The sequence below is a fragment of the Apodemus sylvaticus genome, chromosome 16 (genome assembly GCF_947179515.1).
Source record: "Apodemus sylvaticus chromosome 16, mApoSyl1.1, whole genome shotgun sequence".
Taxonomy (NCBI): Eukaryota; Metazoa; Chordata; class Mammalia; order Rodentia; family Muridae; genus Apodemus; species Apodemus sylvaticus.
This window is the reverse complement of record NC_067487.1, coordinates 87,632,079-87,776,257: the sequence shown is the minus strand read 5'-3', so window position 1 is coordinate 87,776,257 and position 144,179 is coordinate 87,632,079. Positions and strand designations below refer to the sequence as shown.

At 38.8% G+C, this 144,179-nt stretch overlaps 1 protein-coding gene across 8 annotated transcripts; it reads right to left on the bottom strand.

The window, feature by feature from the left end:
• Nucleotides 1-27,689: 27,689 nt before the first annotated feature.
• Nucleotides 27,690-143,598, bottom strand: LOC127666838 (zinc finger protein 431-like). Of its 8 annotated transcripts, none has more exons than XM_052159825.1 (5): nt 53,782-54,358; nt 52,676-52,755; nt 33,335-33,461; nt 33,065-33,125; nt 27,690-31,807 (listed from the first exon to the last, which is right to left on the bottom strand). In XM_052159825.1, exons 2-5 carry the CDS (start codon nt 52,676-52,678, stop codon nt 30,427-30,429), a joined length of 1,572 nt encoding a protein of 523 aa, XP_052015785.1. In that variant the 5' UTR covers nt 52,679-52,755; nt 53,782-54,358; the 3' UTR covers nt 27,690-30,426. The 8 variants fall into 8 exon arrangements, with proteins under 8 accessions (XP_052015785.1, XP_052015780.1, XP_052015782.1 ...); XM_052159820.1 differs by lacking the exon at nt 52,676-52,755 and having other exon boundaries at nt 53,782-53,999; nt 54,166-54,358; XM_052159822.1 differs by lacking the exon at nt 52,676-52,755 and having other exon boundaries at nt 53,782-53,895; nt 54,166-54,358.
• Nucleotides 143,599-144,179: the final 581 nt, after the last annotated feature.

Below are 144,179 nucleotides of genomic sequence, written 5' to 3'. Positions count from 1 at the left end.
GAGAGAGAGAGAAATTCCTGTCTAGAAGATAATTTTTGTTACTGAACTTTAAGCGATACCCAACACCATACACATTTCTTCTGTTTGTATATACAGGCCTCTGATTCCCCCATCCTCAGGGAAATAATAATTGGTAGAAACATGTCTATCATACCTCAACTCAGATGACAGCTCCTACTAATGCTTTGCAGTTGTAATCTCAAAGAAACTGTGCAATGCCTTGAGAGTGTATACAACAATGTCTGTGATATACACGCAGTAAGGAATGCAGAAGTTATTAACCAACGATTTAAAGGAACTTTAATTTATTTTTTCATTTCTTTTTTTCTCCCCTTGTATTTTTGGTTAAAGCTGCCAAGCCCTTAGATACATGTGATGCAGTCCCCAATGCCCAGTCCAACATCACTAGACTAGAATTAATCAATGGTTAATTCTACCATTTCTGAAAGAGGACCTTCAGTTCTGGAATGTATTCCAGCCCTCCAAAGAAAAAATTTCTTCAGCTGGGAGTTATTTCTCAAACTATCAGAGGCGTGGACCTCTGTGTAGTATTGCGGTGCCATGGTTTCACATGCTGGCCACATTAATAGTGAAGAGCAAGCATCTGTAACCCATAGCTGTGTGTGCTCCAGCCCCAAAGCACCCGCAGGGCCGGTGCCAACGCAAACCACTCTTCCTGTCCCACATCGGAACCACACTGGTTTTCTTCAGGAGCCAGAGACTCGAGATACAGTTCTGAAAATGGAGTTTTGGGTACTTTCCACTCACGTCATGGGTATGGACTGTCAAGAAGAATACTGTCAGGGTCATTGGCTCTTTCCTTCTCCCCACCCCACATCAAGTGGATAAGCTAGAAAGGGGAAAGTGAGGGGGGAGTGCAGTGGAGGACAGGCTCAATTAATAGCAGATACATGTATAAAATGTGCGTATATGCACAATGAATATATACAGTGAAAATATTTTTTTTCGGAGAAGGAAAAACAAAAGTTATAGTGTTGAAGTATCCTAAAAAGCCCCTGGGAAACAACCTAAACAGATAAACATGCAGGGTTTTTCCCCCACAGTATTTTTATATTTCTTCCTAATATCTTATAGTTTTATTCCTATAGGCAAGAGTTTTGAAGGTTGAAACACATTTTATGAGGGTTAGGTGAAAAAAGCTGAAATAAAGGAGGAGCATGAGAGAGATGATTTCACATTACTTTCTCAAAAGACACATCCCTGAGTCCTAGGCATCATGAAAGCGGATAGCAAAGCACAGACTGAGACTAACTTCTTTGTATTATTTTCGCTACTACAACCACTACTGCTAGGATGACTCTTCATATTAATGACTTTGGTATGTACACAAACTATAAAAGATGCAGTCTCTGACCTCAAGTACTTATCGATGTCTGTGGGGACTTACCACTCCTGCTAGATTTACTTTCTTCTTCATACTCTAGCCCAGAGGAAGTGATCATCACTCAAGACTTGGAGCCTTTCCATGAGTGGGGTTTACATATGGCAAGGAGAAGGGGTATTTGCCCTTGGACACAGATGGTACTAGATCCAAAGCTTAGTGAGTCTGGTTTGCTTGCAGCAAAGAGAAAGACTAAAATTTCTTTTAAAAAATGACAATGATCTAACTGAGCTTTATTAAAAAAAACATAAAGTATAAAAGTACACAGTACTCAGTATTTTATCCTATCACGCACATGTATGCACTGAACTGGTATCATACAGCTGTCTCCATATGACTCAGCAGCTTCTGCCATACAGCAGCCCATGTGCCATTTATTCACATTGCATGCCCAGCAGTCAACTGTGTATGTGGTTAGAACTCCAGCAAGGAGACTTTTTTCAAACATAGGATTGACTATCTGTAGAAGCTTTTACTTACTGGCCAAATCACTTAACCCAAACTTTCTACCTCCAAATGGTAGTAGTAGAAGTAATTCATAGAATCATTGTGAAAACCAAATACTTTGGTTAGTACAAAAGGTTTACCTAGTTTCTAGACATAGATACTCAACAAATATGAATCTCTCTCTCTCTCTCTCTCTCTCTCTCTCTCTCTCACACACACACACACATATACACACACACACACATATGTGCACAGTGTGTGTGTGTGTGTGTGTGTGTGTGTGTGTGTGTGTGTGTGTGTGTGTGTGTGTGTGTAGATTTCAAACTAGATGGCTTTGGGCATTTTTGTTTGGCCTGTGTTTTAATTAATGGCCAACATATAAAGTTCACATATAAAGGGTGAGTTAGACAGAGACAAAAGGTAAGTGTTGGGAAACTAAAGGTATAGCATAAATATTCCTTTTCAACAACTGTAAACTGGGGTGGAACAGAAGCTACTGTCTTTTTTAGCAGGTACCCCTCCCCCACCAGTCTCTTCAACCATCACCTGTTTTCCTCATTTTGTTGTTTGCCTGGCTACTTGAGGCTTTCAAGTACTACATATGGAGAGTTCATTCCCACACACAAAGGAAAATGGTATTTAAACAAGGCTGGCCTTGAACTCACTGAGATCCAGCTTCCTCTGCCTCCTGAGTGCTGGGATTAAAGGTGTGCACCACCATGCACAGCTCCAGATGTTTTCCATTGCATTTTCTTTCAATCAATGGAAATCTTTTCTCTGAAAAATGAAGATGTGAATTCTGAACATGGGGGAAGAGCAGTGCAGAGCCTGGGTGTCTTAGCCTTTGTAATTTGAGGAATCCTGCGGGGAGGTTGGGGGTGACTAATTTAATATGATTGCTTTACAACCAAGGAAACTGAGGCTAAGCACAAAATGAGTTGGTAACAGAATCAGGACTTGGGTCAGGATTTTCTGGGCTTGGGTCTACCATATTGCTTTGACAGCAGAGTTTAAAGCAGTGGCCATATATTGAAAACTCATGGTATACCAGAGTTTCTCCTACTGACCTGACAAAACCAAATATTAAACTTTCAAGAAACTTCCCAGGCAAATTGTATTTAAACTGAGAACTTAAAATAGGTAAGATTGGAAGTCATCAACAGTTGGACAGATTCAAGCTCTTTGCATACAGCCCCATGAGCCAGACAATGAACTTTTCCAAGCACAAGCCCTGGTAGATACTCTGACTCGTGGCTAACTCCAGCACTGGGCATTCTATATACGGTACATAGAAACAATAGTGTTTCCATGCCCTGCTTTCCAGAGATTGCAAAGCCAAGCCATATCCTAAGAGTTAAGGAAGACAGCAAATATGTCCATTGGCTAAGATCACTCACTCTATAGGCATAGTGACAAGTTACATAAAGATGGAATTGGTCAAAAATCCAGCAACTAGAATTGTTACCTTAATCATTATAAATAGACAGAGTCTAAGAAACATAACCCTGCATTCAGTGTTCACCCGCTGTATGCCAGATACTGTGAAAAGGATCAAAATTCCCCTATATACATTCCATTTTTCTTTTCATAAGCCTTATTATAAAAATTCAAATAAATAAAAACACTACATACCAGACCCAAAGCCTATGTAAGGTAATGAATTTATGTTCTGTTAGAACTGCAACTCAAAGTGGAATCTATGAAGTTTCATATTAAATTTTACTCTTTAAGTATTGAATATATTTTATGTATTCATCTAATAAAAAAAGCCCAAAATCCATGACAGCATTTCAATCAGAAAAAACTACTCTGTTCCCTTAACTCATCAATGACCTGAAATCAATGACCACATCATTCCCTTGTGCTTAGCTTTTCTTCATGTTACAGGGTATCCACAAGTACATTTGCCAACATCTACACATACGTTAGTGACTTGATTCTGCATGAGAGAAAAGATGTGATTCATTTGTTTTTGAGGTCATGTGACCTTGCTTAATAGTGTAGATTCTAAGTCCTATATGTATTCTAATTTCTCTATTATATATATGTATAAAATCTATATCAGTGTGTGTGTGTGTGTGTGTGTGTGTGTGTGTGTATTAGAGTAGATTAGTATCCATCCACTTGACCTGAGCCAGCAGGAACAGGGGTCCTGAATGACAAGGTGTTGAGTGAAAGACCAGGGATAAGAAATAAAGAAGATGAGAACAATGATGACAAAGGCTATAGTTAGGACCAGGAGCTCTTCTATAAGCCTATGATGCAGTCCAAGGAAGTTTACTAAGAAGTACATTATTTGAGATACTATTTGTAGCCAAAGTCAGATCATGTTGACAGAACAAGAGATACCTCATATGTATGTGTGTGTATGTGTGTGTGTGTGTGTGTGTGTGTATGATTCCCATTTGTATCAAATACTTTTCATTTTGTTTTTCATAAGCCCCATGTGGTAGGTACTAATGAGGTAGGTACTAATATCAATGTACCTCCCTTATCAATGAGGAAACTGAAGCTAGCAGGATGAAATCACTTGGCCAAATCTTGTTGAAGTGAAAATTTAAGACTGAGTGTGTCTACTTTCAAAGCATGTACTCACCTCAACTGGCTGTGTTGTTTCATTTTTACCATTTCCTTGAAAATTGTTAAATACTCTCTTGATTCTTTAAGAAGTAAAAGTATTTGTCAATTGTTTTTCAATCTGAACACCACTTAACATGAATCTCTTTAGGGCTTGTGGAAATTACTTCCCAGAAGAGCTTAAACCAAAAGAAATCTGGGAATACACCATTTTTAAAATTTCAATAATCTACCAAGTTTATCCTTTTTGTAGTCAGTTTATTCTTTTTATGTACAATAATTACATATTGTACAACTAACATGTACATTTTTGTGCTTTTAGAATTTGTTTTAATTTATTATGATATTTCTATGGAATATTATGTAGCTGTTAAAAAGAAAGAGAAAAATGTAAGTGATCTCCAAGAAAATTACAAAAGGTGCAGAAAATCCTCACTGTCTGTGGCATTACTGTCTAAAGTATAACATAAAAAGAGAGGCCAAAGGAGAGAAGAGCCCGATACTGTGGCCTGGACACACAGACGACCAAACAGAGTTACAGGGTTTATAGGTCCAAATAAGCTAAGCAACTTTGTTTCTTCTCTGGAGGAGGCTGGAAACAGTGCCCATGTCTTCAGAGTTATACCATTTTAAACAAAGTCCCCTCACTTCCTGACTTCCGGTTTAGTCAGGCAGGCATGTACAAACCCTAAGTGGAAAGAGAAGGTGTAAATACTTGCTCTCTTAAAGTCCCCAAATCAGTGCAAGTGTTGCTAGCCGCAGTATGAATGCAGCAGAAATAATTTGGTCCTGAGAGGACTTGTGACAGCACTCTAAACAGGAAGGCATCATGAGGAAGTACACATGAGCACTGCACCTTGGAAAGACAGACGCAAGGAATTAATAAGAGGTGAGATTATATAGGTCAACTGCACAGGCCTTGAGACTGGAGAACCATGCTCTTCAACCAGTCAATGCAAGCTTTGTGATTTTCTAGGAACAATGGGCAGTGAATATAAGAAGAGAGAGAGAGATCGAAACAGTTAAGTATTCGGTTGGCAGGGGTTAGGGTGAGGGTTGTATGTCCACATTCCCACAGAATACAAGGTACAAGAACAAAAGAGCTTGCTGTTTTTCTGTATGCTACAAGTATATAAACACTTGGAAATACAGTATATTTAAACAGAAAAGGGAAAGCCCATGACATGGTAGCACCTGAGGCCACTCCACCTGCAATTAGATGAAATAAATTAGCAATTTACAAGTACTTCCATTTTAAAAAGATCATGTAGGATAACTCAAACACTTGTTTACAGAAAATTTTAAGTATCAGTATTTGTATTTGTGGCCCAATTTTTTCTACCTCAAAATAATTTCGCAAATTAAATACAGCAGAGCGTTGGCACTATGTTTATAGACATTTTCTACCTTATAATCCCAACTGGAAGCTCACCCCAAAACAACAGCACCTATGGCTTTGCTATAAACTACAGAGACACTACGCCCAGTGTTTACATCTCTATAGGGGATCACCTGTCCATGCTCTTTAGGAAGGAGTCTCTTTCCAGAACTCACAGTAAACTACTAAACCAGGAGGCCAGTGTATATGCTCTCTCGCACAAGCACTTAAATCTTTGTGATTTTCACACTCAAGAGCCTTCCTCTCAGGCCCCAAACTCAGTGTGTGTGAACCAGACCTTTGTAACTGTTTTCATATAACTGTTCCCTGCCCATTTCAGAGTTTTGTTAACAAACAATTAAACCTCCTACTTGTCAGGGCTTAAAAGCAAATTCAAGTGTTTAACTTCTATAGTCTTACCACATTTGGCAAACTGCCCAGTATTCAATGTATTTAAGAAATTTGGATGAAGGAATGAACACTAGATGAGGAGAGGGGCTAAGCCCAGGGTGTGCTTCTCCAGGCTGCTCCCTCAACAACACTGGAAGCCTTTGCTGACTGAGCACCTTGCCTTGTTTTCTTTGTTCCCTCAGCTCCTCAGCCTGTCAGAGCATTCATCATTAACCAGTAAAGACTCACTTGTAAGATGAGGCATCTTCATTACTGAATTTTGTCGTTTCTTTCAAAGTTTCTAGTTAGAATCATATTTTAAAGGTTTTCAGATCAAAACAAAAGGAAAATAAAATAAAGAACTGACAAAGTCCAAGCTAAGGCCAGATTCATGAAGACGTGCTTCTAAATGTCCTTTCCTAAATATTTAACCAACTGTAGGTAAACTGCCTAGGGTACCATGAACACTTGATGCTGGCTGAGACAATGTAAAAGAAAGTCCTCCATCTTCCTCCATGATCTCTTCAACATGACATTCTAAATGCTTTTAAGGAAAGCAAGTGCTACCTCTAAGAAACCACAAATTAAAACCTTCAAGAAGAGCCTCTCTTCTGGCTGGGGATATATCTCAGAAGAAAGTGCTTGCTCAGAATACATACATACAAACATACATACATACATACATACCCTCTCTATATGCCCAAAGAAATGCAGCCTCTGTTCCCTCTCATAACACTTCTTTATCCCTTATACTATGGATTCATCAATTACTCTTAGTCACAACTCATAAAAAGATGTAAATGTTTTTCTGGAATATAAGCTCCTTCATGGTATATTTTCCTAAGCAAATTGTTTTGTACATATTTTCAATTATTATTAAAAATGTTTGCCAGTGTGGGTGGACATGGATTGCACCTTGAACATGCATGATCAGCCCTCTACCACTAAGCTGTCTAACATTATTCTCCTTTTAATATGATAGTGTAAAGATTCTACTTAACATACAGAATTCCCATCTGAAGGCAAAAATCAACTGCCGTGCAATGTTTTTAAGAACACTTTTAAAAATTATGCCTTAAAAAAGAAATGAATATGACAAGGACATATGCTCCACTATGTTCATAGCAGTCTTATTTATTATAGCCAGAAGCTGGAAAGAACCCAGATGTCCTTCAACAGGGGAATGGATACAGAAAATGTGGTACATTCACACAATGGAGTACTGCTCAGCTATTAAAAACAATGACTTCATGAAATTCTTAGGCAAATGGATGAAACTAGAAAATATCATCTTGAGTGAGGTAACCCAATCACAAAAGAACACACATGGTATACACTCACTGATATGTGGATATTAACCCAAAAGCTTGGAACACCCAGGAAACAATTCACAGACCACATGAAGCTCAAGAAGAAGGAAGACCAAAGTGTGGGTTCTTTGATCCTTTTTAGAAGGGGGAACAAAATACTCAGAAAATACTGAGAAAAGGTATGGAGCAAAGACTGAAGGAAAGGTCATCCAGAAACTGCCCCACCTGGGGATTCATCCCATATACAGTCACTATTGTGGATGCCAAGAAGTATATGCTGACAGGAGCCTGATATAGTTTTCTCCTGAGAGGCTCTGTTAGAGCCTGAGAAATAGAGGCGGATGCTTGCAGGCAATCATTGGACTGAGCACGGGGTCCCCAATGCAGGAGCTAGAGAAAGGACTGAAGCAGTTGAAGAAGTTTGCAACTCCATAGAAAGAACAACAATATCAACCAACCAGAGCTCTCAGGGTCTAAACCACCAACCAAGGAGTACACATGGAGGGACCCAAGGCTCCAGTCACATATGTAGCAGAGGATGGCCTTTGTGAGGCATCAATGGAAGAAGAGGCCTTGGTTCTATGAAGGCTCGATGCCCCAGTGTAGGGGAATTTGAGGGCAGGGAGGCAGAAGTGTGTGTGTGTGTGTGTGTGTGTGTGTGTGTGTGTGTGTGTGGCATACACTCAAACAATCAGGAGCGGGTGAGATTTTCTGGATTTTCTAGCTGGGGGGAGGGAATTGGGAACATTGAAATGTAAATAAATAAAATATCCAATAAAAATTATATGAAAACAAACAAAAAAAGAAACGAATTTAGAAGTCATTGTTCCCCTGCTATCTGTAATCCAAATGAAGCTGTGTGACAAAGGGTTACCTTCAGGTGGGAAGCTGTTTGGGATGCCTTTGTTTCTTTCTTGAATTCATTCTGATTTACTAGTGCCGAGCATGATAAAGAAATATACACCATTAGAAAAAATTTTGAGTCTTGAATACTTTTAATGTTTTCACTTCCCTCTTGAACCAAAACCTCCATCTTTAAGTATAATTAATTGGTGACTGAAACTTTAAGGAACATTAAGAGAGTCATTACCATATCAAAACATTTGAACAATGTCATCAATGTGTTTTCGGGCCAGCCAATTAATCAAAAGAGGATTCGTGAGGTTGTACATAAAACTTAGTGTTTTAATCTTAGAACTAAAATTCTCATGCACTCTTGGAAATCAAGTATTTAGATTGTATTTAGATTCTGATTCTGTTCTGACAACAACAAAACACATGGTGTCAAGTAAACGCAGCCTTAAAAAGAAAAAAATAAAACACAACTTGGCGTTTGTATATAACAAAGTAACAGAAAAAGTGTGAGTTGCCCAATGAACCAAAACACAATGCAGCCTTCATGGCTACAGCCAGTGAGCTCTGAGCAAAGGAAGGGGATTCCACAACCTCCTAAATATGCTCTCAGTTAGATCCTGGATGAGCACTGTAGTAGTGATTAAAACTTATGATACTGCAGAGAGCCTTATGTCATGATGTTTCCATGTTCCTTAATGTCGTGTGAACATCCCAGGTCAAATACAACATGACACTAATAGTCTGAAAGTAAAGAGGATAAACCAGAAACTATTTTAACAGACTTGACAGGGTCCTCTTTGCAGTGGTTGTGGGAAAGACATGGGAACATTAACAACGGTTGTTAAGTTAGCATGAAACTACCCACTTCAAAAAGATTTTAAAGTATATTATTTAAATCCTGAAATGCATGTCCTGGTAAATTTCGATATAAATTTGATTTACAAATTCCACCGAAAATGTGACACAGCTGGCAGAATAAATAAGTACAATAAATCATTATTAAATAACTGTAAATCTTTGTAATTACATAACGCCTAACTTAAAAAAAAAGTATGCAGGAATGAACCTTCAGTAGAAGAAAAGTACTCTTCACACAGGAAAACAAATTACAAAACTTACCATGCCCATATCGCAATATGATTCAATGACTAAACAGGGAAATACAATTCACATAAATTGTACTGAAGCCTACAGCAGAGCTGAGCTTACTATCCTATCAAAACAGTGTATGGCAAGGGGTAACACGCTCCGGCGGCTCTCACTGGCGATCACACGCACAGCAGCTAAGTCTTACAGGTACAGCTGCATCCAATATTTTGTTAGACAATAAAAACATATTCCAGGTATCAATCAACAAGCGCAGTTTGTCCTTTCTCCCGAAGTTTCAAAAATATTCTGTAGCAATAATTTATCAGCCTGCCACACTCTCTTCCCTCCATACACAGTTCCACCCTACTTCAAAATAAACTTTTTCAAAAGATGTAGAGTTACATTCTTTTTGATGCAGAGCAGATGGGTAGCTACAGTAGTAACCCGTTACTTTAGATACCGCTTCAAGTAAATCACTCCAAACATCTCTGCATTATTGAGCTCTCTGAAGCTTTTCTTTGACAATGTTCAGAGGCTTGGTACCCTGTGGCAACCAACAGGGTTCATGGCTCTAGCCAGCAAGATGAACTCCAGCAGATGACAGGCCTCAGAGTTCCTGCTCTCAACCTATGATTGCGGTCTCTGCCTCTCAGGAAGGGTAAATTATTAACCAACACTTTCATGGGAGAACTGTCTAAGACAAACCCATTAAAACTGTGAGCCCACCAAATATTTCACACCATCAGTTGGTAAAGTCTCTGTCCAGGTCACCATTGCTTTCTCTTGATTGTATTTATACTTCAGTTCCCCAACACTAGTCTTCATAAAATGGAAAGAGATTCCTGAAGGCTACCTCTTCCTACTTTTCTATTTGTCAGACCCGGTCAGCAAAAGCATTTCTTCATAGGAAGCCAACCCCTGCTTCTTTGAATCCTTTTAGATTTACCAGAACAGGAGGCTGATTTAAGCAGGTGGCTCCACGACAAAAAATACACAAACTGATCTATGTAATACAGTAGATGGCAGACAGTCCTAATTTTAAAATAGATCAAAAACATTTTGCAAATGAGAATTTTTCCCACCTATATGTCACATTAAATAAGGGCAAGTGTGGCTATTGGCTCCAGAAGCTTGCTGTGGCGGGGGCGCTGAGACGCAGCGTGAGCCCAGCGACAGGTCCGAGCCTGTGGACGGAGGTAGCTGCTGGCTGCCTCCGCCCAGCCAGTGAGGTCCGGGTACGCTCGCTGCCCAGCGCGCCTGGCTCCTAGGCCACCGTGGAGATGTCGTCCCACTCCTTGTCCCAGTCATCATTGCTGCCTTGGCTGGCCTGGTGACCTCCAAGGAGCTGCTGGGGCAACGTAGGGCGCCCCCGCTGGAAGGAAAGCCAGCGCCCTCCAAGAGGCTGGAAGGAAGGCGCCGCCCGCGGCCTCAGCAGCAGCTGCAAGGCCGGCAGAGGCTCTAAGCCTCCGGCCCGCGCATTGGCGGAGCGGGCGGAGCTCCCGGGCCCTTGTTGCCTGGTAGACCAGGCTCGGGCGTGCGGATCACCCGGAGGAGGCCCGGGAAGAGACCGCGGTGGCCGTGGCTGCTGATCCCTTAGAGCCAGCCCTCCATGTCCTGCTCGCTGCACGACCTCAACACCTCGTGCTCCTGCAGTGAGATCTCAGGGGGTTCTCAGACTTAAAGCCTTAGAGCGCCTGGGCACGCAGCGCCATGTTCCCAAGCCTGGCGCCCCAGCTCAGGCCAGTCCGAGGGCCCTGCGGTCAGTTTCCGAAGGGAGTTTGGAAGGCAGCGCAAGGTCCGCTTCCTACTCCACTCTTGCCCCGCCCCCCACATATTCCACCTTTAGGGAGCAAATTGAATGAGATTAGTCATGCGCATAAAGAGAGGAACCACTTTTTATTAACAGACTTTCAGTAACACAATTGTAATATAGGCTTTTTCAGACACAACTTCCAGGCTATAAAACAGGGAGGGAGTGGAAGAGAGAGACGAGGAAGTAGGAATTCTACACACTGGAACAGGATGCAGGCAGGGAATCATAGTTTATTATTTATACTTATTATTATTAACATATTATTTAAACTATTGACAAGAATAGTTATCTGGAGTCCATTTGATCTAACGTGGTGGATACATGTCAACTCCCTCAAGTATAAATGAAGTATTTAGTAGAATAATGTTCAAGTTTATATTTAGAAGACATCCTTAAAAATTTAAAACTTAGAAATTTTGACAGTAATAATATGTATTTATAAATGTGTATCTATGTATGTTTGTATATTAATTGCTATGTAGCCCTACATATTAATTCACTCTGTAGATCAGGCTGGCCCCCATCTAAGTGATTTGCCTGACTCTGCCTCCAGTTGCAGGATTAAAAGTATCTACCACTAATCCAAGCCACTAGCATCAATATTTTAAAAGCCTGAAGAACCAGGTCTACATTAATAGCCTATTAGAACTCCATTCATTCATGTTAAAATTGTGAACTTTAGAAGTTTTCATCTAACAATAGCATAGGAGAGGAAATCGGAAACATTATTACCTTTAGTTGCTTTCTTACACTTTTATAACTTTCGTTTACAAATTGTAAATCAATGTTTAGAACACTAATTATTTAAGCTTTTATTTCCTTAGAAATTCTAAGGAATTGTACTTGCAGGTCTTAAGCTGGTTTATAGACCCTCACAATTTACTTTAGCTTGAAACAGTTTCAATTCATTTACCAGGAATCCCAGATGTTGGCTAACTGAGAGTAGTGATTGCAAAGCAGTATTTTTAAATAAATTAAGAGTAAAAAGTTTACATAGAACTTGTTTTGTGAGATTGTCTCTTTAAGAGGGAAGTAGGCCAACAAGGTACACTGTGTTTCTCTTTCTCAGCAAGAGGCCTACAAGTTTTAGAAAACTGTAGCCTGGGGCCCCAGTTAAATGAATTAGAAAGGCAGCTAGCTATTGTCTTGGTAAATAAGCTTAGGTGTCTGCCCTGTTAAAGCTACAGTTAGTAAATCCACATCCTCAAAACTCTGAAAAGAATAACTTGTAGCACAAGTATAAACCAAATTGTCTCTGTTTCCACTAAAATTGCAAAGACTTGCAGGCTACATAGATATTTGTCCTGGCTTCCATGGTCAACAAGATGGCTTCCTTGGCCACTCTTTGTCTGTCCTACAGGAAAGCATTAAGTCTTCGGTATATTAAATTTAATTTGTAATATGAATGTATTATTTTTTATTCGATATGTTTTTTAATTTACATTTCAAATGATTTCCCCTTTTCTGGCCCCCTACTCCCTGAAAGTCCCATAAGCCCTCTTCCCTCCCCCTGTTCTTCCATCCACCCCTTCCCACTTTTCTGTTCTGGGTTTGCCCTATACTGCTACACTGAGTCTTTCCAGAACCAGGCCACTCCTCCGTTCTTCTTGTACATCATTTGATGTGTGGATTATGTTTTGGGTATTCCAATTTTCTAGGCTAATATCCACTTACTAGTGAGTGCATACTATGATTAATCTTTTGAGACTGGGTTACCTCACTTAGTATGATGTTCTCCAGCTCCATCCATTTGTCTAAGAATTTCATGAAGGACTCCATTGTGTATATATACCACATTTTTTTGCATCCATTCTTCCGTTGAGGGATACCTGGGTTCTTTCCAGGTTCTGGATATTATAAATAGGACTGCTATGAACATGGTGGACCATGTATCCTTATTACCTGCTGGGGAATCCTCTGGGTATATGCCCAAGAGTGGTATAACAGGATCTTCTGGAAGTGACCTCCCCAGTTTTCTGAGGAACTGCCAGACTGACTTCCAGAGTGGTTGTACCAATTTGCAACCCCACCAGCAGTGGAAGAGTGTTCCTCTTTCTCCACATCCTTGCCAATACCTGCTGTCTCCTGAATTTTTAATCTCAGCCATTCTGACTGGTGTAAGGTGAAATCTCAGGGTTGTTTTGATTTGCATTTCCCTAATGACTAATGAAGTTGAGCATTTTTTTAAGATGCTTCTCAGCCATCAGAAGTTCTTTGGGTGAAAATTCTTTGTTTAGCTCTATACCCCATTTTTAATAGGTTTATTTGGCTTTCTGTGGTCTAACTTCTTGAGTTCTTTGTATATATTGGATATTAGCCCTCTATCTGATGTAGAGTTGGTGAAGATCTTTTCCTAATTTGTTGGTTGCCTATTTGTCCTTTTGATGGTGTCCTTTGCCTTACAGAAACCTTGTGATTTTATGAGGTCCCATTTGTCAATTCTTGATCTTAGAGCATACGCTATTGGTGTTCTGTTCAGGAACTTTCCCCCTGTACCAATGTCCTCAAGGGTCTTCCCCAGTTTCTATTAGCTTCAGAGTGTCTGGCTTTATGTGGAGGTCCTTGATCCATTTGGAGTTGAGCTTAGTTCAAGGAGATAAGGATGGATCAATTCGCATTCTTCTGCATGCTGACCTCCAGTTGAACCAGCACCATTTGTTGAAAAGGCTATCTTTTTTCCACTGGATATTTCAGCTCCTTTGTCGAGGATCAAATGGCCATAGGTGTGTGGGTTCGTTTCTGGATCTTCAATCCTATTCCATTGATCCACCTGACTGTCACTGTACCAATACCATGCAGTTTTTAACACTCTTGCTCTGTAGTATTGTTTGAGGTCAGGGATACTGATTCCCCCAGAATTTCTTTTGTTATTGAGAATAGTTTTAGTTATCCTGGGTTTTTTTTTTTTGTTGTTATTCCAGATGAATTTGAGAATTGTCTTTCTAACTCTATGAAGAACTGAGTTGGGATTGTGATGGGTATTGCGTTGAATCTGTATATTGCTTTTGGGAAAATGGCCATTTTAACTATTATTAATCTTGCTAATCCATGAGCATGGGAGATTTTTCCATTTCTGAGATCTTCTTCCATTTCCTTCTTCATAGTCTTGAAGTTCTTGTCATACACAGATCTTTCACTTGTTTGGTCAGTCATAGCAAGGTACTTTATACTGTTTGTGGCTATTGTGAAGGGGGTCATTTCCCTAATTTATTTCTCAGCCTGCTTATCCTTTGAATATAGGAAGGCCACTGATTTGCTTGAGTTGATTTTATAACCTGCCACTTTGCTGAAGTTGTCTGTCAGTTGTAGGAGTTCTCTAGTGGAGTTTTTTGGGTCACTTAGGTAGACTATCATATCAACTGCAAATAGTGATAGTTTGACTTCTTCCTTTCCAATTTGTATCCCTTTGACCTCCTTATGTTGTCTAATTGCCTAAGCTAGTACCTCAAGTACAATATTAAAAATATAAGGAGAGAGGGGGCAGCCTTGTCTAATCCCTGATAAATCGAGACGAGAAGAAATCCCACATTGTGCAAAATTATCTTGTTTTTCCTAAACAACACGCTGTAACTCTATGTGCTTTCGTGTTGCGTGTATGTCTAAGCATGTATCTTCCACAGAGAATGCACTGTACAGTTTTCTCTTGGAAGAATATGTGAGAATACCACATTTTAAGGAAATACAGTGTTGCAGACTAAAGACAACCACAAGTGTATTAAAAATACTTAATCTGGACGGGAAGAAATCCCTCATTTTGTGAAATTATCTTGTTTTTTCCTAAACAACATGTTGTATCTCTATGTGCTTTGGTGTTGCATCTAAGTGTGTATCTTCCACAGAGAATGCACTGTACAGTTTTCTCTCAGAAGAATATGAGTGAATACCACATTTTAAGGAAATACAGTGTTGCAGAGTAAAAACAACCATGAATGTATTAGAAATACTTAATCTGGATGAAAAGAAATCCCTCATTTTGCGGAATTATCTTGTTTTTCCTAAACAACACATTGTAACTTTATTTGCTTTGGTGTTGTGTGTATGACTAAGCATGTATTTTCCACAGAGAATGCACTGTGCAGTTTTCTCTCGGAAGAATATGTGTGAATACCTCATTTTAAGCAAATACAGTGTTGCAGAGTAAAGACAACCATGAATGTATTAGAAATACTTAATTGCGACGAGAAGAAATCCCGCATTGAATGAAATTATCTTGTTTTTCCTAAACAACACGTTGTAACTCTATGTGCTTTGGTGTTTGTTGCGTGTATGTCTAAGGGTATATCTTCCACAGAGAATGCACTGTATAATCTCCTCTCAGAACTGTATGTGCGAATACCACATTTTAAGGAAATACAGTGTTGCACAAAAGACAACCACAAATGTATTATAAATGTCTAATCTGGAAGAGAAGAAATCCCTCAATTTGCAAAATTATCTTGTTTTTCCTAAACAACATGTTGTAACTCTATGTGCTTTGGTGTTGCATGTATGTCTAACCATGTATCTTCCAGAGAGAATGCACTGTACAGTTTTCTTTCGGAAGAATATGTGCGAATACCACATTTTAAGGAAATAAAGTGTTTCAGAGTAAAGACAACCACGAATGTATTAGAAATACTTAATTGCGACGAGAAGAAATCCTGCATTGAACGAAATTATCTTGTTTTTCCTAAACAACACGTTGTAACTCTATGTGCTTTGGTGTTGTGTGTATGTCTAAGCATGTATCTTCCACAGAGAATGCACTGTTCAATTTTCACTTAGAACTATATGTGTGCATACCACCTTTTAAGGAAATACAGTGTTGCAGAGTAAAGACAACCACGAATGTATTATAAATAGCTAAATTGGACAAGAATAAATCACTCATTTTGCGAAATTATCTTGTTTTTCCTACACAACCCATTGTAACTCTATGTGCTTTGGTGTTGCATGTATGTCTAAGCATGTATCTTCCAGAGAGAATGCACTGTATAGTCTTCTCTTGGAACTATATGTGCGAATACCACATGTTAAGGAAATACAGTGTTGCAGAGTAAAGACAACCACGAATGTATTAGAAATACTTAATGTGGACGAGAAGAAATCCCTCATTTCGTGAAATTATCTTGTTTTTCCTAACCAACACGTTGTAACTCTATGTGCTTTGAAGTTGCGTGTATGTCTAAGCGTGTATCTTCCAGAGAGAATGCACTGTACAGTTTTCTCTTGGAAGAATATGTACGAATACCACATTTTAAGGAAATACAGTGTTGCAGAGTAAAGACAACCACGAGTGTATTAGAAATACTTAATCTGGACGAAAAGAAATCCCTCATTTGCGAAATTATCTTATTTTTCCTAAACAGCTCATTGTAAGTCTATGTGCTTCGTTGTTGCGTGTATGTCTAAACGTGTATCTTCTACAGAGAATGCACTGTACATTTTTCTTTCGGAAGTATATGTACGAATACCACATTTTAAGGACATACAGTGTTGCAGAGTAAAGACAACCACAAATGTGTGAAAAATGCTTAATCGCGATGAGAGGAAATCCCGCATTGTGCGAAATTATCCTGTTTTTCCTAAACAACACGTTGTAACTCTATGTGCTTTGGTGTTGCATGTATGTCTAAGCCTGTATCTGCCACAGAGAATGCACTGTACAGCTTTCTCTCAGATATATATATGCAAATACCACATTTTAAGAAATACAGTGTTTCAGAGTTAAGACAACCACGAATGTATTAGAAATACTTAATCTGGACAAGAAGAAATCCCTCATTTTGTGAAATTATCTTGTTTTTCCTAAGCAACACGTTGTAACTCTATGTGCTTTCGTGTTGTGTGTATGTCTAAGCGTGTATCTTCCACAGAGAATGCACTGTTCAATTTTCACTCGGAACTATATGTGCGAATACCACATTTTAAGAAATACAGTGTTGCAGTATAAAGACAACCACAAATGTATGAGAAATGCTTAATCGCAATGAGAAGAAATCCCGCACTGTGCAAAATTATCCTGTTTTTCCTAAACAACACGTTGTAACTCTATGTGCTTTGGTGTTGCGTGTATGTCTAAGCGTGTATCTGCCACAGAGAATGCACTGTACAGTTTTCTCTCAGATATATATGTGCGAATACCACATTTTAAGGAAATACAGTGTTGCAGAGACGACCACAAATATATTAGAAATACTTAATCACGATGAGAATAAATTCCGCATTGTGCAAAATTATCTTGTTTTTCTTAAACAACACGTTGTAACTCTATTTGCTTTGGTGTTGCATTTATGTCTAAGCGTGTATCTTCCACAGAGAATGCACTGTTCAGTTTTCACTCGGAACTATATGTGCGAATACCCCATTTTAAGGAAATACAGTGTTGCAGAGTAAAGACAACCATGAATGTATTAGAAAGACTTAATCTGGTCAAGAAAAAAACCCGCATTGTACAAAATTATCTTGTTTTTCCTAAACAACACGTTGTAACTCTATGTGCTTTAGTGTAGCGTGTATGTCTAATCATGTATCTGCCACAGAGAATGCACTGTACAGTTTTCTGTTGAAAGTATATGTGCGAATACCACTTTTTAAGGAAATACAATGTTGCAGAGTAAAGACAACCACAAATGTATTAGAATTACTTAATCTGGATGAGAAGAAATCCCCCATTTTGCGAAATTATCTTGTTTTTCCTAAACAACACTTTGTAACTCTATGTGCTCTGGTGTTGCATGTACGTCTAAGCATGTATCTTCCACAGAGAATTCACTGTACAGTTTTTTCTCATAACTATATGTGCAAAGACCACATTTTAAGGACATACAGTGTTGCAGAGTAAAGACAACCACAAATGTATTAGAAATACTTAATCTGGACGAGAAGAAATCCCTCATTTTGCGAAATTATCTTGTTTTTCCTAAACAACACGTTGTAACTCTATGTTCTTTGGTGTTGCGTGTATGTCTAGGCATGTATCTTCCACAGAGAATGCACTGTACAGTTTTCTCTCGGAACTATATGTGCGAATGCCACAAAATAAGCAAATACAGTGTTGCAGAGGAAAGACAACCACAAATATATTAGAAATACTTAATCGCAATGAGAAGAAATCCCGCATTGTGCGAAATTATCTTGTTTTTCCTAAACAACACGTTGTAACTCTATGCACTTTGGTGTTGCTTTTATGTCTAAGCATGTATCTGCCACAGAGAATGCACTGTACAGTTTTCTTCTGGAACTATATGTGCGAATACCACATTTTAAGAATATACAGTGTTGCAGAGTAAAGACAACCACGAATGTATTAGAAATACTTAATCGCGAGGAGAAGAAATCCCTCATTGTGTGAAATTATCTTGTTTTTCCTAAACAACACGTTGTAACTCTATGTGCTTTGGTGTTGCATGTATGCCTAAGCGTGTATCTTCCACAAAGAATGCAGTGTACAGTTTTCTCTCAGAAGAATATGTGCGAATACCACATTTTAAGGAAATACAGTGTTGTAAAGACAACCATGAATGTATTAGAAAGACTTAATCTGGACGATTAGAAATCCCTCATTTTGCGAAATTATCTTGTTTTTCCTAAACAACACATTGTAACTCTATGTGCTTTGGTGTTGCATATATGTCTAAGCGTGTATCTTCCACAGAGAATGCACTGCACATTTTTCTCTTGGAACTATATGTGCGAATACCACATTTTAAGGAAATAGAGTGTTGCAGAGTAAAGACAACCATGAATGTATTAGAAATACTTAATATGGATGAGAAGAAATCCCTCATTTTGCAAAATTGTCTTGTTTTTCTTATGTTGTAACTCTATGTGCTTTGGTGTTAAGTGTATGTCTAAGCGTGTATCTTCCCCAGAGAATGCACTGTCCAGTTTTCTCTCGTAACTATATGTGCTAATACCACATTTTAAGGAAATACAGTGTTGCAGAGTAAAGACAATCACTTCCACTTATCTTTCACCTTGGAATTAATGTCTCTGAATAGTCTAAACCATTTGATTCCTAAGCATTTTACTGAATTAGACTACGAAATTTTAGTTGGATTTATTTTCAGTCCTCTGATGCACTTATGTGTTATGAATGAGTCCAAATTAATTGACACCTTGTACCCTGTAGGTAATTTCAACATAATGTGCACTATAGATCATTAATATCTTATTTATTGGAAGAAACAGATGATAGAGATCCCTTCTGCCTTAGTTATGACACAGAAATGTAAACATAATATATCCTCAAGACAAACTGAAAATGTATACTACTGTCAATGCCAAATAAAGCTAATTGTTTCTGGTGACATTAATGGAGATAAGGTGGTGAAAAGGCATTTACTAGATCAGTAACTTCACCCTATGTACTAATAGATGTGCTCATCTGCTGAGGATGGCACTAATTCACCTTTTTACCTAGCTTCCTCCTCTCTTCACTGTTCATCATACTGCTGACATCTGGGCTATGAACTGCTGTAAAGGCTCCTGATTTCTTTCTCATATTCAGATGATTTTGCTCTATCTGTCAAGCTCTGCTTCACCTTACAAAGCTTTCCTTGCAATAAGTGAAGTCACTGTCTTGCTCAAAAGCAGACTTTGCCGCTGCTTAATGAAAAAACTAAAAATCTCATGCAGGGCATTTTGTGATTTTTCTTTTACACTGCAGGTTTTCTTGGCCTTCCCCTACTAGGGACCCTCCAGATCCATGTGTGACTCTGCAGCTGGACCACAAATGTATATTTAATAACTATTTTTTAAAATCCATAGGCATTAGAATGAAATTATAACACAACATAGGCCACAGAAGTTATATAGACTATTTTTCACAGCTTGTAGCTTTGATTAAATTGCTCAAGGAATCCATGTTTGATATGAAAATGAAAAAATGCAAAAGGAAAAGTTAAATTCCCCCATTAAAATTTATTTTAATATTCTGTTATTGATTATAATTATTCTCCCAATGCTGTTATACACATAAAAAATCAAATGGTAAAAAGGGATATGTGAGAATGTATGTATTCATGTGACATTTTTTCTATCTACTCTTGATGAAAATATTTGAGGTGTAAGTTTATCTTAGGCTGGCCTCAAATTCATAAGATAGCTGAGCTGGGTCTTGGCCTTATGATATTCCTCCCATGCCTGTTGAGTTCTGGCAATTTAGGCATGCAGCACCACATGGAGCAGCAGGCGGCCTTTCAACTTCTACATCTAATAACGGCTTACAAGAACAATCCTTCCCTGTTGTCTTCTTAAAGAAAAAAAAAGATGATTGAAAGTACAATGTGACATTTTCTAGAAAGAACAAGAGCAAGGACTAATGAGTAGCCTATGCAATCTTAATTTTTCATTTCTTTTTTTTATATTCTTTTTTTTATTCGATATATTTTTATTTACATTTCAAATGATTTCCCCTTTTCTAGCCCCCCACTCCCCGAAAGTCCCGTAAGCCTCCTTCTCTCCCCATGTCCTCCCACCCACCCCTTCCTGCTTCCCCGTTCTGGTTTTGCTGAATACTGCTTCACTGAGTCTTTCCAGAACAAGGGGCCACTCCTCCTTTCTTCTCATACCTCATTTGATGTGTGGATTATGTTTTGGGTATACCACTTTTCTAGGTTAATATCCACTTATTAGTGAGTGCATACCATGATTCACCTTTTGAGTCTGGGTTACCTCACTTAGTATGATGTTCTCTAGCTCCATCCATTTGCCTAAGAATTTCATGAATTCATTGTTTCTAATGGCTGAATAGTACTCCATTGTGTATATATACCACATTTTTTGCATCCACTCTTCTGTTGAGGGATATCTGGGTTCTTTCCAGCATCTGGCAATTATAAATAGGGCTGCTATATACATAGTAGAACATGTATCCTTATTACATGGTGGGGAATTCTCTGGGTATATGCCCAGGAATGGTATAGCAGGATCTTCTGGAAGTGAGGTGCCCAGTTTTCGGAGGAACTGCCAGACTGATTTCCAGAGTGGTTGTACCAATTTGCAACCCCACCAGCAGTGGAGGAATGTTCCTCTTTCTCCACATCCTCTCCAACACCTGCTGTCTCCTGAATTTTTAATCTTAGCCATTCTGACTGGTGTAAGGTGAAATCTCAGGGTTGTTTTGATTTGCATTTCCCTAATGACTAATGAAGTTGAGCATTTTTAAAGATGCTTCTCCGCCATCCGAAGTTCTTCAGGTGAGAATTCTTTGTTTAACTCTGTACCCCATTTTTTAATAGGGTTGTTTGATTTTCTGGAGTCTAACTTCTTGAGTTCTTTATATATATTTCTTTTCAATCATTGGACAGAAGCGATAATTAAAGCCACCTTGTTTTGGTAAATATTTTTTATTTATCTTTTAACACACTTGAATCATAGAGGTACCAAATAAAGTACAAAGGACTTGGTATTTATAATAAGCTTTCAGTTATTACATTTGGACAGACTATTTTGTATAGTTCCTGTTAATAACTGTGAGATATCATTTTCCATGTTCTACCTAGACTGCTCATACAGCAGGCCAGTCCTCCTGGCCAATCCACCTACCCCATGGCACAGTCTTCTTTCTTCCCCTTCTCTCTCCTTCATGGTCTCAACCCCAGACTCCAAGCCTGGGAACTGAAGCACCATCTACTTTTCTTTTCCCCACCACTACGCTTTAGGCATCATTATTCTGTAATCATGGAAGGCAGGAAAGAAATGTTGTAATTATATTCCCAATATAACTGCAAAATGTAACAGGTTTTATGGCCATTTGAACAGAGTTTAGGATCTAGTATTAGAGCATATAAAGTTTACTGATAGTTTTTCTTTCATGCAGAACATTTTAAATCTAAAAAATAATAGTCCTTTTAGATAGGGCCACATCAGGATATCTGGATTTCCTCTTTTGGTTGAACTAGTGTAACTACAGTAATTTGGTTTAACATAAGTTCAGTATTTGATCCAGATCCTTGATTTCCTAGTGTACAGATCTGAGAAATGGCCAGTCAGGACATTTATTGATCATCTAAAATTAATTACCTCTCAGTTCTTTCCTAATACCAATCACAGTCAAAGCAGGAAAGCTTTTAACCTCTTTTCCAACCTTTTTTGTACTGTGACTAACCCTGCTTGGTCTCCAGAGTCCTGATATGCACACTAACTGTTGTGCTTCTTTCTCTGTGTTGGGAGTGGCAAAGAGCAACTGCTTATCTTTCAACTTGGAATTAACTTCTCTGAAAACCCTACACCACTAGATTCCTAAGCATTTTACTAAATTAGAAGACTACTGTAGTGGCTATTCCTGGTTGTCAACTTGACTATATCTGGAATGAACTACAATCTAGAATTGGAAGGCTCACCTATGATCATAATTTGGAGGCTCAGAAATATAAGTTTCTGACCTGGATCTTGGCATGGAGATCTTGAAGCATAGTGGCTATGAATTTCAGAAGATTAAGGCAGGGAGATCTCTGAGTTCAAGATCATCTGGGATTAAAGGCATGGAGGCACATACCTTTAATCTGGGCCACACCCTCTGCTGGAGACCCACACGCCTGTAATGTGGGCCAAACCCTCTGTTGGAGACCTACAGCCTTTAATCTGGGCTACACCCTCTGCTGGAGATATATAAGGACATTGGAAGAAGGAAGATTTACTCACTCTTCGTTGCCTGCTTGCCTCATGGGACTGAGAAAGTGCTAGATCCTTGGATTTCCATCCACAGCTGCTGCTGACCATTGTTGGGGAGTTGGTCTATAGACTGTAAGTCATCAACAAATTCCCTAACTATATAAAGGCTATCTATATGTTCTGTGACTCTAGAGAACCCAAACTAATACAACTACTAACTTTATGTTGGATTTATTTTCAGTCGTCTGATGTACTTATGGGTTACTAATGAGTCCAAATTAGTTGACATCACGTGTTCACTAGGTTAATTCTATATATTGTGCACTTTGGATTACTAATATCATACTTATTCAAGAAACAGATGATCAAGATCCCTTCTACCTTAGTTATGACACAGAGCTCTAACCATAATATAACCTCAAGGCAAATCTATAAAGGCATACTACTATAAATGTCAAGTAAAGCAAATTGTTTCTGGTGATGTTAATGGAGATATAGTGGCAAAAAGGCATTTTCCAGATCAACAACTGCACACCATGTACCAACAGATGTGTTAATCTTCTGAAGTAAGGATGGCACTAAGTTACCTTTTTACCTAGCTGCCTCCTCCCTTCAGTGTTCATCACACTGCTGACAACTAGGCTGAAAATGGCTCTATGGGCTTCTGATTTTTTCTCATATTCAGATGCTTTTGCTCCAGCTCTCAAGCTCTGCTTTCACCTTACTAAGCTTTTCTTGCAATAAGCAAAGTAATGTCTTGTTCTGAAGCAAGCTTTGCTGCTGCTTAATGAGAAAACAAAAAATCTGATACTGGACATTTGTGATTTATGTTATACACTGCAAATTTCTTAGCCTTCTCTTACAAGAGACCTTCCACATCCATGTGTGACCTCTGCAGCTGGAACACAAATGTGTATTTAATACTTATTTTTTTAATCCATAGGAATTAGAATAAAGTATAACACACTATAGGCCATACCTGTTTTGTAGATGATTTGTCAAAACTTGTGCTTTTAATTAAACTGCACAAGCAATCCATATTTGTTAAAGAAAATAAATAAATACAGATGGAAAAGAGAAAATCCAAAAGGTAAACTTAAATTCCCCCATCAAATTTTATTTTAATATTCTATTATTGATTCTACTAATTTTTCCTAAGTTGTTATAAACATACAAAACAATGAAGTAGAAAGGGAAATGTATGTATGTATGTATTCATGTGACATCTTCTTTATCCACTCTTGATAAAAATATTTGAGTTGGAAGTGAGACATAGTCTAATTTCACTTAGGCTAGCCTCTAATTCATTAGATAGCTGAGCAGGGTCTTGGCTTTATGATCTTCCTGCTTTGTCTCTTGAGATCTGAGGATTCACACATGAACCACCACAGGGAGCAGCAGGATGGCTTTCACCTTCTCATTTAATAATGTGTTACAGGAACAAACCCTCCCCTTAGTCTTCTTAAAATATATGCATAATGTGACATTTTCAAGAAATAACTGGAGCCAGGACTACTGATTATCCTCTTCCATCTTACTTCCCATTGCATTTCAATCATTTGACACAAATGATAATTAAATCAACCTTGTGGTGGTAAATAATATTTTTTTTATCACACTTGAATCATAGAGGTACCAAATAAAAGACAGAAAATACTTGGTATTTATAATGAGATTTAGAGCACTAGAGTTGGACAGACTATTTTGCATACGTCCTGTTAATAACTGTGAGACATCACTTGCCATGTTCTATCCAGGCTGCTCACACACCCAGGCCAGTCCTTCTGGCCAATCCACCTAACCCATGGCCCATTCTTATTTCTTCCTCTTCTTTCTCCTTCATGGTCTCAACCGCAGACACCAAGCCAGGGAGCTCAGTACCCTCTACCTTTCTTCTCTCCAGCATTGGACTTTAGGCATATTTATTAAACAATCATGAAAGGCAGGACAGAAATGATGTAATTATAATATTATTCCGAAATTTACTGTAAAATGTAACATGCTTTTAGGTCATGTGTCCAGAGTCTAGAATCTTGTATTAGAGCACATAATTTTTCTCTCAGGCTGAACATTTTAAATCTAGAAAAATAATAGTCTTTATAGATAGGGCCACATGATTACCAGATTTCCTATTTTTGCTGAAGTGATATAACTATAGTAATTTGGTTTGACATAAGTTCAGTTTTTTATCCAAGCATCTTGGGTGAGACCCACAATATATTTCATTGAATGGAAACAAACTATTTTATATCAACTTCATCCTCATGAAAAAGAACTTTTCACTTTGAGAAGTGATAATATCATTCCATTTCATGATGTTGGAACTAGATTTTGTAATAAGGACCAACATTTATCCCTCTCTTGTTAATGACATTGAGTCAATTTATATTACTATAGAAGGTCTTAAATATTCCAAAATAGCTGGATTATAAGACAAAGGCTTTGAAACCAACTATATGAAGTTGAAGGAGGTCCTTATTGAGGAAACAGCTAAATCACTCAAAGAAACCCAGGAAAATGCCAACAATTGGAGGAAATAAAAAAAAAAAAAACCTCAAAGACAGCCAGGAAAACACAGACAAAAAAGTAGAGAAAACCAATAAATTGTATAAATACAGCAAAGAAAAAACAAACTAAGAATTGAAGGAAATAAACTGTTAGATACCTAGAAAATGAAGTAGTGAAGTAAACACAGACAGAGGTAATACTGGAAATAAAAATTTTGGAATGTACATTGGAACTATAAAGGCAATATTCACAGAGTACAGAGATGGAAGACAAATCTCAAGCACTGAAGATACAATAGAAGGAATGGACACCTCAGGCAAAAAAAATGTTAAATCTATATTTACTGACATAAAATATCCAGACAATCTAGGACATTGTGAAAGTACAAAACATTACAGTACTAGGAATAGAGGAAGAACAGCAGATCAAAGTCTCAGAATGTATTGACAACAAAAACATACAAGAAAAATTTCTTAACCTAAAGAGGGAAGTACTTATAAAAGTACAAGAATAATCAAAACAGCAGACAGAATGGATCATAAAGTGAAATCTCCTCCCTGAATAATAATCAAAACATACAATACAAAGAAAGAACACTAAAAGCTGCAAAAGTATAAAAGTCAAAAAACAGATAAAGAAAGATATATTGAAATCACAGATGACTTCTCATTGAAGAGTGTTAATGCCAAAGGGCTTGCACACACGAGCTGCAGAAAGTACAGCTGCCCAGATTGTTATAAGTAGAAAAACATTAAATCACCACAAATGGAAAAATAAGATAGTCAAATTTGAACAATATCTGTCTACAAAAACAAACCTCACAAAGTGATTGAAGAATCCAAATCAAAGAAGTTAATGATACACAGATAGTCAAAAATCTTGTGTTATCTGCTAAAGAAGGAAAAGCACACACACACACAAACACACACAAGCACAACCTGTGGTAGCAACAACAACATTCCAGGAGTTAACAATCCCTGTTTATTTATTCTTTCAATATTCATGATCCCAGTTCACCAAATTAAAACACACAGCTAACACAATGGATGCTAAAACAAACCTATCCTTCTATTCCAAACAAGAATTGCAGCTCAACAGCAAGAATAGGCATTGCTTCAAGATAAAGGGGAGTAAATATATATTCAAATCAAATGGACCAAAGAAGCAAGCTGGTGCAGCCATTTTAAAATTTAGCAAAATAGGTTTTAACAAAAAAATGATCAAAAAAATTGACATACACTGTATGTTCCTCAAAGGAATAAATATAATCAAAGACAGCATCGCAATCTTTATTATCTTTGCCTTAAATACTTGGTAACCAAACTACGTCAAAGAAACAATTTTAAAGCTAAACTAATGTAATAACCCTCATACACTTATACTAAGGGATTTCAATACCCCCCTCTCACCAATGGACAAATTCTCCAGAACAAAACTAAACAGAATTTCGGTTAACTGACAGCATGAACATGAGTCCAGCTGATATGTATAGGACATTCTACTGAAGTATAAGATAATATACCTTCTGCTCACCACCTCATGAAATGTACTCGTAAACTGACCACATATTCAGACACACTATAAGTCCCTATACGTACAAGGAAATTGAAAGAACACCATGCATCTTATCAGAACACCATGAAATAGAGATGCATATCAACAAAACCAGAAAGAACACAAGCCTCACAAACTTAAGAAAGCTGCACACCACACTACTGAATGAAAAATAGGTTAAAGCAGAAATAGAGGAAGAAATTAGAGATTTTCTAGAATACATTGAAAATGAATAGGAAACATGCACAATCCTATTTTACACAAAGAAAATAAAAGTGGTGCTTAGAAGAAAGTTCATAGCACCAATGCCTACATTAAAAAATTGGAAATTTCACATATTGGCAATATAAGAGCACAACTTAAAATATAGAACAGAAAGAAGTGAATGAGCAATTATAAAAATGGTGTAGACATCAAGAAATTATCCAACTGGGGGCTGAAACCAATAAAACACAAAGAGAAGAAAACAAGGAATCAATGAAACATGGAGTTAGTCCTTTGAGCATTTTATTAGACAAGACAGACAAACACTTATTGGAAGATACAGAATATGAACATTACTGAAATCTAAAATGAAAATGGGGAAAAATAACAGACAATGAAGAAATTCAGAGAATGATAAAGACCAAGTTTTTAAAAACCTGTTCTCCACTGAATAGGATATTCTAAAAAAAATGTAATTCCCTGGATAGAATTAACTTACCATAATTAAATCAAACTAAAATAAACACCAATAAAAAAGATTTATTTATTTATTTATTTATTTATTTATTTATTTAATGTATATAGACCTAAACAACATTAGTTGATTTCATTAGGTGATTAAAATGCTCTGACAATATCTAACACCACATTATGGAAAATTTTCTGGAATAAATATGGACACAAGGGGTATACCTAAACATACTAACATCACATTACAGCAAGCCTGTGGCCAATATTAAATTAAATGGTGAGATATTCCAATCAATTCCACTAATTCACATACAAGACAAAGTGGTTCATTCTCTATCTTTACAAAGTACTACCTAAAAGTTTAACTAGAGCAGTATAACTAAAGTGGATGAACGCAATATGAATTACAAAGGATTAAGTAAAATTACTTTTATTTGAAGATCACATGGTCGCATGTATGATGAACCAAAATTACCCAAAGGCAATTCCTGAGCTGTTAGACTCCTTAAGGAAAGTTGTTGGTTACATGACTAAAAAAAAACCCAAACAAAAAAAAATCAATGGCTAAGTAGTCCTAATTAAACACATTCATGAGGTTTCTTTCTAACACATATTCTTTCATAGTACTGTGCAGTTTGACAACATTAAATGAGCTCACAATGTTTCTTTTTTTTGTTTCCACTGTATGAAGAGACATCAGGAGCAAGGAAAACTCCTATAAAAACAACCATTTAATTGGTGCTGGTTTACAGTTTCAGAGGTTTAGTCCATTTTCATCATAGCAGGAAGCATGGCAGGCATGCAGGCAGACATGATGCTGGAGAAGAAGCTGAAGGTTCTACATCTTTATTCAAAAACTGCCAGGAAGGGTGTCTTCCAGGAACTGAATAGGAGGGTCTCTTGAGCACTGGTAGTAATTTCAAAGCCCACCCAAACAGTGATGTGCTTCCTCCAACAAGGCCACACCACCACTTAATGCCACTCACTTTGCATGGCATATTTAAATTACCGTATTCTACTGCCTGTCCCCAATATGATTGCTCAATCACATGAGTGTATAGGGATCATACTTAAACATGTAGAATACATGAGCTACTACTTCAAAAGTCCCCATCATCTATAGCAGTCCCAAAGGAGTCCAAAGGTTAACAACTCTTCTTAAATTAATCCTATCATGTAATCATGTTCAAAAACATAAAAGCACATCATATACCTCCAAATTCACACTATATTCTGAAAGGCCCCATGAGGAAATGGTGGACCTAAATAAGACCAAAGCCAGATGTATAATCTCCAAACTCTGTATTTCCATGTTTGTTGTCAAAGTATTCTTCAGATCTCCAACTCTTTCCTGCTTTGTTCAATGCAGCAGCATTCTTTCTCTTTGAGTGGCTTTATTCCCTTAAAACAGTTTTCCTGAGAAGGTATCACATCTCAAAATCTTGGTGTCTCCAAGGAAATTTCAATATCACAGCTTCTTGTTTCAATCTCCAGGATCCACACATGATTTCTCTGCCCCTGAAAACTGATTGGGTCACTTCTCCAGCTCTGCCCTCTCTATCTCTCTAAGCTCTGGTTGACTCCACCCTCCTGTGACTTCTCTTCTTGCTGCTCATCCCATGGTACTTGCATATTCAGTATGCTGGGTTCTTCTGTTGCAAATCGGCTCATAGTTGACCCATAGCCTCCCCTTATGTTTTTTCAATGGTGCCAAGCCTCAGCTGTTCTGCATGACAACTTCATGCATTCGAAACCATGACCACTTAGGAGATTCTTACACATGACCAAGTCCAGCTGCAACACTAGGTCCAACCTTGGCAATCTCTGGAAAACTCCTCCTTTGTCACTCAGAAAACACTACCCAGAAGATTTCACCCCAGTGATGCTGATTTCTTCTCCATCACCTCTAATTCTTGAACTACAGCTATCTAGCTTTAACTGTCTCACTAGTCCCTGCTATTCTTGCCTCTAAATCCATAGCCACATAGACAAAGCTGCTGAGTTCTGCCACTTGGTGTGGATGAAACATGGCCCCTTCTATTACATTATCACCCACTCTCTATTTTTCAAAAAACTTCACTGCCTAAGTCTGGTGGTCCTGGAACTTGTTCACTAGATTAACCTTGAACTCAGAGAGCTGCAGGGCTCTGTCTCCTGAACTCTGGGATAAAAATCATGTAACACCATGCCTGGTCCTAAGGTTTTCCTTTTAGATCTTAAATTGAAAACCCAGATAGCAAGTTTCATCCTTTGTCAGTTTGATGCATACTTGTATCTTCATATGCCCACATGAAAACAATTACCAGGTAATAGTAATTCCTAACATAATACAGTTCTCTTTCATACAACTGCAAATCCATAAGTTTAGCTGGATGGAAACTTGTCAAAATGTAACCATTCCTTTAATACCATTAAATATCCTTGATCACAGGATTTAACTTCATTCAACTTTCTGATGAGGCCTTGCATTTTAAACCTTACATTTTGTGTTTTTCATTTTTTAGTTTCCTATTCTTGTTAAAAACTGTCAGGCCAAATTTTATGTGGGTATTTTTGAAACTTACTTTGTCAATCAAAATAATGTAAATCTCTTTGCCCAAACCTCAAGGAGACAAATCAGACTAGGGTAAAAGGCAGCAACATTCTTTGCTAAAACATCATAACCATCTCCAGAATTGAAATAATCCCAAGCATCCATAACTATTATATTCCTACTATGATGAAATCATAACTCCTACTTAATTCATGATTATATTCATTAGGTTTCTCTCCAGCAGAGTGACTTTGGAGACTTCTCCGTTGTGAAGAAATAGACTTTGCATTGATTGCATTAATAAGGTTTCTGTCCAGTATGTGTCATTTTATGTCTTTGGAGAGTACTTTGCCGTGCAAAGGCTTTACCACATTGATTACATTCATAAGGTTTCTCTCCAGTATGTATCATTTTATGTTTTTGGAGATTACTGTGACACAAAAAGGCTTTACCACATTGATTACATTCATAAGGTTTCTCTCCAGTATGTGCTCTTTTATGATATTGGAGATCACTGCGTGTTGCAAAGGCTTTACCACATTGATTACATTCAAAAGGTTTCTCTCCATTATGTGTTCTTTTATGTCTTTGGAGATGACTGTGACAGGTAAAGGCTTTACCACATTGATCACATCCATAAGGTTTTTCTCCAGTATGTATTCTTTTATGACATTGGAGATGACTGTGCTGTGCAAAGGCTTTACCACATTGATTACATTCAAAAGGTTTCTCTCCAGTATGTGTTCTTTTGTGACACTGGAGATAACTGGATATTGTAAAGGCTTTACCACATTGATTACATTCAAATGGTTTCTCTCCAGTATGTATTCTTTTATGATATTGGAGATGACTGGGTATTGCAAAGGCTTTACCACATTGATTACATTCATAAGGTTTCTCCCCCGTATGGGTTCTTTTATGATATTGGAAAGTACTGCACTGTGCAAAGGCTTTACCACACTGATTACATTCAAAAGGTTTCTCTCCAGTATGTCTTCTTTTATGATATTGTAGATCACTGGGTCTTGCAAAGGCTTTACCACATTGATTACATTCATAAGGTTTCTCTCCAGTATGTGTTATTTTATGATTTTGAAGATGCCTGTGATGTGCAAAGACTTTATGACATTGATTACATTCATAAGGTTTCTCTCCAGTATGTGTTATTTTATGACATTGGAGATTACTCTGGCTTGCAAAGGCTTTACCACATTGATAACATTCATAAGGTTTCTCTCCAGTATGTGTTCTTTTATGTCTTTGGAGATGATTGTGTCTTGTAAAGGCTTTACCACATTGATTACACTCATAGGGCTTCTCTCCACTATGAGTTATTTTATGACATAGGAGATAAGTCTGTCTTGCAAAGGCTTTACCACATTGATTACATTCATAAGGTTTCTCTCCAGTATGTGTTATTTTATGACATTGGAGTGTTCTCAATCTTGCAAAGGCTTTACCACATTGATTACATTCAAAAGGTTTCTCTCCAGTATGTGTTATTTTATGACATTGGAGATTACTCCGTCTTGCAAAGGCTTTACCACATTGATTACATTCATAAGGTTTCTCTCCAGTATGTGTTATTTTATGATATTGGAGAAGACTGGGCTTTGCAAAGGCTTTACCACATTGATTACACTCATATGGTTTTTCTCCACTGTGACTTCTTACATGCCTGCAACGATAATTAGCGTATATGAAATCTTTACACATTCATTACTCTGATCAATCATGTAATCAATATGAATTATGTTTACAATTTGGTATAACGGTAAAGAAGCATCAGATCTTAAGGTTTTTGCTCTTTGTATGTTCATGGTGTTCTCATTCATCATGAGTTATTCAAGTCACCTGTGATGGTTATTACATGGCTTATATTTATAACACCCTCATTTTATATGGTATTTTATATAATATATTTTAGCTATCTGAAGAAAGTTTGAACAACTCTGCTCTTTTTTTTCTTTTTTTGAATGTGGTTTTTTCTAGACATGGTTTCTCTATATAGCCCTGACTGTCCTGGAGCTCACTCTGTAGACCAGGCTGGCCTCAAACTCAGAAATCTACCTGCCTCTGCATCCCAGAATGCTGGGATTACAGGCATGTGCCACCACGACCCGGCTCAACTCTAATCTTTATAACACTCATTCTATTCATATTTTTTCCTTTAGTGTGAATTACAACACATTTGACTGAACCAGAACATACAGAAGAATTTCCAAATTCCTAGTACCCATAAAGATTTTCTATACTAAGAGTTTGGAGATATTCCCCATAAAACTAGAAAATCAACTAATTGCAAATGTCTTTCATATTCCTAATTTCTATCAAAGGCAGAATACTATATATCTTCTTGATTTAGAACAAAAATTTTATGTTTCTTCTTTCAGTATCCGTATGCTCACATGATTTTTATCCGTTATGACACAAGATATACCTAATAAAAAAGACTGATAAATGAAAGGTTTACACATTGCATTCATACTGTTTGAATTTTTTTCTCATAACCTGTGCAATATAAACTAACATTTCTCCACAACAACATTCTTGATTCTCATAAAATGCCGTCTCACCAAACTTAACCTTAATACTACAAAAATATGAGTATCACCAAATTTTCTATGGACTATTTGCTTATTAGAATGTTTTGGATATAAATTTATCACTATTCAATGTGCAATTTCTAAATACTATGAGACTATACAGATTGGCAGCAGCTCTAATGGAGCTGCATAGCTCTAATGGAGCTACTTATCAAGTGGATACACTAATCAGATATCAGATCTTGAGGTACATGGTTTTGTAAGAATATTATAATCATAGCTAAACTTAAAGGACTGTTATTTTACACACTTGTTTTTCGTCGGAGATTCCATAAAATCTTAAAATTTCCTCAGAGACAAATTTGTATCCGCTTGTAAATGAAAATTACCTTTCATGTCTTCTACTACTTTGACAATGTTCTTCAAGGTGATGGTTTTCCCAATTATAGCCTAAAACACAGTCCAGAAAATGAACGATATACTATTGGAAAATAGGCAAAATTAAAGGTATTGTGAATTTTAACTGCACCGTGAAATTTACAGTGAAAATTCAGAGAAACTGAATTATTTAGATTAATTTTCATACAATTAAAATAATAGAAGATTGTCAATAACCAAGAAACATTTGTTTCCTTCAGAAAATAAAATAACAGTCTTACCTATAGCTTTGAAGTTCAAGTAGGTTTCCAACATCACATTTTCGTAGAGACTCTTCTGGGAAGGATCCAGCAAATTCCACTCTTCCCCAGTGAATTTCACATGCACATCGTCAAATGTCACTGCATCCTAAATATCCCATACATTTGTACAACACAAAGTATGATATAACATCAATGTAAAGGAAATATATGCTTCCACAAAAAAAATTTCATATAATTTTGGCACTTGCTCCCGTTATATTCTGCCTTAGAATTTACAATCATTGTGTCATTTTAGAAGGAGCTGGAATTATAAGATTCACCTGTGTCACTCTTGAACACTGAATAGGATACAGCCTTGCCAGAGACATGACAATTGAGAGAGGGAGATGCAGGGGAAACAGATCCACAATAGTGACCACACATTTGCAAAAATTATAGGAACAATTACTAACTACAAACATGATGGGAAAGTTGGGAGTATTTGTTCATGTCTTTAATCACAGAGGCACAGGCAGTTGTATGCCATTTAGCTTGACACTGGCATGGCCTTTGTAATGTGTTCTAGGAGACTAAAAGTTTTATTTTAAGACCTTCAATCCTTACAAAAATCAACCAAGGAAACAAAAATGATAGAGAACTCACAGTTCTTTACTAAATTTCCTATAAAGAATTATACATTCACTGCACATCTGTATTCATCTGGCAGAAACATGAAGTGTAACAGTTTAAACCAAATGTTAATTTAGTTTAACCAAATGTTAATTTGGTCAAATTTTAATACTAAAGATGTGGATGAAAAACCACACCAAAAAATGTTCATGTTACAAATAGAAGACATGTGTTTTTGTGGTTTCTTCACCTACTTTAAGGACAGAAAAAGCTTTACAGAGAAATTTGTTTTGGAAAAGAAAACCAAAACATAAAATAAATTTAAAGATATAAAACCACCGGACTTGCAAAATAAATTATTATTGACTACCAAATGTATCTATTGTATTTTATATGATTTAAGGAAAGAGGTTATAGTGAATGTATGGGAGCATGAGAAGAAAGCTGAAGGGTCAGTTTCAACCACAACACAGAAGACACCAAGAACACAATGTTTCCCCCCTAAAAGAAATGCTGGGGTAAATCTGGAGCAGAAACTGAGGGCATGGCCAATGAAAATTTGCCCCACTTGAGGGCCATTATATGGACAAGAACCAATCCATGACATTGTTAATGATACTCGGTTATGCTTTGACACTGAAGCCATGAGTAATTATCCATTGAGAGGTTCCACCTACCAGCTGACTGAAAAAGCTGCAAAGATCCAGAGTCAAACCTTGCATGGACCTTGGGGATGCTTATGGAAGAGTTGATGGAAAGATTGAAATCCCTGAGGAGGATAGGAACTCTACAGGAAGACCAAGAGACTCAAGTAACAAGAACCCTTGGGGACACTCAGAGACTAAGCAAACAACCAAATAGCATACACAGGATGGACTAAGGCCCCTTGCACATATATAGCAGATGTGCAGCTCAGAGGCTCAGAGGGTCGTCTAACAACTGTAGCAGGGGCTTTCCCTATAGCCACAGGGGGCTATCTTTTGAATCTGTTTCCTTAACTGGGCTGCCATGTCTGACCTCAGTGAAATAGGATGTACTTAACTCACAAGAGACTAGATGCACCAATTTTAGGGATACCTGGGGTCTCCACAACCTCTCAAAGAAAAACAGAGGAGACTGGGGGAGGGGCTATGCCATAGCAAGGGACATATAAAGGGGATAGTGATAAGGGTGACAATGAATATATAAATTACTGGAAAAACAAAAAGAAAGAGAAAAAATAAAATTTTTCATCCTATGAACACTATCCTGGAAGGTATCTGGAAAGGATCCTCCTACATGATCTTCCACAAGCTCCATAAAGAAAGCCAGACAGGACAAACAATTCACCAAAGACATCATCCTATCTAAAAGCTTTTTGTTTGTTTGTTTGTTTCTTTCTTTCTTTTTTTCTTTCTTTCTTTCTTTTTTTTTCTTTCTTTTTTTTTTTTTTTTTTTTTTTTTTTTTTTTTTTTGATTTGGTTTTTTTGAGATAGGATTTCTCTCTGTATAGCCCTTTCTGTCCTGGAATTCACTCTGTAGACAAGGCTGGCCCTGAACTCAGAAATCTGCCTGCCTCTGCCTCCCAGGGTGCTGGGATTTCAGGCATACACCACCACCACCCAGTGAAGCTTTTTGTTTCAATCAACTACATCTTGACCCTTGACATTATGTTCAAGCAAATGTTCATCCTGGGATGAAAATGCATTCAGTCTTTCTTCAGTGATCCTAACAGTCTGCAGGAACTCCTACACTGTTCAAATGTCTAGAGTATCTTCTGACATACAAGGCAAAATCTTAGAAGTCAAATCTTGTAACAGTTCTGGCACTTCCTCTCCCTGTATATATCTCTCCATGACAGAACTACCAATGCCTTAGTTATCTCAACAAGATGTGCTTGCAAAATGCAACTCAAGCATCATCCTCATAATTTCACTGCAATGATCTCTCATGGAGTCTTCCCTATGGCTCTGACTCTGCCAAAAGATGGCTGGAATTGGGCCAAACTGAAATGGTACAGGAAGAATTCAGGATCTCTAATTTATCATCTATCAGTTTTCAGAAGCCACACCATATGAAAGATCCTCTTAAGTTTGGCTTCTAAGTTGATGGACTATGCCACACTTGGTCCATATTTGTAGCAGGTTTTATTTAAAGTTCATTCTTGGGACTAAGAAACACATTGCCACTCCTTCCATGAATTTAAGATTTAGCCGGAGGAAGTGTTATACTTAGAATATGTTCTTAGGGCATCTACCCACTAAGTTCATATCTGTTTTACTTATAACAACTAGAAACTGAAAAAAATCAACATGTCCCTCAACCAAAATTTGGATACAGAATATGTGGTTAATTTACAAAATGGAATAATATTCAACTAGTAAAAGCAAGAACATTTTGCATCTTGCAGGCAAATGGATACAACTAGATATATCATCCTGAGTGAAGCATCCCAGACCCAAAAGGACATGCATGTATGTACTCACTTACAAATGAATAATAGCCATAAAGTACAAGATATCTGCATGGTATTTCTTGGTCCTGAAGAAGCTAAACAAGAAGGAAGCCTAAGGGGCTGAATAGATGACTCAAATGGTAAGAGCACTGACTTGCTCTTGTGAAGGTCCTGAGTTCATATCCCAGCAACCGCATGGTGGTGCACAACCACCAGTAATGAGATCTGATGCCCTCTTCTGGTGTGTCTGGAAACAGGTGCAGTGCACTTGCATATAATAAATATATATAGAAAAAAAAAGAAGAATGGCTAAAATGAGCATGGTTGAATCTCACTCAGAAGTGGAAATAAAACAGTCATAGGAGGCAGATGAAAGAGAGAAAACTGGAAGGGTCAGTAGTTAAGGAAGGGGAAGAGAGGTAAGGAGCAGGTATGGTGAGAGAAAAGGAAGAGTCATAGTGTCAGGAGAATGAATTGAAATCTGTAGCTGTCAGCGGTCTAAGGGTGCAGGCATCTCTACGATGTGCCACAGATGATGAAAGGGAGGGCAACAGGGAGTCTATGGGGGTGACCATAGTTGAGATGCATAGCATTGAGCATTGGACACTGAAGGGGCCACATCCTTCAGCCAGGAAGGACCCCCAGTGGAGAATTAATTACACCAACCAAACCAAAATACTTTCCACTGAAAATTTGTACTGTCTACAAGAAATGCAGGCAAAAAGATGGAGCAGAAAATGAGGGAATGACCAAATTATACCCTTCCCAACTTGAGACCCACCCAACAGGCAAGTGCCAATCCCTGAGATTACAGAGGATATACTTTGTTATACTTCCAGAGAGTAGCTTAGCATAATTGTCCTCTGAGAGCCTCCACCCATCATGTAACTGAAACAGAAGAAGAGACCCACAGCCTAACTTTGGACAGAGCCCAGGGGTTTTTTGGAAGACTTGGCGAAATGATTGAGGGCATCAGGAGGACAGGAATTCCACTTTAAGACCCTAAGTGTCAACTAACCTGGACACTAGAAGACTCTTAGAGATTGAGTCACCAATGAAAGAGCATGCACAGCATGGACTGAGTACAGAGGCTACTCGGTTTTCACGTGGTTCCCCAAACAAATGGAGCAGGAGATGTCCCTTATGCTAATGCTTGTCTGTCCAGAACTGTTCCCCTAACTTGGAAGCCTTGTGTGACCTCAGTAAGAGAAATATGCCTAACCATGCAGAGACATGAAATCATGAAATGCCATGATTGGTGGGTACTCTAGTGGTCCCCGTGCTCCTTGGAGAGATAAAAGTAATTAAGGATAAAAGACTATGTAAGGTGGAATGGAGAAATGGTAATGGCTGAAATTTAAAATAAATAAATAAAAATAAATGATAAAGGAGTGTGGAAATGAACAAATACATATGAATAGGATGAAAATATAGAAATTCGCACATTATTTTTAAATTTTACCACTACTCGATATTTCAGTGTGTACGCCAAAGAGAAAAGAATTTGGGTCAAAATATCACACAAATGACCTCTCGACAAAACTTGCAAAGTCTATTTTCCATTCAAATGCTATCTCAATTTCCTCTAACTAAATACTGTCAACACTCCAGTCTTCCAAGACCTATTATTGGACTCCATGAAGACCTTTCTATGACTTTTGCCATGTCAAATTCTGATAATTTCTACATTCCTTCAAAAGAGAACTTAGATTCTGTCCATCAGCAAAATCACTTGTTCATACCACTTTTGTTGTTGTTGTTGTTGTTGTTGTTCTAACATGCTTCTCTGCAGCTGTGATGGAATCCCCTGAGAAAAAGAATCTCAGATAATAAACCGTTGTTGTGAGTGGTCCTATCAGATCACAGTCCATCACTTTGGGAGCTTAGAGTAGAAACTGAAGCTACAAACTGAAGGTAAAAGCTTTGGCAAACATTGTCTCCTGGCTTGCTCCCCTGCTTTGGTCAGTGTCCCATGCTCAGGTAACTCTCTCATCCAGCCCAGGCCCACTTGTTTGTGAATATTGTCACCCTCAGTAGAAGACCCTTTCCACATCGATCATCCACACTATCTCACACAGAAATAGCAACCATCCATTCTGATGAGAGCACACTCTCAACTGAGGCTCCTTCAGATGACTGTAGCTCTGAAAGTTTGATATATTGGCAGCTTCACCTCTCGCCTGATTTTGTCTCCTTGTGCATTGTTAAGATTATCTCTTCCTGCCCACCCCATTGCCCAGCTTTCAACATTAGCAAGCATTCCCTCTTGAACATAAGAAACATGTCAGAAAAAGAGGCAACACTCAGCCAACACTCTCTGAAAATCTAGACAGAAAACTGTAACAAAGGAATAAACTCCCATACAAACCAGACAAACTGAGAAACCAGTACCTAGACCAATAATCACCACAAATTCAGATACCTAGACACCAGTATTGGAAGATAATGAATACCAGCCAGCAAAATAAGTCACCATCCTCAGGTTCTCACTCCTCTCCTTTCCCACAAACAACCTCTTTTGCATCAGATCTCTTGGGTGATTTAGTTTCTCAGGACATGCTAGAGAAGGAGGAGGAGGAGGAGGAGGAGGAGGAGGAGGAGGAGGAGGAGGAGGAGGAGGAGGAGGAGGAGGAGGAGGAGGAGGAGGAGGAAGAGGAGGAAGAGAGGAAGAAGAAGGAGGAGGAGGAGGGGAAGAAGCAGAGGAAGGAGGAGGAGAAGATCAATCAGTATAAAAGTCTAGAAAATATTTCTGATGATCATAAATGAAACCTTTCCTAAACAAAAGAAGGTGTCTGTTAATGTACAAGAAGCATCAAAAATACCAAACAGATTGGGAAAAATTCCCTTTGCCACATAATAATCAAAACACTAAACATATAAGTTAAAGAAATATAAAAAAAACTACATCAGAAAAAATAACAATCTAAAGAAAACATAAACTTGTAATGCATCAAATCAGAACTAGTAGATTCATATCCATCTTCATTATTTTAAGGATTTAATTCATTACTTATACAATGTTCTCCCTGCATGTATTCCTGCTGGCCAGAAGAGGGCACCATTACATATAGTTGTGTGCCACCAAGTAATTGATAAGAACTGAACTCCTGACCTGTGTAAGAAAGCCAGATCTCTTAACCTCTGAGCCATCTCTACAGGCCTCTAACCCTGTCTTCTTAATGTACATTATAAAAGACACAAAGGTTTGCACACATGTGCTGCATAGTCACAGAAACCACCCATGCTTTTCCAAGAAAGCAACTGGTCAAGATGTTTTGGGCAGATTCAGAATCAGTCATGATGGTGAAGTTATTCAGAGGTCACCAACTTATTTAGCAAGTAAGAAGCACAACTAGGAACATGACAGATGGATACCATAGAAACCTTGGACTCAACAGTCAATGAAAATGCAAAATGCAAAAAGCTTGGAACCCAAAACATCCAGGAAATCCAGGACACAATGAGAAAGCCAAACCTAAGGATTATAGGCATTGACGAAAGTAAAGATTTATAGCTTAAAGGGCCAGCAAATATCCTGGGCAGAGCTCATGCAGACTCTAAGAGAACACAAATGCCAGCCAAGACTCCTATACCCAGCAAAACTCTCAATCACTGTAGATGAAGAACACAAGATATTCCATGACAAAACCAAATTTACAAAATATCTTTCCACAAACCCAGCCCTACAATGGTTAATAGGGGGAAAACACCAATACAAGGAGGAAAACTATACCCTGGAAAAAGCAGGATAATAACCTTCTTTCATCAATCCTAGAAGACGATAACCACACAAGTATAAAATTAACATCAAAAATGATAGGAAGCAATAATCACTACTCCTTAATATCTGTTAACACCAATGGACTCAATTCCCCAATAAAAAGATGTAGACTAAGAAAATGGATAAGTAAACAGGACCCTACATTTTGCTGCATACAGGAAACACAGTTCAGTGTCAAATACAAAAAGTACCTTAGAGTAAAAGGCTGGAAGACAAGCAAATGGTCTCAGGAAACAAGCCGGAGTTGCCATTCTAATATCAGATAAAATAGACTTTCAACCTAATGTCATCAAAAGAGACATGGAAGATCACTTCTTGCTGGTCAAAAGAAAAATCCACCAAGAAGAACTCTCAATCCTGAATATCTATGCTCCAAATGCAACAGCACCCTCATTCATAAAAGAAACTTTAATAAAGCTCAAAGCACACATTGCACCTAACACAATAATTGTGGGTGACTTCAACACCACACTCTCCTCAATGGATGGATCAGGAAAACAGAAACTAAACAGGGACACAGTGAAACTAATTGAAGCTTTGGACCAATTGGATTTAACAGATATATATATAGAGAGAGAACTTTTCATCCCAAAGCAAAAGAAGATACCTTTTTCTCAGCACCTCAAGGTACTTTGTCCAAAATCAATCATGTAGTTGGTCACAAGACAGAACTCAACAAATATAAGAAAATCAAAATAATCCCATGCCTCCTACCAGATCATTATGGAGTACAAGTGGTCTTTAATAACAACAAAAATAAGAGAAAGCCCACATACACATGGAATCTGAACAATACTCTACTCAATGATACCTTGGTCAAGGAAGAAATAAAGAAAGAAATCAAAGACTTTTTAGAATTTATCAAAAATCAAGGCACAACATACCCAAATTTATGGGACACCATGAAAGCAGTACTAAGAGGAAAGCTCATAGCTTTGAGTGCCTCCAAAAAGAAATTGGAGAGAGCATACACTAGAAGCTTAATGGCACAACTGAAAGCCCTGGAACAAAAAGAAGCTAATTCACCCAGGAGAAGAAGGCAGAAAATCATCAAACTCAAGGCTGAAATCAATCAAGTAGAAATTAAGAGAACCATGCAAAGAATCAACAAAACCAGGAGATGATTCTTTGAAAAAATCAACAAGAGAGATAAACCCTTAGCCAGACTAATCAAAGGGCATAGAGACAGTATCCAATTAAGTAAATTAGAAATGAAAAGTGAGATATAATAACAGAAACTGAGGAAATTCAAAAAATTATCAGATCCTACTACAAAAGCCTGTACTCAACACAACTGGTGAATCTGGAGGAAATGGACAATTTCTCAGATAGATACAAAATACCAAAATTAAATCAGGATCAAACACATCATCTAAACAGACCCATAACCCAAAAATAAATAGAAGGGGTCATAGAAAACCTTACAACCAAAAAAAGAACAGGACCAGATGATTTTAGTGCAGAATTCTATCAGACCTTCAAAGAAAACTTAACACTAATACTCTTCGAATGATTCCACCAAATAGAAACAGAAGGAACACTACCCAACTCATTCTATGAAGCCACAATTACGCTGATACCAAAACTACACAAAGATCCAACAAAGAAAGAGAATTTCAGGCCAATATCCCTTATGAGTATTGATGCAAAAATACTCAATAAAATTCTTGCCCACCAAATTTAAGAACACATCAAAACGATCATCCATCATGATCAAGTAAGCTTCACCCCAGGAATTCAGGGATGGTTCAATATATGGAAATCCATCAATGTTATACACTACATACACAAACTCAAAGAAAAAACATAAAGACCATTTCATTAGATGCTGAAAAAGCATTTGACAAAATTCAGCATCCTTTCATGCTAAAAGTCTTGGAAAGAGCAGGAATTCAAGGCCCATATGTAAACATAGTAAAAGCAATATACAGCGAACCAGTAGCCAACATCAAACTAAATGGAGAGAAACTTGAAGCAATCCCACCAAAATCAGGGTCTAGACAAAGCTGTCCTCTCTCTCCATATCTTTTCAATAGTAGTACTTGAAGTTCTAGCTAGAACAATTAGACAACATAAGGAGGTCAAGGGGATACAAATTGGAAAGGAAAAAGTCAAACTATCACTATTTGCAGATGATATGATAGTATATTCAAGTGACCCAAAAACCTCTACCAGAGAACTCCTACAGCTGATAAAGAACTTCAGCAAAGTGGCTGGTTACAAAATCAATTCAAACAAATCAGTAGCCTTTCTATACTCAAAGGATAAGCAGAATGAGAAAGAAATTAGGGAAATGACACCCTTCACAATAGCTACAAACAGCATAAAGTATCTTGGGGTGACTCTAACCAAACAAGTGAAGGACCTATACTACAAGAACTTCAGATCTCTGAAGAAGGAAATCGAAGACTGCAGAAAATTGAAAAATCTTCCATGCTCATGGATTGGCAGGATCAATATAGATGTAATGGCCATCTTGCCAAAAGCAATCTACAGATTTAACACAATCCCCATCAAAATTCCAACTCAGTTCTTCATAGAGTTAGAAAGAGCAATTCTCAAATTCATCTGGAATAACAAAAAAACCCAGGATATCTAAAACTATTCTCAACAGTAAAAGACCTTCTGGGGGAATCAGTATCCCAAACCTCAAACATTACTACAGAACAATAGTGTTAAAAACTGCATGGTATTGGTACAATGTCAGGCAAGCAGATCAATGGAATAGGATTGAAGACCCAGAAATGAACCCACACACCTATGGTCACTTGATCTTCAACAAAGGAGCTGAAAGCATCCAGTGGAAAAAAGATAGCCTTTTCAACAAATGGTGTTCGTTCAATTGGAGATCAGCATGCAGAAGAATGCGAATTGATCCATTCTTATCTCCTTGTACTAAGCTCAACTCCAAGTAGATCAAGGACCTCCACATAAAACCAGACACACTGAAACTAATAGAAAATAAACTGGGGAAGACCCTTGAGGACATGGGCACAGGGGAAATGTTCCTGAAAAGAACACCAATAGTTTATGCTCTAAGATCAAGAATTGACAAATGGGACCTCATAAAATTACAAAGTTTCTGTAAGGCAAAGGACATTGTCAAAAGTCAACCAACAGATTGGGAAAGGATCTTCACAAACTCTAAATCTGACAGAGGGCTAATATCCAATATATACAAAGAAGTCAAGAAGGTAGACCCTAGAGAACCAAATGACCCTATTAAAAAGTGTGGTACAGAGCTAAACAAAGAATTTTCACATGAAGATCTTTGGATGGCTGACAAGCACCTTAAGAAATGCTCAACATCATTAATCATTAGGGAAATGCAAATCAAAACAACCCTGAGATTTTACCTTACACCAGTCAGAATGACTAAGGTTAAAAACTCAGGAGACAGCAGGTGTTGGCGAGGATGTGGAGAAAGAGGAACACTCCTCTACTGCTGGTGGGATTGCAAGATGGTACAACCACTCTGGAAATCAGTCTGCCGGTTCCTCAGAAATCTAGGCATGACACTTCTGGAGGACCCTACTATACCACTCCTGGGCATATACCCAGAGGATTTCCTGGCATGCAATAAGGACATATGCTCCACTATGTTCATTGCAGCCTTATTTGTAATAACCAGAAGCTGGAAAGAACCCAGGTGTCCCTCAACGGAGGAATGGATACAAAAAAATGTGGTATATTTACACAATGGAGTACTATTCAGCCATTAGAAACAATGAATTCATGAAATTCTTAGACAAATGGATGGAGATGGAGAACATCATGCTAAGTGAGGCAATCCAGTCTCAAAAAAAAAATCAGTCATGGTATGCACTCACTGATAAGTGGATATTAGCCTAGAAACTTGGAATACCCAAGACATAATCCACATATTAAATCATGTCCAAGAAGAATGGAGGAGTGGCTCCTTGTTCTGTGCAGCAGTATAGGGGAATACCAGAACAGGGAAGGGGCAAGGGGTGGATTGGGGAACAGGGGGAGGGAAAGGGGCTTATGGGACTTTTGGGGAGTGGGGAGCCAGAAAATGGGATATCATTTGAAATGTAAATAAAAAGCATATCGAATAAAAAAAATTTTAAAAAAAAGAAAGAAAAAGTAAATAATAATAATAATAAGATTCCAAGAAAATCGCACCTCATCCAGCCCTGGGGAGAGCACAACATACAAGCTCAGGCTGGTCAGCTGCCTGCTCCTCCCCTCTGTGATCAATGATCATGTGCTTACCAGGACCTGTGCCTGAACTTTTCTCAAAGCACTTTTCTTCTTTCGATAATCATGGTGAACAACTTGCATAGACCATTACTGCATGTGCATTGGACATGTCAATCTGACCCAGCAATTGATGACCAAAAGCATGATCCAGGCTATAAACATTAAAGATTGATTTTTAGAAACAATAGTTTTAGACAGACAGTGGTGATGTGCGCCTGTAATCCCAGAAGTTGCGTGGCAGGCAGGTGAATCTATGAGTTCGAGGCCAGCCTCATCTACATAGTGAGTTCCAGGACAGCCAGGGCTACACAGAGAAACCCTGTCTCAAAAACAACAACAACAACAACAAAAAAAAAATCAAAACCAAACAAACAAAAAAACTAGCACAAACAAACCAAGAGTTTTGTTTATGGCTAAATGCTGGACTCAGGAAAACTAAAGCTCCCTTCAACTGATAAGTATCAAACAACCCCAGGACAAAAGCCAGAAACACAAGGGAATCACTGTGGGGCACAATTACTATTCAGCACAATGGCAAAGTAGAGGAAAATCACAGACGGATTAGCACAGATTTTCTAGATAAGCCTATCTCAAATCATAAAGAATATGAATCTTTCTATGTATATATATAGGGTAGTTAATAGAATACCCCAATAAAGGCTGTCAGCCAAGAGGAGTTAGAAAAATCAAGAACTGGTTAATTTCATGTTGCGGGATATTACAGCTGATATTCAGTATATACCAGTATATTAAAGAAATAACACTTCCTAATGCCAGTGTTAAAAAACAAACAAATCATCTTTGTTTTGGAAAATAAAGTAGTACAAGTACAAAAAACAAACAAACAAAAAACTACCTTTTCATGACATTTCTATAGGTAGGTTACAAAAAGCATCTATAGCCTAGGTCAAATGTTAATCAGAACATCTCAAAACATCATGATTAAGAAGGGGTTTCTCACTCCAAAAGGTGTAATTAAGAAACATCCCCCACAGTAAGCAGGGTTAGAGTTAGGGTTAGGGGATTAGAGGGTTATGGTTAGAATCAGGATAAGGGCTTTTAGGATTAGGATGCTTAGGAAATTAAGGGGTTAATTTAAGATAAGAGATTTAGGGTAAGTCCCAGGGTTGGGCTCAGGGTTAGGGTTAAGGTGGCCATCATTATTAGGGATGGTCCCACTGAGTCAACAGAATCCCTATTACACAAAGAAGAAATGTCAGGGTTAGGATCAGTCTCAGGATCAGGTCAAAGGATTTGTTTGTTGTTCTGTGTGAACTCAGCTTCTATCTTTTCTCTCATCTTCCTTCCTAGTCCTCCTTTTCATAATATCAACATCTTCTTTCCTGCCCCAATGAAAGTGGAAAGTGAGTTATCCACGAACTAAGAATTCCCAGATGGGAAATATCTTTACATTATTATGGGGCCCAGTTCACATACAACAGAAAACGGCTACTGCTTTGGTTGTTCTAAGGTTTACCTGGGGATCCTCATAAGATGTACAAAGTCATGAGACTTGGTGCCCATCTTTGATAATGATGTCACAAATATTGCATGGGCCATGTGTCTTCACCTCAGTTTTAATAAATATAACCAGATGGTACAAGATAAAATGGTGGCCATCATTAATCTTGATGGCCTCACTGAATCAACAGTGTCCCTATTACACAAAATATCAGACTTATTTGTTATTCATTTTACATCTTAATGTTTGATTTATTCTTATTCTAATAGCTTTTACCTTAGTTAATGGCTCCTCAAAAAATCCTAAAAGTTAATCCATATATGTATTTCCAAAACTAGCATAGTAACAAAGGAAGTGAAGACTTTGATATTCACAAAACACAACAGATAATTAAGGGATAAGCAGCCAAGGGCCAGAAAGACTCCTACTAGGAAAGAATATTTGTGCTACACTGTGCTGGTTCTCATCATCCATTATTTCTGCAGCTAATTTTCCTCTGAGATACAATGCCCTTCAGGACTCTTCTGCTCTAGACATCTCTGATTTACTTTCTGCTCATTCTAACAATATGCTTACAAAAGAACTTTATGTGAAATTTTCATTTGACAGTAAAAATTATGGCAATTTAATTCCAACAATCAATAAACACAAATGCATGGCTTACTAAAATATTCCATTTTATTACTTATATGAAGACTATTCTCATGAGATCATGGTTTGTATTTAATATCTTGTACATAATAGCAAATGGATTATATTAATCATAAATTAAACTTGCTAACATGGCCCTATTTTATTTTGTTTCTGAGGACATTAAAGTTAAAAATTTATATGAACTGGGTGGTGGTGGTGCACACCTGTAATCCCAGCACTCTGGGAGGCAGAGGCAGGCAGATTTCTGAGTTCAAGGCCAGCTGGGTGTACAAAGTGAGTTCCAGGACAGCCAGGGCTATACAGAGAAACCCTGTCTTGAAAAAAACCAAAAAAGAAAAAAAGAAAAAACAATATATGAAAGTGTGCCTTTTCCCCAGCCTTTTTGAGCAGAAATTTCAAAATTCAGTTAGCCACTGCTTCCCACCTAGGATGGAGTGCTCAGACCAATGTGAAGCCCATTGTTCTCCAAGGACACTGGCCTCCACCAGATGGCAGCCTCCTGCTGAGCAAGCAGAACCAGTTCTGCAGGCCTGTTTCCATCTTTTGGGGGAGGGGTCTTGCCCCTCCCATGTGCATTTGGAGACCTTCATTAAACTTTGAGCCTTGAGCAGGAAATCTTTTCTTGGTTCCATGTTTCTCCTGTCACCCTTTTCTCATCCCCAGCTTTCCTTCCAAGTGATCTGGGAAACCATCAGAATGTAGTGATGAAAATATATTTCTTCAATAAATCCAAACAGGTGAAATAAATATCAAATAATAATATGGGTTTGAATCTTCCTTTGGAATATGTAACATAAGGATATATTTTTAAATTTTAATGTCTCCTTTTAAGGGCATGATATATTCAAACATACACTTCTGGTCCAAATGGTATCTCATTGATACCTATCCAAATTCTAGTACATAACACAGTCTGTATCCCTTAAGATTCTAAATTAATTTAAAAGGTTTTACAACTCCTAAACCAGGAGATGTTATTTATAATGGATATAGTCCTTACTCATACAAGAAAAACTTATCTGTTCCTTAAATTATGACATATACATATTGTAATTATTATATAGACAAAAACATCTTAATTTAAAAATATCTTTACTTTTAAAGTGTGTTTTTTTTCCAATGATCTCTTCTAGTCAAGATCCCTGGAAAGAATCTGATTCCTAAAACTGACAGTGAATCAGAGTCAATGTGTGGGACAAAAGAAGTTATGCGTCTCCAGAATGGTACCATAAAATCATGGATAACAGGAATCTACTGTCACCTGATTTCATGTGAGTCAGGTCTTGGCCTACAGATGCTAAAACATCTGCTTTTCCATTCCTCACTGAGATGCCATAGCTTTTCAAATCAGACCCCATTTTAGAGAACCACACATGACGCTGAACTAAGGTAATCTCACAGGCTGATACCTAGCACAGCTGATACTAGTTTCCAAGTTGCCCCCAACAAAGCCTGACCCTAAATCCTGTCTTCAGGCTAATCCCCAACAAGACCAGAGTTTCCAGGTTACACCCTCAGCAAGACCAGTGTCTAAGAGTATTCCCCCTAACAAACTTGCATCCCCAGGTTACAAGCCCAACCCTTGTGAACTGATCATCAATGGAGATGGGAGCAGAAGTGTAAATTTATGATATAACTCCCAGCACCAGCCAATCATGATAAAGGCCACAGTAGCTTTCCAATTAGATGCTTGCACACGTACTACTCCCTGCTTGATTCTTACCATAAAGCCTTGCCACTATAGACATCAGGGGCTCCCCCACCATCAAAAATATCATGGTGGTGGTGCATTGGGGGAGATGGCCCGAGCTATAACTAATAGAACAAAGATCCTGTTCTGAGTTGCATCTGATAAGCTCCCATGTGTGCCTTCTTTTGGGATCACTAACCTTTTCCTGACTCAACATGTTCAATTTCCAAGACCTATCTTTAAAAGGGAAAATAGTGGGATTGAGGCAATGATGGTAGAGCATTGGTCCAATATTCAAACCCTATGGTTCACAATAAGGGCCTGACAAAGGCTCCAAAGAACATTCCTATCTGACCAGGAAATGGTAGAGCTGCCTGCACAGCAGCCTGTTTCTGTTTCAGAGACTTCTCCTGTTTTTAACTCCCTACAGAAAGCTTGCAGCTTTCTGGACTACCTGATATTCTGGCTGGGGTGAAAAATCCAAGTGAGGAGTGTGGTGTCTCCAGAGTCCTGATATGCACACTAACTGTTGTGCTTCTTTCTTTGTGGTGGGAGTGGCCAAGTGCAATGACTTATCTTTCCCCTTGTGATTAGTGTATCTAAACACCCTACATGCTGAGATTCCTAAGCATTGTACAGAATTAGAAGACTACTAAACTTTGGATTAGTAGTCTTGGTTGGATTTATTTTCAGTCTTCTGATGCCCATATGGGTTACCAATGAGCCCAAATTAATTGACAACTTTTGCTCTCTAGGTAATTTTTCTATAATGTACACTTTAGATCACTAATATCATATTTATTGGAAGACACAGATGATCATGATCACTTCTACCTTTGTTATGACACAGGGCTATAAACATAATATATTCTCAAGGCAAAAATATAAAGGAATACCACTGTCAATGCAAAATAAAGCAAATTGCTTCTGGTAATGTTAATGGAGATATATAGTGGCAAAAGGTGTTTACTAGATCAGTAACTGCACACCATGTACCAAGAGATGTGTTCATCTTCTGAAGTAAGGATGGCACTGATTCACCTTCCTGGACCTAGGAAATAATTTGCCCACTTCTTCCAATAATTTATAACTTAGCAGGAGGAAGAATTTCACTTAGGCTTCCTGCTCAGGCATACAACTTATCAGAGCATTTGCTCCATTAAGTTCATTTCTGTTTTATTTATGACATCTAGAAACTTGAAATTGTCCAGATGTCCCTCAACTGAAACTTGGATACAGAAAACGTGTTTCATTTTCAAATTTGAATACAATTCAGCTATTAAAAACAAGAACATCACAATTTTACAGGCAATTTGATACAACTAGAAACTATCATCCAGTCTGAGATAACCCAGACACAAATGGAAAAGCATGCATGTACAAACAAGTGAATAGTAAATATAAAGAACAGGATATCCACTCTGCTCTCCATAGACCAAAAGAAGCTAAACAAGAAGGAAGACCCAAATGAACATGGTTCAATCTCAGAAGGCAGAATAAAGCAGTCATAAGAGGCAGAGGGAAGAGAGAGAACAGGATAAGAGAGCAGATAAGAAAGGGGAAGGGGGAGAGAACAGGAACAAGTGAGGTAAGAGACAAGAGAGCACCAGAGGGCCAAGAAAATAAATTGAAATCTGCAGCAGGTGGTGGTCAAAGGATGGGGTATATTTAAGATGTGCCAGAGATGACAAACTCAAGCACAGCAAGGAGTCTATGTGGGTAATCTTAGGTGAAATGCATGGAAATGAGATATGGACCCTGAAGAGGGCCACATCCTACAGCTAGGCAGGACCCCCTGTCCCCATGGAGAGTTAAGGACACCACCTGGACCCAAATCATTTCCACACAAAATCTGTCCTGTCAACAAGAAATTTAGGCAAAATGATAAAGCAGAGGCTGGGGGAATGCCCTAACGATACCCTGCCCAACTTGAGACCCATTTCATGGGCAAGCAACAAACCCTGACTTTACTGAGGATACTGTATTATACTTGCAGACAGAAGCTTAGCAACATTGTCCTCTGAGGGTCTAAACCCAGACCCAGACTATAACAGATACAGAGACCCACAGCCTAACATTGGACAGGGCTCAGGGTGTCTTTGGGAAGAGGGTAACAGACCACTGAATGAACAGGAAGCCCATACAAAGACCCTCAGGATCATCTAACCTGGACATTAGAAGGCTGAGCCACCACTCAAAGAGAATACACAGGATGGACTGATACCCCAGCCATATATGTAATACATGTGCTACTCAGTCTTCATATGGGTCCCCCAAAACCTGGAGAGGGAGATGCCCCTTATGCTGCTGTCTGTCTGTCCAAACTGTTCCCTTAACTTGGCTACCTTCTCTGAACTCAGTAGGAGAGGATGTGCCTAACCATGCAGAGACTTGAAATTCTATGCTTGGTGAATGCTCCCCTCCATGGATGATTTAGGGATGAATGACTGTTAAAGGTTGAATGGAGAGATTGTAGAAATTAGAATTTAAATTAAATAAATAAATGATAAATAAGTGGGGAAATGAACAAATACATATAAATAGAATGAAACTATATAAGTCAGCCCATTATTTGTAAATTTTACCCCACTCAATATTTGGGGTGTAAGCCAAGGAGAAAAGGTTTTTGGTTAAACTATCACACAAATGACATCTCACTAAAATTTACCATGTCTATTTTCAGCTGAAATGCTATGATCTCAGTTTTCTCTGGCTGCATACTGTCAACACTGCAATCTTGCAAGTCCTATGAGACCAACCAATTAAGATCCATAAACAGATTTCTGCAACTTCTGCTATCTCAATTTCTGATAATTTCCACATTCCTTCAAAAGAGAACATAGATTCTGTCCAACAGCAAAATAACTTGTTGATAATACTTTTGTGGTTGTATTTGTTGTTCTAACTTGCTCAGGTAATAAACAGTTGTTGTGAATGATTCTGTCAGATCACAATTCATCACATTGGGAGCTTAGAGTAGAAACTGAAGTTACAAATTGAAGGTAAAAGGATGGAAAAACATTGTCTCCTGGCCTGCTCTCCTGTGCAGTCAGTGTCAAATGTTCAGGTAGCTCTCTCATACAGCCCAGTCCCACTTGCTTATGAATAATGTTACCTTCAGTGGACGTCCTTCCCACATCAATCATCCACACTATCTCACACAGTCATAGCAACCAGCCATTCTGATGAGGGCACACCCACAACTGAGGATCCTTCAGATGACTGTAGCTCTGAAATGTTGATATGTTGGCAGCTTCATCTCTCTCCTGACTATGTCTCCTTGTGCATTGCTAAGATTATCTCTTAATCCCCACCTCCTCTCCTAGCTTTCAACTTTAGCAAGCATTCCGTCTTGAACATACCCACCAAACATGTCAATAAAAGTGGCAACACTGAGACAACACTCTCTGAAAATCTAGACAGAAAACTGTAACACAAGAATAATACTCCCACATAAACAAGACAAACTGAGAAACCATTAACTAGACCAATAATCACCACAATTGCAGATACCTAGACAGCAGAATTGGAAGATAATGAATAGCAGCCAGGAAAATAAGTTGCCATCCTCAGGTTCGCACCCTTTTCCTTTCCACAAACAACCTCTTTTGCATCAGATCTCTTGTGCGCTTTAGTTTCTCAGGATATGTTACAGAAGGAGGAGAAGTAGGAGGAGGAAGAGGAGGAGGAGAAGAAGAGGAAGGAGGAGGAGGAGGAGGAGGAGAAGATCAATCAGCATAAAGGTCTAGAAAATATTTCAAATGAAATAATAAATGAAACCTCTTGTAAAGGAAAGAAGGTGCCTGTTAATTTACCAGAAGCATCAAAAATACCAAACAGATTGGGAAACGTCCCTTTGCCATGTAATAATCAAAACACATAACATATAAGTTAAAAAAAATACAGAATAACTAATCAGAAAAAATAACAATCTAAACAAAACATAAAATTGTAATGCATTAAATCAGAAGTATTAGAATCATATCCATCTTCAATTTTTAAGTATTTAATTCATTACTTGTACAATGTTCTTCCTGCATGTATTCCTGCCGGCCAGAAGAGGGCACCACATCCAATTACATATGGTTATGAGCCACCATGTGGTTGCTAAGAATTGACCTCCTGACCTGTGTAAGAACAGCCAGAGCTCTTAACCTCTGAGCCATCTTTCCAGCCATATTCCTGACTTCTTAATTTATATTATAAAAGACAAAAGGGTCTGTACACAGATGCTGCATAGTCAAAAAAAAAAAAAAAAAAAAAAGCATGCTTCTACAAGAAAGCAACTGGTCCAGATGTTTTGGGCAGATTCAGAATCAGTCATGATGGTGAAGTTATTCAGAGGTCACCAACTGATTTAGCCAGTAAGAAGCACAACTAGAAACTTGACAGGTGGACACATCTGGCTGATGCTTCCCATCCATTCCCAGAGAGGACCCACCACCCAGGCGCCCACTGCTCAGCTGCATGTTCCTCTCCATTTAGGGCAGATATCCTGTGCTCACCATGTCTTGATTTCAGAGCTTCCTTGAGGCAGAGACTTGAAATACCACGATTGGTGGATACTTCAGTGGTTCCCATGCTCCTTGGAGAGATAAAATGATTTAGGGATGAAAGACTGTGTAAGTGGGAATGGAGAGATGGGAGAAAGTAGACTTTAAATAAATAAATGATAAATGTGGAAAATGACCAAATATATAGATAGATATGTATGTGTGTGTGTGTGTATATATATATATATATATATATATATATATATATATATAGAGAGAGAGAGAGAGAGAGAGAGAGAGATTGAAAATTTAGAATCAGCCCATTATTTTAAAAATTTACTCCACTCTATATTTCAGGTGTAAGACAAGGAGAAAAGTTTTTTGGCCAAAATATCACACAAATAACCTCTAGCTATAATTTACCCAGTGTCTGTTTACCTCTGAAATGCTATGGTCTCAATTTCTTCTGGCTGCCATTACTAGATGAGGACAAATGCCTATGCGACATTCTATTCAATCCCTTATACACACATAGAGACATTCACTTTTTCTATGAGATGAGGTGTGTTTATCTAGAGAGCCTGTGCTAACACAACTGTGGATTTTCCCCACCTTGCCAAGGTGGAATATGTGCAGACTAACAATGGTGCTCTGCAGTGTTTGTCATCTGTTTCCTGGTTTCCTCCCAGGGTTGTTACCTATCATCTGGGGAAAGAGAGTTGTATGAAGCCTGCTTTGAATACTGCTATTAATGATCCACCGGGAGAGCAAGTAGGGCTCAAGGTCCAGTCTCTCGCCGCTGGGGGCAGGGGTGGTGGAAGGAAGGGAGAAGGCCCTGTTTCTGCAAGCTGGCCTGGGGTAAACTTCTGGACCTCCTATGGTTACTCTGCAACAGTCAGCACACCAGCTGCACTTGCCCAACCAAGGGTGGCCTGGTTAGCCTGCGACCTGTCCATCCCACAGCCCTTGACCCCAAACAGCTCCAACTTGATCATTTACATTCGTTGGGAAAGCGCCAGCGCAGACCTCTGTAAACTCTACCAGGTCTTTGTGGTTTCACAGCCTAGCCTGTTGCATTAAGGAACCGGACTCAGTTTATTGGCCTGTGAATTCCCTACCTGTCTCAGCAGCTCACAGGCAGAAGCAAGGGCTGGGCGCACAGTCCAGCAGTCCATGGTGGCCAGGCTCGGCTTCCATTCCCACAGGAGTTTCCTGCCAGGAGGTCACTGTCCCTGCCCAGAGGAGCACAGAGAGGGTTTGCACTCCGTCCCGCTGCAAACTTTCCAGAGCGGGAAGCCCGCGCCTTGCCCGGCCTCTTCAAAGGAACAGACCGCTTCTGTGGCGATGACGTGAGGATAGCACGGAGTTACTCCAGAGCTCACAGACACACGCAGCATAGAGCACATTTTTCATCTAAATGCGCAGGCGAATGCAGTCCCATCCCGCCATTCCGCCCCCGGGAAGCTCCGCAATTACAGCACTCGCTAAAAGCGCGCGCACACCTCCCTCTGCCTCTGTCCCACTGCCGACCCACAAGCACGTTCAAACTTGAGGCCCAGTTTCATTCATAAAAATGAAAGACAGGAAATGACAGCATTCCAGGAGAGTGGACGAGGGGAACTGCCGGATGACATCAGGGGCTGGAGCCAGCGGGAGCCTGGTGAAGGACAGGGACTCCAACATGGCGCCTTCCCAGGGCTGAGATGAATGTACGAGGGGCGGGGCCGGGGATCGGAGTGACGTCAGGGGCAGGGACAGAAGTCCCTGGGTGACAGACTGGGACCCCAAATGGTGCCCTCCTGGTGCTGTGACTGATGGATGCTGGGCATTGCCCAGGCTCAGGGCGAAGTCAGGGGGCGGTGCCAGCGGTCTCCAGGTGACAGAGACTCTAACAAGGCTCCTGCCCTGGGCTGAGCTAGACAGGTGAGGGGTGGGGTCGGCGTGACATCAGGGGCGGGGCCAGTGGTCGCTGGGTGATGGACAGGGATGCCAATTTGACATTTTCACTGAATTTGAAGTAATATATAAATATGTGTGTTAAAATTGAAGAATTTGATGTACAACAATACACATGAAATTGTACTCATAGATAATCAAAACTGACTGACAAACCATGTAAAAATTTCTTATCAAATTGATGGCTTTCGTGGAAAATATTTCTTATAAAATTGAAGAAAATATACAGAAAATTTATTTCAAATTGAAATTTGGCATTGAAAATAAATACACATAAAAAGTTGACAAAGAAAACTAAATGTGTAGGCAAATTCAATTTTCAGAATAAATTGAAAAATAAAGTGTTAAGATTGAAGAATCTGTTGGAAAATAATAATGGTAAAAAGATAAATTATCTTTACTAAATCAAGGGCCTACAAACATATTCTGATAAAACGGATGTTTTTCATGGAAAATATTTCTGGCCAAATTGAAGAAATATATAGAAAGTAGTATTGAATTAAAGATTTTCATGGGAAATTATTCAGATAAAATTGTGTACATAAAAACATGTCTAAATAATTGAAAAATTAAATAGAAACATTTTCTGATAAATTAGTTTTTCTTAAATAATATTCGTAGTAATATTGAAGAAATATATGTGTGTGTGTGTGTGTGTGTTAAAATTGAAGAATTAGTTGGAAAATAATAATAGTAAAATAGTAAATATAGAAAATACACCTAGAACATGGTCCAAGAACCTAGAAAACATTTTGACAAAATTAAGGATTTTGGTGGAAAATATTTCTAATACAATTGAATATGCAGGAAATGAATTAAAATGGAAGATATAGATAAAATATAATCTGTAATACAGATAAAATGTTAGACATATAAAATATTTCTAAACTAATTGGAAAAGGTAGTAGAAACATTAACTGAAAATATTTGTAAAAACAAAATGAAGTGGAACTTGAATTATTGAAGGTTTTAATTGAAAAATAATACAGATAAATAGTAGACATAAAAACTCCTAAATTGATTGAAAAATAGAGTAGAAACATTTTCTGATAAAATTGAGAGTTTACATGTAAAACATTTCTGATAAAATTGAAGATAGGTAGACAGGGAGGAAGGTGACCCAGACACTGCAGAACACCAGCATGCTGAAAGTTAGGAACTTGGCTTCATTGAACCTGTCAGGAAGGTTCCTAGCCAGGAAAGCCACAGTGAAGCTCCCCAGAGCCAAGAAACCCAAGTATCCCAGGACAACATGGAAGGCAATGACAGAGCCTTTGTTGCAAATAATGACAGTCTTCCCATGTTCAGATTGTATGTCTCTGTCAATAAAGGGAGGAGATGTTACCAACCAGATGCCACAGAGAACAAGTTGAATCAGGGTACAAATGGCAATGACCAAGTTAGGTGCCCCTGATGTCAGCATCCCTCTCATTCTTCTCCCTGGAGTAGTGAGTTTGAAAGCCATGACCACAGTTATTGTTTTGGCCAACACTGTGGAAATGGCCACTGTGAAAAATACTCCAAATGTGGTCTGCTGCAGGATGCAGGTGGCCTGGTTGGGATGTCCAATGAAGAGCAATGTACAGAGAAAACAGAAGACTAGAGAGATGAGCAGGATGTAGCTGAGAATGTGGTTATTTGCCTTCACAATAGGAGTATCCTTGTACTTCACAAAAGTGACTAGTACTAGAATTGTGATGGCCGAGAAGGACAGAGCAGTGGAGCCTAGAGCAATCCCCAATGAATCTTCATAAGCCAGAAATGACACAGCTCTTTGTAGGCAGTGGGTTTGCTCCAGGTTGGCACACTTATCATCTGGACATCTCACACATTGTTCCATATCTGCTGGCAAAAAAAAAAATGAAGCCTTGTAATATATTATAATTATTTAGTAAATAATTATGTATTTCTATTATTCAGAGAATATATCAATAAATATGTAGGCATTGAGCATCTCATCCATTCCTTCTTACTGCAGAGATCACTGAATTAAGATTGTTCTCTATTAACCTGTGTCTTGTGATGAAATAAAACACTATGACAGAAAATGGAATGGAAAAATATATATTAAACAAAAAGAACAGAAATATGATAAATAATAATATGCATGATCCAAGATTTTTTTCAGTGTTCAAACCATAAATTCACTATTCACAGAAAAGGGTAGTGTCAATATATAGTTATTAATCTCAGTTGAAGAAATGCTTTATGTATTTTTCTTGCTTTTCAGGTGTGCTATTTTTCTATATCTCCTATAGAAACCAGAACATATAATTCCTCATGCAAGTACTATTTGCCAAAAGGAATATTTTCATTCTTGATGCTCTATGCCTCATAGTTTGTCCTTAAAAACTGGTACACATCTATGTCCTCCTAAATATTTTCTGTATAGTATAAAATCAGTAGGCTGCATATTGCGAAAGAAAAATGTTTTCTTTTTAGAAGATACTGCAAGTTATTTGCAAGGTCAAAAAGAAGTTGACATTACTTAACTGATTAAGTTCTGAAACATGGAGATTTTAGAACTTCAGTTTCCATGTAGGCCATAGCATAGTTCTAGTTTGGAAAGAGAAGGATTCAAATTCAGCATTTCTTTCTACATGCAAGCATGTACCCGTTTAATTGGAAACCTCATTTTCTGGGCACTGAACACAATCAAAGCAGCAGTCTGCTGTTTCTTTCTGATGAATTTTCCTAAATCCAGCAGTACATGGCACACTACACAAGGAGGAGGGAACCAGAGGCAATATATAAATATTATATAATGTTTGTGAGAGAGAGCATGTGTGTCTGAGTGTGTGGTTCATTTGTACATAATATGTATAATATCCTATAGATTTTTTATATGGGTCATTAACAGATATGGCTGTAAATACTCCTCTGTTAATCAGCATTTCTTATCAATTTCAGTCCCATTATTATTTTGTATTTTCCTACAGCACACTGAATGTCATAGAATATTTTCTACATCAAGTATTACTATATATGTAACTTTCAAGTTGCAGTAATTTAAAACTTTTACTTCCTAAACTAATAAATCCAAAAGGAATGCTTCTGTGGCATCAGTTTTCTTTTCTCATGATTTATAATTAAAAAAATAAAATCAGAATACTGAGGTTTGTGGAGAAAGAATGTAGGGTAAATAAAAAAAATGTTCTTTGATTAATATGAACAAAATATGTTATATAAGACTGTCCTAAAATTAATGAAGTTTGAAACAATAACTAGACAATAACACTCTCTTATCCCTCCTCCCCCCTTTCCCTGCTGTTATGAGACTCATCACTCTAGCATCCCCCTATCCAGGGGCATTGAGCCTGCACAGGAGCAAGGGGCTCCCTTCCCACTGATGCCAGATAAGGCAATACCTCACAGAAGAAGGGACACTGGGAAGTAGGATAACATGTGAAATGTAAGTAAATGAATTAACCAATAAAATATACATAAATAAAAGGGAAACCTTGAAGACCTTGAATCTGGAGAAAGATTTCTGTTAATGAATACATGCTATATTTAATTAGGCTATAAATATGTTGTTACAGAATTAGAAAATTCCATGGTATACATATAGTTTCAAATTTTTCTATATATATAGATATACATACATTTAATAAATACATCCCTGTAGCATATGGAGAATCAGCATATGGGTGCAACTGAACATAGAATCCAATCCAGAGGGTTTTTATCTCTATGATGAGATTTACATGGAGTTGAGAGGTATCAGATTTTGGTGCTAGTAACTGAGCATGATCATTTGCAAGAGTAGCAATTTTGTTTTAACCACAGAGATAAAACCTTTCAGTGCCTCATATTTAAAAATGTAGATATCTTGAAAACAAGTAATATTTGTGGTATACGCACCGCAGTTCGCCCTGTCGCCCACTCCATGTCTTCAGATATGTGAAGTTGTTGCATCTGTGGGAAACATGGAAAATACCTTCCTATTTTCACTTTTAATCCAAGGTCTTGTGGAAAATTCCAAATGATGAAAATGCTGTACTCTGCACACTCATTTTCCCTATGGCTCATGTTCACCAGTTCTCCAACAGGATTAGTAAACACCCTGGTCTTCAGTAAGGAAGACACCTAAATGAGATCCATCATTAGATGCTTACATATACGCATATCAATAAGTAGAAAGCAAAATTGAGAATGTTCCCTAATTCCTTAATGTGTTTCACAAAAAACAGCTATATTAAAGTAATCATGTGTAGTCCAATAGAATATACCTCATCGATACTGAAAATTTATAAAATGTTCCATGTTATTGTTTGATGGTAAAATGTGCTAGAAAAAATAACTAGCATGTTACAAGTAACATGGTGTGTGTGAATGTGTGTGTGTGCGTGTGTTCATGTTAGTCCAAAATACTTTTTTGAAAATGTAGCCACGTATGTGCAAATGAAGGGGAATTCTGAATGTGTGAAAATAAAGAATGTCTGTTGGTCTTTAATGTACAGACAATAAAAAATATGTGATAAACTGTAACTTAATAACATATGTAGTCTTAATCATTTGTGGTTTTGTTAATCATTGTTAATTTAAATGAGTAATTATTACTTACAGCAAATGAACTGATTCTTGAGATATTACTCTTTAGAAAATTATTCTAATCTAGTCATCACTTAAGGCTTTTATTATAAAACCGTTGGCCCCTATTTTAACTTTTGAAATAATTTGGTGAAATATTGAGACATGTTTTCACAAAACTCACTGATATCATCAAAAATTATTGCTTCCTATTAAATGCTTTCCTTGAGCATGATGTTCATCATTGTAAAATATTAATTAAGTAGTTTGGCAGTGTAGAAATCTGTCCACTGAGAGAATAATCTCTTACAAAGGTACAAGTGTTTGTCTGGGTCCATTTAAAAGTTCATATTGATATATCTAAGCAAAATGAAATGTAAGAAACTTCACCTGCTGACAGTCAGTAAATATTCCTTTGTATCCTGTTGGTATCTGAGCCTCCACTTGTCGAAGAATCATTTCATGATAGGTGTGGGCCACAGCATACACAATATTATACAAATTGTAACCTTCTTTACTCAGGGCCATGTCATATTTGTGCAGTGCTGTCCATTCCAATGTATTGTTAAATTTAAAATGTTCCATTTTAATGCTGTTCTTAGAGATTGGACAATTAAAATAATTCCACCCCAGTATATAGTCAGAAATGTTTACTGGATATTTGCCAGTGTCTGTAGTTTGCAGAAAATTCCTAAATTTAGCAATCTCACCTCTGTGGTGTGCAAAAGTGACAGTCGCATAAAAGAAATCAAGGCTGAATTCCTTTTTAATTGTGATAACATCCCATTGTGAATTTGTGATCCAGATTCTCCAAGCACCTAAATATTCCCACCTTCTAAAGCTGACTTTTAAAGTAGAGTTCATTTCACCATAAATGATAGCAACCTTTGCTGAAGATGTCATAACTTGTTTATCATATATCGTAGCCTTTGTCATGTATGTCTGCATGGTTTCTGGGATCACATTCACAAAAGCTAAACAGATCTCATGCCTTTGCATTTCTTCTCTTAAATCTGAGAGAAACTGAATTCCCTGGTCATTATCTGAGATGACCAGTCCTATCCAAGTCCACCTAAAATGAAGTAGCACTGAGACCATTCCATGGGACAAATGTGTGTCCTTGGTGGTTACCTGATGGACATAGGGCAACTCAACTGGTCATGGTCACTCAGGTTAGGATTAAATGGTCCAAAGCAAACCTAAAGTATATAGAAGAGAGGATAAAACATCCACATGAGGAATATGATATTTAGGATATTTGAACTCATATATAAGTAACTACTCAGTTTCCAGAAATCCTATTAAAGATAGTAAAATTATAGCAGAGATATCATGTAATATTCGTATTCAATTCTAGATTATTTCTAACAAGTCTGAATGTCCTAGAGAAAAATTTTGCCTGTTTGCCCAGAATATCTATGACCTTGTTATTTATTTGTTATATCTATATAAATAATTATTAATGTGTAATTATTATATATATTATCATGTGGTGTATGTGTGTATGTGTGTGTCTGTGTATGTGCCTGTGTCTGTGTCTTTGTGTGTGTATCATGTAGCAATGCACTCATAAAGCATGCTGTCCAGGTTTTTCCTCTAAGGACATGTAAATAGAATTTAAAAGTTGTTAACTCATTCAGTGCCACACATTCTTACCTTTGGGCTCGTGGAATTAAGGTTGTTTTCCATGATGGTCCTGTAAGGCCTACATTACAAATACCCTCTCCACAGTTATAATTAATAAAAGCCACACTTTGTTTGATTTGCATAGCATGTATAAAGTCAAGAACTCTCAATGTATCTTCACACTGGCCAAAAAACGATGGAGAATACCAAAGTCATGTTGGGTAAAAAGTAAGGATTTTTGTTGATCTCATCAGTAGCAAAAAACATTACAAGAAAAAATTCATGTTTTCTTGTGTGTGTTCTAAAATAAGAAATAATGATGATTAAGGGAGATGTTTGATATATAAAATTTCAATAACAATAAATGTTGTAATCTGAGACATGCTAAATTTAGGTCTAAATAACTTGAAATAAGTCTCATAAATTAGAGATCCGAAGAGCACTATACAATGTAAGAATCCATAGGCATAGGACACTATGATGATAAGATAAATTTTGGATAAATTTTGTATTCGTGAAAATCAATAAAAATTGTTTTATCTCGGAATGTCGTCCTTGTATTAGATTTTAGTCTTGTTGAGTAAGACTTTTCTAAAATAACCTGGGAGTTGTAATTCCACTGTTAAATAAAAAAAAAAAATTGCATGACTTAAACCACATGTGAACAACATAACACCCTCTTAATTTTATTATTTAAATGTATTTTATACATCAAACATAAATGTATTGAGTCTTTTGAAAATCAAGTCGTCTTCCAGGTACCATCTGCACATGGGAACTGGGCCTGTCACACATCCCTCTATGCACTGGCACTACAAGGTGAGAGCTGGTCTCCAGGAAGTGCTCTGACTCCTGGGCTTCAAAGTGAGACTGGCATTTTCCGTCCTGTTATTATCCAAGACAGAGCACATAGGGCACAGGGATGGCAGAGCAGCTATGACAGGGTCCTTCCAGCAGCTAGGGCTGTCCCATAACCTTCAGTGAATGGGTCCTGCCAAGGGAGAGCTGGTCTTCTGGGAGTCTTGACAGAGGCTTACAGGCACACAGGAGGGAGCAGCTCCAGCCAGACACAGCAAGATAAACTAACACCAGAGATAATCATATGGCAAAAGGCAAGTGCAAGAACCAGAGCAACAGAAGCCAAGGATACATGGCATCATCAGAACCCAGTTCTCCAGAACAGCAAGACCTGGATAGCGCAACACATTGGAAAAACCATTCTCAGTTTTAAAATCACATCTCATGATGCTGATAGAGGACTTCAAGAACACAAGTAACTCCCTTAAAGAAATACAGGAGAACACAGGTAAACAGGTAGATACCCTTAAAAATGAAACACAAAAATCCCTTAAGGAATTACAGGAAAACAAAACTAACAGCTAAATGTATAGAACAAAACCACCAAAGATCTAAAAATGGAAGTAGAAACAAAGAAATCACAAATGGAAGCAATTCTTGAGATAGAAAATCTGGGAAAGAGATTGGGAGTCATAGTTGCATCACCAACAGAATACAAGTGATATAAGACAGAATCAGAGTTGCAGAAGATACCATAGAATATATTGACATAACAATCAAAGAAAATGTAAAATGCAAAAAAGGTCCTAACCCAAAATATCCAGGAAATCCAGAACACAATGAAAAGACCAAACCTATGGATTATAGGTATAGAAGAGTATGAAGATTTCCAGGTTTAAGTGCCACTAAATATATTCAGCAAAATTATAGAAGAAAATTTCTCTAACCTAAAGAAAGAAATGCTCATGAATGTACAAGAAGCCTACAGAACTCCAAATAAACTGGACCAGAAAAGAAATTCCTCCCATCAATAATAATCAGAATACCAAATGCACAAAATAAAGAATATTAGAAGCAGTCAGGGAAAAGAGTCAAGTTATATATATATATATATATATATATATTATATATATATATATATATATATGAATTACACTGAAGATTTGTCTTAAACACATTGGACTTCAGTTTCTAAAGGCTTAGTTAGGCCTCTTCCTGTAACTTCTAATACATCTCTCAGTTTGGTTATTTCCCCTCCCTATATGCCTTTCTTCTTATCAGATTTAGGCATCTCAACACCTTCTGGTCTAAAAATGTAACTTAAGGATCATCCTCACAACTTCAATGCAATGAACTCACAGAGCCTTAACAGAGGCTTTGACTCTGCCAGAAGAGGGCTAGAATAATGCAAAACTGAAACCATAGAGGAAAACTCCATGACCTTGAATTCTTCATCTGTCAGTTTCTAGAAACAGCATAAAATGGATGATCCTGTTAAGTTTTGTTTCTAAGTTGATGGACCACAGTTACATTAGGTTTTATTTAAAGTTCCTTCCTTGACCTAGGGAAAAAAATCTGTCCACTTCTTCCATTAATTTATGACTTATCAGGAGGAAGAATTTCACTTAGGGTACCTCCTCAGGCATATACCCACCAGAGCATTTGCTCCATTGTTTTATTTATAATGGCTAGAAACTTGAAGAAGTCCATATGTATCTCAATTGAAATATGGATATAGAAAATGTGGTTCATTTTCAAAACTGAATACTATTCAGCTATTAATAACAAGGACATCATGTATTTTCCAGGCAAATGGATACAACTAGAAACTGTCATATGGACTGTGGTAACTCACACAAGAGGAAAAGCATGTATATACTCACAAGTGAATAATGACCACAAACTGAACCAATAACGATTCCAGCCAAAATGTGTCCTGTCTACAGGAAATACAGGTGACAAGATGGGGCAGACTGAGAGAATATGCTAACAATCCCTGACCAACTTGAGACCCATCCCATGGGCAAGCAATAAACCTTGATGTTACTGAGGATGCTTTGTTATACTTGCAGACAGTAGCTTAGCATCACAGTCCTCTGGGAGTGTCCGTCCAGCCCATGACTGAAACAGATGCATACACCCAGAGCCTAACATTAGACAGGGCACAGCAAGTCTTTTGGAAGAGTTGGGGAAAGGATTGAAGGCCTCCTAGGGAACAGAAAGTCCATAAGAAGACACTCAGATTCAACTCAATGGTACACTATGCGACTGAGCTCTCAACCAAAGAGCATATACAGGATGTTCTGGGGCCCCCTCCATATATGTAGTACATGTGCTACTCAGTCTTCAAATGGGTCCTCCAACAAATGGAGAGGGAGATGCCCCTTTTGCTATTCTCTGTCTGTCAAAATTTTTCTTCTAACTTGACTGAACTCAGTAGGAGAGGAAGTGCCTAACCCTGCAGAGAATTGAAATCCCATGATTGGTGGATACTCAAGGGGTTCCCACCTTCCTTGGAGAGATAAAATGACATAGAGATGCAGAAATGTGTAAGATGTAATGGAGAGGTGGTAGCAATTGGAATATAAAATAAATAAATAAATAAAAAATGAGAAAAGTGATCAAATATATATAAAATAGAAGGAAATCAGCCCATTATTTTTAAATTTTACCCCATTCAGTATTTCAGGGCATAAGCCAAGCAGGAAAGATTTTTGGCCAAAGAATCACACTAATGACCTCTTGCTAAAGTTTTCACAGAGTCCATTTTTTTGTTGTTGTTGTTTTTGTTGTTGCTCTAACTTGCTACTCTGCCCCTGTGATGGAATCCTCTGAACTAAAACAACTCAGGTAATAACTGGTTGTTGTACATGGTTCTGTCAGATCACACTCCATCATGTTGGGAGCTCAGAAGAAAAATTGAAGTTAGAAACTGAAGGCAAACACATTGGTCTCTTTGTTTGCTTTCTTGCTTGATCACTGTCTCATGTTTGCCTATCTCTCTCATCTAGCCCAGGCCCACTTGCTTAGGAATATCATCCCCCCTCAGTGGAAGAGCCTTCCCACCTCAATCATCAACACAATCTCTCACAGACAGAGCAACCAGCAATTCTGAAGAGGGGACACCCCCAGTAAAGGCAGAGGGTGGTTCTGGAGGGGGCAAAATGGTGTCCTGTCATTTCCGCACTGTAAAGTAGGGTAAGGAGATCCCACTTTTGAGCTAGATGCTGACTCAGAGAGCTTTCTGTCATGGGAATGTGATTGGGCATAGGAACTTTTGATAAGATGGATGAAGCCCAAGGCTGAGGTGAGTAACTATACTGATTGGGATGTAAACAGACTCATTTCCTCTCGGTCAGAGAATACCAAAGTGCCACATACATACTAAACAGCCACAAGGGGCAATTAAGACCAATGGCACACAAACCTCTGTACCATGCTCAGGAATATCTTCCAAGTACCTGTGGATAACACTCTTCGTTGCATACACTTTATCATGGTTTTTTATTTACTTTATTCACCCACCTCCACAAATTCTCAAGAAAAATTCAAAACCAAGAAGAAGAAATACAAATCTGACAGAGAAATCACTGATGGAAAGATCAACAACGACATAATCCCATAAGAGCAGAGCTTTAAACCTTAAAATTTGGACTCCAGTCAAGGTACCAAGATGTTATGCCTAATTCCAGGGAACACAAAGACCTCCAAGGAGCCTATTTTAATACAAAAAGAAACAATCCCCTTTCCCCTTCCTTCCATGCCTCTTCCCTGTGTCAAAGCCTCAACTTGGGCAGACACTCATTGTTCAATCACATACTTTACCTGCCAGGAAACAATGTAGGCTTTCCATATATCTACCAGAAAATTGCTATCCCAGATGCAATTTTCACAGTTGCCTGTAACATTGTACTAAACATCACAGGCAGCTCTCTCCTGACTCAGGAGTGGTTTACACTCCATTAGCATTTTTGCCTGTCCTCCAAGAGGAATCTAATCCCATCCAGTCCTGGGGGAGAAGCTATCATTCAACTTCAGGCTAGACAGCTGTCTGCTGCTCCACTCTGTGAGCAGGGATCCAGCAATTACCAGGATCTGACTTCAAAACTAGCCAGAGCTTTCCTTATAGCACCTCCCTTCTTCCTGAAATCGGGGTGTGTAGCTTGCATAGCCCTTTACTAGAGGTGCAGTGGAGGTATCAATATGACCCAAGAGTGGAAGGTTGACCAGGCTATTAACATCAAAGAGGGATTTTAGGAAACAAAAGCTTTGTATTATGGCTAAATGCTGGGCTCAAGGAAACAGCACCTCCCTTCAGATGATTATAGGTATCAAACAACCCTGGTAGCAAGGCAGAAATATTATTTCCAAGTCCCTGTTGCCCATATTTGTTATCAACAAGTTAAAAATGGGTGAAATCCCTGCCCAGCTGGTCCAGTCATTATATTGTGCAATTTAGAGCACTAATATGATATTTCATGTAAGACCAAGATTCCTTCTAAGTTATGACACAGGACTGGAAAGATAAGATATCCTTGTAGCAAAACTGGTAAGGCATATTACAGGCAATGTCAAATAAAGCAAATTGCTTCTGATGATGTTCACGGAGAGATAATAAGAAACAACAAACAAATGAAGAAAAATGTTTTCTAGATCAATAACTACATATCATGTACCAATATATGTGGTTCATCTTTTTAAGTAAGCATACGACTCAGTCAACTTGTCAACTAGGACTCATTTCTCTACATTGTTCTTCACACTGCTGATACCTAGGCAAGAAACTGCTCCACAGCCCTCTGATTTCTCTGTCATATTCAAATGTTTTTACCCCACCTCTCAAGCTCTGCTTGCTTTCACTTTATTAAGTTAACACATTACAGACCACAATTGTTGAGTAAACTAGTTGTCATTGCTTGAACTTTTGATTAAACTGGATGTGGATCCATGCCTGGCACAAAAAATGACAAGTAACACGTGCAAAAGAAAAACCCCAAAAGGCTAAAGTAAACTTCAATTCACCTACAGAGATTTTTGTAAATATTTTACTATTGATTCTCCTTGTTTTCCCAACACACTTTTACAAATATAAAAATATTAAGTAGAAAGATATGTATGCAGGGATGGATGCACATAACATATTTTTCCATCTGCTTTGGATGAAAATATTTGAGGTGGAAGTGATAGAGATGTTTGACTTAACATAGGCTAACCTAAAATTCATTAGATAGCTAAGCTGAGTCTTGATCTTATGAACTTCTAGCCTTGTCTGTTGGGTTCTGAAATTTTAGGCGTGCACCACAGCATCTTGCATTTCAACTTCAACTGCTGAGTACCTTCCACTACCTTACTTTGCACTTCATGTCAATTACTAGGCACAAACCCTAATGATGGCCATCTTGTTGGGTTAAATACTACTTGGGGATTTCTTACCCACTTGAATCTTAATGGTACCAATTAAAAGACACAAAAGACTTTATATTTATAATAAGCATTAAAGCACCAGAGTTGGATATTTACTGAACCTCTATGTTATTTTTTCTACTTCCCTGTCAATACCCCACAATATCACTTGCCATGTTCTACCTCAAACACGCATAGTCACAGGTTGCCCTTCATAGCCGTACACTCACAACCCATCTATTCCATGGCACCTTCCTGCTCCTCTCTTTCCTTTGAGGAGTTCTCAAGTCCCAATCCCCATTGACCTCTCTTCTGAGTAACTTCAGCCTCCAGGCATATTATTAAACCATCACAGAAAGCAGGGGAGATATGGTAGAAATGATGTGCTCTTAATCCCAAAAATTATTGTAAAATGTAGAAGCAGGATTTATGGACCTTTGCTCCATAAAGAGAGTAGGTCTTGTAGTAGAGTGTACCAAATCTTACTTAAACCTTTAGTCTTATGATAAATATCTAAAACCAAAAACAACAACAACAACAACAACAACAACAACAACAACAACAAAAATACTCCTCTCAGGGCCACATCAGTATACATAATGAAAATGAATGTTGTACCAAGAAGAAGGTGCATTGCACAAAATTACTACAAAAGAAAAGTGGAGCGAATTCATACCAGCAACTTTACATTATACTTGAACATCTGGAAGAGAAACAAGGTAAGCAATCATTCCACAAACAAGGAGTTGACATTAAGAAATTATCAAATTGATGGCTAAAATCTATAGAGTAGGAAGAGAATCCCCAAAATAAATGAAACAAAGAGTTGGCTCTTTGAGCAAATCAACAAGATAGACAAACCATTATTAAATCTAACTAAAAGATAAGAGAATAACCAAATAAAATCTAAAAGGAGATTTGGCAATTAATAACAGACAATGTTGAATTTCAGGGAATGACAAAGATATAAAAATGTCTATATACCACTAAAGTTAAATTTCTAAAGGAAATGAATAACTTCTTCAATTTCACATACTTTACCTGCCAGGAGACAAAGTAGTCTTTCCACAGATCTACCAAAAATTTTTTATCCCAGATTCAATTTTGACAGTTAAAGCTAGCACTTTACTAAATATCCGTGGCCACTTAGCCTCTCTCCTGACTATTGTCTCCTTGTGAGCTGCTAAGATCATTTCTTTCTACCCTATGCTTATCCCGGCTTTCTACACCAGCAAGCATTCCCACTTAAACATGCCCACCACACATGTCAGTAAAACAGGCAATACTCAGCCAACACTCTACAAATCCATATACCAAACAGGAAACTAGGAACAAACCCCCCACCCAAACAAGACAAACCAGAAACCAGAGGCCTAGACATTGGCATAGTAAATAACATCAACATAATAAATAACAGCCAGGAAAATATGTCATTAAGAAATCCAACCTATGCCTATCACAGCAGGTCCTGAGAAATTAAAACATGCAAAAAGATGGTGTAAAAGAGGTTGTATGGGGGAAGCGAGAGGAGTGAGAACCTGGGGAATATATAGAGATACACAAGATGACCTGCAGGCAGGCACACAGCCAGGGAACAGAGAAAGAGAACCATGAGGGAAGAGAAAGAGAAGAGAGAGGAGGGAACAGAGAGCTGTTGTAGCTGGTGGTCCATGTATACAAACTGCACCTGACAACAGCAGCAGGTGATGGAGGCAGGGAAAGGCTTAAGCAGGTGATAAGTCCCAGAGAGGAGACCTTTGAAATTGCCTGTACAGTGACCACCCTACTCAATATTTTGTGGTGAAAGACAAAAAGAAAAGATTTTTGGCCAAAAAAAAAAAATCACACTAATGACCTCTCACTAATATTTACCCTGTGTCTATTTTCCTCTGAAGTGCTATGATTTCAATTTCCTCTGACTGCATACTGTAAAAACTCCCATCTTCTGAGTTCTACGAGAACAACTGAATAAGCTCTATAGACAGCTTTCTATGACTTTTACCATCTCAATTTCTGATAATTTCCACATTTTTTCCAAAGAGAACATAGATTCTGTCCACAAACAAAATCACTTGCTTTTAATGCTTTTGTCATTATTTTTGTTGTTCTAATTTGTGACTCTGCTGCTGCAATGAAATGCTCTGAGCAAAAGCATCTCAGGTAATAATCATTTGTTGTGAAGGGTCTTCTCTCATGTCACAGTTGATTACTTTGGGAGCTTAGAGTAGAAAGTGAAGCTACAAACTGAAGGTAAAAGAATGGAAAACATTGTCTCCTGGCTTGCTTTCCTGCTTGGTCAGTGTCCCAGGCACAGGTAGCTCTTTCATCCAGCCCAGGCACACTTGCTTATGAATATTGTCACCTTCAGTGAACAAGCCTTACCACATCAATCATCTACACTATCTCACAGACATAGCAACCAGCCATTTGAAGGAGGGCACACCCTCAACTGAGACTCCTTCAGATGGCTGTAGCTCTGAAATGTTGAAATGTTGGCAGTTTCACTTCTTTCCTGACTATGTCTCCTTGTGCACTGCTAAGAATTACTTATCCTGCCCAATAAACACAAATGCATAGCTTACTAAAATATTCCATTTTATTACTTATATGTAGACTATTCTCATGAGATCATGGTTTGTATTTAATATCTTCTACATAATAGCAAATGGATTATATTAATCATAAATTAAACGTGCTAACATGGCCCTATTTTATTTTGTTTCTTAGGACATTAAAGTTAAAAATTTATATGAGCCAGGCGGTGGTGGCGCACACCTGTAATCCCAGCACTCTGGGAGGCAGAGGCAGGCAGATTTCTGAGTTCAAGGCCAGCCGGGTGTACAAAGTGAGTTCTGGGACAGCCAGAGATATACAGAGAAACCCTGTCTTGAAAAAAAACCAAAAAAGAAAAAAAGAAAAAAAATTATATGAAAGTGTGCCTTTCCCCCAGCCTTTTTGAGCAGAAATTTCAAAATTCAGTTAGCCACTGCTTCCCACCTAGGATGGAGTGCTCAGACCAATGTGAAGCCCATTGTTCTCCAAGGACACTGGCCTCCACCAGATGGCAGCCTCCTGCTGAGCAAGCAGAACCAGTTCTGCAGGCCTGTTTCCATCTTTTGGGGGAGGGGTCTTGCCCCTCCTATGTGTATTTGGAGACCTTCATTAAACTTTGAGCCTTGAGCAGGAAATCTTTTCTTGGTTCCATGTTTCTCCTGTCACCCTTTTCCCATCCCCAGCTTTCCTTCCAGGTGATCTGGGAAACCATTAGAATGTAGTGATGAAAATATATTTCTTCAATAAATCCAAACAGGTAAAATAAATATCAAATAATAATATGGGTTTGAATCTTCCTTTGGAATATGTAACATAAGGATATATTTTTAAATTTTAATGTCTACTTTTAAGGACATGATATATTCAAACATACAATTCTGGTCCAAATGGTATCTCATTGATACAATTGAATACACAAGAAAGTATTATAATTTAAGATATCAGAAAAGATAATAAAGATAAAATGTTAGACATATAAAATATTTCTAAACTATTTGAAAAAGGTAGTAGAAACATTTACTGAAAGTATTTGTGAAAAAAATGAAGTAGAACTTAAAATAGTGAAGATTTTAATTCAAAAATAATACAGGTCAATGGTAGACATAAAAAAATTCCTAAAATTATTGAAAAATAAAGTAGAAACATTTTCTGATAAAATCGAGACTTTACATGTAAAACATTTCTGGGAATATTGAATATATAGAAAAATGTGATAAAATTGAAGAATTTGATGGAAAATAATGCTATAAAAAACTTAGGCAATTTTCTCTTTATTAAATGACCAAGGACATAGAAAAATTTGGGATGAAAGGGAAGATTTTCATGTAACATATTCCTGATAAAATTGAAGAAATACATAGAAAAAAGTGTGAAAATTGAAGATTGGCAAGGAAAGGGATAGTTCTAAAAGGATAGACATAAAAATATTTCTAAATTAAATAAATAGGAAATTAGAAATTTTTTATAAAATTGGAGATTTACATGGAAAATAATCCTAATAAAATTGAGGTGCTGTGAGGGAACCTCAAGTAAGCTCCATTTTTGAGACATTTTGAGCATAGCGTCGCTGCCCATAGTGAAGAGGAGCAGACATATGAGCAGTGGGAGCAGTGGTAGTTGGTCCTCCCTAGAGCTGCAGGGGAAGAGTCAGCCAGGTGTAGCCAGATGTTTGCACCTGTGAGGTCCCTTGTGGTGCTCCTCCCTTGCTAGATCAGGCCGTGACCTCTGAAATGACTTCACTATCAGGGCTGAATCTACTCAAAATACTTGGACCAGGGGCTTGCTTGAAGAAATGTCATGGGCAGGATGCCAAACTTGGACAGCCCTGGTTTCTCTGGAATCTTCTACAAGTCCTGCCCTTAGCATTTACCACTTAGAAGTAAGATCCACGTGCAATTTGTTCTGTAGAGCAGTTAAACGGCCTCTCATATATTGGGGAGCACTGCCATATTAAACTGAGATGTATAAGAGTAGAATCTGTGATGTAAAGGACTTACCAAGCTTAGGAATAGTGACAGTAAGTAGCATTTAGCAGTGGAGGATGGCCTTAAACACACTGCATGGATGAATAGTGTGCTAAGCAGGGTGGTTAGAGACTAGGAGGCTGGGATTCACGTGTTTAGAAATTTGTATCCAAACCATCATGGGAACAACTATGATGTACAACCAGCCAGTGTGAACATGCACATAGCAAAAACCAGGTCTATAACAAGCTACTCAGACTGTCATTACAGAGTCACAACCAAAAATAAGGCCTGGTGTGCATGAAGCCGCCATTTTCTAATTGAGGAATGCATAGTTCAGCCACATGGGACAGACTACACTGGGTGACAGATATTTGAAATAGATAAATATCTATGTACGTGCAGACATGAGTCTAGCATGGGTGTCCTCTGAGAGGCAACACCAGCGACTGACTGACACTGACTGACACAGATGCAGGTACTTACAGCCAGCCATTGGACTCAGCTCATGGATCCCTATGGAGAGTTAGGGGAAGGATGGAAGGAGCTGTAGGGGATGCCAATTCCTTAAGAACACAAACACTATCAAGTTACCCAGAACCCTGGGAGCTCAGAGAAATGAAGCTATCAACTGAAGAGCACGGGCTTTTCCAAGACCCCAGGAACAAATGTAGCAGAGGACTGCATTGTATGCATTCAGTGGGAGACTATACAGCTAATCCTGTAGAGACTTGATGCTCCAGAGAAGAATGGGAGAGGGGAGGTGGTGGTAGGTGAGTGTATTAGAGGAGTAGGGGTGGGGGTGATGAAGCGTCCTCTCAATTGTAAATGGGAAGTGGGATTGGGGTAAAGAGCCCTGGGAGTTGAGACCAGAGGACAACAATTGGAATGTTAATAAATAAACCAATTAAGTTATAGAGAGATAGAGATATAGAAAGATGGAGAGATTGAGAGATAGAGAGGAGGGAGAGAGAGGGAGGGAGGGAGAGAGAGGGAGAGAGGGAGAGAGAGAGGGGGGAGAGAGGGGGGGAGAGAGAGGGAGACAGAGAGGGAGAGCTAGAGGGAGGCATAGGGAGAGGGAAAGGGAGGGAGAGGGAGAGAGAAAGGGGGAGAGAGAGAGAGAAGGAGAGGGAGAGGGAGGCATAGGGAGAAGGAGAGGGAGGGAGAGGGAGAGAGAGAGGGAGGGAGAGAAAGAGGGAGAAGGAGAGGGAGAGAGGGAGAGAGAGAGGGAGAGAGGGAGAGGGAGGGAGAGGGAGAGAAAGAGAGGGAGAAAGGGAGGGAGAGGGAGGTATAGGGAGAGAGAGAGGATAGGGAAAGGGAGAGGGAGGGAGAGGGAGAGAGAGAGGGAGAGAGGGAGAGGGAGGGAGAGGGAGAGAAAGAGAGGGAGAAAAGGAGGGAGAGGGAGGTATAGGGAGAGAGAGAGGGAGAGGGAGTATAGGGAGAGGGAGAGGGAGGGAGAGGGAGAGAGAGGGGGGGAGGGAGAGGGAGAGGGAGAGGGAGAGGGAGAGGGAGAGGGAGAGGGAGAGGGAGAGGGAGAGGGAGAGGGAGAGGGAGAGGGAGAGGGAGAGGGAGAGGGAGAGAGACTGTTGTATGGATGTCTAGCCTTATGCAGAAAGTCTTTCCATGACACCCTCACATAAGGAGAATGACATAGCTCCTTTTCAAATGCGGAAACATACTTGGCAGAGACAATAACAGCCTGGGACCTGGGCCTTGGGAGCTTTTTCTGAGGCCCCATTTTATTGAGAATAAAATAGAGCTCCTTTTCTAAAGCCCGGAATATGCTGGGGAAAGCTGGTAATGGTCTGGGGCCAGGGCCTTCGGGGCATTTTATATCCTCAGAACCCAACTCTGTCCACCATATGGAACCACAGTTATCAGTCCTAAGGCCACTACAGGCTTGGTCAGTAATGTTCTAGAGATAAGGTGTATTCTCCCAGTGCAGCATTGTTTAAGAAACTTCCCCCAAGTTTGCCCTATAAGATAGTTTCTGCTTGCTTCTTAGAAGTCTCTAATTTCTTTCCATTTTTCTTCTGTAAGTAGTATACAAGATGCTATTCTTGAGACCTTTACTTAGTATAATATAAGGCATCCCCAAGATCTCCCCACCACAAATTTTATACTGTTTGCCTTTTTTTTTTCTATTTTTCATTCTCTGGGACATTTGACTTAGAACCCTGTCACTGAATATTGTACATAGGAAATAATTGCAGGAATATATTTACTGTATAAATCTCGTATCTGCTAAATTGTCTAGTTGTGCAGTCTTCTGACCCTATTTAAGTTGTCCAAAATATAACATGGGGCCTGAAACTAAAAGAGCATTAGCCAGAACTTAATTCAGGCTGTCATTAAAGAGATTTTTAAACTAATCTTCAATTGTGTGTAGAGCGATTTATCCCTGGGAAGACATATTAATTCAAAGACAGCTGTATGTTCAGCATTTTACAAAAATGTTTCCAAGAAAATCAGTGTTGACTCAGGTCAATTTGCAATGACATTTCTGCTATGCAAGCAGAAAATATCCTACCATAGTGCCAGTTTGTTTCCCCCCAGGGAAACGACCTTGCTTTCCTCTTGATTAAAATTCTGAAATTCTTTAGTAAAAGTCTGTGCCACAGCAGAATTTTAAAATTACCCATTGGAATCAGGTAGTAAATTGTCCATTGCAGCAACAGGAAATAGATTTGCATGTGAAGCATCACTTCTGCCTTCAGTCTAACAGGTTAGTATGGACAAGACACAGTGAAATATGATAGGAAGTAGGTACATCACAGACCAAAATTTATAGGAGTCAGATACAGGGGACACAATTATGAAGGAAGGTGTGATACAGCCTGAGTGATTTTTTTTTAATTTACCAGCTTGTATTAATTCATGTATGTGAAGGAAAACAGATCAGATTGTGGGGGGTGGGGTATACAATTTGGGTAGGTTAGCTTGAGCCAGTGAATATTGAATTACAAATTAGGGGAATCTCCTGTAGAGATATGTGGAATTCTCCCTGACATAGTTAAGTCAGCTCAGAAATTTATGACACAAACCATTGACTGTGCTGTAATTGTCTGCAGTTACATTGCCTATAGGGACAAAGTCAAAAGCTACCTTTTTAATGTCATTCCCTCTACCTGTGAATGTCTACTCTCTTTCAAAGTATGTATACAAATGTGTCTTTTTTTTTAAAACATCTTCATCTTTTAGAAATGTCAATTGTTCCTATTACGTTTTGAATTTCGTTTCCTCTATGTCACTGCTCTAATAACTTATTTGTTTCTATTCTCCATAGTTTCCTCATCATTAAGGCTTATATTCCTTTTACTCGGAGTCTTTGGTATTTGATATTTGTTGCTGTTTAGAGCACTGTCTTCTGCAGCTGAGATGTGACTTATCATCTGTAATTAAGACTTAATTTGAAGACCTAATCCTGCCTCTGCTGCACTGTGCCTTCAAGACACCTGCAATACACCTCCTCTAAGGCTGGGTCCTACTGCGCAGTGTGAATGAAAAGATATTAGTGAATGAGTGTCCTCTAATCTCCACAGGTTTTGTGGGAATTACAAATACTCAGAGCTACGAGTCTCCTTAGCACTGTTTTCATTGTGTGTCAGAGGTTTGGGTATGTTGTGCCTTCATTTTCATTAAAGTCTAAAAATTCTTTAATTCTTTTAACTTATTTCTTCCTTGACCAAGTTATCATTAAGTAAGGTATTATTCAGTTTCCATGTTTGTGTGGGCTTTCTGTTTTTTCAAACCCAGCCCAAGTCTTTGGTTGTCTCGACTGGTGGGACTTGGTAATTCGGGGTGTTGAGGAGAACCCAAGCCTGAAAAAGAGAAATGGGCGAGAAAGAAGAGGGAGGCCAAGCAATCGGGGTGTCTTTGTCAAGGCCTCTTTAATGAACCGCAAAACACTGGGTTATGAACCCTCAGTGAGAGGAAGTAGGGAGATGCTGAGGGAGATACTAGAAACACAGAAAGAGAAAAGGTCATTGGGGTGGAAGCTGACTCCAGCTAGAGGCATCTGCAGCTTTCCTGGAATGCTGGTTCTGCCCAGACCATCCCAGGTGTTCGGCCAGGATGAGAACCGGTTGATCAGCCTTGTGTAAAGAAGGGGGGGGGGGTTGCTGTAAACCACATGGTCAGTGAACTTTCAAGCTGAGGGCTGTTGAAACTCTGGTTTTCTAGGGTTTGGTCTCCGACATTTAGTAATGTGATAGGACGTATGGGATTATCTTCAACCTTCTTATATCTGTTGAGGCCTGTTTTGTGATTGGTCATGTGGTCAAATTTAGAGAAGACACCATGAGGTGCTGAGAATACGGTATATTCTTTTGCTTTAGGATGAACTATTCTATAAATTTCTGATAGATGCATTTGGTTCATAAGTTCTGTTAGTTTCACTGTTCCTATATTTAGTTTCGGTTTCCATGATCTGTTCATTTCTAAGACTGGAGTGTTGAAGCCTCCCACTAATATTGTGAGGTGCAATGTGTGCTTTGAGCTTTAGTAAAGTTTCTTTTATGAATGCTGGCTCCATTGCATTTGGAGCATAGATGTTCATAACTGAGAGTATATCTTGGTGGATTTTTCCCTTGGCGAGTGTGTAGTGTCCTTCCTTATCCTTTTTTGATAACTTTTGGTTGATAGTCAATTTTATTCAATATTACAATGTCTAGTCCAGCTTGTTTCGTGGGACCATTTGCTTGGAAATTATTTTTCAAACATTTACTCTGAGATAGTGCCTGTCTTTGTCACTGAGGTATGTTTCCAGTATGCAGCAAAATGCTGGGTCTTGTTTGCATATCCAACCCATTAGTCTGTCTTTTTATCTGCCATTGATACTAATAGATATTAAGGAATAGTGATTGTTGCTTCCTGTTATTTTTATGTTTGCATGATTATCTTATTTTGGGCTTTTTGAAAGACTACTTTATTGCTTTTTCTAGGGTGGAGTTTCCCTCCTTGTGTTGGCATTTTCCATTCATTATACACTTTAGGGCTGAATTTCTGCAAGTATATTTTGTACATTTGTTTTCGTCATGGAATATGTTGTTTTCTCCATTTATGGTAATGTAGAGTTTTGCTGGGTATAGTAGCCTGGGCTGGCATTTGTGGTCTCTTAGGGTCTGTATGACACCTGCCCAGGATCTTCTAGCTTTCATATTTTCTGATATGAAGTCTGGTGAAATTCTGATAGACCTGCCTTTATATGTTACTTGACCATTTTCCCTTACTGCTTTAAATATTCTTTCTTTGAATTGTGCATTTGGTGCATTGATTATGTGAGAGTAGAAATTTCTTCTCTAGTCCAGTCTATTTGGAGATCCTTAGTTGGCTTGTATATTCATGGGCATCTCTTTCTATTTTATTTTATTTTATTTTATTTTATTTTATTTTATTTTATTTTATTTTATTTTATTTTATTTTTTGGTGGGGGTATCTCTTTCTTAAGATTAGGGAAGTTTTCCTCTGTAATTTTGTTGAAGATATTGACTGGCCCTTTAGGTTGGGAATTTTTGCTCTCTTTTCTATTACCTTAGCTTTGGCCTTCTCATTTTGTCCTGGATTTCCTGGATATTTTTGGTTAAGAAATTTTTGCATTTGCATTTTCTTTGACTTTTCTGTCAGTATTTTCTATGGCATCTTCTACACCTGAGATTCTTTCTTCCCTTTCTTGTATTCTGTTGATGTTCGCATCTATGACTCCCGATCTCTTTCCTAGGTATTCTATCTCCAGGGTTGTCACCCTTTATGAATTCTTTATTGTATCTGTATCTATTTCCATTTTTAGATCCTGGATGGTTTTGTTCAATTCCTTCTCCTTTTTATTTGCCCTTTTCTGAAAACCATTAAGGGACTTTTGTGTGCCCTCATTAAGGGATACTGGATGTTTTCCTTTGTTCTGTATTTATTTAAGGGAGTTATTTATGCTCTTCTTAAAGTCCTCTATCACCATCATGAGATATGATTTTAAATCAGAGTCTTCCTTTTCTTGTGTGTTGGGGTATCCAGGGCTTGCTCTGGTGGGAGAACTAGATGTTGATGATACCAATTTGCCATGGGTTCTGTTGATTATGATCTTGCCCTTGTGTCCCGCTCTCTGGTTATCTCTGATGTTAGCTGATCTGTCTCTGATTGAGGCTTGTCTCTCCTGCAAGTCTGTGTGTGTGTCAGTACTCCTGAGAGAACAGTTCTCTCCTGGAGAAATTATTGTATATAAATAATTGGCACATAATCAGCTACCTCCAAGGTGCAGACAGAATCCTGAAGGATCCTGTCCCCAGCTATCCCTTGGTTCCTGGGTTCTGATGGCTCTCTGTGGATCCCTCATGGTCCTGGGATTTGAGGAGAAGTAGAGTCTTACCTGAGCTTACAGGTGTGATGGAATTTCTGGGAGATCAGCTTTCTCCACACAGAATTTGGATATGGAACACTGTGACAGATGATCAGCTCTGGGTGCAGGCAGAAAATGGAAGGATCATGTCCCAGGCTGCTCCTTAGTTCTTTCGAACTGAGTGCTCTGTCTGGGTCCCTTTGAGCAGAAGTGGTATTTTTACCTCTACCCACAGGCTTATCAGAACTCCTGGGAGACCTGCTCTCTCACTGCAGTATTTGGTTATGGAGAACTGTGGCACAGGATCAGCTCTCACATTTAGTGTTTTGAATATTATGTGACAAGAAAATTTTATTTTTTTTGTCTAAAGTGTTTGGAGATCTATAGGCTTCTTGTATATTTATGGTCAGCACCCTTTTAAGTTGGAGAAGGATTTTTTTTAAATGATTTTATTTATGATCTTTTTCTAGTACTTTGAGCTGTCTGTTGGAGGGATGAGACAGGGGGTAAGAGAAATGGGATGGGTAATTCTGGGATGGTGTGCCCGGAGAGAGCTAAAAACTGGATTGAAAAAAATGAAAGTAATAAAAACTAAAATAAATAAATGAATAAATAAATAAATAAGACTGAAAGATCTCCCATGTTCAAGAATATGTAAACTTAACATAATATGAGGACTATAAACTAAAAGCAATCATCAGATTTAATACAAGCCCCCTCAAATTATCAGCTTAATTTTTTTGCAGATACCTTAAGGACAGTACTCAATTTCATAGGGAAAAAAAAACCTCTAGGATATCTAAAACATTCTCGGAAAATAATTGAATTCTTGGAAATAAGACCAACCTTTATTTCTTTATTTTAAGTTTTCTTTTTTTAAAAGATTTATTTATTTATTTATTTATTGTAAATATCCTATAGATGTCTTTAAGAAACTCCCGAAGAAGTTGTCAGATCTCATTATAGATGGCTGTGAGCAACCATGTGGTTGCTGGGATTTGATTTGCATAGAGTAGTGGGGTGTTGTTAGATTTGAGGCATTTGAGGCATTTAGACCACACTTGAAGGCATACTTGGGTGTGGCATACTGTGGTTAATTCAGTTATAGAAAAGGTTGGAAGTGGCTGAGGGACAGCTGTTTGGGAAATGGGGAATTTGAAAATGTGTTAACAAACTTGGATACACAACTGTTGGGAAGTGTCTAGATAGATGGGTCTCTCACAGCCTGACTTACAGAGCATGGAATACAGAGATATATACTATACAATATAATATATAATGTTAATGTATAATATATACAAGATTACTCTGACCAAAGAGAACAAAACAGAATAATCTTGTTTTCCTGATCCCTGTCCGCAGGCAACATCTCCAAGCAAGACCGTCCTGAGAACATCCCTCCCATCCTGAATCTCAAAATGCTGAAGGTGTCCCTAGAACTGCCTTCTAACAAGTTCATGCAGCCAAAGCCTAGGAAGAAAGTGGACATCTCCAGTCTTCTTGATGAGTTGGCTCTTCTCTCCATCCTGTCCCAGTTCTCCACAGTCAACACATTTGGAAATAAAGCACATCACTTTCCCATTGTTCTGACACTAACAAATCTCAGTGGCTGAGACCTCTCACTTTTGAAAGGGAGGTGATCAACATTTGTGTCCCAGGAGAGTCTCGTGAGATGAGCACCTCAGCTTCTGTTCAGTATAGGGAGAGCATTAACAGGAAGGCAAAGCCTGTTCCCCATGACATAAACAATCCCTTGTCTGAACATTCTAGTGTATCCTGGAGAGCTATAGGTATCCCCTGTGATTCACCAGTGATGTCACAACACCCACTGCTCTCAGGGCTTTCAATTAGTCCCTAGAGAGTTCACCCATATTTATGTCTGCAAGACGGAGGAGGAGTCTACTTGAGAGTGAGAATGGGGAGCTTAGAGAAGTGAGAGTGAGTCCAAAGAAGGTTGGCTTTCCATCTTACTGTAAACCAGCGAGGAAGATGTGGTCCTGGGAAAGGCACAGGGAGTCATGCATCAGTGATTTGAAAATTCCTGGATTTGGCACGCTTGAGCCTGGCTTCCTAGGAGTGGGTAACAGGAAATAGTGCACCCAGGTCTGCAGCACACTGCCCTCACAGCCACGATCTTGGTCCCATGAAGGAAGAGTCAGCATATGCAGCCTTGACCTCACCTGAGCATCCCAGCCTGTAGCACACAGATGTTGAAGCTATGACAAAAAATCAATTGCTAATTGATCAATATTCATCAATCGATTGATAATTGATACTTAATCGATAATTGAGTCATGGTTGCTATATAGCCAGTCAGGGACTAAACCACAGCCTGTCGATAATTAATTTGTGATCAATACTGAGGTTGATTGATACTTGATCAATGAATTATAATTTATCAATAGCGAGCAATCCAGAGCTCACATCCATTCCTTCTGCATCATACACATCACACACTTCACTTGTAATCATCCCCATGCCTTACTTCCCTCACTCATGGACATCCCCCTGACTCATGCCATCACTTGTGGTCATCCCAGAAGATAGGAACTGGGTATTCCAAAGATGTTATATAGTGAATTTTTATATTTTCCTGTTACTGGCCATTGGGGTGTAACCTGGGGACATAAGGAGACCATAAATATCCAGGGAGGAAATATTTCACAGTTTATATCAGTTCAACACTTTACTCCCAGTTTGTTTTTCTAGGTATAGTGGCTATCAGACTATAGCAACTCAGAGCAAAATATTATTTTGACACCTTACATTCTCAGACCTCCTCTGACAACTTTATACTTGAGAATGACGCCCTGAGTTTCCTGAATCAGCAGATTGGGTGTCAGACATATCTCTAATGCAGCCAAACAACTGTCAGGATCAGAGACTGGGTACTTTCTCCAGCTCAGTATTGTTTTAGTCTTTCAGTTGCATAAATTTTTTGATGGTGGTTTGTCATACATGACTATTTAATGCACAGTCATGAGCCTAGAATCCATGACAGGGCATCTGGTTATGAACACTGCATATGGGTACTATGGGACTGTACTATTTTTCCTGTTTTCTGTAGCTACATGGTTGGGGGCTCTGAAGCTGAGTTGTACCCTGTGCAGTTGTTAACAAGCCTGGAGAGGCCCTCTGTGAGGTCATCATTAGCATGTGTAGGGAGGCATCAAAATACCTGTCTGCATAGATACCCAAATCTCTATAGGATGATGGGAGAGCTGAGATCCACAGAGCAGGCATTTCAAGCCTGTGCAAAATCTTTGGTGTCTCACTGGATTCCAGGCATTCTCTCTTTCTGTTTGGGCCTCAGCCTTGTCTGTCCACACTCTACTCCTTCTCATTAAGCAAGTTCAATTGTGTTCCTCTAGCTAGAGAGGCTGGCATATGCCATAACCACCTTCTACCAACAATTGTTATCAAGAAGCAGGAAAAGTAAGCCCGGCGGGGGTGACACACACCTGTAAACCCAGAACTCTGAGAGGCAGAGGCAGGTGGATTTCTGAGTTTGAGGCCTGGTCTACAGAGTGAGTTCCAGGACAGCCAGGGCTACACAAAGAAGCCCTGTCTTGAAAATACCAAATCCTCCCCCCCCCCCCCGCAAAAAAAAGCAGGAAAAGTAAATAGAGGCATTCTCTCTGTTTGGGCCTCAGTCTGGTCTGTCCACCCTCTACTCCTTCTCATTAAGCAAGTTCAATTGTGTTCCTCTAGTTACAAAGGCTGGCATATGCCACAACCACCTCCTACCAACAATTGTCATCAAGAAGCAGGAAAAGTAAATAGAGAATCTGACCACTTACCTGATGCCCAGTGAGAGAAATGAGCTGCAAGATCATTACTGATGGATCCCTGGACTACAGCAATTCATTATTTCAAATCCCATAGTGTCATCCTTGGGTTTGCAATGCCCCACTCATATTTTTCAGGTCTAGGAAAGTCTGTTATGAACTTATTCTATACCTGCACATGTGCCAGTAGAAGATGCCAAGTAAATCTATTCATCCATTAGCATTATCCAAAGCAAACACACATTACGCCGAGGACCCACAGGAGAATATGTCATAGCCAGGTCCAAGCTCCTTCCAGGTACTAGTATTGACATAGAGACCTACTTAGTATACTAGTTCCTTGGTAGTGTGTCTTAAACCTAGTCTCACAAAGTTTCTAGTGTGTCCTTTCTCTGTTAGCATCAGTTTAGAAAGACAAGATGACTCTCTTAAGGCAGAGATTTACAATGGATGTTGATTTTGAAAAGCCCCAGTGTGCCAGAAGCTTTCTTGGGGTCCATTATATCACTTCCTCCACGATTTACTCTCTGGCTTACATTCAGTCTTAGCTTCATGAATCATAAATCATTTGTCAAGGAACAGACTTACCTTGGAGAGAGATTCTAATGAAGATGTGTCTGACAATAGGAAAACAAATGGTAAAATTATTTTAAAAAATTATGGCTCAGATTGTTTCTAGGACATTGTTCTTGTTAGAAAAATACTCTACCACTGAGGTAGACTTCATGAATTTAACACCATTCTATGACAGTTACAGGGCAGACTGTATGAAGACACTTAGTTTCTGATTTGGCCATCCCAAAACTGATCCTTGTGGATGGCTGATAGAATAGTATGAAGATAGGGAATGTTTTGCCATCTGACAGAGAATAGATGTCCCTCAGGCCACATTGTCTACTAAGGAGAGTTTAGTTTGAGAAATACTAATACCAAACTATCATCTACCAGAACATGGTGCTCATAGAGGTAGCTGGGTCAGTATATCTACCTGGTATTATTTACCAAAGCCACTAAACACTATACAGAAGACCCCCAGGTTAGTAAGGCACAGTGAGGTCAGGATATTTATAGGTACTAGGATAGACAATGACACCCACTCTGTATAAGTGTTACTTAGTTCTCTGTCCGAGTCCTAGTCTCACCTAGATCCGGTGTGTCTGTAGATGGTACTTTCTGCATCTGGGTCATTTCATAAAGACCATAGAGGCCACCTACACCTGATCAGTAGGGATACACAGCAAGGGTTACCATTTGGATTCCCAATATGGAAAACCACATTGGGCCAACACAAATTATTAACACAAGATTGGTAATCTTGTAGGCATCCAACATATACACAGGATCAAAGGATACTGACATAGCACCTTTGATCAAGTCTTCAGAAAAATGTAGTGCTGGCATAGATAGTGAACGGATTTGTAATAGATTCTAAAATTCAATCTGCAATTTTGTCTAATATTTCTCCCTAAGCAAATGTGTATATAAGATATTCATCTATGGATGGACTATGACACAGAACAGCTTGAGGGCTCTCTGAGAAGCCATCCTAGCTACATGACTCCACTGCCCTTGGCAACGAGCACAGGTTGCTGAAGCCCTCACCATACTCAACAACCTTGGAGGTATCAGGAGCCTTGCTTGTGCTCTTTTTCCATTTTTCATGGTCTTGCTCAATCTCTTGATTTTTAAATGCCAGTCAGACAAAATTTGCTGTGCTAATAGCAGGCAAAATTTAAGTAAAAAGAGCAAAAAAAAAAAAAAAAAAAAAAAAGAAAAAAAAAAGAAAAAGAAAAAAAGAAAAGATGTTATCAAGGACAAAACTCAATCAGTAAACTGAAAGCCCTAAAAGGGAAAAGGCAACAGAGGAGAGGTACAGACATATATAAGGAATGTATAATGTACAAAAGCACAAGGGTGGAGGAGGACGCACTCACACCTGTAAACCTTGCTTCTTCAGTATATCACAGAACTACACTCATTCTTTCACTCAAGCAAGTTGGTAAAATAGACATTCCACTTTTCTGGACACCTCCTGCAGCCAGCCAAGTACCATCACATTTCACAACACTGCTGGAAAGTGTGTAGAAGCCATAACTCATTAGGAGAATCGGCCATTGGGGAAAGCAAGGGTTCCTGCACCCACACATGTTTATTTCCTCCATTCTTTTTTATTTTTTTCAAAAGGGCATTTAGTGTTTCAAATTTGAAATTATTAAACAGGGAGTTGGATTTATTGTGATACAAACTAGATAATATGCTTTTATCTATATATTATTTCAGTCACATTTATCACTATACAAAGAACATTTTTTTGAGATTTGATCTTGTTTCTTTTTTATTTTTAATAGGATTTATTGAATATCATCTTCATTTATATTTCCAAAAAACTGTAGGACCCCCCATTTTGGGGAGAGCCCACTCGAGTCTCAGTTTAGCCCACACCCAAGGAAACACCCAAGGAAAAGAGACCGGCTTGATGCAAACGCATGAGGCAGTTTATTATCAGAGCTCCAGGCCGACACGTATCTCACATAGGAGACAGGGGAGTCAACCCCGAGGCTCGGAAACCAGGGGTTTTTATAGGAAAAGTCAGGGGGGTTGGCACAGTTTCACATGATTGGCTGATTCAAACATTGCTGGGAGGTATTTGTGTGCAGTTACATCAGCAAACAATACGTGCAGATCAGGGTATTGTAGAGTTAAACATTGGGCCAGTCATCAGATGAGCTAGTTCCTGGGACAGGGTGAGCTATCTCTTGAGGCCAAAGGTCTCAAGCTGAGGGTGGAAAGGCAAGTTACTCAGTGACTCAGTGCTAAGCTAATTGCTGGGGTCTAAAAATATTGAGTTGGGGGGCAGGTAATGGCATTGGAAGTTTACAGAAGCAAGATAAGCTTAGCTCATTCCAGTTATCTTATGGGGACAGGATCACCTATTCAAGGCCTTTTTGTCTAGCTTTTAAAGGGCAGGTTCTGGACTGTGACCTTTTACCTAGTTTTTAATAAAGAGCACAAAAAGTGAGTTCTGGAATATGAAGTGTTTGGGGCTCCCAAGAAGGCTGGAGTTATGCTGTATTATTTTTTATCCTTTCAAAACCTTTCCTGATTTCCCCCCTCCCCAAAGTCCCTGAACCCCTCCACCCACCCCCTGACTCCACATATATGCCCCTCTACCTGACACACTCCCACCTACCTCCCTTTCGATTTCCCTTTGTTGGGGCATCTATTGAGCCTTCCCCTTGCCAAGGACCACTCCTCCCATTGATACCCTAAGAGGCATTCTTCTGCCACACCTGTTGCTGGAATCATTGCCTCCTTTCTTAAGCCACAGCACTATCAATGTCTTTGCCATTACAGGAGGACAGAACAAATATTGTACACTCAGTAGTGAGCTAAAGTTTCCATCATACCCAGAACCCTCTGTTTCTATATTAAGGTCAGTCATAGCCCTACTGTGAACTCATTCAAAGAGGTCTCTTGTTTTCTAAATGAGACTTAATAATCAAACATTTTCATCAGCACCTGCTCCTGAGGACTGTGCCCTGACACTGCCCACTGGTTTCTACTTATTAACAGATAAGAGGCCTGGGCTCCCACTCCATGCCCCACAACAGCACTTTCTCTCTTCTGTGTGTAGTGAGGGGTCCAGGTCTTGCATATACCCTGCTCCCTTGAAGAAATGAATAAATTCTTCCATTATCCCAACTTCATATAACCCTGAATCTTGTCATGCCTCTTTGTCCAGACAGTAATCAATTGTTTTTAATAGTCTCTTCAAGATGGGTGAAATAAGGGATAATGTCAAGTGTTTTATGTGTTTGATGCCAAACTGGGAACAAAAGAGAATTAAATTTACAAATGTCTCTAGGTTGTCTAGTCTGCTTGGCAGGCTCTGGCTCCTCTGGTTACATTTAGGGAAAATCATAAGAAGTGATTGGATTCTACATTGAGAAATGTGACCTTGGGAAATTTGCCCATCAACATCTATTATAAATGACTCTATCAGTTACCAGGAAAGCAGCTCCTGAATTTGTAGTCCCAGGTGGTTTTCATTTTGTCTGCACTTTACAGTAAGCCTTCTCTAACAACTACTCAGCTAGGAGAGATTATCTGACATGATAGATGTTCAAGCCAGTTCAACAGGTTAATGCAAAGAAATTTTGAATAATTTATTAGAAAATGAAATAGAGCCAACATTGGGACCCCCAGGAAAAATCTTCTGAAGTTTTGAAATAAGTTTTGCACAACATTTGAGAGTGGTTACTGTATAAGAATATATAGAATACATAAAACTATATACTAGTAAAACTAAATGAAAATACTGGCACTCTAAGGAAAGTCATTCTGTGTCATATGCAGAAGCAGAAAGCCGGTGGAACTATTGAGTTAAGGATTAACTTGATTCTCTCTGGCCACTGCCTGTCAGGTTTGCTCCTGCCATTTACCATTAGAGCTTCACAGGGAAATGCAAGTCTCTGATCTCAAAGATCTGAGCTGTATAATAAGTCAAAATTAAAGCATATATAATGATGTCTGCAATTATTATTATTTTGGCCACAATCCTGGGAATAGGTTGTTTGTTAAGCTTGAAACTTTGAGGAAAAATTGTGATTCTTGATTCTTTCTGGAATGTGGTTATTCTTTTGAATTTGCATTTGATTTTCCACCTGCTTTTGGAGTATCAGTAAAAGCCTGGGACAAGTTAAATTCAAGAAAGCAAGTGGGGAGCAAATGGACAGAAATTGAGGTGAGCGTTATGTGTGCATGATGTGTGCATGAAGTGAGTATAGAACAAATGGAGAGAATGTGAAAGAGTGAGAAGAGTGTGTCTGCGAGTGAAAGGAGAGTGCATGTGTTGTGTGTGTGTGAAGTGTATGTGAGGAGTGTGTGTGGGAGTGAAATGGGATTGCACAGAGGTTTGTAGGGCTGAGGAAAAGTGAAGAAAGAAAAACACACAGAAGAAAAGCATATTACTCAGGAGAATGAAAAGTGTGTGCAGACTCAAGCTGTCAGAGAAAGAGAGGAAGAGGGAGAGAAAGGGAGAGGGAGGGAAAGGGAGAGGGAGAGGGGGAGGGAGAGGGGGAGAGGGAGAGGGAGAGAGAGAGGAGAAAGAAACTTTAAGTCTCGAAAAATTGCCAGACAGTTTGTAGCAAAAAAGTCTGTGTCTGCTTACTAAGTGCCTTCCAGTTATCCCTGCTTCCAGTTGAGAACTGTGATCCTGTGTTGAAAATGGACACTGACACATAAGTGTACTTGCAGCGTTGTGATAAACTGTTTCCAAAAGAAACTGAAACAGCAGAACAGACTATAGAAAAGTCCTCAGACTGAGTGTGGTGCATCAAAGTTACTAGACCAGGATTGCATACATGACTCCGATTTATACAGAGAGATTTTCTAATAATCATAAAAAACATCAAAGGGGCAGAGAGCAGAGCAGAGTAGCTGTAGACATTGCTCAATTGACACACATTGCATAGCATATACAAGCCTAGAGCTGAGGACCAGTGCTGTTCTCATCAGCCTTGGTGGAGCCTAGCTCTTATTAAGCCAAAACAGGTTATCTAAGCTTAATGTTAAGCAACAAAGCAAGATATAGGACAACTTGAGATACATGAGACTAAATCTCATTCACCAAAATTGAAAACCACACTCTCTTCAAAGCCACATCTATCAGTCTTATTCTATGGAAAATAATGTTCTCCCAACATTTACATTCTTTAAAGAGGAAGTGGAAGAGAGATAATTTTTCTATTCCTTTTTTATAGATATTATTTTTTTAATTTTCTATATTCTTTGTTTACATTCCAAATGATTTCCCCTTTCCCAGTTCTCCCCTCCCCATATGTCCCATAAGTGTTCTTCTATCCACACATTCTCCAATCACCTCCCTCCTTTTTCTCTGTCCTGGTACTCCCCTATATTGCTAAATCAAGCCTTTCCAGTATCTGGACCCTCTCCTTACTTCTTCATGGGAGTCATTTGTTATGCTAATTGTGCCTTTGGGTATTCAGGGCTTCTGGGCTAAATAGTATCATCCTAAGCAAGGTAACCCAATCACAAAAGGATACTCATGGAATTTTTCTATTCTAAGAAATTTGCAATCATGTTTCTTTGGTCGACATGAAAATCAAATGAAATTGAGTCTCACCATCTGAACTAATGAGAAATATTCACTGCTGTGAGCACAGCTCTGTGCATATGGAAAACCAAATTGAGTGATGTACCAAATGTCAAGGACAGAAGTCAACCCCAATAATACCTATAGAATCTATACAGGAGTCATCAGAGACACTCCACTGCATTGGTAAGAGACAACATGACATTGAAGCATTCTGAGCTTGGTAGATGACGTATAAGCACAGGATACCCCACATATCATTCAGAGTTCAGAACAGGGTTGAGTTCAGACACCTACATCCCTGATCAGTAACTTGTTATTATTCCTTGGGACTCAGACTTGTTATAGAATTGGGCACTCTACTGCACTCAGTAAGAGATGACCCTGGTCAGGACCTCTGGTTATAAAACTCTTTAGTGGAATTATCACTCTTTTTAAAGACTGTTAACGATATTGGACAGAGTGTTCTCTAGGTCTTTTATTCCTACACACATTCCTTCTGTAGTTTGAAAATTGCTTACCTTGTACCACAGATCTGGATTTAAAGTAAAATAAGAACAAATTAAAAAAAAAACCCTCAGATAGAACAAATAAATAACAGTAATGTATTTATAGGAGTATATCACTGGAAAATCTGGTATAGCTCAACTGTGGGAAACCAGGACAGGGACCTAGATATGTCTCTCAGGCAGGTGTGTGTACAAATTTGGACTCTATGTAGAAAGATAGGGACTTGGCATTAGGGCAGGAAGCAACAGACTCTAATTTCCTCAAAGAAGTCTTACTGAGGCCATGGAAATTGTCTTGACGTGGTAAAGTCATGCCAGCATTTGGTCAAAAAATAGAACATTATTCCTTTCAGAAGCAGACATGACAAGGAGGCCTGAGAAAATATAAACTGTTGAGTAGTGTTATATGCCATATGGATTGTGGCAATAATCTGTGATCTAAATTTTAGTGCCTGCAATTAATTTTCCAGCATTTATTCGTTTATCATTAGAACATTTATGGTATACTTTCTCCATTTGTATATGCCCAAACTATAAAATTTCTGTGATTTTTTAAAAATCTTGTATATATCCTAATCAGTATTGTGTATGCTTCAAGAACAAAAGAATGGAAATAAATGAATATCATTAAGAAATAAATTTTTTGACAAATAAAATTTTCCCATCATAAAGCCCAAGGATATACCAGATAATAATAAATCAGTGACATCATACTCAAGATAACAAGATACAACACCATGAATCTCATAACACCCACTGTACTTTGTACTCCTCCCTCCTTTTTCTCTGTCCTGGTACTCCCCTATATTGCTAAATCAAGCCTTTCCAGTATCAGGACCCTCTCCTTACTTCTTCATGGGAGTCATTTGTTATGCTCATTAGTTCAGATGGTGAGATTCAATTTCATTTGATTTTCAGGTCGACCAAAGAGCAATATTCTGCTTGATACATCAGGAGAGAGGCCACCTCAATTTTCCATAGGCGTGGAGACTGTCTGTTGAATAATGTGGAAGGAACATAAAACTTGATCAGGCTGAGTATTTTGACATGGACCCTGTGAGTGGAGATTCTCGGTTTAATATGGAAGCTAACACATTTTAAAAAATGTGTCTGTGGACGGGCAGTGATGGTGCTTGCCTTTAATCCCAGCACTTGGGAGGCAGAGGAAGGTAGATTTCTGAGTTCTTGAGGGCAGCCTGTTCTACAGAGTGAGTTCCAGGACAGTTGGAGCTACACAGAGAAACCCTGTCTCAAACAACAAAACAAAACAAAACAAAACAAAACAAAAAATGTGTCTAAAGTTTGAATGATTGACTGAAACATTTAACAAAAAATATCCTACTAAAAAGGAGTTGGGGATGCCTGATATTCCTTGGCTTAGTGTTGACAAAGGGATTTTAAGTCTCAGGGAAATTGCAAGGCTAGAGTTGATACTTTGTATAAAACCTAAAACTCCACAATAGGAAGGACCAGAAGATGTGCTCTTGATGAATCCTATGAGAAGCAAACTGGTGAGATGGGGACACCAACACAGTTGAAGAGCCTTGTTCTTGCCCTTTAGCTTCTGCCAAACCTTAGGGTTGGAGAAGCTGCTGCTCAATTAGATGAATTAATTGCAATGGGTTTAGTTGGGCCCTGAGGTAGCAAGGGCCAGGCAGCAGCATTGAATCACCAGAGACAAGGTGATTGTATTCAATACAATGGGCAGCTCAGACAAAACTACATTTATGATGACCTAGCCTGTGATGGTCAGCACAGGAAACATGAAAATCATAATGGCGTGAGCCATGTGGACCTTTGGTACTGCTACTCAGTCATGATGTTTCCAGCCATGAAGTAGATAAGAAGCCTACTGCATATCTGTTTGGTCTTTATAAGCAGAAAAAATCTCAAACAAACTAAAGAAAGGCTACTTTGGATCGTGGCAAAAGGCAATCTCGACCAGTGTCTTAGTTAGTGTTTTACTGCTATGAAGAGACACCATAACCATGGAAAGTTTTATAAAGAACATTTAATTGGGGCCAACTTACAGGTTCAGAGGTTCAATGGACTTGTCATCAAGGCAAGAGCATGGCAGTATCCAGGCTGGCATGGTGCCTGCAGAGTTGAGGGTTCAGCATCTTCCTCTGAGGACAGCTAGTGGAAGTCTCACTTCTAGAAACCTAGTGTAAGGGCCTGAAGCCCACACTCACAGTGACACACCTGCTCCTACAAGGCCACACCTCCTAATAGAGTCGCTCTGTAGGCTAAGCAAATGGAAACCATTCATAACCAGTGAAGCGATTTCCAGACGTGAGGCAATTTGCAGACCCAGAACCCTTTGAATCAGCTGGTCAGGCTCAGCTTTGAATCAGTGGTCAGTTTTGAATCAGTGATCAGGCTCAGCTGAGGAAGGATCTTGAAAAGACACCTTAAAGTTTCACTGTTGTCCTTTCTCCAGTTCTTCCCCAGAGGGAGCTCAAGCCATTTACAAGGGTAATTGTACAATGGGGGAAACAAAATAATCAGACTTTTTGGGGTCTATTGAATAGTGGTTGTGAATTGACACTGATCCCAGGAGATCCCAAGAAACATCCTGGCCCTACAGTTAAAGTAGGGAGGCCTTATGGAGGACTGGTGATTAATGGAGGTCATGGCTTGATACTGGCATCTCCAATACACTGGAGTCTTCCCACTGTGAGTGGAGCAGTGAGTGGAATGTAAAGTGAATAACTAAAAAGTAAAACTATATTTAAAACATCGTTGTTAAAAAAAAAAAAAAAAAAAAAAAAAAAAAAAAAAAAGGCCAGGCGGTAGTGGTGGCGCATGCCTGTAATCCCAGCACTCTGGGAGGCAGAGGCAGACAGATTTCTGAGTTCGAGGCCAGCCTGGTCTACAGAGTGAGTTCCAGGACAGCCAGGACGACATAGAGAAACCCTGTCTCGAAAAAAGCAAAATCAAAAAAAAATCGTTATAATTTTAAATAGTTATACTTGATATAATTGATTCCTTTTAAAATCTGAATTTGTGCATTTATAACATTATTGTATGTCAGCATCTAAGGAGTCCATCAATCCTTCAACTAAGAAAAGACACATCCTGTGGAAGACAGAGACCTCTGAGGCATAATTTATGCTGTCAGTATGCACCTACATTAGGTCATTTATATCCTACCTGGACCTTCAGACAATATGACTATTTCCTACACTTCTCACAGGAATTTGCCATGGAAGCCACAACAAAAAATGCTTTATGAAGTTTTGCACAGGATCATGTGTTCTTTCTTTCTCACTCTGGAGATCTCTGTCTCTCTGTCTCTCTGTCCCTCTCTCATTCTTTCTTTCAATTCCACAAATGTGTATTGAACACCTCTTATGGGCCAGGCATAATGTGATGAATAAAGTATGGATGCTCTAATTTCAAGGAGCTTCTATTCAACTTAGGAAGCTGGAGAGGAGTCAATAGAGAAAATAATTTCAAATGTTATGATTCTTATGACATTAAAAATAACAGTTAAGAGTATTATCTTACCTTTTAGAATACTGAAAGTGGCTTAAAATCACATATAACTCCAGATCCAAGGGATTAGATGCCTCTGGTTTCTTCAGGTAACTACAATTACACACACACACACACACACACACACACACTCACTCACACACACACACACACACAGAGAGAGAGAGAGAGAGAGAGAGAGAGAGAGAGAGAGAGAGATGTACATATGCATAAAAATAAATCCTAAAAGTATAATAGACATAATAGTAGTTAATGCTTGTTAATATATAAAGTGAATTCCAGAATATTGAGAAAGACCCTGACTCAAAATACAAACAAACCCAAAAGAGTTATTACATATTTGAAGGCTTTGCCAGACTGTAAGAGTACCATGTGCATACAGTGCCCTGGGAGGCCAGAGGGTACATTAGATTCCCTAGAGCTAGAATTGCAGTGGTTTTAAGTTGCCACAGGGGTGCTGGGAATTGAACCTGGGTCTTCTGCAAGAGCAGCTAGTTCAATTAACTGATGAGCCATTTCTACGACCCCAGGAAAAATGAATTTTAAATCCATAAAACTTTGAGGAAGTGAATTTGAATTTGATGGGCTTATAAATATCAGACAGGCTATATCGACCACATTCTACAGGTTTCTTTTAATACAGAAGAGGTCAGAAACCTAGTTCCTGGCCCCACATGGGAGTCTGTAGGTAATAAAGCAGCTATTAATGCTTACATCACCCTAAGTCCACCAGACTTGTATTTTCACATCATTGAAGGTAAGAAGAGGTTATTGGTTTACAGAAAGGCTCTGCTGGTAAGTCTCAAGGCTGATGCAAGATGGCCCACAAATTTGGCCATAGTATATGACATTAAGCAGAGAGTAAATGAAAGTTCTACAGATTTTGCAGAGAGTGTCATGGAGGCATTTCAACAATATATCCCCATGGACCTTTAATCACCAGAAGCAAAGGCAGCAGTAGCTCTAGCTTTTATCACACAGTCTTTACCAGATAATAAGAAAAGGGTCCAGAGGGTTGAGAGGTTAGGAGAAAGGAGTCTGAGAGACTTAGTGAGAGTGACAGAAAGAGTATTTAATAGAAGAAAGATTAAGAAGACAAACAGATAGGAGAATAGACACAACAGACACCAGACTTGGCAAAGATGTGTTGGCAGCCACAGCTAAACCAGAACACCATAGAAGATGCCTAAAAGAGATAGCTTCAGAAGAATGACTAAAAGGGGAGAGGGCCTGAAGACCAAAATTGTTCCCTCCCTAAATTCAGGGTAAAACTAAAAGTAAAAAGGAAACCCACAACCTTTTTGTTGATAACTTTTGTCATTTTACAAAATCCTAAAGATAAAAGTCTCTTCATAAGTTTATAAATAACATCCCTATGGCTCATAAAAAGAGAGGCAATTGAGAACAGAAGCAGGGTCCTAATGGACCACTGAGGAGCACTAACATTATGACATGGGAAACAGAAAGGAACAGCAAGGTTGGGACAAAAGCTCCTGCGATGGTTTGTATATGATTGGTTCAGGCACTAACACTATTAGGAGGTGTGGCCTTGTTGGAGTAGGTGTGTCACTGTGGGTGTGGGCTTAAGACCCTCACCCTGGTTATATGGAAGTTAGTCTTCTACCATCTGCCTTCAGATGAAGATGTAGAACTCTCAGCTCCTCCTGGACCATATGTGCCTGGATGCTGCCATGTTTCTGCCTTGATGACAAGGAACAGAATCTCTGAGCCTGTAAGCCAGCCTCAATTAAATATTTTCTTTTATAAAACTTGCATTGGTCATGGTGTCTGTTCACAGCAGTGAAACCCTAACTAAGACAACTTCTCATTGAAGTCTGTTAATGCACAAAAGGCTGGAATACATGTGAGGCAGAACCTACAGATGGCCAGATTATTGTATGTAGAAAAAAATTAATCAACACAAATGGAAAAATAAGATATAGCAATATATCTGTCTATATATACAGATCTACACAAAGTGATAGAAGAATCTAACCCAAAGAAGTTAATGATACATAGGTAGTAAAAAATCTTGTGCTATCTGCAAAAGAAGGGAAAGAACACACACACACACAAACACCAGTATCAACACAACCTGCAGAAGCAACAAACATTACAAGAGTTAAAAATCCCTTTCATTAACTCTTTCAATATCTGTGATCTCAGTTCACCAAAAGAAAGACACAGACTAACAATGGATGTAAACACAAATCTATCCTTTAATTGCATACAAGAGTTACAGCATTGCTTCAAGGTAAAGGGGAATAAATATATATTCAAATCAAATGGACCAATGAAGCAAGCTAGTGTAGCCATTTTAAAATTTAGCAAAATGTATTTTAACCAAAATATAATCAAAAGAATTGAAGTAAACTATGTTTTCCTCAAAGAAATAAATATCACTAAAGACAGCACTGAAATTTTTATTATCTTTGCCTTATATACATGCTCACCAACCTATGTAAAAGAAACCTTTTTAAAGCAAAAATGATGTAATAACTCTGATACACTTATACTCAGTGATTTTAATACCCCTCTCTCACCAATGGACAAATTCTCCAGACCAAAACTAAACAGAAAATATTCCAGCTAACTGACAGCATGGAAATGAATCCAGCTGATATTTAGAGAACATTCTACTGACATATAATACAATGCACCTTCTGCTCACCACCTCATGAAACATACATGTAAACTGACCACATATTCAGAAACACTGAATGTCTTTATATACACAAGAAAACAGAAACAACACCATGTGTCTCATCATACCACCATTAATTACAGCTGGATAACAATAAAAACCAGAAAGAACACAGGCTCATAAAGTGATGGAAGCTGCACACCACACTACTGTATGAAAAATAGGTTAAAGCAGAAATAGAGGAAGAAAGTAGTGATTTTCTAGAAATCAATGAAAATGAATATGCAACATGCACAAGCCTATTTAACAGAAAGAAAATAAAAACAATGCCTAGAATAAAGTTCATAGCACAAATGCGTACGTTAAAAAAATTTGAGAGCTGACATATTGGCAGTTAAAGAGCACAATTTAAAGTATAGAACAGAAAGAATTTAATGAGCAATTATAAAGTGGAGTAGACATCAAGAAATTATCCAACTGGGGGCTGAAATCAATAAAATAGAAAGAGAAGAAATCAAGGAATCAATACATCATGGAGTTGGCCTTTGGACCATTTTATTAGACCAGACTGGTAATTGAAGGACAGAGAATATTAAAATTACTGAAATCTAAAATAAAAATGGGGAAAATAACAGACAATAAAGAAATTCAGAGAATGATAAAGACCTAGTTTTTAAAAACCTGTATTCCACCAAATTGTATATTTGAAAATAAATAGGTAATTCCCTGGATAGAACCAACTTATCATAATTAAATCAAACAAGTCTTTTAAAAAAAGATTTATTTATTTATTTATTATTTATTTATTTAATGTATATAGACCTAAACAATATTAGATGATTTCAGTAGTTGATGAAATTTCTCTGACAATATCCAACACCACTTTATGGACAAATTCTTGGAGTAAATAAGGATGCAAGGATTATGTGTAAACATACTAATGTCACATTGCAGCAAACCTATAGCCAACATTAAATTAAATGGAAAGATATTCCAATCAATTCTACTAATTCACAAACAAGACAAGGTGGCTCATTCTCTATCTATTCAAAGTACTATCTCAAAGATTAACCTCGGCAATATAAGTGAAGGGGATGGAAGCAATATGAATTAGAAAGGAATAAGTAAAATTACATTTATTTGAAGATGACATGGTTGTTTCATAATGAAACAAAATGTCCCAAAGGCAATTCCTGAGCTGATCAACACTTTCAGGAAAGTTGTTGAATAGATGAAAAAAAATCAATGGCTAAGCTTCTGTGTATATTTTTGTGGTCCTGATTAATGAGTAGCAAGTTGACTACAAAAGCAATTCTTGTCATTTAAATTGTACTGTTGGAACTCGTACATATTGAATATGTTGAATCCCGTAACATAAAGTCTTTACAACATTGCTAACATTCATAGAATTTCTTACGGGTATGAAGAGTCTCAAAATGGTGAAGACTATAGAGGGGTGCAAAGGCTTCAAGGGGTTTCTCTCTAACACATATTCTTTCATAAAAATTAAGACTACAGCATTGTGAATTCTTGACAACATAATTGAACTCAAATGTTTTTTTCTTTCGTTTCCATTGCTATTAAAATCATCATGAGCAAGGCAACTCCTAAAAAAGCATCCATTTAATTGGGGCTGGCTTACAGTTTCAGCGGTTTAGTCCATTTTCACAATAGCAGAAAGCATGGCAAGCAACAGTTCAGACATGATGCTGGAGAAGAAAGAAGAAGCTGAGAGTTCTGCATCTTTATCCAAAGGCATCTAGGAAGAGACTCTTCCAGGGACCTAATAGGAGGGTCTCTTCAGCACTGGAATTTCAAAGCCCACCCCCATAGTGATGCACTTCCTACAACAAGGCCACACCACCTCATAATGCCACTCACTTAGTGTGGCACATTTAAATTACCAGATTCCACTGCCTGGTCCACATATGATTGTTCAAACAAATGAGTCTGTAGATCATACTTAGACATGCAGAATACGTGAGCTCAAACTTCAAAAGTCCCCACCATCTATAGCAGTCTCAAAAATGTTAAGAGTCCAAAGGTCAAAGACTCTTCTGAGATCAATCCTACCATGTAATCATGATCAAAAACTAAAGGCACATCATGTACCTCCAAATTCAAAGTATAGACTTCACCACTCATAAAGGCAGCATGAGTAAATAGTGGACATAAATAAGACCAAAGCCAGCTGAGCAATCTCCAAACTGCATCTCAGTATCTGTTGTCAAAGTGTTCTTCAGATCTCCAACTAGTTTCTGCTTTGTTCAATGCAGTTGAAGTCTATCTCTTTGAGGTTTTATTCGCTGAAGGCAGTTTCCCTGAGCAGGTATCCCATAGTTCTAAAATCTCAAGATCTTGGTGACTCCAAGATAACTTCAAAATCACAGCTAATTGTTTCAATGTCCAGGATGCAGACATCATCTTCTCTGCTCCTCCAAAGAGATTGGGGAATTTTTCTGGCTCTGCCCTCTGTGGCACTCTAAGCTCCATTTGGTTCCACTCTACTGCTCCTTCTGTTCTTGCTGCTCATCCAATGGTATTTACATCTTCAGGAAGCTGGGTTCTTCTGCTGCAACTAGGCTTGACCCATAGCTTCCCTCATGCTTGCTCAATGGTGCCAAGCCTCAGCTGTTCTGCATGACGACTTCATGCATTCAAAACCAGTACCACTTGGGAGATTCTTATACATGACCAAGTCTAGCTACACAAATAGGTCCAAACTGGGTTATCTATGTAACACAGATTCTTTGTCATTCAGAAAACTGTATCCAGAAGATTTCACATCAGTGATGCTGACTTCTTCATCATCTCTAAATACTTAGCTACAGCTAGCGAGCATCAATTGTCTCCGTAGTCCTTTGTATTGTTACTTTTTTTTGTTGTTTTTTTGGATTTGTTTTTTTCAAGACAGGGTTTCTCTGTATAGCCCTGGCTGTCCTGGAACTCACTCTGTAGACCAGGCTGGCCTCAAACTCAGAAATCTGCCTGCCTCTGCCTCCCAGAGTGCTGGGATTACAGGTGTGCGCCACCACTGCCTGGCTATTCTTACTTCTTCTTCTTCTTCTTTTTTTTTTTTTAAAGATTTATTTATTACTATATGTAAGTACACTGTAGCTGTCTTCAGTCACCAGAAGAGGGCGTCAGATTTCATTATGGATGGTTGTGAGCCACCATGTGGTTGCTAGGATTTGAACTCATGGCCTTCAGAGGAGCAGTCGGTGCTCTTAACTGCTGAGTCACCTCTCCAGCCCTATTCTTACTTCTAAAGACAGAGCCACATGGAAAAAGCTAATAAGCTATGCTGCTTGCTAGGGCTGGAACATGGATGGCCCCTTCTTTTCCATTATCACAAGCTTACTATTTCTTCAAAACATCACTGCCTAAACATGGAAGTCCAGCATCTTGCTCAGTAGATTAACCTTGATCTCAGAGATCTGCTGGGTTCTGTCTCCTGAATGCTGGGTTAAAACACATGTAACATCATGTCTGGACCTAAGCTTTTCCTTTTAGATCTTAAATTGAAACACCAGAATAGCAATAAAGACCCTTCCCTTGTCAGTTAGACACATACTTGTATCATTGTATGTCCACATGAAACAATACCCAGGTAATAATATTCCCTAATATAATACAGTTCGCTTTCATACAATTGCAAATCTCTAAGTTTGGCTTGATGGAAACTTGCCCTAACATAATCATTCCTGTAAGACGACTGAATATCCTTGATCCCAGGATTTAGCTTCATTAAACTTCCTGATAATGCTTTGCCATTTTAACAATACATGTTGTAGTTATTTTTTTCTTTCTAAGTTTGCTATGCTTGATCAAATCTCTCACTCCAAAGTCTAGGTGAAGATTTTTGAGACTTCCTTTTTCAGTGCAATTAATGTAAACCTCTTTACCTTAATCACAAGGAGACTCTTTAGACAAGGGTAATAGGCAGCAACATTCTTTGCCAAAACATCATAAGAACCGTCTCCAGAATTGAAATAATCCTAAGCACCCATGTCTATCATATTCTTAACTCAATGGACTCTTAAGTTCCATTTAATTCATGATTATATTAATTAATTCTCTCTCCATTATCTGTTCTTTTATGTCTTTGGAGATCTCTGTGATCAGAAAAGGTTTTACCACATTCATCAGGTTTCTTTCCAGTATGTGTCGTTTTATGATATTGCAGATGACTGGGTGTTGCACAGGTTTTGCCACATTGATTACATTCATTAGGTTTCTCTCCAGTATGGGTTTTCTCATGATATTGGAGATAACTGGGTCGTGCAAAGGCTTTATCACATTGATTACATTGATAAGGTTTTTCTCCAGTATGTGTTCTTTTATGATATTGCAGACCACTGTGACCTACAAAGGCTTTACCACATTGATTACATTCATAAGGTTTCTCTCCAGTATGTATTGTTCCCTTATGATGTTGAAGGTAACTAAACGATGCAAAGGCTTTACCACATTGATTACATTCATAAGGTTTCTCTCCAGTATGTGTTCTTTTATGTCTTTGGAGACTACTGTGACTTGCAAAATGTTTACCACATACATTACATTCATTAGGGTTCTCTCCAGTATGCATTCTTTTATGATATTGGAGATAACTGCGCTGTGTAAAGGCTTTACCACATTGATTACATTCATAAGGTTTCTCTCCCATATGTTTCATTTTATGAGATTGGAATGAACTGTACTGTGCAAAGGCTTTACCACATTGATTACATTTATAAGGTTTCTCTCCAGTATGTATGATTTTATGTCTTTGGAGATCACTGGATGTTACAAAGGCTTTACTACATTGATTACATTCATGAGGTTTTTCTCCAGTGTGTCTCATTTTATGTCTTTGGAGAACATTGTGATATGAAAAGGCTTTACCACATTGATTACATTCATAAGGTTTCTCTCCAGTATGTGTCATTTTATGTCTTCTGAGATAACTGGAATTTGCAAATGCTTTATCACATTGATTACATTCATAAGGTTTCTCTCCAGTATGTGTTCTGTTATGAGTTTGGAGACAAGTGGGTGTTGCAAAGGCTTTACCACATTGATTACACTCATAAGGTTTCTCTCCAGAATGTGTTCTTTCATGATATTGAAGAGTACTGTATGCTGCAAAGGCTTTGCCACACTGATTACATTCATATGGTTTCTCTCCAGTATGTATTCTTTTATGATATTGGAGATGACTTGGTCTTGCAAAGGCTTTACCACATTGATTACATTCATAAGGTTTCTCTCCAGTATGTGTTCTTTTATGATATTGGAGATGACTGGGTCTTGCAAAGGCTTTACCACATTGATTACATTTATAATGTTTCTCTCCAGTATGTATCCTTTTATGTCGTTGGAGATGATTGTGTCTTGCAAAGGCTTTACCAGATTGATTACACTCATAATGTTTCTCTCCACTATGACTTCTTACATGCCTGCAATGATAATTAGTACATGTGAAACCTTTACCACATTCATTACTCTGATCAATCATGTAGTCAATATGAATTAAGTTTACAATTTGGTCTAATTGTAAAGAAGCATCAGATCTTAAGGTTTTGACATTTTGTATGTTCATGGGGTTCTCCATCATCTTGAGTTATTCAAAACACCCACGATGGTTATTACATGGCTCATATTTATAACCTCCTCTTTCTATATGGGGTTCTTATATGATGTATTTCAGCTATCTGGAAAAGGTTTGAGCAACTCTGATCTTTATAACACTGATTGCATTCATACTATTTCTTGTAGTGTGAATTACAACACATTTGACTGAGATTCAGGACACAGAGAAGAATTTCCTAATTTGGAATATTTGGGGATAGTCCCCGTAAAACTAGAAAACCAACTAATTGCAAACATTTAACATATTCATAAAGTCTATCAAAGGCAGAATACTACATATCTTCTCATTGTTTTAAAAAAATTATGTTGTTTCATTGAATATCCCTGTGCTCATGTGACTTTTATCCATTGTGATACATGATCTTTATAATTAAAAAAAAGAATGACAATTGAAAGGTTTGCACATTGCATTCACAATATTTGAATTTTTGTTTCTCATAACATGCAATATAGATTAATGTTTCTCCAAAACAACATTTTGACTCTCATAAAATGCCCTCTCACGGGTGTGGAGAAAGAGGAACACTCCTCCACTGCTGGTGGGGTTGCAAATTGGTACAACCACTCTGGAAATCAGTCTGGCGGTTCCTCCGAAAACTGGGCACCTTACTTCCAGAAGATCCTGCTATACCACTCCTGGGCATATACCCAGAAGACTCCCCACCATGTAATAAGGATACATGTTCTACTATGTTCATAGCAGCCCTATTTGTAATTGCCAGATGCTGGAAAGAACCCAGGTATCCCTCAACAGAAGAGTGGATGCAAAAAATGTGGTATATCTACACAATGGAGTACTATTCAGCCATTAGAAACAATGAATTCATGAAATTCTTAAGCAAATGGATGGAGCTAGAGAATATCATACTAAGTGAGGTAACCCAGACTCAAAAGGTGAATCATGGTATGCACTCACTAATAAGTGGATATTAACCTAGAAAACTGGAATACCCAAAACATAATCCACACATCAAATGAGGTACAAGAAGAAAGGAGGAGTGGCCCCTGGTTCTGGAAAGACTCAGTGAAACAGTATTCAGCAAAACCAGAACGGGGAAGTGGGAAGGGGTGGGTGGGAGGACAGGGGAAGAGAAGGGGGCTTGCGGGACTTTCGGGGAGTGGGGGGGCTAGAAAAGGGGAAATCATTTGAAATGTAAATAAATTATATCGAATAATAAAAAAAAATGCCCTCTCACAAAACTTAACAATATTACTATAAAAATGTGAGTATCACCAAATTTTCCTATGGAATATTTGCTTATTAGAATGCTTAGGATGTAAAATTATCACTACTCAATGTGCAATATCTAAGTACTATGAGACTATACAGATTGGCAGTTCCACAGCATATCTCTAATGGAGCTACATATCAAATGGATACACTAATCAGATATCGGATCTTGAGGTACATGGTTTTGTAAGAATATTACAATCATAGCTACACTTAAAGGACTGTTATTTTACCCTCTTATATTTCATTGGAGATTCCAGTAGATATTAAAATAGCCTCAGAAGGAAATTTGTATCAGCTTGCATGTGAAAATTACCTTTCATGTCTTCTACTACTTTGACAATGTTCTTCAAGATGATGGTCTTCCCAATTATAGCCTAAAACACAATATAAGAAATTAAATGTTATTCTGTTGGAAATTAGGCAAAATTCTAGGTACTGTGAATTTTCATTGCAATATGAAAGTTGCAGTTAAAATTCAGTGAAACTGATTTATTCATCTCAATCTACATTATTTGCAATTAAAATAATAGAAGATCATCAATGACCAAGAAACATATGTTTCCTTTAGAAAAAAATAACAGTCTTACCTATAGCTTTGAGGTTCAGGTAGGTTTCCAACATCACTTCATTGTAAAGACTCTTCTGGGAAGGATCCAGCAAATTCCACTCTTTCTCAGTGAAGTTAACATGGACATCATCAAAAGTCACCGCATCCTAAATATCCAATATATGTGTACAATACAAAGCATGATACTAATATCACTGTAAAGGAAATATATGCTTCCTCAAAAACATATTCATATAATTTTGGCACTTGCTCCAATCATTTTTTGACTCAGAATTTATAATCATTGTGTCATTTTAGAAGGAGTTTGAATAATAAGATTCAACTGGGTCAATTTTGAACACTTTGAATAGGATACAGACTTGCCAGAGAAATGCCAATTGAGAGGGAGATGCAGGGAAAACAGATCTACAACACTGAGCAAACATCTGAAAAATTGTATGAACAATTACTAACGACAAGCATGTTGGGCAAGCTGGGTGTATGTGGTCATGCCTTTAATCACAGAGGCACAGGCAGGTGTATGTCATTTAGACTGACACCAACATGGCCTATGTAATATGTTCTAGGAGACCAATAGTTATTTATTAAGACCTTCAAGCCCTGCAAATATCTACTAAGGAAACAAAATTATAGAGAACTCACACTTCTTTACTAAAAGTTCCTACAAAGAATTATACATCCACTTCAGATCCATATTCATCTTGCAGAAACTTGAAGTGGACAGTTTGAACTATAACATAATAAAATTTTACTAAAAGGGAGTGCATGCTTAAATAGTTACAAATTAACAGATGAAAATAATAGTAATATAAATGTTGATCGTAAAAAAGCAACATAGGGTTGGAGAGAGAGAGATCAGCAGTGGAAAGCTCTTGCTGGTATTCCACATAATGTTGGTCAATTTCTCACAAACACATGGGGCCAACAACTTCTCATTATCTCAAAATCAGGAGTTCTGAGGCCATCTTCTGACAACAGTAAAGATGATACACACATGATATTCTTATTCATGCACACAGGCAAAATACTCCTATTTATTCAAACATTTCATAAAAACTTAAGACTCAGGCAGAATGTCATACACCTGTCACCCAATGACACTGAAGTCTCAAATAATATTGATGTCATGAACATATGCCATCCTGAGAAACAGAATATAACCTATATATTTAGCCCAAATTTCAAAACTAAATATATGGATGTAAAACAGCATAAAAAACATATTTTAATACATAAACAAAATTTGCAGGCAAATGGATACAACTAGATATGATCATACTGAGTGAGGTATCCGAGACCTAAAAGGACATTCATGTATGTATTCACTTACAAATGAATAATAACTACAAAGTGCAGGATATCCATACTACATTTCTTGCCCCTGAAGAAGATAAACAAGAAGGAAGACTAATGGGCTGAATAGATGGCTCAGCTGGTAACAACACTGACTGCTATTGAGAAAGTCCAGAGTTCAAGTCCCAGCACCCACATGGTGGCTCACAGCCATGCATAATAAGATCTGACATGCTGTTCTGGTGTGTCTGAAGATAGCTACTGTGTGCTTATAATAAGCAAACAAACAAACAAATACAAAAATAAATCTTTACAAAATCTTTACAAAAAAGAAGGAAGGCTAAAATGAGCATGGTTGAATCTCACTCCGAAGTGGAAATAAAACAGACATTAGAGTTAGATGAAAGAGAGAAAAATGGAAGCTCAAGTAGTTAAGAAAGGGGGAGGGGAGGTAAGGAACAGGTGTGTTGAGAAAAAAGGAAGGAACATAAGGTCAGGAAAATTAATTGAAAACTACAGCTGCACATAACTTTAGGATGTGCCACAGACCATGAAAGGGAGGGCAACAGGGAGTCTATGGGGATGATCATAACTGCAATGCATAGCAGTAAGAATTGGACTTTGAAGAGGCCACATCCTAAAGCCAGGCAGAACCCCCAGTGGAGAGTTAATTACACCAAACAAACCAACAACATTTTCACCCAAAATTTTTCCTGTCTACAAGAAAGGCAGGAACAAAGATGGGACAGAGAATGAAGGAATGACCAGACTATACCCTGCCCAGTTGAGATCCATTCCATGGGCAAGCACCAATCCCTGACATTACTGAGGATATTCTTTGTTAAACTTCCAGAGAGTAGCTTAGCAAAATTGTCCTCTGAGAGTCTCCACCCAATGCCTGACTGAAACAGATGCAGACACCACAGCCTAACATTGGACATTGCATAGGGGATCTTCTGAAAGAGATGGGGAAAGGATTGAGGGCCTTCAAAGGAATAAGAAGTTCATAAGAAGAACCTCAGTGTCAACTAACCTGGACAATAGGAGACACTCAGAGACTGAGTTACCATCCAAGGAACATACACAGGATGGACTGAGTCCTCCTCCATATATGTAGTATATAAGCTATTCAGTCTTCATGTGGTTCCCTGAAAAAAATGGAGCAGGAGATGTCCCTTATGCTGTTGCCTATCTGTCCAAATGGTTCCCCTATCTTGGCTGTCTTTTCTGACCTCAGTAAGAGAGATATGCCAAGTCATGCAGAGACTTGAAATGCCATGGTTGTTGAATACTTTTTGGAGAGATAAATAGAGTAAGGGATAAAGGACTGTGTAAGGTGGAATGGAGAGATGGGAGAAAGTGGTATTTAAATTAAATTAAAAATGATAAATTAGCCGGGCAGTGGTGGTGCACGCCTGTAATCCCAGCACTTTGGGAGGCAGAGGCAGGCGGATTTCTGAGTTCGAGGCTAGCCTGGTCTACAGAGTGAGTTCCAGGACAGCCAGGGCTACACAGATAAACCCTGTCTCGAAGAAAAAAAAACAAATCCAAAAAAAAAAGATAAATTAATAAGTGGAGAAAATGAACAAATACATACAAATAGAATGAGAATATGGAAGTCAAAATTTTACCCCACTCAATAGTTTGGGGTATAACCCAAGAAAAAAATATTTTTGGCCAAAATATAACATAATTGACCTCTTGCTATAATTTACCCAGTGTCTATTTTCCTCTGAAGTGCTATGATCTCAATTTCCTCTGGCAGCATACTGCGAACACGCCAATCACCGAAGTCCTATTAGAACATCTAATTAAGCTTCATGGACAGCTTTCTATGACTTTCACCATCTCAATTCCTGATAATTTCCACATTCCTTCAGAAGAGAACATAGATTCTGTCCAGCAGGAAAAAAAAAAAAACATTACTTTCTGATAATGCTTTTGTGGGTTTTTTTGTTTGTTTGTTTTTTGAACTTGTTACTCTGCTGCTGTGATGGAATCCTCCGAGCAAAAGTATCTCAGGTAATAAACAGTCATTGTGAATGGTTCTACCAGACCACAGTTCACTACTTTGGGAGCTTAGAGTAGAAACTAAAGCAACAAACTGAAGATAAAAGCATTGCCAAACATTGTCTCCTGGCTTACTTTCCTCTTTTTTCAGTGTCCCATGCTCAGGTAGCCCTCTCATCCAGGCCAGGCCCACTTGCTTATGAATATTGTAACCCTCAGTGGAAAAGCCTTCCCACAGCAATCATGCACATTATCTCACACACAGAAATAGCAACCAGCCATTCTGATGAGAGCACTCCCTCAAATGACGCTCCATTCAGATGACTGTAGCTTTGAAATGTTGTATTTTGGCAGCTTTACCTCTATCCTGACTATGACTCCTTGTGCATTGCTAAGATTATCTCTTCCTGCCCACCTTCTCTCCAAGCATTCAACATTAGCAAGCATTTTGACTTGAACATATCCACCAAACTGGCCATTAAAAGGGGTAACACTCAGCCAACACTCTGAAAATTCTAGATACCAAACTATAACCCAGGAATAATCTCCCACCCAAACAAGACAAACTGAGAAATCTTACCTAGACTTATAATCACCAAAAATTCAGATGCCCAGACATGAGCATAGAAAGATAAGGAATACCAGCCAGGAAAATAAGTCACCATCCTCAGGTTGTCACTCCTCTCAATTGTCCCATACAATGTCTTTTTGCATCAGATATTTACTATATTTTAGTTTAGAGGAGGAGGAGAAGAAAGAAGAGGAGGAGTAGAAGGAGAAAGAGAAGGAGGAGGTGAGGGAGACGGAGAAGAAGGAGAAGGAGGAGGAGGAGAAGCAGAAGAAGCGGAAGAAGAGGAAGAGGAAGAGGAAGAGGAGGAAGAGGAAGAGGAAGAGGAAGAGGAAGAGGAAGAAGAAGAAGAAGAAGAAGAAGAAGAAGAAGAAGAAGAAGAAGAAGAAGAAGAAGAAGAAGAAGAAGAAGAAGAAGAAGAAGAATCAATCAACATGAAGGTCTATAAAATATTTCAAATGAAATCATAAAGGGCCAGGTGGTGGGGGCACACACCTCTAATCCAAATGATCTGGGAGGCAGAGTTAGGAGTATTTCTGAGCTTGAAGCCAGCCTGGTCTACAGAGTGAGTTCTAGGACAGCCAGGGTTATACAGAGAAATCCTGTCTCAAAAAAACCAAATCCAAAAACCAAAAACCAAAAACAAAAACAAAAAAGAAATCATAAATGAAAACTGTCCTAAACTAAAGGTGCCTCTTAATATACAAAAAGCATCAAAACTACCAAGCAGATTGGGAAAGTGTGCTTTGGCCACATAATAATCAAAACACTAAACACTTAATTTAAAGAAATATAAAAAAAAGGACAGCAGAAACAAAATAACTAAACAGAACAAAAACAAGTAATGTTTGAAATCAGAACTATTAGATTCATATCCATCTTCTTTTTTTTAAAGGAATGAATTCATTACTTATACAATGTTCTCCCTGCATGTATTCCTTCCTGCAGCTCAGAAGAGGGCACCAGATCCCATTACATATGGTTATAAGCCACTCTGTGGTTACTAAGAATTGAACTCATGGCCTCTGTAGGAACAGCCAGAGCTCTTAACCTCTGAGCCATATCTACAGGCCTATTCCTGCCTTTTTAATGTATATTATAAAAGACAAAAAGGGATTTGACACAGGTGCTGCATAGTCACAGAAACCACTTCCTTTTACAAGAAAGCAACTGGTCCAGATGTTTCAGACAGATTTACAATTAACCACGATAATGAAGTTATTCAGAGTTCATGGCCTGAACTAACAGGTAAGAAGCAGCACTAGAATCCACAGAAGAGGTCACATCTGACTGATGTTTCCGATCCAACCACATAGTGGACCCACCATTCCAGGTCCCACTTCTCAGCCACATGTTCCTCCCCATTGTGGGCAGATATCCTGTGCTCACAACGTCTTGATTTCAGAGCTTCCCTGAGGTCCCCTCACAGCACACAACAGCAGAGCTCAGAGCAGGACACAAAGAACAATTCAAGGCACAGTGAACACACAGAAAGCACCCAGAAGATTCCACCTCTGCCTGACTGGCAGGTCTGCCTGGAGGCCTTGATTGTCCAGTGAGTCTTACCCCTCCTGAGGATAAAGTGTGCTTCTAGTCTAGGGCTAGACCTTTTCCAGATCTCAAGAGTGGTTTGCACTCCATTAGCAATTGAATGAAGATTTGCAGTAGAATCTCACCCCACCCAGTCCTGGGGAGGACAAACTATTTCAGCTTTTACTGGTCAACTGCCTGTTCTTTCCCTCAGCGAACCATGACTGTGTGCTTACCAGGGACGACTTCTAACCTTGCCTGAGATTATCTCAAAGCATTTGTCTTCTTCCCATAATCAAGATGAATTAAACAGCAACCATTTTCATACCTTCAGATCCCTTGAATTAATATAACCACTGCAGGCCTTTTTAACTGTTATTAAAACTCTATGAAATGAGAGGACATCAGTGGCCAGGATTTGTACAATTTGTAAGAGTAATATCTAGTTAGGAATGCAAATTTGTCTAAAGACATCCTGAATAAATTATTTTTGATGTACAGATTGCAGGACATACTCAGTCTTGTAAGAAACACTTTGCCGGGGCTGGAGAAAAGACTCAGGAGTAAGAGCACTGGTTGCTGTTCCAGTGATTGTGACCTCAATTCCCAACAACCAAACAAGCTGGATCACTACTATCTGTAAAGGGATCCTGTGCCCTCTTCTGCTGTATCTGAAGATAGCAACAATATGCTCACATGAATGAAACAAATAAGTCTTTAAAAAAAACACTTTGTCAATTTTCTTTAGAAAAAGCCAGTAATTTCACTTTTATCCTTAGATGAACTATGATAATTTTAATATGTGGTTCCATTGAGAATGTAGAAAAAGGGAAAACAAACTGTTTATTTCCCCAACCCTGTATAAATGTTCTCCCAATACCTTGTGAATTTATTTGTTAAACCTATTGTATCTTATGGTGTTAACATTTATAAAATGTTAGCATGATCTAAAGATGGAAACGGTTTTAATAAAGAAGGATTTATATATAGACTACAATGGAAGTTTCCAAAACGAGAAGAAAAAAATATGTACAAAGCCTTCAGAATTCGAAAGGAATAATTGTAGTATTTAAGGCACTTAGATTATAAGACTTAAAGGAAATATATATGGGATTAAAGTCTCTGTCCTCATATAAACATTTATAACAAACTGGCCGTAATTTAACTTTATATCTATCATGTGCCCAGTCTATGTTTAGGACAGTGAAAATACAGGATTGGTTCCCTCAGATCTTCCAAGGACAGTCACATTAAGTCCAAGAAAGGATATGAGTAAAGTTCACTAAGAGGGAAAATAGTACAAGGAAAAGCTACTTAGATTCTTCAGAAGATCAAGTGATAACATAGACATGAAATTTTGATAGGCCTTAAAAAACCTTAAACAATGCTGATTTTGCTAATTATATAATCTCAAGCAGGTATATGTAATGTATGATCACTTTCAAAATGCAGTGTTTCTCTTAAACAATTGAAGGGGCAAGAGTCCTCAAATATTTTGTTCTAGCTTTGGAACTGTTATTTAGAAAATAATTCTCACTCGTGATTCTCTTTGCCACTTGTATATGTACCTCAATATCTCAGATGAAAGAACAGACCTTGGCATACTTCAGAGCAGCAGTGTCCATATACAACTGAAGAAAACTGAACAGTATTATTAAATAAAGAGGCCAAATCTGAAAGCTGTATTTACCTAATATAGAACTCCATCCTTTTATCAAAGAGCACGTCCCACTATAGATTGTATCCTCCATTACATTAATCCTGTGTACTCTCTGATTTAAATGTGATGCAGGAACTTCTGTCATCAATCTTACAGATTTGTACATTTATTCAGGTGTCCCATCTCATTTCCTTGGACTTCAACTGGCTTTTGATTATAATGCAGCAATTACATGTTCTTCATACATGGGTCTCAAGTAGGATAAGACCTGGTTAGAGATATATCCTTTTATGAAGGGCTATGGTATATAGTCCAAGTCATATTAGAAGCTAATATAACCTTACTAAACATAAGCATGCCAATATTGATGTTAAAAAATATATTCTCAAAATTTAATTGCTTATGTATCAAACAAAGTTGTAATGGCACAAACACAGCTGTTGAATATAAACTTATCCTGGTTAATGCAAAATTCCTCAGTTGTTTCCAAGAAATTACTGGACTTACAAGAAGGCCAAAAAAAAAAAAAATCAGTCTTCTATCATCCAACACAAACCATGTCATTAGATTTTAGATTGTACCCTTGACTGTTTTCTTCCTATAAAAATCATAGCACTGCCCTAGTTATGTTTAGAACTACATAATGAATATAAATTATGTTAGTACTAATTTGTCTGACTTTTGTATTTTGTGGTTGTTACCCTACTTGCATAACAGAATCCTTCCATGCATGTTGTTTTGATGAATGTCTTTTTATCAGAATCTTTTCATTTCTTTAGTTTCATTTTGCCTCCTTAGAAGGACTCTCCTCTGAGTCACCATTACTGCTACTCTTTCTATATCATCCCTTTGGTCAGCTTAAAAATGTAGGAGGATCCATTGTACAAAACCCAAAAAGTACAGATATCCTCACATGCGTGACTACAGTGCCAGCCACACATTTCCATTTTGCCAAGCCAGCTGCAGTGCTGTATTCAAGGAAAACAGGAGAATTTGTGAGAAACCTGAAGTATGGGAGAGGCTAAATATAGGAATAGAAGACACATTGCCACCTGGTGGTGGTGGTGGTGGTGGTGGTGGTGGTGGTGGTGGTGGTGGTGGAGGTGGTGCACACCTTTAATCCCAGCACTTGGGAGGCAGAGGCAGGTAGATTTTTGAGTTTGAGGCCAGCCTGGTCTACAGAGTGAGTTCCAGAACAGCCAGGGCTACACAGAGAAACCCTGTCTTGAAAAAACAAACAAACAAACAAATAAAAAAGATGGAGCAGAGAATGAGGGAAATGCCAAACTATACCCTGCTTAACTTTTGACCCATCTCTTAGGCAAACACCAATCCTTGATATTACTGAGGATATATTTTGTTATACTTCCAGAGAATAGCTTAACACAAGTGTCCTCTTGAGAGTGCCCATTCAGCATCTGACTGAAACTGATGCAGAAACTCACAGCCTGTATTGGACAGAGCACTGGGGATCTTTTGGGGAGAATTTGGGAAGGAAATGAGAGCCTGTGAAGGAATAGGATACCCTTAAGAAGACCCTCAATGTGAAATAAACTGAATACTATGAGACTCTCAGAGACTGAGTCACCAACTAGAGAACATACACAGAAAATACAGACTGAGCCCCCTTCCATATATATAGTACATGAGGTACTGAGTCTTCATGTGGTTCCCCCCAAAATGGAGCATGAGATGTCCCTTATGCTGTTGTCTCTCTGCAAAAACAGTTCCCCTAACTTGACAACCTTTTCTGACCTCAGTAAGAGAGATATGGCTAGCCATGCTGAGACCTGAAATGCCTTGGTTGGTTGATACTCCAGTGGTTTCTCACCCTCCATGAAGAGATAAAAGGAGTTAGAGATGAAGGACTTTGTAAGGTGGAATGGTAAGATGGGACAAAGTGGTATTTAAATTAAATAAATAAATGATAAATAAATAATTTTGGAAAATGAACAAATACATATAGATAGAATGAAAATATAGAAATCAGCCCATTATTTTTAAATTTTAACCCACTCAATATTTTGGAATGTAAGCCAAGGAGAAAAGATTATTGGCCAAAATATCACACAAATGACCTCTTGCTAAAATTTATCCAGTGTCTATTTTCCTCTGGAACACTATGATCTCAATCTCATCTCGCTGCATACTGTCAACACTCAAATCTCCCAGTTCCTATGAGAACAACCAATTAAGATCCATGAACAGCTTTCTATGATTTTTGCCATCTCAGTTTCTGATAATTTCCACTTTCCTTCAAAAGAGAACGTATTTTCTGTCCAGCAGCAAAATTACTTGTGGATAATGGGTTTGTGGTTATTTCTGATGTTCTAACTTGTTACTCTGCTGCTATGAACGAAACCTCTGAGGAAAAGCAACTCAGTTAATAAAAGGTTGCTTTGAAATTTTTTTCAGAACACAGATAAAAATGTTGGGAATATAGAGTAGAAACTGAAGCTACAAACTGAAGATTAAAGCATGGGCAAACATTGTCTCCTGGCATGCTTCCCTACTTGGTCAGTGTCCCATGCTCAGATAGTTCTCTCATCCAGCCCAGACCCACTTGCTGATGAATATTGTCACCCTCAGTGGAAACCCCTTCCCACATCAATCATCAACACTATCTCACACAGACATAGCAACCAGTCATTATGATGAGAGTTCACCCTTAACTGAGGCTCCTTCAGATGACTGTAGCTCTGAAATGTTGCTATGTTGGCAACTTCATCTCTCTCCTGACTATGTCTTCTTGTGCATTGCTAAAATTTTCTTATCCTGCCCACTTCCCCTCCTATATTTCAACATTAACCAGCAATCTCTATTAAACATAACAAACAGGTCAGTAAAAGAGGCAATACTCAGCCAACACTATGAAAATCTAGACAGAAAACTGTAACACTGTAGTAAGCCACCCTTTGTTCATCCTCATTACAAGATGGCCAGATGCAGCTCCCTTGTAGTAAATCACTTTAGTACATGTGCAGTGTGCTGTATTTGTTATCACACTTACATACTAATGAAGAATTCACTTAGTTAGCCTATGAGGAAATGGCTGGTTATCTCTCTATGGCAGACAGGGCTGACTAGGCTATATAAGGTCAGGCAGGGAGAAGGTTAGGGGCCACCAAAAGAAGAAATAAGCTTAATTCAAGGTTCCCGAAATAAACCATAAGAAGGAAGAAACTCCCTGGTGTTGTGTCCTCCTTGCCGGTGAGGGTGGGTGTGACATAACACAAGAATAAAACTCCCAGACAAGCAAGACAAACAGAGAAACCAGTAACTAGACCTATAATCACCACAAATGCAGATGCCTAGACACCAGCATAAGAAGATAATGAATACCAGCCAAGAAAATAAGTCGCCATCCTCAGGTTGTCACTCCTCTCCTTTCCCTCAAACAACCTTTTTTGTATCAGACCTCTCACATGTTTTAGTTTCTCAGGACATGTTAGAGAAGAAGGAGGAGGAGGAGGAGAATGAGCAAGTGGAGAAGATAAATCAGCATAAATGTCTAGAATATATTTCCAATGAAATGACAAATGAAAACTTTCCTTAACTAAAGGAAGGTGCCTATTAATGTACAAAAAGTATCAAAAGTACCAAACAGATTGGGAAAAAGTCACTTTGTCACATAATAATCAAAACACTAAACATATAAGTTAAAGAAATATTAAAAAACTACAACACAAAAAATAACAAACTAAACCAAACCAAAACTAGTAATGTATGAAATTCATAAACGTCTTATTTTTTTAAGAAATTCATTACTTATACAATGATCTCCCTGAATGTATTCCTGCAGGCCAGAAGAGGGCACCAGATCTTGCTACATATGGTTGTGAGACACCATGTGGTTACTAAGAATTGAATTTGTGGCCTGTGTAGGAACAGCCAGAGATTTTAACATCTGAGCCATCTCTCCAGGCCTATTCCTGCCTTCTTAATGTACATTATAAAATACAAAAAGGTTTGGACACACGTGCTGCAGAGTCACAGAATCCACGCATGCCTCTACAAGAAAGCAACTGGTCCATACGTTTTTTTTTGTTGTTGTTGTTGTTTTTGTTTTGTTTTTTGGGGTTTTTTTTGTTTTGTTTTTTTTACAGAATTACAATCAGTCATGATACTGAAGTTATTAAGACATCATGGCCTGAACTAGCAAGTAAGAAGCACCACTAGCAACCTCAGAGGTAGTCACAACTGGCCGATGCTTCCAATCCAGCCCATTAAGGACCCAGAACCCAGTGCCCACTGCTCAAGCTCATGTTCCTCCCCATTGTGCACAGATATCCTGTACTCAAAATGTCTTGACTTCAGAGCTTCCTGAGGTACACTCACAGCACACAACAGCAGAGCTCACAGCAGGACAGAGAGAACCATTCAAGCTGCACAGCCACAGTGAACACACAGAAATGCACCCAGAAGATCCCGCCTCTTTGTCTCACTGGCAGGTCTATCTGGAGGCCTTGATTGGCCATGGAATTTTACTCCTCTTCAGGTTCAAATGTTCTTCCATTCTAATCCCAGACCATGTCCATAACTCAAGAATGGCTTGCACTCTATTAGCACTTGAAATAAGAGTCCAAGAGGAATCTCACTCACCTACAGCTGGGGGAGGTCACAACATTCCAGCTCAGGCTGGTCAGCTGCCTTTTCCTCCCCTCTGTGAACCATAATGCTGTGCTTACCAAGATCTGACTTCTGACCTTGCCTGAGCTTTCCTCAAATCACTTGCCTTTTTCCCAAAATCAAGATGAATAGCTTGTGTAGATCATTACTCAAGGTGCATTTGAGGAGCCTATTTGACCCAGAAAAAGGATGAGCTAATTCATATCCCAGGCTATTAACATTAAAAATGGATTTTGACTAACAAGAATTTTAGCCTGGCAGTGGTGGTGCATGCCTGAGATCCCAGCACTTGGAAGGCAGAGGCAAGCAATGTTCTTAGTTCCAGGCCAGCCTGGTCTACAGAGTGAGTTCAGGAAAGCAAGGGCTTCACAGAGAAGTGCTGCCAAAAGAAAACAAAACAAAACAACCAACGAACCAACCAAAAAACCCAAATAAACCACACAAAAAAACTAGCCAGCCAACCAACCAACCAATCAAAAATCCAAGAGTGTTTTTTTGATTTTTGGGGTTTTTTTTATGGCTGAATGCTGGGAAGTGAAAAATGAAGCTCCCTTCATAAGATGATAGATATCGAACAACCCCATGAAAAAAAAGCCAGAAACATAAGGGAATCACTGTTGAGCACTATTTCAGCACATTTCATCAGCGACAAATTAGAGAAAAAACACAGTTGGATTAGTATAGATGTTCTAGATAAGCGTTTCTCAAATCATACAGAAAATTAATCTTTCTATGTATATATAAAGAGTAGCTAATAGAATGTCCCAATAAAGGCTGTGGGTCCAGGGAAGTTAGAAAAATCAGGACTTTTTGATTTCATGTTGCAGGATATTATAGCTTGTCTTAATTATATACCAGAATTCTTAAGAAATAAGTACTTCCTAATGCCACTGGTAAAGTAAAAAAAAAAAAAAAAAAAATTCAAACAAATCCCCTTTGTTTTGTAAAATAAAATAGTTCAAATATGAAAAAACAAAATGGCCTTTCCATACATAGGTTGTGAAAAAAAATCTATAGCCTAGATCACAGGTGGATTAGAACATCTCAAAATATCAAGATTAAGAATGGGTTTCTCACTTCAAAAAGTATAATTAAGAACCATCCCCCATAGTAACCATGGTTATTGTTAGGGGATTAGAGGGGTATGGTTAGGATCAGGACAAAGGTTGTTAGAGTTAGGATGCTTAGGAAATTAAGGCATTAATATAGGATTAGAAATTTAGGATAAGTACCAGGGTTAGGGTTAAGGTGGCCACAATTATTTTTGGTGGTCCTACTGAATGAATAGCATCCCTATTACACAATGAAGAAATGTCAGGGTTAGGGTAATTATCAGGATTAGGTCAAGATTTGTGTGTTCTGCTATGTGAACTCAGCTTCTATCTTTTCTCTCATCTGCCTTCCTAGTAATCTTTTTCATAATATCAAAATTTTCTTTCCTGCCCCAATGAAAGTGGAAAGTGAGTTCAAGACCCTAGAATTACAAGATGTGAAAAACTTTACATTATTATGGGATCCAGTTCACATACAACAGAAGAGTAAATATGACTCAAAACATCATATGAGTTTTTCCAAGCTCACAGACACACTACACCTAAAAAAATTATTATGTTTTTTTAAAGAATGGCAGTAAAATGTTCTTGTTAGTAGTTAGTACTTGCTGATCAATTTATTACCTACTCTGAGGTCAGGACACACCTCATCCCTCCCCAGGTTCTGAAGAACTTCTTTAAAAGCATAGGCCTAGCCAGGTGAGGCACGCATACACTGCCACCACCACACACACACATCACTGGGCACTTGTAAACAAGGAGCCTGCAGTAAGCTCCAGCCAACCTAGAAGACACAGTGAGTTCTAGGGCAGCAGTAGACTACACAGTAAGATACTGTCTCAAAATACTCAAGTTAATAAACATCACACACTATATGTATGCTACTCAAAGGATATTCTTTGTTATATTTCCAGAGAGTAGCTTAGCAAAATTGTCCTCTGAGAGTCTCCACCCAACACCTGAATGAAACAGATGTAGACACCACAGCCTAACATTGGACATTGCATAGGGGATCTTTTGGAAGAGATGGGGAAAGGATTGAGGGCCTTCAAAGGAATAAGAAGTTCATAAGAAGACCCTCAGTGTCAACTAACCTGGACAATAGGAGACACTCAAGAGACTGAGTTACCAACCAAGTAACATACACAGGATGGACTTCAGTTTGAGAAAAACGGTTGCCAGTGACATTTAAAGCTTACAGCAAGTTACTTCAAGGCAGTAACCTCTGGACATGGGGCTTAGACTCCTTTCTCAGAGGGAATATTAAATAACACTGGCTGAACTTATGGCTTTACAGTGTAATTGCAAACAGAGTAAAAAAAAAAAAAAAAAAAAAAACATGGACCAAAAGTTTCACCAATGAGCTAAGGACTGGGCTGCTGAAGCTACCATCCTTCTAAACCCCTCTTGTGTTCCTACTGCTTCAACTATACAGTAGGACAGCAAAAACAGGTTTTGCACTTAGCAGCTGCCATGTGGTCTCAGGTATCAGTTGGCTTTCACTGTTAATCTGCGTCCTCCCATATTTAAAAAGCACCTGGACAGCCAAGCAGTGGTGGTACACACCTTTAATCCCAGCACTTTGGAGGGCAAAGGCAGGGACATCTCTTATGACTTCGAGTCCAGCCTGTTCTACAGAACAAGACCTAGGGACAGCTAGGGCTAATGATGAAACCCTGTCTCAACAAAACAAAACAAAACAAAAACAAAACAAACAACCAAATAATCAAAAACCCTTGATAAGCATGCAAAAAGTCCCACCTGTCTGAAACATGTTCCAAGGCCATCCCCTTACCCATCCATTGAGGAACCATCCAGATCATCTTCCCCCACAGCCTCATCTCACCCTGACAAGTCTACAGTACTTTAATTCCCAACAAGCTCACTGTCTGATGCCTTAAGACTGAGCCTCATGAGTCACACTTCTGCATTTGACTGCAAGGTAAATCCCACTTCCAAATGACTATGTGTCTTAAATAAAAAAAAATATTTTAAGGTTTTAGATTTTGAATCAAATCCTATTCATAGCATGGCTCTTATGGAGGCCTTTAAGGGGAAAAAAAAGTCAAAACATATACATCTTTGTTTTTTCTAGACATCTGGGACATTCACTCATTAGTATTTTATTTAGTTCTCAAAGTTAAGAGGAAAAGCTGGCCTATTTCTTGTAAGAAACTTAATTTTAGGGTCTATCAACATTTTAAACACACTGCTGATATATATATACACATTATATATATATATATAATATATATATATAATGTATATATTATAAATATAAATATATGAGTGCATACTTGAATAAGGCTCAAGCTAAGCTTTCCATATAACCATTCCCTGGGCATTTGATAACTGATTAGATGCCAGACTCCCTGATTAACACGTCAACTTCACTATCTCAATTGTTTAACAAATAAACTGTCATCATCTCTGCCAAACCAGGCATAAGCAGCAGCCATGACAGTTATCAAAGTGATATCTATACTGGATACTGGTGCTGTATGGAATCCCTAATGCCTCACACACGTGTTATCCAGCTCAGCCCATGTTGCTGTCAGCACAGTCTCCATCAGCAATGCTGAAGGGAGCTGCAGTGTCTGCCATCTGTGGTAGCACAACAGGGAAAGGCATGATTAAGTGATGTCAACTCACATTCCTTTCTACAGGTAGATGAACAGTATCTTAAACACCCAGAGACTTAATTCCCATTATAACTGTAAATTAAATTTCCCCAAACATAATAATCAGCATGTCACCAAAAAAGTGAAATTCCTTTTCCCTGACCTCTTAAGCCTGGTGGTAGTGGTGCAAGTCTTTAATCCCAGCACTTTCTAGGCAGAGGCAGGGGGATCTCTTGTGAGTTCAAGGCCAGCCTGTTCTACAGAGCAAGTTCCAGAACAGCCAGGGCTACAAAGGAAAAAAAAAAACTGTCTTGAAAATCCAAATAGCTGGGTGATGGCTGTGCACACCTTTAATCCCAGCACTTGTGAGGCAGAGGCAGGCAGATTTCTGAGTTCAAGGCCAGCCTGGTCTACAAAGTGAGTTTTAGAGCAGTCAGGGCTACCCAGAGAAACCCTGCCTTGAAAAATCCAACAAAAAGAAGAAAATCCAAAATAATAATAATGATTATAAAGTGCTGATATACATTTTTTCACTGTTTTGAATTCCAGATTCAACAAATGGGCAATTCTAAAAATTTTTTTTAAAGGAAAGCAACGAAGCTCTTCAATGATCTGCTAAGTTTCACCACTGCCTTCCCAATGGCAAAACTGTATTTCCAAGTTTCTCCAAAAGCAATTGGAGGAAGGAAAGAAAGAATAAATGCAGACATAAAGAATGGTGAACCTCTATGATAAGACCATGGAAAAAGAAAATGGGTAACTGGATCAGGACTAGCATGCCCCCCCCCCCCCCACACACACATTTGCAAGACCCAGCTTCATTTAAAAATCTCTTCAGTCCTGAATCATAAACTGCCCCTGTGTTGTCACCTCTCCACTGACTGACCTTTCCTGGCCTCTCATACTGGCAAGGCTCAACTGCTACTCATTTTCATTACCCCTTATCTTACTCAAGGTTTCTATTCCTGCACAAACATTTTGACCAAGAAGCAAGTTGGGGAGGAAAGGGTTTATTGAGCTTACACTTCCACGTTGCTGTTCATCACTAAAGGAAGTCAGGACTGGAACTCAAGCAGGTCAGGAAGCAGGAGCTGATGCTGAGGCCATGGAGGGATGTTTCTTTCTGGCTTGCTTCCCCTAGCTTGCTTAGCATGCTCTCAGATATAACCTAAGAATACCTGTCCAGGGATGTCACCGCCAGCAAGGGGCCCTCTACCCTTGATCACTAATTAAGAAAATGCCCCACAGCTGGATCTCATGGAGGCACTTCCCCACCTGATGCTCCTTTCTCTGTGATCACTCTAGCCTGTGTCAAGTTGGCACACAAAACCAGCCAGTACGCTGTTCCTCTCACTTGGCTGCCTTGTCTGAATTCAGTAAGAGAGAGATGCTTAACCATACAGAGACCTGAAATGCCATAGTTGTTTGATATTCCAGTGGTCCCTGTGCTCCTTGGAGAGGTAAAAGGAATTAGGGATGAAGGACTGAGTGAGGTAGAATGGAGAGATGGGAGAAAGTAGAATTAAAATTAAATAAATAAATAATAAACAAATAAATAAGTGGGGGCAAAGAACAAATATATATAAATACACTTAAAATTTAGAAATCAGCCCATTATTTTTAAACCTTACCCCACTCTATATTTCAGGTGTAAGACAAGCAGAAAAGATTTTTGGCCAAAATATCACACAAATGACCTCTAACTACAAGTCACACAGTTTCTATTTTCTTCTGAAATGCTATGATCTCAATTTCTTCTGTCTGCATACTGTTGAGCCTATACTCAACACAACTGGAGAATCTGGAGGAAATGGACAATTTCCTAGACAGATATCAGACACCAAAACTAAGTCAGGATCAAATAGATCATCTAAACAGTCCCATAACACCTGAAGAAATAAAAAGGATCATAGAAAGTCTCCCAACCAAAAATAGCAGATGGCTTCAGTGCAGAATTCTATCAGACCTTCATAGAAGACCTAACACCAATACTCTTCAAATTATTCCACAAAATAGAAACAGAAGGAACTCTACCCAACTCGTTCTATGAAGCCACAATTACACTGATACCAAAACCACACAAAGATCCAACAAAGAAAGAGAACTTCAGGCAAATTTCCCTTATGAATATGGATACAAAAATACTTAATAAAATTCATGACAATCGAATCCAAGAACACATCAAAACAATCCTCCACCAAGATCAAGTAGGCTTCATCCCAGGGATGCAGGGATGGTTCAATATAAGGAAATCCATCAATGCAATCCACTACATAAACAAACTCAAAGAAAAAAAAAACATATGATCATCTCATTAGATACAGAAAAAGCATTTGACAAAATTCAGCACCCTTTCATGCTTAAAGTCTTGGAAAGAACAGGAATTCAAGGCCCATACCTAAACATCATTAAAGCAATATACAGCAAACCGTTAGTCAACATCAAACTAAACTTGAAGCAATCCCACTAAAATCAGGGACTAGACAAGGCTGTCCTCTCTCTCCATATCTTTTCTTTTTTTTTTTTTATTCGATATATTTTTTATTTACATTTCAAATGATTTCCCCTTTCCTAGCCCCCCCCTCCCAGAAAGTCCCATAAGCCCCCTTCTCTCCCCCTGTCCTCCCACCCACCCCTTCCCACTTCCCCGTTCTGGTTTTGCTGAATACTGCTTCATTGAGTCTTTCCAGAACAAGGGGCCACTCTTCCTTTCTTCTTCTACCTCATTTGATGTGTAGATTATGTTTTGGGTAATCCAGATTTCTAGGTTAATATCCACTTATTAGTGAGTGCATACCAAGATTCATCTTTTGGGTCTGGGTTACCTCACTTAGTATGATGTTCTCTAGCTCCATTCATTTGCCTAAGAATTTCATGAATTCATTGTTTCTAATGGCTGAATAGTACTCCATTGTGTAGATATACCACAATTTTTGCATCTACTCTTCTGTTGGGGGATACCTGGGTTCTTTCCAGCATCTGGCAATTATAAATAGGACTGCTATGAACATAGTAGAGCATGTATCCTTATTACATGGTGGGGAATCCTCTGGGTATATGCCCAGGAGTGGTACAGCAGGATCTTCTGGAAGTGAGGTGCCCAGTTTTCTGAGGAACTGCCAGACTGATTTCCAGAGTGGTTGTACCAATTTGCAATCCCACCAGCAGTGGAGGAGTGTTCCTCTTTCTCCACACCCTCTCCAACACCTGCTGTCTCCTGAATTTTTTATCTTAGCCATTCTGACTGGTGTAAGGTGAAATCTCAGGGTTGTTTTGATTTGCATTTCCCTAATGACTAATGAAGTTGAGCATTTTTTAAGATGCTTCTCTGCCATCCGATGTTCTTCAGGTAAGAATTCTTTTTCTCCATATCTTTTCAATATAGTACTTGAAGTTCTAGCTAGAGCAATTAGGCAACATAAGGAGGTCAAAGGGATACAAATTGGAAAGGAAGAAGTCAAATTATCACTATTGGCAGATGACATAATAGTCTACTTAAGTGACCCGAAAACCTCCACCAGAGAACACCTACAGCTGATAAACAACTTCAGCAAAGTGGCTGGTTATAAAATCAACTCAAGCATATCAGTTGCCTTCCTATACTCAAAGGATAAGCAGGCTGAGAAAGAAGTTAGGGAAATGACACCCTTCACAATAGCCACAAACAGTATAAGGTATCTTGTTGAGACTCTAAACAAACAAATGAAAGATCTATATGATAAGAACTTCAGGTCTCTGAAGAAGGAAATTGAAGAAGACCTCAGAAAATGGAAAAATCTGCCATGCTTGTGGATTGGCAGGATTAATATAGTTAAAATGGCCATCTTGCCAAAAGCAATCTACAGATTCAATGCAATCCCCATCAAAATCCCAGCTCAGATCTTCACAGAGTTAGAAAACACAGTTCTCAAATTCATCTGGAATAACAAAAAACCCAGGGTAGCTAAAACTATTCTCAACAACGAAAGAGATTCTGGGGGAATCGGTATCTCTGACTTCAAGCAATACTATAGATCAATAGTGTTAAAAACTGCATGGTATTGGCACAGTGACAGACAAGTGGACCAGTGGAATAGAATTGAAGACCCAGAAATGAATCCACACACCTATGGTCACTTGATCTTCGACAAAGGCGCTGAAAACATCCAGTTTCAACAAATGGTGCTGGTTCAATTGAAGGTCAGCATGCAGAAGAATGTGAATTGATCCATTCTTATCTCCATGTACTAAAGTCCACTCCAAGTGGATCAAGGAATGCCAGGTAAAACCAGGCACACTGAAACTAATAGAAAAGAAACTGGGGAAAACCCTTGAGGACATGGGCACAGGGGAAAAGTTCCTGAACAGAACACCAATAGCTTATGCTCTAAGATCAAGAATTGACAAATGGGACCTCATAAAATTACAACATTTCTTTAAGGCAAAGGACACTGTCAAAAGCACAAAACGGCAACCAACAAATTGGGAAAGGATATTCATCAACCCTACATCTGATAGAGGGCTAATATCCAATATATACAAAGAACTCAAGAAGTTAGACACCAGGAAACCAAATAACCCTATTAAAAAATGGGGTATAGATCTTAACAAAGAATTTTCACCTGAAGAAATTCAGATGGCCAAGAGGGACCTTAAGAAGTGCTCAACATCGAGTCAGTTACGAGAGACTCGCCTCCATCTTGGTTCTCAGATGCCAGAGAAATCAGACAGACTGAGGTACACAAATATAACCCGAGACCAACATCATGGGGGTCTAAGCCCGATGGGTGTTGGCCTGCACTCAGGCCCTGGGCTGGTGGGAGGTGAAGGGTGCATCGGTGTGCAAACCCGGCCAGAATGTTGTTTGCCCAGCCCAGCGCGCACGCCACCATTTTGCCTACCGGACGCCAGAGCGTTCTAGCAGGCAAAGCCAGCTAACAGGCATAGCCCAAAGCTAACAAAGCAGAGGTCTAAAACAGTCAGGCCCTGGACTGCCTCCAAGACCGGGGCTGCTCGGTGGGCCATCTGTGTGCCGACCCGGCCAGGAGGTTGTTAGCCTAGCAGACTCTCCCTGCACTTTCAGGGAGTGCTCATGCCGGCCATCCTGGCCACCTGACAGAACCAATTAACACTCATAATCCGAGGGGAACTTTGCTCGGACTTTGGCCTGCCAGGCTTTTGCCTAGACTAGGGGCCTCAGCAGCTAGGCTAGCCTTGTGTGCACCAACCCGCTTAGGAGTTCCGCTGCTCAGCAGAGTGATCAGCACATGGAAAAGGTCCCTGCAGCATATACCCTCAGCACTCCCTGAAGGAGCAAACGGGCACCATCTGGTTCACAGGCACAATCTGGGGCAAAGCACACTAGGGCTGCAAGGGCACCAAGGAGGAGGACAGGACATCAGCAATCTGCAACAGGGGAAACCCAGCCATCCAGTGTTGCAGAAATAGCCCCAGAGCCTCTCAGGAGGCTCAGACACCAGCCAGAGACAAGACCAACTAACTCCAGAGAACAAGATGGCAAAGGGCAAACGCAGGAATGCTACTAACAGAAATCTAGGCAATATGGCAGCGTCTGAACCAAACTCTCCAACATCAGCAAGTCCTGGTTATGCCAACACACCAGAGAAACAAGATTTGGATTTAAAATCACTGGTCATGATGCTGCTAGAAGAACACAAAAGGGACATAAATGAATCTCTTTTAAAAACACAGGGGAACATGAATAAGCTAGAAACCTGTATAATGGAAACACAAAAATCACTTAAAGAAATGCAGGAAAATAAGGCTCAAGAGATATAAGCCAATAAAGAAGAAACACACACACACACACACACACACACACAAAAAAAAAAAAAAAAAAAAAAAAAACTTAAGAAATGCAGGAGAACTTGAGTCAACAGGCAGAAGTCATAAAAGAGGAAACACAAAAAATGTCTTAAAGAATTACAGGAAAACACAAACAAACAAATGATGGAACTGAGCAAAACCATCCTGGATCTAAAAACAGAAGTAGAAACAACTAAGAAATCACAAAGGGAGACAACTTTGGAAATAGAAAACCTTGAGAAGAAATCAGGGGCCATAAATGCAAATATAACCAACAGAATACAAGAGATGGAAGAAAGAATCTCAGATGCCAAAGATACCATAGAAACCATTGACTCAACAGTCAAAGAAAATGCAAAATGCAAAAAAAGCTTGTATCCCAGAACATCCAGGAAATCCAAGATACAATGAGAAGACCAAACCTAAGGATTATAGGTATAGATGAGAGTGAAGCTTGACAACTGAAAGGGCCAGCAAATATCTTCAATAAAATTATGGAAGAAAACTTTCCTAACTTAAAGAGAGAGATGCCTATGCATATACAAGAAGCCTACAGAACTCCAAACAGACAGGACCTGAGCAGAAATACCTACCCATACCTAAACATAGTAAAAGCAATATTCAGCAAACCGGTAGCCAACATCAAACTAAACAGAGAGAAACTTGAAGCAATCCCACTAAAATCAGGTACTAGACAGTGCTGCCCACTTTCTCCTTATCTTTTCAATATTGTACTTGAGGTACTAGCTCGGGCAATTCGACAACATAAGGAGGTCAAAGGGATACAAATTGGAAAGGAAGAAGTCAAACTATCATTATTTGCAGAGGACATGATAGTCTACCTAAGTGACCCAAAAAACTCCACTAGAGAACTCCTACAGCTGATAAACAACTTCAACAAAGTGGCAGGTTATAAAATCAACTCAAGCAAATCAGTAGCCTTCCTATACTCAAAGGATAAGCAGGCTGAGAAAGAAATTAGGGAAATGACACACTTCACAATAGCCACAAACAGTATAAAGTACCTTGGTGTGACTCTTACCAAACATGTGAAAGATCTGTATGACAAGAACTTCAAAACTATGAAGAAGGAAATGGAAGAAGACCTCAAAAAAATGGAAAAAACCTCCTATGCTCATGGATCGGCAAGATTAATATAGGTAAAATGACCATTTTGCCAAAAGCAATATACAGGTTCAATGCAATACCCATCAAAATCCCAACTCCATTCTTCACAGAGTTAGAAAGAGCAATTCTCAAATTCATCTTGAATAACAAAAAACCCAGGATAGCTAAAACTATTCTCAACAATAAAAGAAATTCTGGGGGAATTAGTATCCCTGACCTCAAGCAATACTACCGAGCAATAGTGTTAAAAACTGCATGGTATTGGTACAGTGACATGCAGGCAGATCAATGGAACAGGATTGAAGATCCAGAAATGAACCCACACACCTATGGCCACTTGATCCTCGACAAAGGGGCTGAAAATATCTAATGGAAAAAAGATAGCCATTTCAACAAATGGTGCTGGTTCAACTGGAGGTCAGCATGCAGAAGAATGGGAATTGATCCATCCTTGTCTCCTTGTACTAAGCTCAACTCCAAATGGATCAAGGACCTCTACATAAAGACAGACACTCTGAAGCTAATAGAAAAGAAACTGGGGAAGACCCTTGAGGACATTGGTACAGGGAGAAAGTTTCTGAACAGATCACCAATAGCGTATGCTCTAACATCAAGAATTGACAAATGGGACCTCATAAAATTACAAAGTTTCTGTAAGGCAAAGGACACCATCAAAAGGACAAATTGGCAACCAACAAATTGGGAAAAGATCTTCACCAACCCTACATCAGATAGAGGGCTAATATCCAATATATACAAAGAACTCAAGAAGTTAAACCCCAGATAACCAAATAACCCTATTAAAAAATGGGGTACAGAGTTAAACAAAGAATTTTCACCTGAAGAACATTGGATGGTGGAGAAGCATCTTAAAAAATGCTCAACTTCATTAGTCATTAGGGAAATGCAAATCAAAACAACCCTGAGATTTCACCTTACACCAGTCAGAATGGCTAAGATTAAAAATTCAGGAGACAGCAGGTGTTGGCGAGGATGTGGAGAAAGAGGAACACTCCTCCACTGCTGGTGGGGTTGCAAATGGGTACAACCACTCTGGAAATCAGTCTGGCAGCTCCTTAGAAAACTGGTTACCTCACTTCCGGAAGATCCTGCTATACCACTCCTGGGCATATACCCAGAGGTTTCTCCAGCATGTAATAAGGATACATGTTCCACTGTGTTCATAGCAGCCCTATTTATAATTGCCAGAAGTTGGAAAGAACCCAGGTATCCCTCAACAGAAGTGTGGATGCAAAAAATTGTGGTATATATACACAATGGTGTACTATTCAGCCATTAGAAACAATGAATTCATGAAATTCTTAGGCAAATGGATGGAGCTGGAGAACATCATACTAAGTGAGGTAACCCAGACTCAAAAGATGAATCATGGTATGCACTCACTAATAAGTGGATATTAACTTAGAAAACTGGAATGCCCAAAACATAATCCACACATCAAATGAGGTCCAAAAAGAATGGAGGAGTGGCCCCTTGTTCTGGAAAGACTCAGTGAAGCAGTATAGGGCAAAACCAGAACAGGGAAGTGGGAAGGGGTGGGTGGGAGAACAGTGGGAGGGAAGGGGGCTTATGGGACTTTCGGGGATTGGGGGGCTAGAAATGGGGAATTCATTTGAAATGTAAATAAAAAATATATTGAATAAAAAAAAATTTCAAAAAAAAGCAAAAAAAAAAAAAGCCCGGCGATGGTGGCGCACTCCTGTAATCCCAGCACTTGGGAGGCAGAGGCAGGCGGGATTTCTGAGTTTGAGGCCAGCCTGGTCTACAGAATGAGTTCCTGGACAGCCAGGGCTACAAAGAGAAACCCTGTCTCATAAACCCCCCCCCCAAAAAAAAACCAAAGAAGTGCTCAACATCATTAGTCATTAGGGAAATGCAAATCAAAACAACCCTGATATTTCACCTTACACCAGTCAGAATAGCTAAAGTCAAAAACTCAGGAGACAGCAGGTGTTGGTGAGGATGTGAAGAAATAGGAACACTCCTCCACTGCTGGTGGGGCTGTAAGATGGTACAACCACTTTGGAAATCAGTCTGGTGGTTCCTCAGAAAAATGGACATGACACTTCCGGAGGACCCTGTTATACCTCTTCTAGGCTTATACCCAAAGGATTCCCCTGCATGAAATAAAGACACATGCTCCATTATGTTCATAGCAGCCTTATTTAAAATAGCCAGAAGCTGGAAAGAACCCAGATGTCCCTCAAAGGAGGAATGGATACAGAAAATGTGGTATATTTACACAATGGAATACTACTCAGCAATTAGAAACAATGAATTCACAAAATTTTTAGGCAAATGGTTTGATCTGGAAAATATCATCCTAAGTGAGGTAACCCAATCACAAAAGAATATACATGAAATGCAATCTCTGATAAGTGGATATTAATTAGCTCAGAAGTCATGAATACCCAAGGCACAAATTGCATAACAAATGACTCCCATGAAGAAGAATGGAGAGGGTCCTTATCCTGGAAAGGATTGATCTAGTGTTGGAGGGGAGTATCTGGACAGAGAAAAAGGAGAGAGGTGGTTGGAGAATGGGTGGAGAGAAGGTTTATGGGACATATGGAGAGGGGGTATCTGGGAAAGGGGAAATCGTTTGGAATGTAAACAAAGAATATAGAAAATAAAAATATTAAAAAAAAAAAAGAAAGAAAGAAACTGGAGCTACAAACTGAAGGTAAAAGCATGGACAAACATTATCTCCCGGTTTGTTCTCCTGCTTGGTCAGTGTCCCATGCTCAGGTAGCCCTCTCATCCAGCCCAGGCCCACTTACTTATGAATTTTGTCACACTCAGTGGAGAAGCCTTCCCACATCATTCATCGACCTTATCTCACACAGACATATCAATCAGCCATTCTGATGAGGGCACACCTTCAACTGAGGATCCTTTCGATGACTGTAGCTCTGAAAGTGTGACATTTTGGCAGGCTTACCTCTCCCATGACTATGTCTCATTGTGGATTGCTAAGATTTTCTTATGCTGCCCACCTCTTCTCCTAGCTTTCTTTTTGTTGTTGTTGTTTTGTTTTGTTTTTTGGTTTCTCTGAGACAGGGTTTCTCAGTGTAGCTCTCGCTGTCCTTGAACTCAGAAATCTGCCTGCCTCTGCCTCCCAAGTGCTGGGATTAAAGGCGTGCCCACCACCGCCCAACCCACAATCTCTCTAGAACATAACAAACAGGTCAGTAAAAGAGGCAACACAGGGTAAACACTCTAAATATCTAGACAGAAAACTGTAACACAGGAATAAAACTCCCAAACAAATAAAGCAAACTGAGAAAGCAGTCCCTAGACCAAATATCACCACAAATGCAGATGCCTAGACACCAGCATTGGAAGATAAGGAATACCAGCCAGGAAAATAAGTCACCATCCTCAGGTTTTCACTTCTATCCCTTGCCCTATACAACCTCTTTTGCATCAGATCTCTTGTGTGTTTTAGTTTCTCAGGCTATGTTAGAGAAGCAGGAGAAGGAGGAAGACTAGCCGGAGGAGGAAGGAGGAAGAGAAGTAGAAGATCAATCAGCACAAAGGTATAGAAAATACTTACAATAAAATCACAAATGAAAAGTTTCTTTAAAAAAAAGAACATGCCTGTTCCAAAGCATCCAAAATACCAAACAGATTTAGAAAAAGACCCTTTGTCAAATAATAATCATATAAGTTAAAGAAATATAAAAAAACTACAGCACAAAAAAATAACAAACTAAATAAAAGAAAAACTAGTAATATCCGACTTTTTTTTAAGGATTTAATTCATTAAGTATACAATGTTCTCCCTGCATGTATTCCTGCAGGCCAGAAGAGGGCACCAGACCCCATTACATATGGTTGTGAGCCACCATGTGGTTGGTAACAATTGAACTCATGTCCTGTATAAGAACAGCCATCTCTCCAGGCCTGACCCTGCCTTCTTAATGTATATTATAAAAGGAAAAAAGGTTTGGACACAGGTGCTGCATAGTCACAGAAACCAACCATGCTTCTACAAGAAGGCAACTGGTCCAGATGTTTTGGACATATTTACAATGAGCCATGATAATGAAGAAATTCAGAGGTCATGGTGTGAGCTAGCAAGTAAGAAACACCACTAGAAATCTCACAGGAAGTCACATCTGGCTGTTGCTTCCAATCCAAACCCATAGAGGACCCACCACCCCAGCGCCCACTGCTCAGCCACATGTTCCTCCCCATTATGGGCAGATATCCTGTGCTCGCCATGTCTTTATTTCAGAGCTTCCCTGAGGTCCCCTCACAGCACACGCAGCAGTGCTCAGAGCAGGACGCAGAGAACCATTTAAGCTTTCACAGCCACAGTGAACAAGCAGAATGGCATCTGGAAGATCCCACCTCTTTGCCTGAATGGCAGGTCTGTCTGGCAGCCTTGATTGGCCAGTGTGTCAAGCCCTCCTTAGGTTAATGTCACCAGGAGGAATTTGCACTCCATTACCATTTGAATTAAGTTTCCAAGAGGAATCTCACCCCACCCAGTCCTTGGGGAGGACTCAACATTCCAGCAGAGGCTGGTCAGCTGCCTAGTCCTCCTTTCTGTGAACCAAGAACCTCCATTTAAGAGAACCTGATTTCAGACCTTGCCTGAGCTTTCCTCAAAGCACTTGTCTTCTTTCCATAATCATGGTGAATAGTTTGCAAAGCCCACCACTCAAGGTTCATTGGAGGTATCAATGTGACCGAGGAATGAATGATCCAATGCATGACCCAGGCTATTAACATTATGGATGTATTTTTACTAAAAAGAATTTTAGTCAGGCAGTGATAGTGTATGCCTGTAATCCTAGTACATGGGAGGCAGAGACTGGTAAACTTCAGAGTTCGAGGCAAGCATGGTCTACAAAGTGAGCTCCAAGACAGCCAGGGCTATAGAGAAAAACTTTCCCCAAACAAACAAACAAACAAACCAAGAGTTTTCTTTATGGCTACATGCTTGGAACAGGGAAACTGAAGCTCCCTTAAACAGATGATAGATTTCAGATAACCTCAGATGAAAAGCCAGATATATAAGGTATCATTGTTGAGCACTATTATTATCCAGCACATTTTCATCAGTGGCAAATTAGAGAGAAAAAAAAAAACAGTTAGATTAGTACAGATTTTCAGGATAAGCCTATCTCAAATCATAGAGAAAATGAATCTTTCTCTGTATATAGAAAGGGTAGTTATTAGAATGTCCTGATAAAGGCTGTCAGCCAAGGGAAGTTAAATAAATCAAGAACTGGTTAATTTCATGTAGTAGCAGGATCTTACAGGGAATACTTAAGAAATAATTACTTCCAATGAGAGTTTTAAAATAGAAAAGATAAACAAATCACCTTTGTTTTGTAAAATAACAAAGTACTACAAATACAAAAAACAAAAATGGCCTTTCCATATATAGGTTGAAAAAGCATTTCTAGCCTAGATCAAAGGTGGATCAGAACATCTCTAAAGATCAAGAGTAAGAAAGGGTTTCTCAATTTAAAATGTATAATTTAGAAACACCCCCTACAGTAACCAATGTTAGAGTTAGGGTTAGGGGATTAGAGGATTATGGTTAGGATCAGAACAAGGGTTGTTAGCATTAAGATGCTTAGGAAATTAAGGAGTTAAGATAGGATTAGAGATTTAGAGTAAATCCTAGGGTTAGGCTCAGGGTTAGGTTTAAGGTGGCCACCATTATTCTTGATGGTTTCACTGAATCAATAGTTTCCCTGTTAAACAAAGAAGAAATGTCAGGGTTAGGGTTAGTCTCGGGATCAGGTCAAAGAATTTGTTTGTTGTGCTCTGTGAACTCAGCTTCTATCTTTTCCTCATCTGCCTTCCTAGTCCTCTTTTTCATAATATCAAAATATTCTTTCCTGCTCCAATGAAAGTGGAAAGTGAGTTATCCACGAACCTAGAATTCCAAGATGGGAAATATCTTTATATTATTATGGGGCCCAGTTCACATACAACAAAAGAGTAAATATGACTGACAACATCAGTTTTCCCAAGCTCCCAAACAAATTGCACCTAAAGAATTTCTTAAGTTAATTAAAGAATGGTAGTAAAATGTCATTGTTATTAGTACTTGCTGATCAATTTATTACCTACTCTGAGGTCAGGACACACCTCATCCCTCCCCAGGCTCAGAAAGAGCTTCTTTAAAAGCATAAGCCAGGCACGCATGCACTGCCACCACACACACACACACACACACACACACACACACACACACACACATATCACTGGGCACTTGCAAACCAGGAGACTGCAGTGAGCTCCAGCTAACCTAGAAGACACAGTGAGTTCTAGGGCAGCCCTACACAGCAAGATCCTGTCTCAAAACACTCAAGTTAATAAACATCACAATCTACATGTATGCTATGCAAAGGACTTCAGTTTGAGAACAAAGTTTGCAGGCAACATTTAGAAATTATGGCAAATTACTTTGGCACAGCAACCTCTGGACATGGGGCTTGGACTCCTTTCTCAGAGGGAATATTAAATAACACTGGCCGACCTTATGGTTTTATAGTGATAACTGCAAACACAGTAAAAAAAAAAAAAAATGGGCCAAAATTCTGCCACTGAGTTAAAGACTTGGCTGCTGAAGTTCCCACCTTTCTAAACCCCTCTCCTATCCCTACTTCTTCAACTAAACAGTAGGACAGCAAGAGCAGGTTTTTTACTTAGCAGTTGCCATGTGGACTCAGGTCACCAGTGACTCTTACTGTTAGTCTATGTCCTTCCACATTTAAAAAGAACCTGAACAGCCAAGCAGTGGTGGTACACACCATTAATCCCAGCACTTGAGGGACAGAGACAGGCAGATGAGGCCAGCCTTATCTACAGAACAAGATCTAGGGACATCTAGGGCTAAGGATGAAACCCTTGACAAGCATGCAAAATGTCCCACCTGTCTTAGACATGCTCCAAGGCCCTTACGCATTCATTGAGCACTCATCCAGATCATCTTCCCCCACAGCCTCATCTCACCCTGACAAGTCAGCAGCACTTTATTCCCAGCAAGCTCCCTGCCTGACGCCTTAAGACTGAGCCTCAGGAGTCACATTTCTGCATTTGATTGCAAGGTAAATCCCACCTCTATATGTGTTTGTTCTTTAAATTAAAAAATATTTTAAGGTTTTAGTTTTTGAATCAAATCCTATTCATATCATGTCTATTACGGATGAATTTAAGGGTAAAAATATCAAACTTATATATCTTTGTCTTTTCTAGACATCGGGGACATTCACTCATTATTATTTTATGTTCTCAAAGTTAAGAGGAAAAGCAAGGATATCAAGTAATTATCATTAAGAGGGACAAAAGTACAAAGAAAAGCTTGATGACACATAGATTCTTCTGAAGATCAAGTGATAGCATAGACAAGAAATTTTGATAGGTCTTAACAAAACTTAAATAGTGTCGATTTTGCTAAATATATAATTTTAAGCATACATATACGTAATGTATGATCACTTTCAAAATGCAGTGTGTCTCTTAAACAATTGAAGGGGCAAGGGTCCTCAAAAATTTTGTTCAGTCTTTGGAATTGCTACATAGAAAATAATTCTCACTCATTATTCTCTTTGCTATGTATAGATGTATCTCAATATCCCAGATAAATGAACAGACCTTGGCTTACTTCACCACAACAGTGTCCATATACAACTGAGGAAAAATGAACAATCTTATTAAATACTGAGGCCAAATATGAAAGATATATTTACAAACATACAGCGCCATCCCATTATCAAAGAGCATTTCTCATTAATAGATGGTGTCCTCCATTACATTAATAATGTGTACTCCCGGATTTAAATGTGATGCAGGAACTTCTGTCAGCAGTCTTACAGATTTGTACATTTATTCAGGTATCCTATCTCATGTCCTTGGACTTCAACTGGTTTTTCTTATAATGCAGCAATTACATGTTCTTCATGCACGGGTCTCAAGTAGGACAGAGTTGGTTCAAGATATACCCTTTTATGAAGGGCTCTGGTATATAGTCCAAGTCATAATAGAAGCTAATTTCACCTTACTAAACATGAGCATGTTAATATTGATGCTAATAATATTTTCTCAAAATTTAATTGTTTATATATCACGCAAAGTTGTAATGGAGGAAACACAGCGGTTGAATATAAACTTATCCTGGTTAGTGAAAAATTCCTCAGTTGTTTCCAAGAAACTACTGGATTTACAAGGAGGTCAAAAAAAAAATTCAGTCTTCTAACATCCAACACAAACCATGGCATTAGATTTTAGATTGTACCCTTGACTGTTTTCTTCCTATAAAAAGCATAGCACTACCCTAGTTATGTTCATATCTACATCCTGAATAGAAATTATAGTAGTCTGAACTGTCTGACTTTTGTGTATTATGGTTATTACCCCCACTTGCATAACAGAATCCTTCCAAGCATGCTGTCCTTGATGACTGTCGTTTTATCAGAATCCTTTAATCTCTTTAGTTTCATTTTGCCTCCTTAGAGGGACTCTCCTCTGAGTCACCATAACTGCTGTTCTTTCTATATCACCCCTTTGGTCAGTTTATCAATATAGGAGGATTCATTGTACAAACACCAAAAAGTACAGATATCCTCTCACATGTGACTACAGTGCCAGGCACTCATATCCACTTTGCCAAGCCAGCCACAGTGCTGAATTCAAGGAAAGCAGAATAATTTGTGAGAAATCTGAAGAATGGGAAAGGCTAAATACAGGAATGTAAGACACACTGTGACCTTGAGGTGGTAGAGCATGCCTTTAATCCCAGAACTTGGAGGCAGAGGCAGTCAGATTTCTGAGTTATAGGCCAGCCTGCTCTACAGAGTGAGTTCCAGGAAAGCCGGGGCTACACAGAGAAACCCTGTTTCGAAAAAAAAATTAAAATAAAATTTTATTTAAAGGGAATGTATGTTTAAACAGTTACAAATGGACAGATGAAAATAATAGTAATATAAATGTTGATCATAAATAAGCGACGTATGGCAGGAGAGAGAGAGATCAGGAGTGGAAAAGCTCTTGCTGGTCTTCCACAAAATGGTGGTCAATTTCTCACAAACACATGGGGACCAACAACCACTCATTACTTCAAGATCAGGAGTTCTCAGGCCATCTTCTGACAACAGTAAAGATGAGGCACACATGACATTCTTGTTCATCCTCACAGACAAAATACTACTATTTATTCAAACATTTCAGAACAAACAAAACTGAGACAGGACATCATTCATCTGAAACCCATCTGAAACCATGGTCATGGTTTCGATGATCATGAAACCTCAGATAATATTGATATCATAAACACATAAACATGTGCCATCCTGAGAAATGGAATATAGTTTATATATTTAGCCAAATTTCAAAACTAAGGGTGAGGATGAAGAACTGCTCAAAAACATATGCTTATTTTACAAAAAAAAAAAAAAAAAAAAAAAAAAGTCATGTGCCTTTTGTAGTTGCTCTTCCTACTATCAGGACAGAAAAAGCTTCACAGAGAAATTTGTTTTGGAAAATGAAAGCAAAATATAAAATAAATTTAAAAATATAAAACCACTAGACTTGTAAAATTGATTATTATTGAATAGCAAATGTGTCTATTGTATCTTATGTGATTTAGGGAATGAGTTTATAGTTATTATATGGGAGCATGAGAAGAAAGCTGAAGGGTCAGTTTCAACCACAACACAGTAGACACCAAGAACACAATGTTTCCACTCTAAAAGAAATGCTGGAGTAAATCTGGAGCAGAGACTGAGGGAATGGCCAATGAAAATTTGCCCCACTTGAGTGCCATCCTATGGACAAGCAACAATCCATGACATTATTAATGACACTCTGTTATGCCCGCACACGGAAGCCTTGAGTAATTATTTATTGAGAGGATCCACCAAGCAGCTGACTGAAAAAGCTGCAGAGATTCAGAGTCTAACTTTTCATGGACCTTGGGGACTCTTAGGAAGATTTGTTTGAAAGATCGAGATCCCTGAGGAGGATAGGAACTCCACAGGAAGATCAAGAGACTCAAGTAACAAGCACTCTTGGTGACACACAGAGACTAAGCTACCAACCAAATAGCAAACACAGGGTGGACTAAGGCCCCTGGCACATATATAACAGATGTGCAGAGGCTCAGAAGGTCATTTAACAACTGTAGCAGGGGGCCCCTGGCACATATATAGCAGATGTGCAGAGGCTCAGAAGGTCATTTAACAACTGTAGCAGGGGCTTTCCTGGCCTTTCAGCATAGCTGCAGGGGGCTATCTTTTGAACCTGTTTTCTTAACTGGGTGCCCATGTCTGGCCTCAGTGAGAGAGGATGTACTTAACTCACAAGAGACTTGATGTGCCAATTTTGGGGATACATGGGGGCCATACAACCTCTCAAAGAAAAACAGAGGAGACTGGGGGAGGGACTCTGCCATAGCAAGGGACATATAATTGGGATAGTGATAAGGGTGACAATGAATATATAAATTATTGGAAAAACAAAAAAGAAGATAAAAAATAAAAATTTTCATTCTACAAACCTTCATCCTGGAAGGTATCTGGAAAGGATCCTCCTACATGATCTTCCACAAGCTCCATAAAGAAAGCCAGACAGGACTGGCAAGTCACCAAAGACATCATCCTATCTAGAAGCTTTTTGTTTCAATCAACTGCATCCTGACCCTTGACATTTGCCTATAGCAAATATTCATCCTGTGATGAAAATGCATTCAGTTTTTTTCAGTGATCCAACAATCTGCAGGACCTCCTACACTGTTCAAATGTCTAAAGTCTCTTCTAACACTCAAGGCAAAATCTTGAAAGTCACATCTTGTAACAGCTTGGGTACTTCCTCTCCCCGAATACATCTCTCCATGGCAGATTTACCAATGCCTTAGTTATCTCAATAAGCTGTGGTTGCAAAATGCATCTCAAGCATCATCCTCATAATTTCACTGCAATGAACTCTCACTGAGTCTTCCCTGGGGCTCTGAATTTGCCCAAAGGTGGCTGGAATTGTGTTACTGAAACCACAAAGGAAGAATCCATGATCTTGAATTTATCACTTATCAGTTTTCAGAAGCCAGACCATATGAAAGAGCCTTTTAAGTTTGGCTTCTAAGGTGATGGACTCTGCCTCACTTGGTCCACAGTTGCAGCAGGTTTTATTTAAAGTACATTCTTGGGACTAGGAAACACTTTACCCACTCCTTCCCTTAATTTAAGATTTAGCTGGAGGAAATGTTACACTTAGGATATTTTCTTAGAACATCTACCCACTACAGCATGTGCTCCATTACATTCATATCTGTTTTATTTATAAAAGCTAGAACCTGAAAAAAAATTATATGTCCCTTAACAAATAATTGGATACAGAATATGTGATTCATTTACAAAATGGAATTCTTTCAGCTAGTAAAAACAAGAACTTTATGAATTTTGTAGGCAAATGGATACATCAAGATACTATCACCCTAAGTGAAGTATCCCAGGCCCAAAAGGACATGCATGTTTGTACTCACTTACAAATGTATAATAACCGTGAAGTACAGGATATCTGCATGACATTTTTTGGTCCTGAAGAAGCTAAACAAGAAAGAATGCTAAGGGGCTAGATAGATGGCTCAGTTGGCAAAAGCACTGATTGCTCTTGTGAAGGTCCTGAGTTCATATCCCAGCACCGACATGGTGGCTCACAACCACCAGTAATGAGATCTGATGCCCTCCTCTGGTGTGTCTGAAAACAAATACAGGGTACTTACATATAAAAAATAAATATATTTTTAAAAGGAAAGAAGCCTAAAATGAGCATGGTTGAATCACACTCTGAAGTGGAAATAAAACAGTCAAAGGAGGCAGATGAAAGAGAGAGAGAACTGGAAGGGACCGAGGGGAACTTTGCTCGGACCTTGGCCTCCCAGGCTTTTGCCTAGACTCAGGGCCTGAGCAGCTAGGCTAGCCTTGTGTGCACCAACCTGGTTGGGAGATCGGCTGCCCAGCAGAGTGATCAGCACGCAGAAAAGGTCCTCACAGCATACACCCTCAGCACTCCCTGAAGGAGCAAACGGGTACTATCTGGTTCACAGACACAATCTGGGGCAAAGCAAGGGCACCCAAGAGGAAGACAGCACATCAGCAATCTGCAACAGGGGAAACCCAGCCATCCAGTGTTGCAGAAATAGCCCCAGAGCCTCTCAGGAGGCTCAGACACCAGCCAGAAACAAGACCAACTAACTCCAGAGAACAAGATGGCAAAGGGCAAACACAGGAATGCCACTAACAGAAATCTAGGCAATATGGCAGCATCTGAACCAAACTCTCCAACATCAGCAAGTCCTGGTTATGCCAACACACCAGAGAAACAAGATTTGGATTTAAAATCACTGGTCATGATGCTGCTAGAAGAACACAAAAAGGACATGACTGAACCTCTTAAAGAAATACAGGGGAACATGAATAAGCTAGAAACCCGTATAATGGAAACACAAAAATCACTTAAAGAAATGCAGGAGAATAAAGCTCAAGAGATAGAAGCCAATAAAGAAGAAACGCAAAAAAAAAAAAAAAAAAAAACTTTAAGAAATGCAGGAAAAACGAGTCAACAGGCAGAAGTCATAAAAGAGGAAACACAAAAATCTCTTAAAGAATTACAGGAAAACACAAACAAACAAATGATGGAACTGAGCAAAACCATCCTGGATCTAAAAACAGAAGTAGAAACAACTAAGAAATCACAAAGGGAGACAACTTTGGAGATAGAAGACCTTGAGAAGAATCAGGGGCCATAGATGCAAATATAACCAACAGAATACAAGAGATGGAAGAAAGAATCTCAGATGCCGAAGATAACATAGAAACCATTGACTCAACAGTCAAAGAAAATGCAAAATGCAAAAAGCTTGTATCCCAGAACATTCAGGAAATCCAGGACACAATGAGAAGACCAAACCTAAGGATTATAGGTATAGATGAGAGTGAAGATTTACAACCAAAAGGACCAGCAAATATCTTCAACAAAATTATGGAAGAAAACTTTCCCAACTTAAAGAGAGAGATGCCTATGAATATACAAGAAGCCTACAGAACTCCAAACAGACTGAACCTGAGCAGAAATACTTCCCGCCACATAATAATCAAAACCCCAAATGCACTAAACAAAGAAAGAATATTAAAGGCAGTAAGAGAAAAAAGGCCAAGTAACATATAAAGGAAGACCTATCAGAATCACACCAGACTTCTCATCAGAGACCATGAACGCTAGAAGATCCTGGGCAGATCTCATGCAGACTCTAAGAGAACACAAATGTCAGCCAAGACTACTATACCCAGCGAAACTCTCATTCACCAAGATATTCCATGACAAAACCAAATTTACACAATATCTTTCCACAAACCCAACTCTGCAAAGAATAATAGGAGGAAAACTCCAATACAAGGAAGGAAACTACACCCTGGAAAAAGCAAGATAGTTACCTTCCTTCATCAAACCCAAAAGAAGATAACCACTCAAATATAAAAAATAACATCAACAATGACAGGAAGTAATAATCACTATTCCTTAATATCTCTTAACATTAATGGACTCAATTCCCCAATAAAAAGACATAGACTACCAGACTGGATAAGGAAACAGGGCCCTACATTTTGCTGCATACAGGAGACACACCTCAGTGTCAAAGACAAAAACTACCTTAGAGTAAAAGGCTGGAAGACACTTTTACAAGCCAATGGTCTCGGGAAACGAGCAGGAGTAACCATTCTAATATCAGATAAAGCTGACTTTCAACCTAAAGTCATCAAAAGAGACACAGAAGGACACTTCTTGCTGGTAAAGGAAAAATCCAACATGAAGAACTTTCAATTCTGAACATCTATGCCCCAAATGCAAGGGCACCCTCATTTGTAAAAGAAACATTACTAAAGCTCAAAGCACACATTTCACCTAACACCCCTAATAATTGTGGGGGACTTCAACACTCCACTCTCCTCAATGGACCGATCAGGAAAACAGAAACATAACAGGGACACAGTAAAACTAATTGAAGCTTTGGACCAATTGGATTTGACTGATATTTATAGAACATTTCACCCTAAAGCAAAAGAATATACCTTTTTCTCAGAACCTCATGGTACCTTCTCCAAAATCGACCATATAATTGGTCATAAGACAGACCTCAACAAATATAAGAAGATCGAACTAATCCCATGCCTCCTATCAGATCACTATGGTGTAAGAGTGGTTTTCAATAGCAACAAAAACAACAGAAAGCCCACATACACATGGAGGCTGAACAATACTCTACTCAATGACACCTTGGCCAAAGAAGAAATAAAGAAAGAAATCAGAGACTTTTTAGAATTTAATGAAAATGAAGGCACAACATACCCAAACCTTTGGGACACAATGAAAGCAGTGCTAAGAGGAAAACTCATAGCCCTGAGTGCCTCCAAGAAGAAAATGGAGAGGAGCATACACTAGCAGCTTAATGACACACCTGAAAGCACTAGAACAAAAAGAAGCCAATTCACCCAGGAGGAGTAGAAGACAGGAAATCATCAACTCAGGGCTGAAATCAATCAAGTGGAAAATAAAGAGAACTATACAATGAATCAACGAATCCAGGAGCTGGTTCTTTGAGAAATCAACAAGATAGATAAATCCTTAGCCAAAGCTGACCAAAGGGCACAGAGAAAGTATCCAAATTAACAAAATTAGAAATGAAAAGGGGGATATAAAAACAGAAACTGAGGAAATACAAAAAATCATCAGATCCTACTACAAAAAGCCTATACTCAACACAACTGGAGAATCTGGAGGAAATGGACAATTTCCTTGACAGATACCAAATACCAAAATTTAATCAGGACCAAATAGATCATCTAAACAGTCCCCATAACCCCTAAAGAAATAGAAGGGATCATAGAAAGTCTTCCAACCAAAAAAAGCACAGGACCAGATGGTTTCAGTGCAGACTTCTATCAGACCTTCAAAGAAGACCTAAAACCAATACTCTTCAAACTATTCCACAAAATAGAAACAGAAGGAACACTACCCAATTCCTTCTATGAATCCACAATTATGCTGACACCAAAACCACACAAAGATCCAACAAAGAAAGAGAACTTCAGACCAATTTCCCTTATGAACATCGATTCAAAAATACTTAATAAAATTCTTGCCAACCTAATCCAAGAACACATCAAAACTATCATCCACCATGATCAAGTAGGCTTTATCCCAGGGATGCAGGGTTGGTTCAATATACAGAAATCCATCAATGCAATCCACTACATAATCAAACTCAAAGAAAAAAAACCACATGGTCATTTCATTAGATGCTGAAAAAGCATTTGACAAAATTCAGCATCCTTTCATGCTTAAAGTCTTGGAAAGAACAGGAATTCAAGGCCCATACCTAAACATAGTAAAAGCAATATTCAGAAAACCGGTAGCTAACATCAAACTGAACAGAGAGAAACTTGAAGCAATCCCACTAAAATCAGGGACTAGACAAGGCTGCCCACGTTCTCCTTATCTTTTCAATATTGTACTTGAGGTACTAGCTCAGGCAATTCGACAACATAAGGAGGTCAAAGGGATACAAATTGGAAAGGAAGAAGTCAAATTATATCATTATTTGCAGATGATATGATAGTCTACCTAAGTGACCCAAAAAACTCCACTAGAGAACTCCTACAGCTGATAAACAACTTCAGCAAAGTGGCAGGTTATAAAATCAACTCAAGCAAATCAGTAGCCTTCCTATACTCAAAGGATAAGCAGGCTGAGAAAGAAATTAGGGAAATGACACACTTCACAATAGCCACAAACAGTATAAAGTACCTTGGTGTGACTCTTACCAAACATGTGAAAGATCTGTATGACAAGAACTTCAAGACTATGAAGAAGGAAATGGAAGAAGACCTCAAAAAATGGAAAAAACCTCCCATGTTCATGCCATGATCAGCAGGATTAATATAGTTAAAATGGCCATTTTGCCAAAAGCAACACACAGATTCAACACAATACCCATCAAAATTCCAATTCAATTCTTCACAGAGTTAGAAAGAGCAATCCTCAAATTCATCTGGAATAACAAAAAACCCAGGATAGCTAAAACTATTCTCAACAATAAAAGAAATTCTGGGGGTATCAGTATTCCTGAACTCAAGTAATACTACTGACTGAGCAATAGTGTTAAAACTACATGGTATTGGTACAGTGACAGGCAGGTGGATCAATGGAACAGGATTGAAGACCCAGAAATAAACCCAAACACCTATGGCCACTTGATCCTCGACAAAGGGGCTGAAAACATCCAATGGAAAAAAGATAGCCATTTCAACAAATGGTGCTGGTTCAACTGGAGGTCAGCATGCAGAAGAATGGGAATTGATCCATCCTTGTCTCCTTCTACTAAGCTCAACTCCAAATGGATCAAGGAACTCCACATAAAGCCAGACTCTCTGAAGCTAATAGAAAAGAAACTGGGGAAGACCCTTGAGGACATTGGTACAGGGAGAAAGTTCCTGAACAGAACACCAATAGCGTATGCTCTAACATCAAGAATTGACAAATGGGACCTCATAAAATTACAAAGTTTCTGTAAGGCAAAGGACACAATCAAAAGGACAAATCAGCAACCAACAAATTGGGAAAAGATTTTCACCAACCCTACATCAGATAGAGGGCTAATATCCAATATATACAAAGAACTCAAGAAGTTAGATTCCAGAAAACCAAATAACTCTATTAAAAAATGGGGTAGAGAGATAAACAAAGAATTTTCACCTGAAGAACTTCGGATAGCAGAAAAGCATCTTAAAAAATGCTCAACTTCATTAGTCATTAGGGAAATGCAAATCAAAACAACCCTGAGATTTCACCTTACACCAGTCAGAATGGCTAAGATTAAAAATTCAGGAGACAGCAGGTGTTGGCGAGGATGTGGAGAAAGAGGAACACTCCTCCACTGCTGGTGGGGGTTGCAAATGGGTACAACCACTCTGGAAATCAGCCTGGAGTTTCCTCTGAAAACTGGGCACCTCATTTCCAGAAGATCCTGCTATACCACTCCTGGGCATATACCCAGAGGTTTCCCCAGCATGTAATAAGGATACAAGTTCCCAATATGTTCATAGCATCCCTATTTATAATTGCCAGAAGCTGGAAAGAACCCAGGTAATCCCTCAACAGAAGAGTGGATGCAAAAAAATGTGGTATATATACACAATGGAGTACTATTCCATCATTAGAAACAATGAATTCATGAAATTTTTAGGCACATGGATGGAGCTGGAGAACATCATACTAAGTGAGGTAACTCAGACTCAAAAGATGAATCATGGTATGCACTCACTAATAAGTGGATATTAACTTAGAAAACTAGAATACCCAAAACATAATCCACACATAAGAAGAGGTACAAGAAGAACAAAGAAGTGGCCCCTTGTTCTGGAAAGACTCAGTGAAGCAGTATAGTGCAAAACCAGAACAGGGAAGTGGGAAGGGTTGGGTGGGAAAATAGGGGGAGGGAAGGGGGCTGATGGGACTTTCGGGGAGTGGGGGTCTAGAAAAGGGGAATTCATTTGAAATGTAAATAAAAATGTATTGAATAAAAAATAAAAGGTGTTTAATCAAAAACCAAAAACCAAAAACAAAACAAAACAAAAAAATAGGTACCAAGTCAACGACACAAAAGACTTGGTATAAATAATAAGATTTAAAGCACTAGGTATATATAGTAATATTTAAAGCAGTAGAGTCAGACAAACTATTTTGTATAGTTCCTGTTAATAACTGTGAGATATCACTTTTCTGCAATGGGGGGAGCTAGAAAAAGGATCCAAGAGTTGAAGGAGTTTGCAGTTCCACAGAAGGAACAGCAATGTTTCTCCCAGTACTCTCAGAGCTCCCAGGGACAAAATCATCAACCAACGAGGACACATGGAATTAGTCATGTCTCCAGACACATAGGCAACAGAGGACAGTCTTGTTAGAGACACCAAAGAGAGGAGAGGCCCTTGGCCCTGGAAAGACTTGATGCTATGTGGTAGAGGAATATCAAGACAGAAGAGTGGGAAAGATTGATTGGGGAGGGGAGATGGCTTAATGGAGTTTTGGGGGAGGGGGGAACCAGGACAGGGGACAAAATTTGAAATGAAAATAAAGAATATATCCAATTAAAGAAGAAAAAAATTGATGCATTGGTTCAAAAAATCTGGATTATAAACTTTCCTGCCATTAAACAAGAAAGAGTTCTGAAACTTATGAGAAGGCAGAAACATAAATGTTTTGGAGAAACAGAGAAGAAAGAGGAGGAGGAGGAGGAGGATGAGCAGGAGGATAAGAAGGAGAATGATGAGGAAGGTGGCGGAGGAGGAGGAGAAAATGAAGAAGAAGAAGAAGAAGAAGAAGAAGAAGAAGAAGAAGAAGAAGAAGAAGAAGGAGGAGGAGGAGGAGGAGGAGGAGGAGGAGGAGGAGGAGGAGGAGGAGGAGGAGGAGGAGGAGGAGGAGGAGAAGGAGAAGGAGAAGGAGGAGGAGGAAGAGAAGGAGGAGGAGGAAGAGAAGGAGGAGGAGGAGGGGAAGAAGAAAAAGAAGAAGAAGAGGAGGAGGAGGTGGAGGAGGTGGAGGAGGAGGAGGAAAGGTGGAGGAGAAGGAGGGAGAAGGTGGAGGAGGAGGAGGACAGGAAGATGATCCTGCTGATGATAAAGGTCTGGAAAATATTTCCAATAAAATCATAAGTGAAAACTTCCTTATACTAAAGAAGGTGTCTGGTAACATACAAGAAGCATCAAAATACTAAACAGAGTGAGAAAAAAGTCCCTTTGTCACATAATAATCAACACACTAAGCAATATAAGATAAAAAAACATAAAATAAAAACTACAGCAGAAAAAATTAGCAAACTAAACAAAACAAAAACAAGTATTGTATGAAAACAGAACTATTAGATTCATATCCATCGTCTTATTTTTAAGGAATTAATTCCTTACTTATACAATGTTCTCCCTGCATGTATTCCTGCAGGGCAGAAGAGAGCAAAAGACTCCATTACATATGGTTATGAGCCACCATGTGGTTGCTAAGAACTGAACTCATGACCTGTGTTGGGACAGCCAGAGCTCTTCACCTCTGAGCCATCTCTCCAGCCCTATTTCTGCCTTCTTAATGTATATTATAAAAGACAAAAAGGTTTGGAGACAGGTGCTACATAGTCACAGAAACCACCCATGCTTCTACAAGAAAGCAACTGGTCCAGATGTTTAGGACAAATTTGCAATCTGCTATGATACTGAAGTTATTCAGAGATCATGGCCTGAAATATCAAGTAAGAGGCACCATTAGAAACCCTACAGGAGGTCACATCTGGCTGATGATTCTGATCCAACCCCATAGAGGACCCACCACCCCAGCTCCCACTGCTCAGCCGAATGTTCCTCCCCATTGTGGGCAGATATCCTGTGCTCACCATGTCTTGATTTCAGAACTTCCGCACACAACAGCAAAGCTCAGAGCAGGACACAGAGAACCATTCAAGCTGCACAGCTACAGGGAACACCTTAGAAGAAGGAGAGGGTGAGGGTGAGCGTGAAAGAGAACAATCAGCATAAATGTCTAGAAACCATTTCCAATAAAATCATAAATGAAAACTTTCCTAAAGAAGTTGCCTGTTAATGTAAAAGAAGCATCCAAAATACCGAACACATTGGGGAAAACTCCCTTTGCTGAACAGTAATCAAACACTAAACATTTAAAGTAAAGCAATATAAAAACCCACAACAGAAATAATTAACCAAACCAAAGAAAAAAAACCAAGTTACCCTGGGATCTAGCCCTGGCCATCCCACAGCCCTTGACCCACCCAGCTCCAACTTGATCATTTACCTTCACTGGGAAAGTGCCAGCCCAGAGCTCTGTAAACTCTACCAGGTCTTTGTGGTTTCACAACCCGGCCTGTCGCGTTAAGGAACCTGACTCAGTTTGTTGGCCTGTGAATTCCCTACCTGTCTCAGCAGCTCACGAAGCGAGGGCTGGGCGCACAGTTCAGTGATCCTTGGCGG

Excerpts from the sequence above, each read along its gene's own strand:
- LOC127666838 (XM_052159819.1), bottom strand. The coding sequence starts at position 53,838 with ATGGACTGCTGGACTGTGCGCCCAGCCCTTGCTTCTGCCTGTGAGCTG. Across the intron at positions 33,462-53,781 it reads CCTGTGAGCTGCTGAGACAG|GATGCAGTGACATTTGACGA; the intron begins GTAGGGAATTCA and ends TGGGATATTTAG. Across the intron at positions 31,808-33,064 it reads AGTAGTAGAAGACATGAAAG|GCATGTAAGAAGTCACAGTG; the intron begins GTAATTTTCATT and ends TTATCGTTGCAG.